Genomic DNA, 144,179 nt, shown 5'->3' on the forward strand with positions numbered 1-144,179 from the left:
CACCTTCAGGTGGAACTGCAAAGAAATTAAAAATATGATCGGCATCCTGACAGATTACACTTGATCTCAAGGGAGGCACGATGTGATAACCTTAAGGCCAGTTTCACACGTCAGTGGGTCCAGTACGTGAGGTGACAGTTTCCTCACGTACCGGAGCCACTGACACACGTAGACACATTCAAATCAATGCATCTGTGCAGATGTCATTGATTTTTTGCGGACCGTGTCTCTGTGTGCCAAACACGGAGACATGTCAGTGTTAGTGGGAGCGCACGGATTACACGGACCCATTAAAGTCAATGGGTCCGTGTAAAACACGTACCGCACACGGACGTTGTCTGTGTGCAGTCCGTGTGCCGTGCAGGAGACAGCGCTACAGTAAGCGCTGTCCCCCCCACTGGTGCTGAAGCCGCGATTCATATCTTCCCTGCAGCAGCGTTTTAATATTCCTTTTTTTTTTTAGTTTCTCGTGTTTAAAATAAAGCTCCATGTCCCCACCCCCTGTGCGCCCCCCCGCTGTTCTTAAAATACTCACCGGGCTCGCTCCCTCGCTGGCTGGCGCTGCTTCCTGTCCTGGCCGCACGTTCTACTGTATGAGCAGTCACGTGGGGCCACCGATTACAGTCATGAATATGCGGCTCCGCCTCCCATAGGGGTGGAGCCGCATATTCATTACTGTAAATGAGCTGCCCCACGTGACCGCTCATACAGTAGAAGGTGCGGCCAGGACAGGAAGCAGCGCCAGCCAGCGAGGGATCGAGCCCGGTGAGTATTTTAAGAACAGCGGGGGAGGTGGGGGAGCACAGGGGGTGGGGACATGGAGCTTTATTTTAAACACGAGAAACTAAAAAAAAAAGGAATATTCATATCTTCTCTACAGCAAACGCTGCTGCAGGGAAGATATGAATCGCGGCTTCAGCACCAGATGCTGGTGCGTGTGGTACCCAGCACGGTGCGTGTGGTACCCAGTGGGCACATGGGCGGCACACATGTGCCACACTGATGTGCCACAGAAACACACGGGCACACGGACACGGATAATTCCAGTACCGATTTTTCCGGTACCGGAATTATCTGAACGTGTGAGGCTGCCCTAAGAAGAAGAAATTGTCCAAAGTTGAGAACCCCTTTAAGTAATGGAATCTGTAAAAGGTAATTAAAGGGTTTGTCAGGTTACAACAAGTTATCAGATACCCAAAATCTGTAGACTCAGGGAGCTTTGATCCCTGGTATAAGATGGCGCGACAGGTCGGACGCCCACCCGCCGCTCCATTCGTTCCTTATGGGGTTGCTGGAAAAAGCAGCGGGAGCCCGATGGAGAATGAATAGTGGTCAGGTTGTGAATGTGCCCTGCCGCTTCAATCCAACAGGGCTAATAGTTCCCTATTCTGCCAATCAAGGTGGGTCCCAATAATCGGACCCTACCAATAAACAGATGATTACCTGTCCTATGGTAATAGCCTGTTTTAACAGTACAACCTCTTTATTGTATCTTAGGGTATTATGGAGAATTATAATCTCTGATTTTCTGAAATCTTCTAGTTTTTTTAATCTAAATTACATTTCGAAGGTATGAGCGTTTTTTCAGCTTGGTCTTGAAGTATGTAAACCTTTTATAAGTCATTATATGGGTGGATGTAATGGATAAATAGATATAATTGATGGATTCACATGGATCCACATAGAGGACCAATATAGGAGTCATTTGTAGATATCAGGAACCTCAGAAAGAGTCCATCCACTTTGTTAACAATCTTCATAGTTGGACTTCCATTATCTGTTGGGTCGAGGGAATTTTAAATGAGACTTTAGGGCAAGGATCTTATCAACAATTTCTGCTGGCTGCAGATTGTGCCACTGGGCGACTGGTCTTCGTGGGTGTGCCAGCATGTCTGACCAGTGTCTTAAAGCATTTCCTGAAGCTCGACAGCCAAGAAACAGTTTCCCGATCTGTTCATTCTTATTCACTTTATCGTGGTCCCACACCGAGATGATGAGGTCCACATTCTGAAAGACAGAAAGAAGAGAGAAAAAGAGTTATATGTGTGGTCTAGTAATTGTCCCTGATTGGAGTTAGTTTCTAAGTCCCCTGTTTTCATTTATGATCCATTTTGATTGCAGACAACTATAATTTTGGTCCAAGTGCGATCTGACAAAACAGAATGGAGAAGATGGAGACTTTTTTTTCCATTATTTCCTCATCTGAGAACATCGATTCACCCTGTGATCAAATTCTGATCAGAGTGTGATTAGCATAATCAGACCGATTCTCTCTGATGACAGAAAATACGGTTGTGTGACCTAAGTGTTGTGCAAATAAATCAAAGAATAGTCAAGAACTAAATGTTAGTTAGAAATCTGACCTGGATTTGCTCCAGAGTAACATCAAAGGTAAATTCCTCATTAAAGTATGGGTTCAGAGTGTTCTTCTTCACTCCCGTCTTCTTACGCTTCCACTTCTTCATATTCAGAGCAAGTTGCACCTTCACATATGGGTCTAAACGGATGAAGAGATATTAATTTGATTGTAGTATTACATAAAAAAAATCATTTTTAGAATTTTATATATTTTTATTAAGTAGAGATGAACATAAAGCTTCACAGGACCCTGGTCTGGTGTGCATGATTGTACTCCATGGCCGCCAGCCAAGGTTCTGTACAATTCTTCGGACAGAACTCAAATGATGACATCCTAGATGCCTTTGGCGTTTTCAAGACCTCACGCAACATCATGAGATCATGAGGGTCTTGTAAGTGCAAGAAATGCCATTAATGTTGACTGCCTGAGTGTCAGGCAAGGAAGTTTGTAGGACCCTTGTCTGACTGCCACGGTGTACCCACATGTACATTTTACCAGTGACCTGTTAATTTGCCAGACTCTAATATTTGGTTAATTTCTTATTAAAACACACAAAAAAATAAGAATATGTTAATGGACCTGCAGTGCCCCAGAGTCCTGGTCGTTGCAGTATTGTCGCTCTGCCACTAAGGGGAGTGATCTTATGTCTGATTGCACTAAAGGAGTTAACCTGACCAGGTATCACAGTCACACATTACACTTCACACTCCGGCCACCAGGGGGAGCAAAAGGCTCTATGTATTAGGCCACTCCGCACACTCTGGTAAAACTGGGGGTTGGACAGGAAGTTAGGGAGAACGCAGCCTGGGAGAGCTCCAGGGAGGACCTGTCAGAAGTGGGAACCTGGCAGGTACCTAGCAGAAAGGACAGATTGTGACGGAGCCGCGCCTGCACTACCTAGCGGCGGCATCTCAAGGAAGGACACAAAGCGAACTATATTGTGGAGAAGTGAGAAGCGGGATCATAGTACGAAGGAGATAGAACCAGAAAGAGTCGTGTCCCTAAGGCTACTTTCACACTAGCGTTTTTTTAAATCCGTCACAATGCGTCGTTTTGCAGAAAAAACGCATCCTGCAAAAGTGCTTGCAGGATGCGTTTTTCCCCATAGACTTCTATTGACGACGCATTTGCGACGGATTGGCACACTTCGCATCCGTCTTGCAACGAATGCGTCGTGCTTTGGCGGACCATCGGGAGAAAAAAACCCTACATGTAACGTTTTTTTCTCCCGACGGACCGCTTTTTCCGACCGCACATGCGCGGCCGGAACTCCGCCCCCACCTCCCAGCACCTTACAATGGGGCAGCGGATGTGCCGGAAAAATGCATCCGCTGCCTCCATTGTGCAATGCAGCAAACGCTAGCGTCGGAATATCTCCCCGATGCATTGCGACGGGGAGATTCCGACGCTAGTGTGAAAGGAGCCTAAGACTGTGGCAATAGCTCAGAAATATACCACACTCACAAGTGTAATATCGTGCCAAATATGAACAATTTATTGTGTATACAAATAACGTGTCATCACTGTACAAACGCAAATTATAGAGTGATGTGAACAAATCAAATGACGTTTCGGACCCTCCGAGTCCTTAATCATATATCGCTGTGGAAAAAGAAAGAAAAACATACCATCTATATACAAATATGCAGTTTACAAAAAAATAACAACATATTAATGATAACAGGTACACAACAAATAAAAAAAACAAATAATAATAGCCCCGAAGTCCAAATTCAAAAGATAGGGAAATAACACCGTTCCAAGACGTGTCCGTATAAATCACCAAAAATCACACATGAGTGAGGAGAGAGCAATACGAGGTTACCTTCTATAAAGTGATGAGTAAGCACAGTCAAGAGGAAGGAATAAACGTATTCAGTTCGTTTGCTGTGGGGAACAGTGTGGCAATTAGAAAGAGCTATTTGTAATGGTCAGGAGGGAAAGGGAAAAAAATATATAATCCATTACCTAGAAACGTGGTACACTGTATATGTATGGGGAATATGTCCCATTGGTTGAACCTGTAAATTTATGAGAAAGCGGTATGTAGTGTGTCCAAAACCGGTAATAGTCCCCGAGTTATAGGCCCATATAGGTGCATGGCACCGGTATTACCTTTAATGTCCGTCAGGGAAAGCTGCGCTCCCGCGCCCTGCTTATGCTGTGTGTGCCTATGTCCGTAATGGTGGCGTTTATATCTCCATGTGGATACTCAGGGCCGAAAGGTTCCTCCCACCAGAAGTGACATGTAATGTACTGGTGCCCTGGTTGCTAGGGACGCCAGTATTCTGTACCGCTGATAGGGGGAGGCAGCGCCTGCGTGAAGAGCGCTGGCTGCTTATGCCTAGGTAGTAAGGAACGCTAGAGAATGCCTAAGACTGTGGCAACATCCTTCTGAGGCGCGTAGCCGGTAGCCGGAGCACCAAGGAAGTAACAGACTCCACGCATTACTTCAAACAGCGGCAGGACAGTTAATTACAGGTTGGCTGTCTGACTTAAACCACCTAAACGGACATAGGAGGCAATCGTGGGAGAGGGGCGTCTCTAGGGTCCCAGAATAACTCCAGGCCTACCTGTCATACGGGTGCGTCCTAGCCATATAATCTGGGGGACGGAGAGGGAAAGAGCAGGTACAACAGTTGTGAGGACTATCCCATGGTGCTCAGCAGGGAAGGACTACAACACACAGGAGCTAGAAGGTAGACACTGATTCCCACCTGCAAAGGGAACTCTGGATGTGCCTTCGGACCGGCCGGTCTCAGCCAGCCCTGTTAGCAGTGCTCTGGATTGCGGACCCCGAAGCCTTCAGTAAAAAGTTAGAGACTGCAACCCTACGTCCTCGTTATTCCTCGCACCTTGCACCACCACCTTTCATTGGACGCCCCTTAGTAGGGTCACGGACCGGGTCTAGCCACGTGACAACCCCAGACCGAGTACCCCGCGGCCCTGCGTTTGGGGGTGCTCCAGACCCCCATAACGGTACCCATCAGTTCAAAAGAGGGACACATGCAGGCCACTTTGTTTGGAGTAGTGGTTTTCACATGTAGCCACTATACAAGGATCTGGACTGTGCTCCAGGGATTCCAATTTATATCTGCAGAATAGCCACTGAATAGTGGATCGAGCCCAAAGGAGTTGGAAGTCATGAGCCAAAACCAGAAAATGATTAGTTAAAGGGTTGTCCGGCCTTAGGTTACACGTCTGCAGTCACTCTATGTACACTATACGCTATGAGTATTCTCCAGTGTCAGCAGCGACCCACACATGACCACAAGTAAGTGATTTGCATATATGCAGTCAGGTGCCGACTAGACGTGTGTGGCCTCGCTCAGTACAATTCAATTGAGCGAGGCTGGACAAGTCTAATCGAAATTTGGTCAGAAGTATGCAAATCGGTCACATGATTGCCCTTTCCCTACGCCAGTACCCAAGAATCCTGTGATTATTCACAAGTCTGCAGTCACAGATATTGGTAAAATCAGAGTCCAAACATAAAGTCCTGGTAAGGCTGGGCTAGAACCCCATTAAGACGAACAGAACAACAAAGCAAGTGACGGTCAACCCATCCAAGGTCAAAGCCAATAGAGTAGTCTGACGACAGCCAGGTCAGAGTACAGATAATTTAAGTTAATAAAGTGCACCCGAAGTATCCAAGAGTCCAAGACACAATAATGGGCACAAGAAATTCATTTAAAAAAAATGAAAAGGGACACAAGGCTCACTGATTGGTCCGAAGACCAAGCCTGGGCGCTCTGCACATGAACCACCCAGCATCTATGCCAGCACCACTGAGACGGCAGCCACGGCATGCAGTGCGGGCAGGAGCCTGGTGATGTAAGTGTGGTACAACTCCACCATGTCAATGGAATATTTCAGGATGTTTCATGATTCAGCTATAAAAGTAGTGTGAATACAGCCCTCTCCTCTTATTTTCACGTTACCTGAAAATCCATCATTGTCCATCTTCTTCAGCTTCTTTGCCTCCAGGATGACAACAACTAGTTTTGATGTCACAGGGATGTATTTTAGCGAGAAGCAGATTTCTCCAAGCCGTTCTTGCTGTGAAAAAATGTAAGTAATAAATTTTAAAAAGTTTTTATTGTAACTAATCTTAAAGGGATCTGGCTCCAGATTTCACACCACAAATTGGTTAACGTATTAAAAAGATCTCTTAGAGCAGAGGAGACTGGTATAAATACTTTGCAAATGGCTGTATAATCCTGATACTAAAATGAGCACGAGCGAGCTAAAGACTGTGAGCACTCATGAGTCTAAGTGTAGTAAATCTTCGCCCATCCAGTCTGACGGTCAGCTGCAGCTTGTACTGAGCAGTGTGAGATTTCAGTAGCACCAGAGAGGTGGTACAGTCATTTTGACATTGGTTTTCATAGTAAGTATACCAATGTCATCAGGTCTAATACAGGTCCTTCTCAAAAAATTAGCATATAGTGTTAAATTTCATTATTTACCATAATGTAATGATTACAATTAAACTTTCATATATTATAGATTCATTATTCACCAACTGAAATTTGTCAGGTCTTTTATTGTTTTAATACTGATGATTTTGGCATACAACTCCTGATAACCCAAAAAACCTGTCTCAATAAATTAGCATATTTCACCCATCCAATCAAATAAAAGTGTTTTTTAATAACAAACAAAAAACCAACAAATAATAATGTTCAGTTATGCACTCAATACTTGGTCGGGAATCCTTTGGCAGAAATGACTGCTTCAATGCGGCGTGGCATGGAGGCAATCAGCCTGTGACACTGCTGAGATGTTATGGAGGCCCAGGATGCTTCAATAGCGGCCTTAAGCTCATCCAGAGTGTTGGGTCTTGCGTCTCTCAACTTTCTCTTCACAATATCCCACAGATTCTCTATGGGGTTCAGGTCAGGAGAGTTGGCAGGCCAATTGAGCACAGTAATACCATGGTCAGTAAACCATTTACCAGTGGTTTTGGCACTGTGAGCAGGTGCCAGGTCAGCATGAAGTGCTCCAAAATCTCCTGATAGCTAGCTGCATTGACCCTGCCCTTGATGAAACACAGTGGACCAACACCAGCAGCTGACATGGCACCCCACACCATCACTGACTGTGGGTACTTGACACTGGACTTCAGGCATTTTGGCATTTCCTTCTCCCCAGTCTTCCTCCAGACTCTGGCACCTTGATTTCCGAATGACATGCAAAATTTGCTTTCATCAGAAAAAAGTACTTGGGACCACTTAGCAACAGTCCAGTGCTGCTTCTCTGTAGCCCAGGTCAGGCGCCTCTGCCGCTGTTTATGGTTCAAAAGTGGCTTTACCTGGGGAATGCGGCACCTGTAGCCCATTTCCTGCACACGCCTGTGCACGGTGGCTCTGGATGTTTCCACACCAGACTCAGTCCACTGCTTCCTCAGGTTCCCCAAGGTCTGGAATCGGTCCTTCTCCACAATCTTCCTCAGGGTCCAGTCTCCTCTTCTCGTTGTACAGCGTTTTCTGCCACATTGTTTCCTTCCAACAGACTTACCATTGAGGTGCCTTGATACAGCACTCTGGGAACAGCCTATTTGTTGAGAAATTTCTTTCTGGGTCTTACCCTCTTGCTTGAGGGTGTCAATGATGGCCTTCTTGACATCTGTCAGGTCGCTAGTCTTACCCATGATGGGGGTTTTGAGTAATGAACCAGGCAGGGAGTTTATAAAAGCCTCAGGTATCTTTTGCATGTGTTTAGAGTTAAGTAGTTGATTCAGAAGATTAGGGTAATAGGTCATTTAGAGAACCTTTTCTTGATATGCTAATTTATTGAGACAGGTTTTTTGGGTTATCAGGAGTTGTATGCCAAAATCATCAGTATTAAAACAATAAAAGACCTGACAAATTTCAGTTGGTGGATAATGAATCTATAATATATGAAAGTTTAATTGTAATCATTACATTATGGTAAATAATGAAATTTAACACTATATGCTAATTTTTTGAGAAGGACCTGTATATCATTCAGAGGAAACATTTTTTGCGAAGCTGGCCAGAGACTATAGGAAGAGATGAGACTAGTCTAGTGCTTTTCCCGGCCGGCTTCTCATCCCACTGCTCTAGTTGATTGACAGGTCTCCACTGCGACTCGATTGCAGGGAGCTACTGGGTTCTTATGAGAGCTAGGACTGGTTGTACACCCCCGTGCCTCTCAAGTAATCCATTTTATGACATCCAGCTTATGGTTGGGCACCACAGGAGACCATCATTTTTATTATATACGGTAATATTGCGTGATTGTTGTATATAATAAAATCAGTCAGGTGACAGCAGGTTCAAGTCCCCTAAGGGGACTAAATAATGAGGTAAAAAAATGGAATCACCCTCCTTTTCTCCAGTTAAGAATAAGAAAATGTAAAACAACAAAGAAAGTATACATATTTGATATCATTGGGTCCAGAAAAATCCGATCTATCACAATATGAAATTAATTGATTCGATAGGTAAATGAAATCAAAACACCACAATTGAAGTTTTTCGGTCACCTCACTAATAATAATACATGCAATAAAAAGCGATTAAAGCATCATATGTACTCCAAAATTGTATGAACAAAAACACTGACTCTGCACAGAAAGAAACAATCCAAACACAGTTCTGTCAATATCAAAAAGGTACGGGGTTTGGAAAATGGCAACACTATTTTTTTTTATTTTACAAAATTCTGATTTTTTTGTTTTTACAGCCAATAAAATAGTAGAGAAACTATATATGTTTGGTATCTCCATAGTTGTACTGACCTTGAGAATCCTGTTTCCGGGTCATTTTTACTATACCACGAATATGGTAAAAATAAAACCAAACAACAATGGTATAATTGCATTTTTTCACCATTTCACAGCATTTGGAATTTTTTGGGGCCATTTTCCCTTCATTTATATGGTAATATAAATGTTGTCGTTGAAAACTACATCTTGTCGAGCAAAAACACAAGCCCTCATATGTCTATGTAAGTAACAAAATAAAATAAAAAATGTAAAAAAAAAAGTTCTGGTTATTTAAAAAGGGAAAGGAAAAAAATGAAAATTGACAGAGTAGGGAAAGGGTTAATATATGCAGCTTATATTGTGATAGATGGTGTCGGATAGGTTTTAGAAGCCTTAGATCTGGTTGTATTCTCTTTATTATCAGCTGACCAAAGATGTCCTACTGCAGAAGAGCCATATGGACTCTAAAGAGGACATGCTACCTTTCCACGATTTGGGGTAGCTACTATGCACCTGGACCTCTAGGTTATTGCGCCCCTCTCCGCTTATGTAGCAGGAAAGCCTTTTGCTCCAGGCACAGTGCCCTTGGTGCACTTATTGTAGTGCCAGCATTGACATAATTGCCTCTCACCTCCATACTTGATGGATCATTCAGCTCCTTCCACTCCTCGATGACGTGCTGTAGGTCCATGTCCCGCAGCAGGATCCTCACCTCACCGATGACATCGTGCTTGGAGAAACGATTAAAGTCATAGATCTGCATCACAGCCTCCGTGTCCTGTACTTCTGTCTGTGGAAGCTGCAGTATAGAACATAATAACACTCTCAGTGTGATCTACAGAATGCATAGAGTGCAGAAAAAGAAAATGAGGATTTATCTTACCGAAACAAAAACATGGAGAAAGCCGACACCATTCAACCTGTGTGTGTGAACTTGTCCTTAAACCAAACTTTGGACTGAGCAATCAAGCCTGCATGTATCGGGTGCTCACAAAATGAGATGCAAACATGTATATAGGAAGAAAAAGTAGTGGCACTCACAGGTCCTTTAAAATCCAATGTCTTTTAAAGGACCGGTGAGTGCCACTGCTTTTTCTTCCACTATACAGGACTTATCTTACCGCTTTTTGCCAAAAACAGTTATGCAAATAAGTAGGAAATTATGCTGCACACCACATATGCCCGATTTTTTTTGCAACTTTTTGTGCACTTCCCAACACTTTTTAACAGTGGCAAGAAAAGTGGGCAGGATGTAGACTTAAATTCATGCCAGAAATTGCCCAAAATTATAACGCAAACCTATGCCGTCTTATAGCCAGCAGAAATGTGTATAAGGCCTTCTTCACACATCGTTGTTTAACCATGTACCAAAAAAACAGTGCCGGTGTCATCAGTGTTTTGGATCAGTGTGCCATCCGTGTGTCTGTTTTTACCATCAGTGTTTTTGTGGTATGGGTAAAGAAATAAATAAATTACAAAGCTTCTCCTATACATTGCAATATTAAACATTGATGCACATGGAAAAAAACTGACATGTCTCCGAGTGTTTTGAAAGGTCACACGGACCAAAGGTTATGATGAGTACGTGATGTATCCATGAAAAAAATCGGATGTCACAAGTACTGGACGCATGGATGTGTGAAGGAGGCCTAAAATGTTCTCGATTACAACCCAAGCTCTAACCCAGGATTAATGCCGAATAAGAATGTATCTACAAAACTACTAAACTCTGTGTTCAAGGTACAATAGGGACAATAAGTGTTTCATACACTGACGATTTTGCAAGTTTTCCCACCTACAAAAAATGGAGAGGTCTGTAATTTTTATCATAGGTACACTTCAACTGTGAGAGAATCTAAAAATAAAAACTAGAAAATGACATTGTATGATTTTTACATAATTAAATTGCATTTTATTACATAAAATAAGTATTTGATCACCTACCAACCAGTAATAATTCTGGCTCCCACAGACCTGGTTTTTTTTTAGGAAGCCCTCCTACTCTGCACTCATTACCTGTATTAATTGCCCCTGTTTGAACTTGTTACCTTTATAAAAGACATCTGTCCACACATTCAATCACACTCGAACCTCGCCACCAAGGCCAAGACTAAGAGCTCTCTAAGGACACCAGGGGCAAAATTATAGACCTGCACAAGGTTGGGTTGGGCTACAGGACAATAGGCAAGCAGCTTGGTGAGAAGGCAACAACTGTTGGTACAATTATTAGAAAATGGAAGAAACCCAAGATGACTGTCAGCCTTTCTCCATTCAAGATCCCGCCTCATGGGGTAAGGATGAGTCTGAGAAAGGTCAGGAATCAGCTCAGAACTACACAGGAGGACCTGGTCAATGACTTGAAGAGTGTTGGGACCACGGTCTCATACATTACCATTAGTAACACACTAATCCTGCAGGGTACACAAGGTCCCCGTGCTCATGCAAGCACATGTCCAGACCCGTTTGAAGTTCGTGAATTACCATCTCAATAATCATTGGAAGCATGCGAAAGGATGCGTGGAAAAAGGCCATGGGGTCAGATGAGACTAAAATAAAACTTTTTGGTATCAACTCTACTCGTTGTGTTTGGTGGAAGACGAAGGATGAGTTCAACCCCAAGAACACAGTCCCAACCGTGAAGCATCATACTTTGGGGGTAATTTTCTGCAAAGGGGACAGGACGACTGCACCATATCGAAGGGAGGTTGGGTGGTATCATCTTTAGTGAGAATTTGGCCAACAAGCTCTTTCCCTAAGTAAGAGGATTGAAGATGGGTCTTGGCTGGGTCTTCCAGCATAAGAATGATATGAAACACACAGCCAGGGATACTAAGGAGTGGCTCCGTAAGAAGCATTTCAAGGTCCTGGAGTGGCCTAGCCAGTTTTCAGACCTGAACCCAATTGAAAATTTTTGGAGGGAGCTGAAACTTAATGTTGCCCAGATACAACCCAGAAACCGAAATGACCCGGAGAAGATCTGTATAAAGGAGTGGCCCAAAATCCCTGCTGCAGTGTGTGCAAACTTGGTCAAGAACTACAGGAAACATCTGACCTCAGTAATTGGAAACAAAGGTTTCTGTACCAAATATTAAGTTTTGATTTCCTATTGTATCAAATACTTATTTCATGCAATAAAATGCAAATTATGTAAAAATCATACAATGTGATTTTCTGGATTTTTTTTTTAAGATTCTGTCTCTCACAGTGAAGTGTACCTACGATAAAAATTACCAACCTCTCCATTCTTTGTAAGTTGAAAAACTTGCAAAATCAGCAGTGTATCAAACACTTCTTTTCCCCACTGTATACCATTGTTCTCTTTTAAATGTATATATTTGATATCAGAATGTGCCTTCTGACATCATTATACTTTTTATGTATCCATTATATAAGAAAATGAATAAAATGTTATATCTTTCCAGGTTTTTAAATTGTTGGCTACCTTGGTAACTAGACTGCCTCTTCACGGAGGTGTAACTTAGTTATTATTATTATTATTTATTATTATAGCGCCATTTATTCCATGGCGCTTTACATGTGAGGAGGGATATACATAATATAAACAAGTACAATAATCTTAAACAATACAAGTCATAACTGGTACAGGAGGAGAGCGGACCCTGCCCGCGAGGGCTCACAATCTACAAGGGATGGGTTATTAGTTATTTTTTAATGTTGTTTAGTGATTTTACAGAATAACTGAATTGTTACATTTTGTAGAAAAAATATGGCATTGTCCTATGTTTTAAGTTAGCATACCTTGAATGTGAAGGATTCGTTAAAAACTGGGCTTAGCGTCTTGCGATGCACCTTGGTCTCATGTTTCTTGCGGGTATCATTGGTGAGGTAGACTATGACATATGGATCTGATGTTCCTCCGCTGTCCATGGCCTTCAAACTAGCAGCTTGTTTCACCGCCACAGTTATCTGAAATGGAAAGCACCATGTAAAGACACCTGCCCATTACTCCTGGAAATGCTCATTTTGGGATGTCCATTCAGATCCAATCTGATGAGCACTACCCGTCTCCAGATCCAAATCAGCGTGTCATAGAAATCAGCACTATCTGCTTACGATACTTGCGTGTCTGGATCACTGTAAACAGTGAGAACGTCTGATAAGAAGTGATGAGCCAGCAAGAGAGTGCACTGTCAGTGCACATTGTAAGGAGAGAACCCAGCAAGCAGGAAAAGCAGAGACCAGCCCTGCCCCCCATAGTGACATCACTTGCAGGAGCAAGGCTTGTCTCTGCTCACCGGGTTTTCTCCTTACAATGCACACTGAGAGTGCACTTTCTTGCTGGCTTGGCACTTTTCATCAGAGCCGGTGAAGGAGCGCACTGTCACTGTACAGTAACCGGAATATTGCACAGCAATAAGATCCTATTGAGCATACACCAGAAATGAAAACTGACGCATGCTCAGTAGAGCAGTCTCTGAAACGGATGTCACTGATGACACTTCATTTCAGGGTAGGGTCAGAGGCTGCAGGAGTGACCACAGCCTCTTAATAACTCCACTTTTCAGTATCCCAGGATGCATTGGGGGTTCTCAAACGAAGCGTCATCAATCAGGAAGTATGTAAAAAAGTAAAAATAAAGCAGCCAGAGGGAACAGTAGATACTTTGTTAATTAACTTACATTAGAAAAGAGATTAGATTATTAAATTAAATACATAGAGATTTAGGGTTAAAATAAATGTGAGTTTCAGACCACCACTTTAAGCTTGGAGAAAAAACCTGCAGAAGTTTGAGTTCTTTTAGATTTTGACAATAGCAACAGAGACCACCACGTAAATTCCAATATTAAAAAAAATCCCTATTAATATGGCAATAAAGATACTTTTTGATACCACAGATCCCTTTAAATGAAATGATATGAAATTCAAATTGGAATCGACACAATCAACAGCCCCTGAAAATGCACATGCTGGCTACCCGATCCTCACTGATCCCTTCTTGTTAGTCTGCAGGAGAGAGATGGATTGTTTTTTTGCGAGAATGCGTACTGCAAATCCTATCCCCATTTTACCTAATTTGATGCATTTGTATTAAATATCAAATTCAATACCTCCTCACTCTGAAAGTTATACTCCACCGAATATTGCAGTCGCCCACGGTAGGCATTTTCCTGTGATTTGTGCAGTCCTTCTATATCTGGCTGTACCTAGAAGATGACAATATAATATATGATAATATGTAACCTTCTTTTTTTTTATCAAAATGCATTTTATAACTTTATGTGGTAAAATGACATTAGATTAATATAAACTAATAATAATATTTATATTGATATAGCGTCAACATATTCCACAGCCCTTTCCCCCAAAAAATGTACTGATGTTATGAAAAGGATATCAGTCTATTCTAAAAAATTTAGAAAATTCCAGTCTAGCAAATTAAAATTGCAATATTATTTGGTGGCGAAAAAAATCATGAAAGCAACTAAGAAAAGTAAGTAGTTCTGGAGGCTCATTGGTTCAGGTTGCTGAGACCTCTTACCCTGCAATTTTACCTTCTCAGATCAGCAAAAGTGTGTCACGACAACTCTATCAAAGAATACCCAGGAAATCTATGCAAGATCCGATGGAAAGGACTATAAAAAGATTATTAATAACTATTCAAATGTCAAAAGGGCAAAAATTAAAACAAGCACACTAGGCCTATGCGTTTCGAGTCTTAAGGTTTGTAAATAATTATGATTAATTATGATCAATTAATGATTAAGAGCCCTAGTGCTCAAAACACTTAAGCCTAGTGTGCTTGTTTTATTTTTTTTACCTTTTGATATTTGAATAGTTACTAATAAATAATGTTTTTAGATTTTCCATTACAGTTGCCAGATGTCTACCTTCCGACAAAATTGCAGATGTGGTGAAACGCGCGTCAAGGTGCGAGTCAGCAGTACACATACCCCTTGCATCATGGCCACAGGTATTGGATCAGATATTTTGACCGATGCATGATTGTATGTGCCTCTATTGTTCATTCCTATTATTGTGCCACTCTTATTATGAGTCAATTTCATCCTCTATATTTGCTGGACCCGCCATTAACCTGTGCTGTACACCATGTTCCAAATAATTATGCAAATTGGATTTACGTGTCATAAAGATTTAACTGTTTTGTTTTTCAAATAAACTCATGGATGGTATTGTGTCTCAGGGCTCAATGGATCACTGAAATCAATCTTAAACCCATGTGATAATTAGTTTTCCAGGTGATTCTAATTAAAGGAAAACTACTTAAAAATGATGATCCACATTATTAAGCAGGCCACACATTTCAAGCAATATGGGAAATAAAAAGGATCTCTCTGCTGCTGAAAAGCGTTAAATAGTGCAATGCCTTGGTCAAGGGATGAAAACATTAGATATTTCATGAAAACTTAAGAATGATCATCATACTGTGAAGAGATTTGTGACTGAAACAGAGCACAGACAGAGTTCATGCAGATAAAGGCATAATGAGGAAGGTTTCTGCCAGACAAATTCATTGGATTAAGAGAGCAGCTGCCAAAATACCATTACAAAGCAGCAAACAGTTAATTGAAGCTGCTGGTGCCTCTGGAGTCCCTCGAACTTCAAGGTGTAGGATCCTTTAAAGGCTTGCTGTGGTGCATAAACCTGATATTCAGCCACCTCTAAACAGTGTTCACAAGCAGAAACAGTTGTAGTGGGCCCAGACATACATGACGACTAATTTCCAAACAGTCTTGTTTACTGATGAGTGTCGAGCAACCCTGGATGGTCCAGATGGAGTAGTGATGTTGGTGGATGGCCACCATGTCCCAACAAGGCCGTGATGTCAGCAAGGAGGTGGAGGAGTCATGTTTTGGGCCGGAATCATGGGGAAACAGTTGGTAGGGCCCTTTAACCCCTTCATGACCGTGGGATTTTTCGTTTTTCCGTGTTCGTTTTTCACTCCCCTCCTTCCCAGAGCCATAACTTTTTTATTTTTCCGTCAATTTGGCCATGTGAGGGCTTATTTTTTGCGGGACGAGTTGTACTTTTGAACAACATCATTCATTGGTTTTACCATGTCGTGTACTAGAAAACGGGAAAAAAATTCCAAGTGCGGTGAAATTGCAAAAAAAGTGCAGTCCCACACTTGTTATTTGTTTGGCTTTTTTGCTAGGTTCACTAAATGCTAAAACTGACCTGACATTATGATTCTCCAGGTCAGTACGAGTTCATAGACACCTAACATGACTAGGTTTTTTTTTACCTAAGTGGTGAAAAAAAATTCCAAACTTTGCTAAAAAAAAAAAAAAAATTTGCGTCATTTTCCGATACCCGTAGCGTCTCCATTTTTCATGATCTGGGGTCGGTTGAGGGCTTATTTTTTGCGTGCCGAGATGACGTTTTTAATGATAGCATTTCGGTGCAGATACGTTCTTTTGATCGCCCGTTATTGCATTTAAATGCAATGTCACGGCGACCAAAAAAACGTAATTCTGGCGTTTCGAATTTTTTTCCCGCTATGTTATTTAGCGATCAGGTTAATGCTTTTTTTTAGTTGATAGATCGGGCGATTCTGAGCGCGGCGATACCAAATATGCGTAGATTTTATATTTTTTTTATTGATTTATTTTGATTGGGGCGTAAGGGGGGTGATTTAAACTTTTATATTTTTTTTATTTTTTTAACATTTTTTTAAACTTTTTTTTTTTTTACTTGTGCCATGCTTCAATAGCCTCCATGGGAGGCTAGAAGCAGGCACAACTCGATCGCCTCTGCTACATAGCAGCGATCTGCTGATCGCTGCTATGTAGCAGAAATGGAGGTGTGCTGTGAGCGCCGACCACAGGGGGGCGCTCACAGCCACCGGCGATCAGTAACCATAGAGGTCTCAAGGACTTCTATGGTTACAATGGAGATGCATCGCCGACCCCCGATCATGTGACGGGGGTCGGCGATGACGTCATTTCCGGCCACCCGGCCGGAAGCAGTAGTTAAATGCCGCTGTCTGCGTTTGACAGCGGCATTTAACTAGTTAATAGGTGCGGGCAGATTGCGATTCTGCCCGCGCCTATTATGGGCACACGTCAGCTGTTCAAAACAGCTGACATGTCCCGGCTTTGGTGCGGGCTCACCGCGGAGCCCTGCATCAAAGCAGGGGAGCCGACATCGGACGGTATAGTACGTCCGATGTCGGTAAGGGGTTAAGGTTCCTGAATGCGAGAAAATGACCTCTGCAAAGTATATAGAGTTTCTGACAACTTTTTTCCATGGTATAAAAAGCAGAAACGTGCCTTCAGGAGCAAAATCATCTTCATGCTGACAATGCCCCATCTCATGCTGCAAAGTATACCTCTGAGTCATTGGCTGCTATGGGCATAAAAGGAGATAAACTCATGGTGTGGCCACCATCTTCACCTGACCTCAACCCTATAGAGAACCTTTGGAGTATCATCAAGCAAAAGATCTATGAGGGTGGGAGGCAGTTCACATCAAAACAGCAGCTCTGGGAGGGAAGAAATACAAGCAGTAACTCTCCAAAAACTCACAAGTTCAATGGATGCAAGAATTGTGAAGGTGATATCAAAGAAGGGTTCCTATGTTAAAGGGAACCTGTCACCCCGTTTTTTGAGATTGAGCTATAAATACTGTTAAATAGGGCCTGCGCTGTGTGTTCCTATAGTGTATGTAGTGTACCCCGATTCCAAACCTATGCTGAGAAATAACTTACCAAAGTCGCCGTTTTCGCCTGTCAATCAGGCTGGTCAGGTCGGGAGGGCGTGGTGACATCGCTGGTTCTTCCTCAGCTTTACGTTGGTGGCGTAGTGGCGTAGTGGTGAACAAGCAGCGCGCGATCTGCGCTGTAATCCCTTGCATCGGTGGGGGCGGCCATCTTCCTGGGGCCGCGCGTGCGCAGATCGAGTGCTCTGCTGCACGGGGCTTCAGGAAAATGGCCGCACGATGCCGCGCGTGCGCATTAGAGATCGCGGTGGCCATTTTCCCAAACTCGAGATGCAAACTCGGCTTTGGGAAAATGGCCGCCGCGATCTCTAATGCGCACGCGCGGCATCCCGCGGCCATTTTCCTGAAGCCCCGTGCAGCAGAGCACTCGATCCTCGCACGCGCGGCCCCAGGAAGATGGCCGCCCCCACCGATGCAAGGGATTACAGCGCAGATCGCGCGCTGCTTGTTCACCACTACGCCACCAACGTAAAGCTGAGGAAGAACCAGCGATGTCACCACGCCCTCCCGACCTGACCAGCCTGATTGACAGGCGAAAACGGCGACTTTGGTAAGTTATTTCTCAGCATAGGTGGGGAATCGGGGTACACTACATACACTATAGTAACACACAGCGCAGGCCCTATTTAACAGTATTAATAGCTCAATCTCAAAAAACGGGGGTGACAGGTTCCCTTTAACATGTAACTTGGCCTGTTAGGAGGTTTTGGAGTTAAATAGCTGTTTTGTTCAGTGAATGTGACCTCCTAATGCTACAAATTCCACAAATGAGCATTTTCAGTTCCTTAACCCCTTTACCCCCAAGGGTGGTTTGCACGTTAATGACCGGGCCAATTTTTACAATTCTGACCACTGTCCCTTTGTGAGGTTATAACTCTGGAACGCTTCAACGGATCCCGGTGATTCTGACATTGTTTTCTCGTGACATATTGTACTTCATGACAATGGTAAAAATTCTTTGATAGTACCTGCGTTTATTTGTGAAAAAAACGGAAATTTGGTGAAAATTTCGCAATTTTCCAACTTTGAATTTTTATGCAATTAAATCACAGAGATATGTCACACAAAATACTTAATAAGTAACATTTCCCACATATCTACTTTACATCAGCACAATTTTGGAACCAAAATTTTTTTTTGTTAGGGAGTTATAAGGGTTAAAAGTTGACCAGCAATTTCTCATTTCTACAACACCATTTTTTTTAGGGACCACATCTCATTTGAAGTCATTTTGAGGGGTCTATATGATAGAAAATACCCAAGTGTGACACCATTCTAAAAACTACACCCCTCAAGGTGCTCAAAACCATATTCAAGAAGTTTATTAACCCTTCTGGTGCTTCACAGGAACTTTTTGAATGTTTAAATAAAAATGAACATTTAACTTTTTTTCACAAAAAATTTAATTCAGCTCCAATTTGTTTTATTTTACCAAGGGTAACAGGAGAAAATGGACCCCAAACATTGTTGTACAATTTGTCCTGAGTACGCCAATACCCCACATGTGGGGGTAAACCACTGTTTGGGCGCATGGCAGAGCTCGGAAGCGAAGGAGCGCCATTTGACTTTTCAATGCAAAATTGACTGGAATTGAGATGGGACGCCATGTTTCGTTTGGAGAGCCCCTGATGTGCCTAAACATTGAAACCCCCCACAAATAACACCATTTTGGAAAGTAGACCCCCTAAGGAACTTATCTAGAGGTGTGGTGAGCACTTTGACCCACCAAGTGCTTCACAGAAGTTTATCATGTAGAACCAGAAAAATAAAAAATCATATTTTTTCACAAAACTTAACTTTCCGCCCCCAATTTTTTATTTTCCCAAGGGTAAGAGAAGAAATTGGACCCCAAAAGTTGTTGTACAATTTGTCCTGAGTACGCTGATACCCCATATGTGGGGGTAAGCCACTGTTTGGGCGGATGGGAGAGCTCGGAAGGGAAGGAGCGCCATTTGACTTTTCAATGCAAAATTGACAGGAATTGAGATGGGACGCCATGTTGCGTTTGGAGAGCCCCTGATGTGCCTAAACATTGAAACCCCCACAAGTGACACCATTTTGGAAAGTAGACCCCCTAAGGAACTTATCTAGAGGTGTGGTGAGCACTTTGACCCACCAAGTGCTTCACAGAAGTTTATAATGTAGAACCGAAAAAATAAAAAATCATATTTTTTCACAAAAATTATCTTTTTGCCCCCAATTTTTATTTTCCCGAGGGTAAGAGAAAAAATTGGACCCCAAAAGTTGTTGTACAATTTGTCCTGAGTACGCTGATACACCATATGTGTGGGTAAACCACTGTTTGGGCGGATGGGAGAGCTCGGAAGGAAAGGAGCGCCGTTTGACTTTTCAATGCAAAATTGACAGGAATTGAGATGGGACGCCATGTTGCGTTTGGAGAGCCACTGATGTGCCTAAACATTGAAACCCCCCACAAGTGACACCATTTTGGAAAGTAGACCCCCTAAGGAACTTATCTAGAGGTGTGGTGAGCACTTTGACCCACCAAGTGCTTCACAGAAGTTTATAATGCAGAGCCGTAAAAATAAAACAAAAAATTTTTCCCACAAAAATTATTTTTTTAGCCCCCAGTTTTGTATTTTCCCGAAGGTAACAGGAGAAAGTGGACCCCAAAATTTGTTGCCCAATTTGTCCTGAGTGCGATGATACACCATATGTGGGGGGAACCACTGTTTGGGCGCATGGGAGGGTTCGGAAGGGAAGGAGTGCCATTTGAATGCAGACTTAGATGGAATGGTCTGCAGGTGTCACATTGCGTTTGCAGAGCCCCTAATGTACCTAAACATTAGAAATCCCCCACAAGTGAAACCATTTTGGAAAGTAGACCCCCTAAGGAACTTATCTACATGTGTCGTGAGCGCTTTGACTCACCAAGGGCTTCACAGAAGTTTATAATGGAGAGCCGTAAAAATAAAACAAAAATTTTTTCCCACAAAAATTATTTTTTAGCCCCCAGTTTTGTTTTTTCCCGAGGGTAACAGGAGAAATTGGACCCCAAAATTTGTTGACCAATTTGTCCTGAGTGCGCTGATACCCCATATGTGGGGGGGAACCACTGTTTGGGCGCATGGGAGGGCTCGGAAGGGAAGGAGCTCCATTTGGAATGCAGACTTAGATGGAATGGTCTGCAGGTGTCACATTGCATTTGCAGAGCCCCTAATGTACCGAAACAGTAGAAACCCCCCACAAGTGACACCATTTTGGAAACTAGACCCCCTAAGGAACTCATCTAGATGTGTTGTGAGAGCTTTGAACCCCCAAGTGTTTCACTACAGTTTGTAACGCAGAGCCGTGAAAATTAAAAAAAAAATCTTTCCCCCAAAAATTATTTTTTAGCCCCCAGTTTTGTATTTTCCCGAGGGTAAGAGGAGAAATTTGACCCCAAAAGTTGTTGTCCAATTTGTCCTGAGTACGCTGATACCCCATATGTTGGGGGGAACCACCGTTTGGGCGCATGGGAGGGCTCGGAAGGGAAGGAGTGCCATTTGGAATGCAGACTTAGATGGAATGGTCTGCAGGCGTCACATTGCGTTTGCAGAACCCCTAATGTACCTAAACAGTAGAAATCCCCCACAAGTGACCCCATATTGGAAACTAGACCCCCCATGGAACTTATCTAGATGTGTTGTGAGAACTTTGAACCCCCAAGTGTTTCACTACAGTTTATAACGCAGAGCCGTGAAAATAAAAAATCTTTTTTTTTCCCACAAAAATTATTTTTTAGCCCCCAGTTTTGTATTTTCCCAAGGGTAACAGGAGAAATTGGACCCCAAAAGTTGTTGTCCTATTTGTCCTGAGTACACTGATACCCCATACGTTGGGGTAAACCCCTGTTTGGGCACACGGGAGAGCTCGGAAGGGAAGAAGCACTGTTTTACTTTTTCAATGCAGAATTGGCTGGAATTGAGATCGGACGCCATGTCGCGTTTGGAGAGCCCCTGATGTGCCTAAACAGTGGAAACCCCCCAATTATAACTGAAACCCTAATCCAAACACACCCCTAACCCTAATCCCAACAGTAACCCTAACCACACCTCTAACCATGACACACCCCTAACCCTAATCCCAACCCTATTCCCAACTGTAAATGTAATCTAAACCCTAACTGTAACTTTAGCCCCAACCCTAACCCTAACTTTAGCCCCAACCCAAAGCGTAGCCCTAACCCTAACCCTAGCCCTAACCCTAACCCTAGCCCTAACCCTAGCCCTAACCCTAGCCCTAACCCTAACCCTAACCCTAGCCCTAACCCTAACCCTAGCCCTAACCCTAACCCTAACCCTAGCCCTAACCCTAACCCTAGCCCTAACCCTAACCCTAACCCTAGCCCTAGCCCTAGCCCTAACCCTAGCCCTAGCCCTAGCCCTAACCCTAACCCTAGCCCTAACCCTAACCCTAACCCTAGCGCTAACCCTAGCCCTAACCCTAGCCCTAACCCTAGCCCTAGCCCTAACCCTAGCCCTAACCCTAGCCCTAATGGAAAAATGGAAATAAATACATTTTTTTTATTTTTCCCTAACTAAGGGGGTGATGAAGGGGGGTTTAATTTACTTTTATAGCGGGGGTTTTAGCGGATTTTTATGATTGGCAGCCGTCACACACTGAAAGACGCTTTTTATTGCAAAAAATATTTTTTGCGTTACCACATTTTGAGAGCTATAATTTTTCCATATTTTGGTTCACAGAGTCATGTGAGGTCTTGTTTTTTGCGGGACGAGTTGACGTTTTTATTGGTAACATTTTCGGGCATGTTACATTTTTTGATCGCTTTTTATTCTGATTTTTGTGAGGCAGAATGACCAAAAAACAGCTATTCATGAATTTCTTTTGGGGGAGGCGTTTATACCGTTCCGCGTTTGCTAAAATTGATAAATCAGTTTTATTCTTCGGGTCAGTACGATTACAGCGATACCTCATTTATATAATTTTTTTATGTTTTGGCGCTTTTATACGATAAAAACTATTTTATAGAAAAAATAATTATTTTTGCATCGCTTTATTCTCAGGACTATAACTTTTTTATTTTTTTGCTCATGATGCTGTATGGCGGCTCGTTTTTTGCGGGACAAGATGACGCTTTCAGCGGTACCATGGTTATTTATATCTGTCTTTTTGATCGTGTGTTATTCCACTTTTTGTTCGGCGGTATGATAATAGAGCGTTGTTTTTTGCCTCGTTTTTTTTTTTTTTTTCCTTACGGTGTTTACTGAAGGGGTTAACTAGTGGGCCAGTTTTATAGGTCGGGCCGTTACGGATGCGGTGATACTAAATATGTGTACTTTTATTGTTTTTTTTTATTTAGATAAAGAAATGTATTTATGGGAATAATATATATATATATTTTTTCATTATTTAGAAATATTTTTTTTTATTTTTTTTTACACATTTTGAAATTTTTTTTTTTACTTTTTTACATTGTCCCAGGGGGGGACATCACAGATCGGTGATCTGACAGTTTGCACAGCATTCTGTCAGATCACCGATCTGAGAGCAGTGCAGGCTGCTTCACAGTGCCTGCTCTGAGCAGGCTCTGTGAAGCCACCTCCCTTTCTGCAGGACCCGGATCCGCGGCCATCTTGGATCCGGGTCTGGAGCAGGCAGGGAGGGAGGTAAGACCCTCGCAGCAACGCGATCACATCGCGTTGCTGCGGGGGGCTCAGGGAAGCACGCAGGGAGCCCCCTCCCTGCGCGATGCTTCCCTGCACTGCCGGCACATCGCGATCATGTTTGATCGCGGTGTGCTGGGGGTTAATGTGCCGGGAGCGGTCCGTGACCGCTCCTGGCACATAGTGCCGGATGTCAGCTGCGATAGACAGCTGACACCCGGCCGCGATCCCCCGTGAGCGCCGCCGATCGCGCTGGACGTACTATCCCATCCGTGGTCATAGGGGCCCACCCCACCTCGACGGGATAGTACGTCCGATGTCAGAAAGGGGTTAAAACATATCAAATGTTTAGAAATTCTACTGTGCCTAATAATTTGGAACAGTGCATTTTGAGTTTTTATTCACTTTGGAGATTATACTGTTATCATTGGGAGGTTTCTTCAATAAAATTCGATGTATACTCTAACGGGTGATGACGTTTATTCGACTGACTGTCATTTGCACCGACCATTTAGAAAAATCTGAGAAAAATATAATTTGCATAATGATTTGGAACATGATGTATTATAATTATATGGTTATATAGCTATTTATTTTACAGTACTGATCTAGAAATATTTTGAACAATTAATCCAATAGACACTGACTGTAATATTTCTATATTATTGAAGACATGCCAGGTTAGGGGTGTCCCATTGTGACTATAAGTTTTAAACTTTTGTGCTATTAAATATAGTATATATCATTTATGTTTTAAAATATTTAAATAAAATTTAATACATTTTATCATTCTTGATCATTTGCTTCGTCACAATTGCTATAGGTTCTTGTCTTCCTGTCTTCTACCTGTCCATGAACTGCAGCCTTATTAGATTGAACAATACCTGGACTCCTGGACAGGAAGAGCTGATGTGATATATTTTTTCTAAACATTTGCTCCTGTTTCTATGTAGCAACTATTCAAAAGCAGCAGCTGCTTGGAAAACATTATACTGAACAGTGTAGCTGTGAATACAGCTCTATGCTAAGATAAAGCAGTTACTAGAAAGTGGCAACACTGTTTCTCTCTTTCATTCCTTCCTCATCCTCTCTTTTCTCTGTCCAATGACTTCAAAAGCAAGCTGTAATCTGATTGGTGCTTAAGGAGTACAAGGGGAGAAGTGACTCATAAGTGGAATAAATAGCATATTTCTCTAAAAAAAAGATATATTACTAGCAACCTTATATTTTCTTGTATTATTGATTTATGCAAGGTTTGTAGAAATGGCAGCGACCATTAATGTGAGACATAGATATAAGCAATCTACCTGTGTATCAGTCTATCTATCTCTCTATCTCTCATATCTATCTATTATCTATTTATCTATCTATTGAAAAAAAAGAAAGCACAGCAGCACTATGTATAAGTTTAGGCCATGTGAAAACACAGAAAAACATTAAAAACATATAATCTAGATTATATGTTTCATCTATCATCTATCTATTTTTCAAATCTATCTATTATCTATCTCTCAAATTTATCTATCTATCATCTATTCTATCTCCTATGTATCTATCTATCTATCTATCTATCTATCTATCTATCTATCTATCTATCTATCTATCTATCTATTATCTATATATCCCATATCTATCTTTCTATTATCTATCTATCTATCTATCTATCTATCTATCTATCTATCTATCTATCTATTATCTTTCTATTCTATCTATCTATCATCTATTATCTATCTATCATCTATTATCTATCTATCTATCATCTATCTATCTATCTATCTATCTATCTATCATCTATTATCCATCTATCTATCTATCTATCTATCTATCTATCTATCTATCTATCTATCATCTATCTATCATCTATTATCTATCTATCTATCTATCTATCTATCTATCTATCTATCTATCATCTATTATCTATCTATCATCTATTATCTATCTATCTATCATCTATCTATCTATCTATCTATCTATCTATCATCTATTATCTATCTATCATCTATTATCTATCTATCTATCATCTATCTATTATCCATCTATCTATTATCTATCTATCTATCTATCTATCTATCTATCTATCTATCATCTGTCATCTATCTATCTATCTATCTATCTATCTATTATCCATCTATCTATTATCTATCTATCTATCTATCTATCATCTATTATCTATCTATCATCTATTATCTATCTATCTATCATCTATCTATCTATCATCTATCTATTATCCATCTATCTATTATCTATCTATCTATCTATCTATCTATCTATCATCTATTATCTATCTATCTATCTATCTATCTATCTATCTATCATCTATCTATCATCTATTATCTATCTATCTATCTATCTATCATCTATTATCTATCTATCATCTATTATCTATCTATCTATCATCTATCTATCTATCATCTATTATCTATCTATCATCTATTATCTATCTATCTATCATCTATCTATTATCCATCTATCTATTATCTATCTATCTATCTATCATCTGTCATCTATCTATCTATCATCTATCTATCTATCTATCTATTATCCATCTATCTATTATCTATCTATCTATCTATCATCTATTATCTATCTATCATCTATTATCTATCTATCTATCATCTATCTATCTATCTATCATCTATCTATTATCCATCTATCTATTATCTATCTATCTATCTATCTATCTATCTATCTATCTATCTATCTATCTATCTATCTATCTATCATCTGTCATCTATCTATCTATCATCTATCTATCTATTATCCATCTATCTATTATCTATCTATCTATCTATCTATCTATCTATCATCTATTATCTATCTATCATCTATTATCTATCTATCTATCTATCTATCTATTATCCATCTATCTATCATCTATCTATCTATCTATCTATTATTCTATCTATCTACTATCTATTACCTATTTATCTATCTATCTATCCATCTATTATCTATCTATTTTTCTATCTATCTATCTATCTATCTATCTATCTATCTATCTATCTATCTATCTATCTATCTCCCATCTATCTATCTATCATAATTTTAACTTACCAAGCTTGTAGTTACACTGTTCTTCACATTCCCAAGTTTGATTTTCTCTTTTTCTTTGTTCTTATTTTTCTTCCGTTTACAGCAGCAGCAGCAACAGCAGATTATCAGCAGAAGAATTAAAAAAAGTCCCACAGCAAACAATGTGTAGATGGCCCATCGTGGTACTGGAAAGAATGTGTTAGAATGGATAGATTAGAGTAGAATAATAGCAACCATTCAAAACAGAAAGAAAAACCAACAGGTAAACGTAAAAGGACATTTATTAAACAAAGGTGAAAATAAATTTTTTCCAATAACTCTAAAAGGCATCTTTTCAGTCGCTTTCTTAAATGAAGTGTACAGTTTTTGTTAGAAATATATATTTAAAATAAGCTTATCTTAAGGTGTCCTATGGGTGGAATTCCAATCTATTAGATGAAATGTTTGGGGAAACCCGGCAGTAAGGGTTCAACTTCCTGCCGAGACACCACCTGGGAAATGAAGCATTGCACAATTCCCATTGAAAACAAGGTGGTTGACTATGAAATGAACAATGTTGTTTCTACAAATTGAGCGATGTTCTCCTCTGACTAATAAATGATGTCCGGAATGGAGAATCTACTCTCTAATAACCCAGAGTTCCCAAATCAAGTAGCAGAAAATGTGTTTCCCCAGCCACACCATGTTATGATTGTCGGAATGCTGAGTATTATCATTTTCAGAGTGATGAAATTGATTCAAAACAAACCTCAGAAACAGAAATTGTTGCTCCAATTGATGTATCAAGGTCAGAATATCAGAAATATCTTCATTTCCATGTTAGTGAAATGCACGGAACTCCCTCTGAACTGTAATACTCACATGGAATGCGGTTCAGAATGCCATCGATCCAGGCGATTATCACCGATCCGGTGGAGCTGTGGGTGGTGGAGGCCGACGTAGGGTGCGTTGTATTTGTGCTATTAGTCATTTTTGTGATTGGATAGAGGAACGGTTCCCCCTCCAATGTGCCGAACCTGGAATTAAATTTTACATTGTTACTATATGGAAAGATAGAAAAAAATGAATATATTTATAAGCAGCCCATATGTAATAGCCCAGGAGCTGCAGAAATCTTACAAGACGTCTTCTCCAAAGTTGTAGCTGTAATCAGTGTGGATGTGTTGGAAGTTAAAGGAAGGAAATCACTTCCTGACTAAAAGAAAGGCAGGAACCATGGATGACTCTAAACCTCCTCCTTTGTCCCATAATGTTACCCATTTTCTTCAGTAATGGCTTTTTAGTTCACACGCACTAAGGTTTGTCTGTGATCACTGCCTGCAGCTTGTTTGCATTGCCGAATGGAGGTGGTTGTTCAATGTCTGTATACATGTATACTAAAACATAAAAGCAAAAACAAAGGCAACGGCTCATCTGTCGCAGATTCTGTTGGGTTTAGGAGAAAGATAGCGCTACTTGCAGATCCAGCCAAAACGATGGACACTGTTGCGAAACCCAACAGACGCTATTATAAGACCATGGGATAGGAATGTTGGTGCCACTGTCCATTTTGTGATGGATTCAGTACTTGTTTCACTGCTTCCTCTTATAATGGAGGTATTTTGGATCACAGTGTATGACCCCCAGCAGGGCAGGTCTGTGTGGGACAGAATTCTGAATCTTTTGTCCAGATAGAAATCAATTCAAACATGATCTACAATATTTCTGTTACACGTGTCCCAGGTCCTGGCTCTCCTCCCTTCATGTTGATCCGCCGCTCTCTGTTGTGCTCCACATTGGGCTTTGCAGGTTGACTGGAGTGTAACATTATCTCCCCAGGAGTTTTAAGGCCCATTACGACAGACACCCGTGTCTCCGGATTGTTATTAAAGACTTTATTGAGTTAGTTTCCTCCACCAGTGCATACCGTGTTACTCATCTCTAAGAAGTAAAATGAACATAAACCCTGTGGTCACTAAATAAATGAATAGCAAACATGATTTTAAATAACATAGGGTTCTTAGTAACACTGTTTTTGATAAAAAATAGCATTAAAGTCATCCCACCACGGCAAGGTGACCTTGTTCGGGATGGTCCTACACTATCTAATATTATAAACCTTACCATGTGTCAGATTTGACCTCTGTGTGTGCATTTTGCTTCTTGTAGGTTTTGTATCATTTGTGCAAGCGATGGTGTGGAAATTACATTTAAATAGCATCCCAAGGCCGGTGCCCACAGTTTGGGGCCCAGTCCTTTGTCTGCCCTTAGTCACACACTGAGGTCAACTCTGATACATGGTAAGGTTTTTAATATTAGACAGTGTAGGACCATCCCAATCAGGGTCACCTTGCCATCGTGGGAAGGCTTTCATACTATTTTTGATCAAAAACAGTATTACTAAGAACCCTGTGTTATTTAAATGCACTTTTGTTTTTTATTTATTTAGTTACAGCAGGGTTTATGTTCATTTTGCTTCTTGTAGGTTTTGCATGCTTTATGGCTAATGTGAACATGCGATTTTGTCCTGCATGTATACCAACGTAAACCAAGCTCAATTTTTGTGTTTTTACCTCTATCTCTGCTGCCCTTCTGACTTCCCCACATACATCCTGCTGCTCCCAAGATTCCTGAGAGTGTTGTGTCCTTGTTCTCCACGTGTCATTCTGCCATCTGCAACAATGCTCGGGGCCTATCTACCCACCCGGACCTAGGGCCTGGTGAGTCCACTTTATGAGGTAAGCCATAATAATTTCCATTGACATTTGCAAAATCCGAGTTTTCCAAGACTGTTGTGCAATTATTTTGTTATGGTTTGCCCAGGAGTTCTTTGGCAGTACTTCTAGGGTTAATACTATGTGGCCTCTCCTTGGTTGGAGGAGGGCTATATCTACCCACCTCTGTGCTGTATTGGTTGTCAGTTATACCTCCGTTTTTGGCTGGGCAGCTGACCCCTGTATTTCTGTGCACATTTGCCTGTTTTGTATGTTTGCCTGTGAATGACCTGATCTGTTCCTCGTTTGCTATCTGCCTGTTCACTTTGTACTGTCTACTACACTCTTGGTTTTGACCTCAGCTACGTCCCCTGACTTCCCTCTTACTTGTCCGTCTGGTACTGCTCCGTCTTCTGAATTCCGACCCCGGCTTGTCTCTGACCACTCTACTCGTCCGCCCCTTTTGGCTACCGCGCTGTTCTCTGGCTTCTGACTTCAACTAGTTTTGACACTCCTACAGGCTTGCCTGTCCCGCTATCGTCCCCGGGAGACTGGGACCTTGCTCCGCCTCCAGCCACTCCCCCGGCAGTCACGTGCTGCAGGTCCTGTTCACCTGCAGCACATTCCCAACTGCGCTCACACGTCTCTGTAGGACTTCTCCCCAGGGTTCCCCAGCACATGCCTGGACACATGCAGTCTCTGGTAGTGAGTCAGGTACGGTGTTCATCACATATTTAATGTTTTCAAATGTTGCAATAATTATCAGCTTTCCGTTACTGTTGTGTCACTGTGAAACTTGTATTTATTGGGCACTTCAATATAGTCCTTTGGACACTATACTGGTACATAGTAGGACTGGCCCACCAGAGAACCAGAAGGTCTTCCAGTGGATCCTGCTCGGAAATAAAAATAATAATTGATCCGATACTCCAAGATATCAATTCCTTATAGGTTGAGATCTTTTTGATGATATATGTGCTGTGTGTTCCCTGATAATACCAAAATGCACGTTCTGTGAGGCCAATTTCCTCTGGAGGCCCCAAGTCTGACAGTGATGTAGGTTATACAAAGGTTTACTCTACGGAATAGTCTGGTTGTGTTTTTGCCCTGCAGGACATGAAACATTTCCCTGCATTTCAGGGTTATGCATAAGTGTCAGTTCACTCTACTCATAACATCTGTCCTGTCATATTCACACTACCTGTCACCTACATACAGTAAAGTTGGAACTGTAATAATCTTAAAGGACCAGCCTTTTATGGGCCTTCAGAACAATTTTTCTTTCCATTCTTCATTATTGTATTCCAAAAGCCAGAACCATTTTATTTTTTCTTGTCGACATAAGGAGGCTTATTTTTTATTGCACGAATTGCAGAAATACACCATTTTGGGATGCTTGTAATTTATTAACTTGCAATAACTTTTTATAGAGGGATTAAAAAAGAGCAATTTTGCCATTGTTTATGTATTACATTTTATGACAGTCACCCTGCGAAACATAACTGTACCTACAGCGTAAAGTGTAAGTCCATATATATTTGGACAGAGACAACATTTTTCTAATTTTGGTTATAGACATTACCACAATGAATTATAAACAAAACAATTCAGATGCAGTTGAAGGTCAGTCTTTCAGCTTTCATTTGAGGGTATATACATTAAAATTGGATGAAGGGTTTAGGAGTTTCAGCTCCTTAACATGTGCCACACTGTTTTTAAAGGGACCAAAAGTAATTGAACAATTGACTCCAAGGCTATTTCACGGACAGGTATGTGCAATCCCTTCGTTATGTAATTCTAAATTAAGCAGATAAAAGGCCTGGAGTTGATTTGAGGTGTGATGCTTGCATTTGGAAGGTTTTGCTGTGAAGTAAACATGTGGTCAAAGGAGCTCTCCATGCAGGTGAAACAAGCCATTCTTAAGCTGCAGAAACAGAAAAAAAAATACATCTGAAAAATTGCTACAATATTAGGAGAGGCAAAATCTACAGTTTGGTACATCCTGAGAAAGAAAGAAAGCACTGGTGAACTCCTCAATGCAAAAAGACCTGGGCGCCCACGGAAGACAACAGTGGTGGATGATCGCAGAATAATCTCCATGGTGAAGAGAAACCCCTTCACAACAGCCAACCAAGTGAACAACACTCTCCAGGAGGTCGGCGTATCAATATCCAAATCTACCATAAAGACAAGACTGCATGAAAGTAAATACAGAGGGTTCACTGCACGGTGCAAGCCACTCATAAGCATCAAGAATAAAAAGGCTAAAAAACATCTAAAAAAGCCAGCACAGTTCTGGAAGAACATTCTTTGGACAGATGAAACCAAGATCAACCTCTACTAGAATGATGGAAAGAGAAAAGTATGGCGAAGGCGAGGTACAGCTCATGATCCAAAGCATACCACATCATCTGTAAAACACGGCGGAGGCAGTGTGATGGCTTGGGCATGTATGGCTGCCAGTGGCACTGGGTCACTAGTGTTTATTGATGATGTGACACAGGACAGAAGCAGCCGAATGAATTCTGAGGTATTCAGAGCCGCCATACTGTGTGCTCAGATCCAGCCAAATGCAGCCAAACTGATCGGTCGTCGTTTCATACTACAGATGGACAATGACCCAAAACATGAAGCTAAAGCAACCCAGGAGTTTATTAAAGCAAAGAAGTGGAGTATTCTTGAATGGCCATGTCAGTCACCTGATCTCAACCCAACTGAGCAGCATTTCACTTGTTAAAGACTAAACTTCAGACAGAAAGGCCCACAAACAAACAGCAACTGAAAACCACCGCAGTGAAGGCCTGGCAGAGCACCAAAAAGGAGGAAACACAGCGTCTGGTGATGTCCATGAGTTCAAGACTTCAGGCAGTCATTGCCAACAAAGGGTTTTCAACCAAGTACTAGAAAGAAACATTTTTTTTTATTATTTACCATAATCAGTCCAATTACTTTTGGTCCCTTTAAAAACAGGGTGGCACATGTTAAGGAGCTGAAACTCCTAAACCCTTCATCCAATTTTAATGTGGATACCCTCAAATGAAAGCTGAAAGTCTGAACTTCAGCTGCATCTGAATTGTTTTGTTTAAAATTCATTGTGGTAATGTCTATAACCAAAATTAGAAAAATGTTGTGCAAGATACAAACATTATTAACAGCTGAGGAGTGGAGTACCTTTAAAGAAAAGGTGGACAAAGAAAGTGTGAAATTACGCAATGACCTAGAAGAGATCAAAAGGAGGAAGTGGAATAGAGATCTAGAGGACTACGAAATAGGGCATATATATACTTGGCAAAAGGAGAGCAGTAAACCCGTCTGGAAAAAGAAAGGTGGCTGTAATGATAACCACATGAGCAATGTTAATGAGAAATTGACTAATAATGACATTATTTCCCATAGACCAGGACAATGGTATGGAAGGACAATCAAGCGCAAGAGGAGAGGAGGCAAATGTCATCATCGGTACCAAAAGAAAACCAGAAAGGAACAGATCACAGCCACAAAGACAAGCAACCTCCAAGAAAAAGGATCAGAACTTGTAATTAATATCTCCAACAAGGTATTAACCCCTACACAAATTTCAATCTTGAGTAGAGGACTGTCATTTGCCCCATGTACACACACAGAGTGGTTTGACCTACAAGTAGACATGGAGAGGTTCTTCAGATCGATAAAACTTAAAGAATGGTTCCATGATAAGAACATAGTGAACAAAACAGGGGGTAGTGAATTTGACTCAAAAAATTTGGGGTTGAGACAAAGTAGTGACTTTGTACCGCCTACAAATTCAGCCATCATTTGTTAGGGTTGGCGGAACGCACCAAATATATTGTTTATTAAACGGAATTGGTGCATTCGCAACCCGGGATCCACCGTGCAGGAAAGTACCTGCTGCTAAATAATGGCGGCTCTATATGGCGGTATATACCAACTCTGTTAGCTTCACAGAGTAACCGCGAGAGGTGAGCTCTGTGCCCTGTTAGACTTTCACAGAGGCACAGGCCAACTACCCAGATGTGAGCAGTGAGTGGTCATGCATGCATACTCAATCTCCTCGCCAGAGGAGCCAGCATTCTAGGGGCTTATTTCAGCCGGGTCCCTGAACACATTTATACACAATCTCCTCGCCGGAGGTGCCAGCATTCTAGGGGCTTATTTCAGCCGGGTCCCTGAACACATACAAACACATGACCATATTGGCGCAAAGCATATAGCAAAAGACGATACTAGCGCATGGCCGTGCGGTCATGCGCAGTTTATATAGTTGCAGCACAGGAAGCTGCTACTGAAGTTTTTGCCCTTTCAGGACCTTCCAGAAGGACCAATGGAAAGTGCTGCAGTACCTGAGCATGTTTTGCCCTTTCAGGACCTTCCAGAAGGACCAATGGAATGTACTGCAGCACCTGAGCATGTGACTGAACATGTGGCCCTCGACCTCCAATGGGAGACCCTGCCCTGGGCATGCTCAGTGTGAGTAAACAAGGACTTAGTCCCAGAGAGGTTCGCTCGCCGCAGATCAGTGCAGGGTACCATAGGAAAGCCAGAAAAGGCAGTAGTGACCCTATGCACCGAATCAGCCCCAGCGAGACGCTGGGAGCGACGTCTCCGCTGAGCAGAGCCCACTGCGGCCGACACCGAATGGGAGACCGCAGCAGACACGGATTGAGATTCCCCCTGTGCAGCAGAGGAAACTCGACTCCTAACATTACCCCCCCTCCTAGGGCCCCCCCCCCCTCCTTGAGCCTCACTACGCTCAAAAGCTGCGATAAGCAGCGGAGCCCGAATGTGCTCCACAGGCTCCCAGGTTCTATCCTCTGGGCCGTGACCCTTCCAGTCCACCAGATAAAATTTCTTGCCACGTACCACCTTGCACCCCACAATAGCATTCACCTCAAACTCATCCGTGGATGAACCCGATGTCCCAGCAGATGACTCGGAAAACCGGGACAAATGAACGGGCTTTAAGAGGGAAACGTGGAAAGTATGGGCGATACCAAGGCGTGGAGGAATAGCCAAACGGTAGACCACAGGGTTGACCTGTTCCAGAACCTTAAACGGGCCAATGTAGCGAGGCGCAAACTTAGTGGACTCAACTCGCAGCCTGATGTTACGGGCGGAGAGCCACACTAAGTCGCCAGGAGCAAAGACCGGAGCGGGGCGCCGGTGTGTATCAGCCGAAACCCTCATTCTCTCCTTGGAGGCCCAGATGGCATCCTGTGTGCGGTCCCAGATGTCACGTGCCTCCACCGCCCAGTCTGCCACCCTAGAATCGGTGGATGACACGGGCATGGGCACAGGGACACGCGGATGCTGGCCGTAATTAAGGAGAAAAGGAGTTTGACCAGTGGAATCGGCTATGGCATTGTTCAGGGCAAATTCCGCCCAAGGTAGCAAAGATGCCCAGTCATCCTGCCTAGCAGAGACGAAATGTCGCAAATATGTCACCAGAGTCTGGTTGGTTCTCTCCACCAACCCATTCGTCTCGGGATGGTATGCAGAGGAGAGGTTTAACTCTATGCTGAGTAAACGGCAGAGCTCTCTCCAAAACCGAGATGCGAACTGGGGACCCCGATCGCTGACAATCTTATCAGGCATACCATGCAAACGGAAAACGTGTTTAATGAACAACACCGCCAAGGGCCCGTGCTGAGGGTAACCGAGGAAGCGGCACCAAATGCACCATCTTGGAGAAGTGGTCGGTGACAACCCAAATAATGGAGCAGCCACGCGACTTGGGTAGACCCACCACAAAGTCCATCCCGACCATCTCCCAGGGCCTGTCTGCCTCCGGTAGAGGGTAAAGCAACCCAGCAGGCCGTTGCCGAGGAGACCGATTCTGGGCGCAAGAAACGCACGCCTGAATATAGTCCTTGACATCTCGGGCCATATGCGGCCACCAGTATGTTCTCGCCAGAAGCTCAGATGTCCTCTTGGTCCCAAAATGCCCACCCACTCTGGAGGAGTGAGCCCAAGAGAGAACCTCCGGTCGCAAGTTAGCTGGTACGAAAGTCTTGCCCGGGGGCACAGACTCTAGCGAAACCGGAGCTACAGTTCTCAGGCTCTCAGAAGGGACAATAAGCCGAGGCTCCTCCTCCTCCTCCTCCAATGACACCACGGAGCGGGAGAGCGTCAGCACGAACGTTCTTCTCCCCGGAGAGGAAATGGAGAGTAAAATGGAACCGGGAGAAGAACAGGGACCATCTAGCCTGGCGAGAATTCAGCCGCTGGGCCGTTTGCAGATACACCAAGTTCTTGTGGTCAGTGAAGACTTGGAAGGGAAAGCGAGCTCCCTCCAAGAGATGTCTCCACTCTGAAAAAGCCAACTTCATGGCCAGCAACTCCCTGTCCCCGATGGAATAATTCCTCTCCGCTGGTGTGAAGGTCTTGGAGAAGAAGAAGCAAGGATGCTTCCGACCTTGAGCATCCTTTTGGAAAAGGACTGCTCCAGCACCAACGGATGAGGCATCCACCTCCAAGATAAATGGCTTATCAACATCGGGGCGATGTAGGATGGGAGCGCTAGCGAAGTGTGACTTGATCGAGAGAAAGGCTTTTGAGACCTCCTCTGACCACAACTTGGGATTTGCTCCCTTCTTGGTGAGGGCAACCAAGGGAGCTACCAAAGTTGAGAAGTGTGGAATGAACTGGCGATAGTAATTAATGAACCCCATAAAGCGCTGCACCGCTTTAAGAGAATGGGGTTCTTGCCAGTACATTACAGCCTGTAGCTTGGCAGGATCCATAGCCAAACCCTGGGCAGAGATGATATAACCAAGGAAAGGCAAGGACTCCTGCTCAAACACACACTTCTCCAACTTGGCGTAGAGGGAGTTTGCCCGTAAGAGGTCGAAGACTTTGCGAACATCTCTCCGATGGGAGTCAATATCTGGAGAGAAGATGAGAATATCATCCAGATAGACTACGACCGAGGTGGTGAGCATATCCCGGAAGATGTCGTTCACAAAGTCTTGGAAAACGGCTGGGGCATTACAGAGCCCGAAGGGCATCACCAGATATTCATAGTGCCCATCCCTGGTGTTAAAAGCCGTCTTCCATTCATCCCCCTCACGGATGCGAATCAGGTTGTAAGCACCCCGCAGATCTAACTTTGTAAATACCCTCGCTCCCCGTAGCCTATCAAACAGCTCAGATATCAGGGGTAGTGGGTACTTGTTCTTAACGGTGATGGCGTTAAGACCCCTGTAGTCTATGCATGGACGTAAGTCTCCAGTCTTCTTCTGTACGAAGAAGAACCCTGCCCCTGCCGGTGACACTGACTTCCTAATGAATCCTCTTGCCAGATTCTCCTGGATGTACTGGGACATTGCCTCCGTCTCCGGGAGAGATAACGGATAGACTCGACCCCGGGGAGGCTCAGCACCAGGCAAGAGGTCAATAGGACAGTCATAGGGGCAGTGAGGCGGAAGGGTCTCCGCAGCTCTTTTGGAGAACACGTCTGCATAGGGCCAATAGTGCTTGGGGAGAGAGGAAAGATCTGCGGGTACCTGTGTAGTAGCAACCTGAACGCACTCCCTCAGACATCTACCCTCGCAAGATTTACTCCAACCCAAAATTCTCCCAGAGGACCACTCAATATGAGGAGAATGGTAGCGAAGCCATGGTATCCCCAACAGGACCTCATCAATTCCCTCAGGAATGACTAATAGGGAGATTATCTCCTGATGTGATGGAGACACAGATAGCGTGAAAGGAATGGTTTGGTGGGTAATCTGTGAAGGTAGTGTTGACCCATTTACCACTCGTTACCGGCTTGGCGAGCATCACCAAGGGTATTGCGTGACGCTGGGCAAAAGCGGAAGACATAAAGTTACCCTCTGCCCCAGAATCCACGCATAGCTCGACCATAAGAGTGGATGGGCCTATGGTAATTGTCCCCTTGAAGGACAACTTTGAGGCAAACGTCGCCGTGTCTAGTGTACCTCCTCCAACTGCCACTAGACGCTGACGTTTCCCCGACCGCTGAGGACCCTTGGAGGCAAGGTGTCCTGACTGCTGGCAAACATGACGGACCTTATGTGCACGGGCAGACTGAGACTTGGATCCCGCTCGTGTCACCTCTAAGGCCTCATGTGACTCGGATGCCTGGACTGGAGATTCCAAAGGTTTGGCGAAGGTGGGAGCCAGCCGAAACCTCTGCCTACACTGGGCTTGCTCCAACCTCCGCTCGTTAAAACGGAGGTCAATAAGAGTAGATACGGCTATGAGCTCCTCCAGTGTGGCGGGAATCTCCCTAGTGGCCAAAGCGTCCTTCACATGGTCAGCCAGCCCCCTCCAAAATACGGGAATGAGGGTTTTATCTGGCCATTCCAACTCAGACGCTAATGTCCGGAAGTGAACAGCAAAATGGCTGACCATGGTTGAACCCTGAGTCAAAGCCAGCAGTTGGAGCGCTGTATCATGGGTGACTTGAGGTCCTAAAAAGACCTGTTTCAGAGTGTCCAGAAACCTAGGAACACTCCGCACCACATGATCGTTGCGCTCCCACAGCGGCGTAGCCCACTCCAACGCTCTGTCCGACAGGAGAGAGATTATGAATCCCACCTTTGCCCGCTCAGTAGGGAAACGTGCAGCCAGAAGCTCGAGGTGTATACCACATTGGCTCACGAAACCCCTACAGGACTTACTGTCCCCAGAGTATCTCTCAGGCAAAGGAAGGTGAGATAGGGTCGGAACAGAGGTGGCAGTGGGTAAAGCTGCTGCAGCCACGCTAGCAGCCTGAACAGCTATTGCGGTAACATCCACCGCCGAGGTTGCACGCTCAAGAGACGCCAACCGGCCCTCCAGCAGCTGGATGTACCCCTGCAATCGCTGTTCATCCGCCATTACTTAGCCAGATCCTGGCGCTAGTATACTGTTAGGGTTGGCGGAACGCACCAAATATATTGTTTATTAAAAGGAATTGGTGCGTTCGCAACCCGGGATCCACCGTGCAGGAAAGTACCTGCTGCTAAATAATGGCGGCTCTATATGGCGGTATATACTAACTCTGTTAGCTTCACAGAGTAACCGCGAGAGGTGAGCTCTGTGCCCTGTTAGACTTTCACAGAGGCACAGGCCAACTACCCAGATGTGAGCAGTGAGTGGTCATGCATGCATACTCAATCTCCTCGCCAGAGGAGCCAGCATTCTAGGGGCTTATTTCAGCCGGGTCCCTGAACACATTTATACACAATCTCCTCGCCGGAGGTGCCAGCATTCTAGGGGCTTATTTAAGCCGGGTCCCTGAACACATACAAACACATGACCATATTGGCGCAAAGCATATAGCAAAAGACGATACTAGCGCATGGCCGTGCGGTCATGCGCAGTTTATATAGTTGCAGCACAGGAAGCTGCTACTGAAGTCTTTGCCCTTTCAGGACCTTCCAGAAGGACCAATGGAAAGTGCTGCAGTACCTGAGCATGTTTTGCCCTTTCAGGACCTTCCAGAAGGACCAATGGAATGTACTGCAGCACCTGAGCATGTGACTGAACATGTGGCCCTCGACCTCCAATGGGAGACCCTGCCCTGGGCATGCTCAGTGTGAGTAAACAAGGACTTAGTCCCAGAGAGGCTCGCTCGCCGCAGATCAGTGCAGGGTACCATAGGAAAGCCAGAAAAGGCAGTAGTGACCCTATGCACCGAATCAGCCCCAGCGAGACGCTGGGAGCGACGTCTCCGCTGAGCAGAGCCCACTGCGGCCGACACCGAATGGGAGACCGCAGCAGACACGGATTGAGATTCCCCCTGTGCAGCAGAGGAAACTCGACTCCTAACATCATTAATGCATTTGAGACAGCAGTGAAGAGAGATATAGAAGAAATTAGAGATGGGGCTTCTGAGAAATTTAAACACCCTAATATCTCAGGGGAGGAATATAGGGCATTACAAGAACTTGTCCATGATGACGACATCATAATAAAGCCCGCGGATAAGGGTGGTGCTGTCGTTATCATGGACAAGGGAAAATATATTGCAGAAATTAACCGACAACTAAGAGATGAGATGGTATATCAGAGATTAGACGGTGACCCTAAATTTGGTATAATGTGGGAAATTAATGACTGTCTAAAAGAAGCACTAGAAAATCAAATCATCGATCAAGAACTAAAAAATTTTTTGACTATAGAATTCCCTAGAACTCCGGTACTGTACATAACCCCGAAGATCCATAAATCACTAGTCGACCCTCCTGGGCGACCAATAGTGTCGGGGGTGGACTCTGTGTTTAGCAGGATAGGTACTTTTTTGGACAAAATCCTTAACCCCATAGCAAAGAAGTCAAAATCGTATATCCAAGATACCACTGATTTCCTGAATAAATTGGAGGCTATTAAATTAGAGAGTGAGGTGATCTTGGTATCATTTGATGTCATCTCACTCTATACATCAATTGAGCACAACTCAGGAATTAAGGCAATTGAAAAGAAATTAAATTTACTCGGGATATCAGTGATAGGAAAGACATTTCTGATAAGGCTGTTAGAGATAATTTTAAGGCGGAGCTACTTCCTGTTTGGTGACACATTTTACTCACAAAAACGCGGTACAGCGATGGGGGCTAATATGGCCCCCGCATACGCAAATCTGGTCATGAGTGTCCTGGAGGAGGACCTCGTCTATGTGTCCCACCACTTCCGGCATGTGCTGGTGTGGTGGAGATACATAGACGATGTCTTCCTCCTATGGAAGGGCACGGAAAAAGAATTGGAAGATTTCCATCAATATCTGAATGGAATAGATGAGACCATTAAGTTCACAGTAATCTCTTCCAGAACAAATATACAGTTTCTGGATGTGTCGGTCAAATTGAACAATGGAGAACTGACAACTACTTTATTCGTGAAAGAAACTGATAGAAATAATCTCCTTATCTATGATAGTCAACACCCCCGTAACATGGTGAGGTCAATCCCTCTTAGCCAACTTCTAAGGGTACGTAGAATTGTGAAAGAGGAAGGGGAAATAGATGGTGTTATGGATACTTTAGCAAAAAATTCTTGAAGAGGGGGTATCCACAAGGAGTGATCAATATTGCTAAAGAAGCTGCCTCAAACAAAGATCGGAAAGAGCTGTTGGAAAAAGACAGACAATATAGAAAGAGACCACTGACTAGAATACCATGTGTAATGACATATACGGAGGAAAGTGGAAACATAGCGGGGATAATCAAAAAACACTGGGGTATGTTAACAAGCTGTTTACCAGAAATAAAAGAATTTAAAGAGCCCCCATTGTTCTCGTACAGTAGGAGTAAGAACATTAAGGACTATGTGGTAAAATCGGATATTGGGCCCCTAAAAACCAAAAGCCAGACCACTCTAACTGGGGGGAGTCAAAAGGGCTGCTTTCCGTGTTTATCGTGTGTCAATTGTAAATACATGCTAAAGGGATCTACATTCAAACACCCAGGTACAAACAAAGAATACACTATCAAACAATTCCTAACATGTAACTCAGATTATGGGATTTATCTGTTGGAGTGTCCATGTAAACTATGGTACATAGGGGAAACGACTTGTGAATTGAAGGTACGCATTAATAACCATAGACACTCAATTAGGAAAAAACGAGTAGACCTCCCAGTCTCAAAACACTTCACAGAGTTGGGACATACCGAGAAAGATCTCAAATTTAGGATTATAGACAGGGTCCCCATACAAAGGAGAGGGGGAGATAGAGTGAGCCTTTTAAAAAAAACAAGAATTAAAATGGATATATATGCTTAACACCCTGAAGCCAAAGGGGCTGAATGTAGAATTTAAAATCCACCCTAATATGTACTAGCCCTATAAGTATACCCCTAAGAATCGGATATATGGGGATCCCTAGTGTTGGAGTATTGTATACAGATGAATTATATGAATTTGATATGGAGCTCCAATTTTAACACTATTTTATTTTATATTATCTTAGTGATATCTTCACGCCCAGCAACTTGCAAGTAGTCCTTGGCCTGCCAACAGGTGGAACACAACCACATGGAGGATGAAAGAATAATAAACAAAAATATAATATCCTTATTTCTTATCTTCATTGATTAGTTGTAACAATTTTTTTGTCTCATCTCTGTTCATAATTAGTCATGGTTGTCGGCCGATCACATTGTCTCAGTAGTATAAATAAAGCATGCGTAATATAAAACTGTGGTACATGGAAGTTTATTTTGGGAATAGGATGGTTGGCAACAATAAATCACTTATGTGGACCCCCCTAGGACGACAATATGGCCACCAAGGGCTGTGTGTCAAATAGGAGGGACATGGACAAGCGGAGGGGCCTGAAGAAGGTGTCATTCGTTGTGTCAGAGTGAAAAGGAATGCCGTATAACCAGTACTTACCATTAAAAAATAAAATATAGTTTATAAATGAATCACTTATATGGACCCCCATAGGGTGACAATATGGCCTTGAAGGGCTGTGTGTCAAATGGGAGGGACATTGACAAATGGATGTAGCCTGAATAGGGTGTCATCCATTATGTCAGAGTGCAAAACCACATTGTAACAATTAGAGACTATCTATCAATAGAATATATAGTTGGAGATACATCTCACAACTGAAATAGATGTACCGCAGCATAGGGATTAAAAAACTGATAGTGGCTGGGCGCCTGGCGTTGAGAGACGCATCTTGCCACATTCAAGATGGCGTCCCGGCGCTGACAAGCGGCGAGTGCGCATGCGCTAAGAGAAACTGACTAGGGAAGGACTGGGATTGGCCGGCAGCGTATGACAGAGAAATGACGCAGTGACATGCGCAGTAGAGGAGAGAGGACGCCGAGAATGGTAGATGTAGCGTCCTCCATGTGGTTTTGACCGATGTATGGTGGGGTAAGGAATTTTTACGTTATATATATATATATATATATATATATTAGTTATGGATTTCACCATTCACATGACATCATTTTTCTGCAGGTAGACACCAAATGTATAAGATACTTAAAATACAGATTCTGGGGTATAGATGTCTGCTTGATCATTTTGTCTTTTCATTTTTGTTAAGCAGGATGAGCAAACACCAATTTTGACTGTCTTTTGATCTTTTTTATTGACATTGATCACCATAAAGGATAAATAATAGGTGTAGAGAGCGATACCAAATATGTACGGTTCTTTGTTTACATAATAATGGGGAACCCCTTTAACGCTTAACTATTCGAGGACCTATTGGCAGAGAGCTATGGTTGGTTCCTATGTAAACAACAAAGTTTACCATTACCTTCACAACATTTTTTTTATGTGTTTGCCCTTTCATTTATTACATATGCAGCCTGTCCTACCCCTCTCACACCCTGCCTTGTACCAGTTTTACAGGAATTCTGCACATTCCTCTTGCTTTTTGTCATTCTGTCTATAAAGCCTTTTGTTTACTTTTCCATAGCGGATCCTCCTTCTGATAACTACTGGCTTCTAATCACGGAAAGTAGAGAAACAACGAGTGCAAATAGCAATCATATATTAGATCAGGCACTGGCACCTATGAAGACACTGGCATACCAGCAAAATCAAAATTGCTACCCGTCCTACCTCGGAGTCGCCTTCTTTTCCCAGTGGCGTAACTATAAAGCGATGGGCCCTGGTGCAAAATTTGGACCTGCCTCCCCATCTGCATTTTGGTCAGATGTATGATCCTTTGTAGGGTTCTAAATCCTATAAGTACATACAAGTTCCTCCTCCCCCTCCTCCATTATGCAGTAATGTCCCCCATCCTGGGCTCCTTCCTAGTATATATGTCGCCCATCCCAGTATACTGTATATGTTATGACCTCCATCCTGGTATTTATGTTCCTCATCCTCGGCCCATTCTGGTATATATGCTCCCTGTCCTGGAATATATGTTCCTAATCCTGGGCCCCATCCTGGTATATATTTTCCCCATCCTGATGTACATGATCCCCATCTTGGTATACTGTATATGTTTCCCATCCTGGTGTAAATGATCCCAATCCTGGCATATATGTTCCCCCTCCTGGGCCCATCTTGATACAGTATATATGTTCCCCATCCTGGTGTATATATTCTCCGTCCTGGTATATATGTTCCCCATCCTGGTGTATATATTCTCCCTCCTGGTATATATGTTCCCTATCCTGGTTTATATATGTTCCCCATCCTTGCATATATGTTCCAAATCTTGGTATATACTGTATGTTGCCCATTCTGGTATATATACCCCATCCTGGTATACATTTCCCTTTGCTGAGCCCCAACCTGGTATATACTGTATGTCCTCCATCCTGATATGTATGTTCATTATCCTGGGCCCCATCCTGTTATATATGTCCCTTATCCTTGGAACCATCCTGGTTTATGTATTCTCCATCCTAGGCTCTTCCTGTTATTTGTCCCCTATTCTGGCGCTCTTCTTTAATGCCGAAAAAAAAAAGACACAATTACACTCACCTTCCCTCCGCTGCATGGCGCAACTTCATCTGAAGCCAGCAGCTGACTTCAGCGTGTAAACGACAGGAGCAAATGACGTCACTGCCATGAGTCCCCAGTCACATGCATGCTGATGTCAGCCGCAGGCTTCTGATTGGCCAGCAGCGTGTATTGCAGTGCACAGACCCAGCACATCTCTGCACCAAAATACACTTCAGCTGAATTTGCATCCGAGGACACACATCCAGTTGAAGTTTGCGCTGAGCATTGGCGAACCTTTCACCCTCATGGGCCCGGTCACGTCTTCTGCAACCACTATCATTACGCCCCTATCCATTCCATTCATGCCCATAGGTGCAGTTGATGGAAGCTATATATACACCAAGATTGAACATAACTCTTTATAAGACTAGGGACCAGCGATCATTTCACTACTTCGCAGCAGCCGGACTCAGAGTACAGGGAACTTCCTGCTACCTGTTGGCATCCTTGATGCCTCTCTGATTAGTCGGCCCTTGTAACATGATGTTACCTAGGATTCCAACAAGTATTAGGAAGTTGGCTATAATTTCAATTTAGCATATAATTTAATTGTAGTGAGAAGAGCAGTGGTATTTCCAATGGTCAAACAACTTTCTATATGACAGCAACCCTGTGCAGATTGGCCAGTAAAGAATAATAATGTCTCCCTAATCCTGCTGCTCAGTTTCAATGCTGTAAATTATCAGATTGGGATAGATGCACAAAAGGATCATTTAAGCATCACGGCCTGTAACACGTACGTCTATTTCAGTAACCGCACAAATTCCTTTTTGCTTAGTACATTGTGTCTCAATTTACTTTATTCTCTTTGTTGTGTTATTTCCTCAAATTCATGGAAATATTCTCTTTAGAGAAGAAGAGGACCCTAGCGCCACCTATTGAATGTAGCAATCCTAAAAGTCAGTATCAACCCTTTAGCAGCCTGGCCACATGACATAGGATAGCCAGTTAGACAACCCAATTGGCAGGTACGTGTTTTGGGTTGTTTGCCCCTCATCAGTGCGAAGCAGGAAGTCTGATTTGGCTGGGTGAGAGTCCTCTGGCAGAGAGATCACAGGGTAACGCTTTTCCTTGTAAAGAATGCCATGTCGGCATAAGGAGACTTATAGGCCATGCAATGCTCCCCTGGGAATTTATATATTCAGATAGCCTCTTCAGAGAGGAAGAGGACTAGAACTCTAACACAACCTATTGCCACATGATTTAGGATGATAAGCCAAACCAGTTTGCAGACACGTGTTTTGTGGTCCTTGCCTCTCATCAGTGCAAAGCAAGAAATCTGCCTTGGCTGGGTGAGAGGCCTCTGACAGGGGATCTAAAGGGTAATGTTTCTCCTTGGATAACATTGCATGGCTTATAGTTCTCATTATGCCGACATGTCACTCTTCACAAGGAGAAATGTTACCCCTTAGATTGCTTGTATTCATACCACTGCATAGCCAACAACACCGACTGCTGCTGGCCAAAGTAATCAGAATACCAAAAAAGTGTCAATATTAATAATATCTACGCACGGCTTATGCCAGGCTTCTTATCACTGTCCTGGCGTACATTTATTACTAGTTAACCTTCATAAAGCGTAGTTCAGCATAATAGCTTGCACAGTTGTAGTCAACACAAACTATATACAGGGTAGGTCCTGAACATCAGGACTCGGCTTTTATTTTATCATCAGTTTAAGAAATGAATGAGGCCCTTCCTAACCTACTTCTTGCTCAGCAAATGGTACAGTTTTGGGATTTTGGCCAACATACCGAATTTAGTTCCAACAATGAATGATAGTGCAGATCTAAGTACACACAGGCTCACAGAAACAGAAAAAATAGACGATCACATATTCGGATACGCACCATTGATGCAGACTGAAGAAGAGGATTGTGAGAAGCCAGAGGTAATTGATGCACAACTTATCAGCGAAACAACATGTTGATGACTAGTGAAAACACATCACCTGAAGCCATAGCTGAAATTCATCCAAATAAATACTTGTTCCATGGAAATAATAAGTTTCTATTATGCAAACAGCCTCAATATATGGCAGCATTTTGGGCTATGGGAGCCAAAGCACTTTATCACGCTGAAGTGGTACAATGGTCGTCCTCTCGGCGTTTGTCATTGTCGGTGTGTAAACGGTTAAGGAGGTAGATAAATAGAAGCTTGTGGCATATTTCTACTGTCTACTGGATATGATTGTAGATGTCCATTTGGCGAAATCAGGAATAACATTTCTACTTTTTTGATACCAAAGATAAAATACTAAATTTTTATTAATATAAATCCTAAAACCATGAGACAGCCACAGACAATTATTCACAAAAAAAATCACACAACCGTGTGTACAGCTGGTGGCCCATATGAGACACTTTAATTAGGGCTCATTGCAGGAGATATAGGGCCAGCCGACGGTGAGTGGGGGCGCCAATCTCGTATCATTGTTTAGGGTGCCAACCTCCGCTGACAGGTAGAATTTGATATAGGAATAACAGTTGCAGGGAATATCTAGAGTGCACGGTTGTGTGATTTTTTTGTGAATAATTGTCTGCGGCTGTCTCATGGTTTTAGGATTTATATTAACAAAAATTTTGTATTTTATCTTTGGTATCAAAAAAGTAGAAAGGTTATTCCTGATTTCGTTATATTGATATTTTCTGACCTTCAGGCTGTATAGAAGTCTATGTGTGGTATAGTAGATGTCCATTTGGACTTCCAGCAACTTCTATAATGGCTAAGTTCATAATGCTTCTATTATTAATTATCTAATCATAAGGATCAGGGTATTTCAATAAGGAAGAAACGGAGCTCACCACACTTACTGGTGAAACGGAGCTCCCTGCTCTTACTGGTGAAACGGAGCTCACCACACTTACTGGTGAAATGGAGCTTACCATGCTTACTGGTGAAATGGAGCTCCCTGCGATTACTGGTGAAACGGAGCTCACCACGCTTACTGGTGAAACAGAGAAGCATCAGAAGACCACAAGAAGTCTATACTTCCACAGGGTGAGCCCTCTCCTGGTCCCTCATTCACTGGTGTCCTGTGGGCAACTCTGCCTTTGTGTCCTTTTCTTCTCCACACTTCTCATTCTCTATCGGTGGTGGTCTACTCTGTGCAGCCAGTGTTTCATTTCCTGGACAACCGCAGAGACAACCACCCCTTCACTGACCTGGCTGAGTCAGCACACCAAATTTTTGCATCTATCTATCCCTCAGATACATATTACATGCTGTTGCAAAATGCGTAGCTTCCACCTGTATCTAAGTCTTTCAAGACTGATCCTGGGTGACGGAAACAGAGTGCTGTAGACCAGGGGCGGACATATCATTGATGCAACCTGTGCAACCACGCAGGGGCACAAGAATTAAAGCGGCTCATTACCACCTCCAGAGAAAGTGGAATTGTGCATTGTGAGGAGCTATTGGACTACAAAAGGGCTGTATAGTGTTCTTGCACAGGGGCCCTCATCTGTCTGTGTCCGCTCTTGCTGTAGACGTTCCATCTCTCTGGGAATGGTTTCATGCTTCACTTCCTGTCCAAATCATATGCCTTTCAATACACTTAACTCTTTTTCATGCTAATCAGGCACATAAACGCAAGAACACAAAAATAATCTAATTTGTGCCTTCAGCTGTCTCAGGGCTGCATACACAGTCACCCAGGATTATTGCTCGGAGCCAAAATCCTGCATCCATGCACATCAGACACTCACCATTTACTGTTCGTTTGCCAAAATCACATACAGATTGCAATAAACTTGTACAAAACTTTTTTTTAGTGCAATCCCGGGCAATGCGCCCAAAAAAACTTTTGCCAACACTTAAACATCATTATGATAATAATAATTGGAGAAGAGAATGTCACTTGTATGAGGCTGCAGGAACGACTTTTCTGACTCCCCTACGGGCAGCCTTGTCAGTCACCATCTTGTTGGAGGGAATAATTCAAAGCTGTGACTCGTGTGGTCAGAAATTTCCGATCACCAGTGGCAACAACGTTTAAAGGAAATCCACCGTTAGGTATTATGTCTTTAAGGCTACGTTCCCAAGATGAGTATATGTTGAGTTTTTGATGTTGCAGATTTTCTGCAGCATTTCTGCACCTATTATGTAAATTAGGTTTCTTGTGTTTTTTTTTTTATTACATTTTTCATACGTTCATTTTTATTGCGGTTTTGATGCTGCGATTTTTGTCTTTTTGGTTCATCATGTTTTAAAAACTGCTTTGCTTTTGATACTTCATTGTATTTGGCTTTGGTAAACCTTTATTGATCCAGTCATGTACAGATTACATGAATTTTTAGTGGGTTTCCACCGCAAAAGGGATCTAAGGAGTAACGACAAGCCAGGCATGTCACAGTGAGGAGACTTATACCCCGTGCAATGCTCCTCTTGAAAAATAAATATGCAAATTGTCTCTTCAGAGAAGAAGAGCACTTGAACTCTAGTGCCACCTGTTGGAAGTAGCGATCCTAACAGTCAATATTGATCCTTTAACAAGCGTGTGCCATATGACTTGGCATATTTAATTTCCCAGAGGAGCATGCATGGCGTATAAGTCTCCTCACTGTGACATAACAGGCTTGTCGTTACTCCTTAGATCGTAACTCTCCACAAGGAGAAACATTACCCCTTAGCCTCTCACCTAGCGAAATCAGATCTCATACTTTGCACTGACGAGAGGCAACACCCCGAAACACTGTGCCTGTAAATTGAGATTTTGTCTTGCCTTTTATCCTAAGTCATATGGCAAGGCTCATTAAAGGGTCAATATTGACTTTTAGGGTCGTTGCTTCCAATAGGTGGCACTTGGGTTCAAGTGCTCTTCCTTTCTGAAAAGTCAATGTGCATATTCCGCAGCAAAAGAAACGCATATGTGATTTTCCATATTTAATTCAATTCTATGGGTAAAATCGACACATAAAACTTAGCGTATTCATAAGAGAAATTGCCATGTTGCAGATCTCAAACACGCACTACAGGCCAGTTTATGAAGCGCAAAAAAAAAAGAACAGTGAGAATGAGATTTCTATAAATCCCATCCATTTTGTTGGCACTGTAAGATGCTGCGTTTTTTGAGCAGCGAAAATATGCAGCATCATGGGAGCTTAACCTAAGGTGCCACCAATGTCTTATATACTAGTTGCTTAGCTTTCTAACCATCTTCTGCACAAACACCATTGTCTTCAGTTCCTGGGCAGACTCATTTCAAATTCCTCTTCAGGCAGACTGGTGGCTTCCATTGTTCACACCATTGCAATCAATACAAGTTCTCCCAACTTCATGGGGCATGTCCGAGAGCAAAAAGCCAACAGAGGACGCACAGGACTCAGAACAGGCTAATCATGATGCGTGATGTAGTCCAGCCTCGGGAACACTAAGGCCAAAATGGGTATGATTCTTCAGGTGGGCAAAACATTGTTAGAAAGTGGTGGTGCTTTAAAGTGGCAAAAGCGACTTTTATGATTTTTAAAACAATGTTGGGCATGTTTCCCATAATTTTTGCGGCAGCTCCACAACTAGCGTTTTTTGTTGGCTTTTTTACTTAAATTTAAGCAGTGATCTTAGAAACCCCTCAAGGAATGAGCATGCTACTTCTTTAAACTGATTCCCGACTTTCAAATGTGGTTAAAAGAAGTAACAAAAGACAACCCGTACACTACAAGCTTTTGTAGATTGCTGTTCATTGTGATCATTCTTTGAAGCATTTTTAGCACTTTTTCAGGTGGTTTCCAGGCACCTGAAAAAGTCTGTTGTGTACATGACTTTAAAGATATGGTGTTTTAGTTCTGTATTAGTATAAAGCACGACTTACAAAAAAACTAATACCATAAAACTGTATAAGTTTTTATTCCAATAAATTTAAAAACCAAACTAGAATTTAAAAAACGTAATACAACACCAGGTCACTAGATTTGACCCCAATACTAGACCACATCAAGGATAGGTTAGGGTGTAGGTATACCTGTTTCACCCTCTCCACCTGACTGAACTCTACCTATCTGCGGAGGATGGCACCCTCTTGAATGCAATGTGGCGCCCCCGATCCTCGGCGGCTTGCTCTCCTATCCCTAAAAATCCCTAGTTATTACACCAAGTAGGGGATTTCCAAATATACCCCTACAAGACAGACACCATACACAATATTAACTAGTGTCTAAACAATATACAACTAACCAAGAGATTCTAGAATGTTTTCAGAGTGGCATGCGGAGGGCACATTGTCAGATCATCCTGTATGGAATGGGTATTACTAAAGGGTGTTCTGCAATCTCTTGTGCTCATAAAAAAAGCATGCTGAGGAGTTACTGAAAAAATCATTTTGTATTGAACAGATTCCTTGATAAGGTTGTGAATACATAAACTTTTTGACTGACGTACTTTGTCTATAATCTCTTGGTTAGTTGTATATTGTTTAGACACTAGTTAATATTGTGTATGGTGTCTGTCTTGTAGGGGTATATTTGGAAACCCCCTTCTTGGTGTAATAACTAGGGATTTTTAGGGATAGGAGGGCAAGCCGCTGAGGAGCGGGGGCGCCACATTGCGTTTAAGAGGGTGCCAACCTCTGCAGATAGCTACGGTCCTGTCAGAGGTGGAGAGGGCGAAACAGGTATACCTACATCCTAACCTATCCTTGATGTGGTCTAGTATTGGGGGTCAAATCTAGTTATTATTTATTGGAATAAAAATTTATACAGTTTTATGGTATTAGTTTTTTTGTAAGTCATGATCCTGACTTTACCTCTTGACCATAATATCAGTGGAGAGAAGGATTAAGAGGAGTGACGTAGCTAGGGTTTTGGTTCGGGAAGGCGAAGCCCGTAACCAGGTAACCTTGATTACAACTGGATGACGCACCTTAATAGTGGAGGAGAACCTCAACAGATGATTGCGATGTTGCTGAAAATAATCTCTATACAAAGAGCAACATTGATATTACCAGTCCTACAGAACATATAACAGATGAAAGTACAGTTACAGATGGTGACGTTCTTTCTAATGGAATCGTTCATTTTTCCCGTCTTTTCCATCTGGCCTAGACCGACACAACTTCTTCCACCCAAGACTCGTCTGCAGAGAAAACAACAAAGACACATTTCACTTCTCATATTCCAGCCCCATCACCATCTATTCCCAACCTGCACAACTTCCTCATCCTACTAGTACCCCAATGCTGCTGCCGTATGTGTCCCTATTACTGCACCTGCTGTGTTGTTCTCTGTGCCTTCTAAATTCTAAAGCAACTCTCTAGAATATAGTAATATAGTAATGCCGGGTGCAATTGCCCTAGAAAACAGTGCCCACATTTTGCTCCATAGAAAGTAATATTGCCCTGTGTGCCCCTTTCATAGTCACAGTAACCTGAGTTCCCCTATATCAATAAGTGCCCACTTTACATTGAATAATGTCCCGAGTCACCCCCTGTAGCGCTCCCCTATCCCTATACAAAGCATGATGCTTTCTTATACATAACATGATGCCTCCTCACTGTAATGTACCCCCACACAGTATACTGACCCCTTAGTAGCCCACAAACTGCTTGATGGCCCCAACACTGTGATGCCCCCTTCACTGTAATCCCCACACTGTATGATTGCCCCCTAGATAGCCTCCATATAGTATAATGTGTCAGATAGTCCTCAGTATAGTATAATACATTCCCCATGGGCCTGTATAGTATAATGCACTCCCCATGAGCCTGTATAGTATAATGCACTCCCCATAGGCCTGTATAGTATAATGCATTCCACATAAGCCTGTATAGTACAATGCACCCCCACAGGCCTGTATAGTAAAATGCACCCCCCACAGGCCTGTATAGTATAATGCATTCCCCATAGGCCTGTATAGTATAATGCACCCCCCATAGGCCTGTATAGTATAATGCATTCCCCATAGGCCTGTATAGTACAATGCACCCCCACAGGCCTGTATAGTAAAATGCACTCCCCATAGGCCTGTATAGTATAATGCACCCCCCATAGGCCTGTATGGTATAGTGCATTCCCCATAGGCCTGTATGGTATAATGCACTCCCCATAGGCCTGTATAGTATAATGCATTCCCCATAGGCCTGTATAGTATAATGCACTCCCCATAGTCCTGTATAGTATAATGCACTCCCCATAGGCCTGTATCGTATAATGCACTCCCTATAGGCCTGTATAGTATAATGCACCCCCATAGGCAGTCTGTATAGTATAATGCACTCCCATTAGACAGTCTGTATAGTATAATGCACACCCACTAGGCAGCCAGTACAATATAACGCACCCCTATTAGGCAGCCTGTATAGTATAATGCACTCCCATTAGGCAGTCTGTCCAGTATAATGCACCCCCTTTATGCAGCCTGTATAGTATAATGCACCCCCATTAGGCAGTCTGTAGAGCATAATACATCCTCTTTAGTCAGCCTCTATAATTTAATGCACCCCCATTAGGCAGCTTGTATAGTATAATCCACCCCCATTAGGCAGCCAGTACAGTATAATGCACTTGATAAAAAAAATCCAATACTCACCTTTCTACCTCCTGGTTCCTCTGCTGCTCTGAGCGCCCGCTCATCTCCAGACAGCAGGCGCCGAATACAGACTTCATTGCGACCCCCTGTCAATGTCGGCGTTGCGACATCAGACGCTGACAGGGGGATGATGGGATAAGGAGTGTAAGTCTCCTTCTCTCATCAATGCGGTCAGCTGTATCGGCATCCAGCCGATACAGCTGACCCTGCGATGACGGGCAGGGGGCCCACTCCTGACACAGGGCCCCCCATCGCCTCCTCAGGGGCCCCATAGCGGCCGGGCGGCAGAGCAGGGAGATCGTGTCTTTTTGCTCTGCCACAGAATGTAACTGTATCAGCGTGCTGTACACGCCAATACAATTACATAGCGTAGCTCCGGGTGGGCCCCTCAGAGCGTGAGGCCTTGGGCCACCGCCCCCTCTGCCTCCCCCAGATAGCTACGCTACTGATTCAGAGTGTTGAATTTCAGCAGCTGATCCTTTTGTTCTTCGAGCGATAAGTTGCCAGAATAGTCAGGCAGTGACTCTTTCATAGACTGCACAGGTGTGCCCAGCCGACAGCTGACGGCTATGAGAAGTAAAGATTTCCCCTGACCCACTTCTATTTAACACAGGGTGCTGAATCTGCACATGTGTAATGATATAACTCTCTATAGGTTATGTGCCAATTTGCAACTCAGAAATGGTAACGGTCTTGATTTTATAGATACTGAAGTGGTGTGAGGTTTGATAATGGACCCAGTGGAATACAGAGCAGACATCAAGGTCCGTTACTTGAAAGGCTCCACACCAATGGAGACGTTTGATGGGATGAAAGAGGTTTATGATGATGATTCTGCATCATATGATGTAGTCAAGAACCGGCATCGTCAATTCAAATGTGGTTGGACTTTGGTGCAAACAGCTCCAATTCCAGGGTGACCCAACTCTGCTATTAATGAACACACCATCCTGCAAATGAAAGTCGCCTTTTTGGAAAATGGCCGCGTAACCATTCGCCACCTAGCCCAAAATGTCAAAAGATTAGTGTGGGGTCCGTGGAAAAAATCATCAAAGACCATCTTCACATGCATAAGGAATGGGGTCCCCAGCTGCTCACACCTTTCCAGAAGCAGGAACGAATCTAATGCTCTCAAGTTCTATTCACGACATGCCATGGAAACCAGGACCCATCTAGCGACAGCAGATTACTGTCATGGCCGATGGACCGGCCCCAGTGAATCGATTACCACCAACTCTACACAGTAATAATAATAAATCTGTTCCACTGTGTACAGGACCCTAAGACTAAAATCATGAACCATAGGATAAGGATTTTTTGTTAGATTTTTAATCTGATCTCCCTTTGTTCTGATCAGTGGATGAATGCCATGGTCTATTTATTTAGTGGCCAGAAATTATATTATCCCAGGTATACATATGTCACGGATGACTGACCCATGAAATTACATTTCCTCTTTGTGTGAAGTGTGGGAGAAGATGTGGTTGATGTGACTAATCCAGAACTTGCTAGTTCACTTGTAAAATTTCCCCTTTAAGGAAGGAACTTTTTCAAAAATCTTTTGATATGACCTGGGCTAGATGGAAACAAAAAGTGCCACATGGGAATTGTGAGAACATCTATTAATTATTATTATTATTATTATTATTATTATTATCAGAAGACAGCTAGCAAAATTTGTATTAACAGTGCGACTGCAATTTTCATGTGATACCCCATTTTTAGTCCTCGATGTTTAGTAGCTCTAAGCTCTATCCTAAAGTGTTGGGCAGAGCATAAGTTATAACTTAATGATTGATGGGGTGTAATGATTGGTGGGGTGTAATGATTGGTGGGGTGTAATGATTGGTGGGGTGTAATGATTGGTGAGGTGTAATGATTTGTAATGATTGATGGGGTGTAATGATTGGTGGGGTGTAATGATTGATGGGGTGTAATGATTGGTGAGGTGTAATGATTTGTAATGATTGATGGGGTGTAATGATTGGTGGGGTGTAATGATTGATGGGGTGTAATGATTGGTGGGGTGTAATGATTGATGGGGTGTAATGATTGGTGGGGTTTAATGATTGGTGGGGTTTAATGATTGATGGGGTGTAATGATTGGTGGGGTTTAATGATTGGTGGGGAGTAATGATTGATGGGGTGTAATGATTGGTGGGGAGTAATGATTGGTGGAGTGTAATGATTGATGGGGTGTAATGATTGGTGTGGTTTAATGATTGATGGGGTGTAATGATTGGTGAGGTGCAATAATTCATGAGGTGTAAAGATTAGTGGGGTGTAATGATTGATGGGGTGTGACTGCTGGGAACTGCAACACCCAACAAACCAGGGTACTTCTGTCCATTTTAGAATGGAGCAGCAGTACATATGCTTCACCTGTGCTCCTGTCGAATGCTGCACTTTGCTTTTACCAGGAGCACCATGGAAAATGAATGGAGAAGTAGGCAGGCATCCAACCTGTCGCTCCATTCTAACAGTGCCGATTCTGCCGATTCCAGAGCTTCAATCCTCACTGGTCAATAACTTTTTACCTATCTGTGGATAGGTTGATGACTTGTTTTCGCCGTACAATTTCTTTAACCCCTTAACGTCCAATGACGGACCTGTTTAGTGCGGGTTCTGGCGATGAATCCGCACCTTTTCTGGCACATGACAGCTGATCTGATCAGCTGACGTGCCCGAAACAGCTGCGTGTGGAATGGCGATTCACCCAGTGCTGTTAACATGTTAAATGCCAATGTCAAACGCTGACAGTGGCATTTAACATGCACACACACAGAAAGCCCCTCATTGTCTCTCCCCACATGACCGCGGGTCGCTGATGGGTTGGCATGACAACCTGGATCAGCAGGAGACCCTTGTGGTTGTCATTGCTGGATCACTATGAGTGCCTACGTACAGCAAGCCGTGGAGGGGGGTGGAAACAGACAATAAGCCCCGCCCAGAACGAGGATATTTACATACACTGCGGGAGGAATAAAAACAGTATTTATGGATCATAGGTGGGGAGTGAAGGGGTATCAAATGTACTTGTATAATGCATAGGTGACACTGAATTGAATGATATTTTTACATGATATCCCAAAAAAGTGGTGACAGATTGCCTTTAATGGGTTAAATAGGATCCTCATTATCAGCCTACCTTGCTGATCAGATTCTTCTATGAACAATTGATCGGTGACCCCTTTTAGTTAAGCATTTTCTTTGGCAGACACCTAAATAAACATAGAATTGGCCAGTGTTTTTCCTCAGCTTTAGGGCTCGTGCACATGAGTGTATTTTTGGTCAGAGTGTGATCCAACAAAACATCGGATTGTACTCGGACCAGTGTTATTTTATGGGGCCGTGTGATATGTGGCGCCCCAGGGTCCTGGTCATCACAGTAGCATTGCTTTCCTCACGGGGAGAGTGATGTTACGTTTGGAGGCAAGAAGGGATAACTGTAACCAGGTAAGCACAAACATGCAACACATTCACACCCCAGGCCACCAGGGGGAGCTTTTGATCCTATTTACTAGGTGACTCCCCATATATATATATATGGTAGTTTTGGAGGGAAAGTTAGTGAGTTCCTGTCAGAGAGACAGAGGGGAAGGAAGCAGAAAGATGTGCTAGAGAGGGACATTGCCAGAAGGGAACTTGTCGTGGAACATCAGCTGAGGCGGAGCTGGTACGATAGAAGAATAGCTGAGCAGACGTGGGGGTCTGCAGCTCCTGGCAGAAAGAGGAAACTGAGAAGGAAAGAACATTGTTCAGAACAGTTCTTGCCAGGAAACAGACTGGATCAGTCTGAGGCAGAAGAGGGTTTATGGAGCTGTGTAGCCGCAGTGCAGCAGTTCCTGGAAAGAGATATAAAGAAAGTCGAATTGATTGTAGAGAGCGTGCAGGAGAGCAAAGCACAGGAGAGGATACCAGCGGGAGACCAGCCACGAGCAGGCAGCCTTCTTCTGAGGCGCAGAGACCGGTAGCCAGAACACCGAGGTTGTAATGCCCTCCACAACTTACATCAGAGACTGGGAGGACAGCTGAACTTCACGTTACCTGTCCGTCTTAATACCCAGGAGACAGGGTGACACCTTTAGAGCCCGGGTCGTGCTGGAGTCCCTATAAACAGACTCAAGTCACCAGTCATACGGGTTATGTCCTATCCTATACAGGGGACTACAGTAAGGCAGTAAGGGACTACAACACCACAGCGCTAGAGGAAGGCTTTGATTTCCATCTGGATAAGGGAACTCCTAATTTGCCTCCAAGCCGGCTGGACCTTGCCTGCCCTGTGATCTGGTGCTCTGGACTGTGGCTGCCTAAAGTCATCAGTAAACAAGGTAAAGAGACTGCAAACCCGTGTCCTTGTTCTTTACTGCACCTTCCACCATCTTCCATCTACACACCGGGAGCCCTGGGGTATACTTGACCTGTGGGAAGGTATACCATCTAGCTGCCATAACATCACCCCAGAGGACCCCTTTAAGCAGAGTCGGTCCCCACTGACCGACAGTGAGAATCTGGAATTGCTTGCCTGAGGAGGTGGTGATGGCGAACTCAGTCGAGGGGTTCAAGAGAGGCCTGGATGTCTTCCTGGAGCAGAACAATATTGTATCATACAATTATTAGGTTCTGTAGAAGGACGTAGATCTGGGTATTTATTATGATGGAATATAGGCTGAACTGGATGGACAAATGTCTTTTTTCGGCCTTACTAACTATGTTACTATGTTACTATGTATGACCGAATACCACAGCTGGCATCACGAGCATAAACTTTATTCCCTTTAAATGCCTTTCCCTTTTACATGGGCGCCCAGGGCCACGGACCGGGTCGCCACCGTGACTTCCCCCAGTGAACACAGGACCCGCTACCGAGTATCCCACGGCAGGGCGACTCATTTATGTCAGATTTTTTTTCCTGGGACAGAGCCGGAAAAAAAAAATCGCAGCATGCCTGAGTTTGATACGATATTTGGATCAAGCTCAACCATACAAGTCAATGAGTCCGTAGAAATCATTGGACTGCACTTAGATGACAGAATGGAGACGATGGAGAATTTTTTTTCTCCATCTTCTCCGCATTCAAAAGAATCGGATCACAGAGTGTGATTTTTATAATCATCTCGAATCTCTCGGATGAGATAAAAAACAGCGGTGGGACCCTAGCTTTATCATAACTATGTGTTATATATCTTATACATTATACACATATGATTTATTTACCAGTGTCATAATACCATTGTCTAAGGCAGAGGTGCGGTGATGAGGAACTCAACAGTATAACAGAAGTGTGGATTTCTTTCTACAGCAGCTATGGCCATGTTCACACGTTCAGTTTTTTTACCTCAATATTTCTCAGCCAAAACCAGGAGTGGGTGATAAATCCAGAAGTGGTGCATATGTTTCTATTATACTTTTCCTCAGATTGTCCCACTCCTGATTTTAGCTTACAAATACTGATGTAAAATACTGACCGAATACTGAAAATGAGAACGCGGCCTTACTGTGACTCCAGTTAGTGATGCGTTGATACCATAATCCTTTTCTTATTTCTACAGTCCCTGTAAAGCAGGCTGTGCTCACACTAATTTTTGTATATGGTTTTTAAAGGATTCACTGTTTTTAGGTAAAGAAATTGATGCCAGTGAGAGAAGGTGAAAATATCTTTCCTTCCATTCTGGGATTTATTAGTTTAGTGGAGTAACTATAGCGGTAGTAGTTAGGCCACGTTCATACTTCAGTATTTGGTGAGATTTTTACCTCAGTATTTGCAAGCCAAAACAGGAGTGGGTGATAAATACAGAAGTGGTGACGTGTTTCTATTATTCTTTTGTATCTGATTGTTCCTCTCCTGATTTTGGCTTGCAAATACTGAGGTAAAAAACTGACCAAATATTGAGCAAATACTCATCCTGTGAACGTAGCCTTACTCCTGGGCCCAAACAATACAACCCCATTTTTTAATGAAGGAGTGGGACCCTGCATTTGGACCCTCATAGTTACATATCTAAAGGGAACCAGTCATCTGATTCATGCTCCCTAAAACGCAGACCATAGGAACCAGGTCTGACTGGACAATTGCAGCCAGGTCTATTTTTTTGCTCTGAAATGTTCCTGCATACCCACAAATGTGGTGGTGTTGAAGGGATGATCTTATTGATAGATTCACTTTAAAAAAAATACAGAAATTAAAATGTTCTGTTTGGAAATCCATTCACTGTAAGAAATATTCAGTAAAAGGGATGTCTCAAGAGGCATAGAAATACTGTCAAAAAAACCAAACCAAAAAATAGATCGGAGCATGTAACTAGTAACAACCAAGAAAGACCAAAAAAAATGCCCCTAAAATATAACTTTTATTAATTAGTGGTAAAAATGACCAACTAGAGTCAGGAGACAGTATTACTTAACCGTATAACTTAATACTAAAAAGGATAGAGGTATCTGGGTGAGGGGGTGCTCTCTCTCCCTAATCTCACCCTACCTTACCGCGGAGGTTGGCACCCTAAAGTCGACATGGCGCCCCCACTCAACGACGGCTCTCCCTAAAAGACCCTAAAGGGGACTACTTAAAGAAGACACCACCACCAACACCTAAAAATATAATAATAAATAAAGTGCAAATGTGCTGTAGTGCTTGGATAACACCTGCAGGGTATGTTCAAATGTTTGTCCTATACCCATTAATTATTCAGGATTCTCTACGTGTGAATCCTAACATCTAATAACTGGGGTGCGAACTGTGAGCAGAGGTACCGATATGTTTACTCTGTGTCAGACATATTTATGTATATCAGGACTAATATGTCATAAACACTATACAGGATGCTTAGTATTGTTGCCTGATGTATGGCATATGATATTCACGTATACATTGATAAATGCCAATATATCACACCAAAAGATAAGGGAACTGTCCCGTTCAGAAGATCAATTAATAAGATATATTCAAAAACTCCCCAACTTATTGGCAACAGTAATCACAGTAATGAAAAAGCTGCTCACAGCTGTTCAAATGAAAAACATAGTGATAGGAGTCCAGTTACATAGCACATTGCAGAATTTGAATAATTCATGGTTACAGCATGGTCAGAGGAAAAATAATGATAGTACAAGTGGTACTCATCGTTTTGCTGCCCGTCCCAACGCGTTTCCCCCCGGATAGTGGACCGGGGTTCATCAGGGGACCAAAGAAGTAAGGGGCTTGTTCCCCAGGCAGGTGACCGCTACAGTGAGCTGCACCTCGTGCTGACCGCTATCATTTGATAGTTATATGGTTAAGTAATACTGTCTCCTGACTCTAGTTGGTCATTTTTACCACTAATTAATAAAAGTTATATTTTAGGGGCATTTTTTTGGTCTTTCTTGGTTGTTAATAGAAATACTGTCACAAAAAATATAAAGCTAATAAATACATATATACATGTATATATATATATATATATATATATACCGTATATATATATACCTTACAATGTTTTAGCATCAAGAACTAGAAGTTTTATGTCAGATACAAAAAGGTGGCATATGAGTAAAAATAACATTACGGGGTTAGTGTCAGGCTGTGTAACTCAGTATTGCTGCTACAACAATAACTTTTGGTCGCTGCCAACTAAAGTATGTAACAGGGCGCCATTATTATTGTAAATAACTGTTTCAGCATTGCCAAGTCAGGAAGGCGACTCTGTGCCAGCAAGACATGAAAATGAATCCTGTATCACGCACTGCCTTCGGATGGCATCCTGAATAGATGGATTACATACATCAGGTGCAGAGCAGACCCATAGGTCACACACAGGTGTATTCAATGGTCAACAACCGCCAACCTATCCCTGCATTACAGAAGTAGTGTGTACTCATATTTACACCTACAAATGCTTGACTGTGCTGTCTGCGCTTTAAAATGTGGATGTTACACACACACAATGTATGTTACACACACTCTATGTTACACAGACACACTCTGTATATTACATATACACATTCCATGCTACCCACAAACCCCATGTTACACATGCTCACTCCATACTACATGCACACACTCCATGATACACACACATACTGCACATTATAAACACACACACACTCTCACTCATTCCAGGACACACCAAGCTCTTCCTCATTTTGCCCATACTATCACATAATAACACCACAGGTCTTTCCACACTTCTAACTTCGGAATCTGCACTGATAATGCATAACTGATCTTATCAGTGAAGCTTCTGGCTTGTACAAGTTGGGGTCGCATTTGGGGTTGAGGCCCTAGGCAATTTTCCAGTTTCCACCAAACAAAAAAAACTTGCCTTGGGTGTCATATATATTTTACTCCACAGCTACCACTGATATAGTAAATAATTGCAAAAATCTAAAGCATATTGAAAAAATAAATTATAATGTGTTGTTTCTAATGCTCGCACAATGTACATATAAAAGATGTACATAGCTACATTTTTAACCATCACACATAAAAAGTGTAACACCTCAGTTAAACATTTTGTCTACTGGAGAACGGTGAGCTTTAACTTTTTCCTGTAAGACAATTCCTTAAGGTGTTTTGTGTCATTGACTACCGGTATCTCCTGCAGGGACAGAAGGATCAGGTATGTAGAATTCCATCATGCCTAATCCACATTTCCCTTAACCCCTGGGGACAGTTAGGTGCCTAATAGTCTGACTAGTCCTGAAATATCTGTTTTAGTAACTACTTGAATTCCCCATGTACTTACAATACTGGAGCATCTTTTGTTTCGTAACTGTTTTTCTGAATAAACTGACACCTGGGTGTTACCGATTCCTTTATTGAAAGGTTCTGATTAGACAATGTCAGCATTTAATGACACACCCCCGAGGAATAACAGAGGAGCACTACAATGTGAATTTCTAAGAAATCCTGCAGAATTATTATTTTATGATTAACATATACAGGTCCTTCTCAAAAAATTAGCATATAGTGTTAAATTTCATTATTTACCATAATGTAATGATTACAATTAAACTTTCATATATTATAGATTCATTATCCACCAACTGAAATTTGTCAGGTCTTTTATTGTTTTAATACTGATGATTTTGGCATACAACTCCTGATAACCCAAAAAACCTGTCTCAATAAATTAGCATATCAAGAAAAGGTTCTCTAAACGACCTATTACCCTAATCTTCTGAATCAACTAATTAACTCTAAACACATGCAAAAGATACCTGAGGCTTTTATAAACTCCCTGCCTGGTTCATTACTCAAAACCCCCATCATGGGTAAGACTAGCGACCTGACAGATGTCAAGAAGGCCATCATTGACACCCTCAAGCAAGAGGGTAAGACCCAGAAAGAAATTTCTCAACAAATAGGCTGTTCCCAGAGTGCTGTATCAAGGCACCTCAATGGTAAGTCTGTTGGAAGGAAACAATGTGGCAGAAAACGCTGTACAACGAGAAGAGGAGACCGGACCCTGAGGAAGATTGTGGAGAAGGAGCGATTCCAGACCTTGGGGAACCTGAGGAAGCAGTGGACTGAGTCTGGTGTGGAAACATCCAGAGCCACCGTGCACAGGCGTGTGCAGGAAATGGGCTACAGGTGCCGCATTCCCCAGGTAAAGCCACTTTTGAACCATAAACAGCGGCAGAGGCGCCTGACCTGGGCTACAGAGAAGCAGCACTGGACTGTTGCTAAGTGGTCCCAAGTACTTTTTTCTGATGAAAGCAAATTTTGCATGTCATTCGGAAATCAAGGTGCCAGAGTCTGGAGGAAGACTGGGGAGAAGGAAATGCCAAAATGCCTGAAGTCCAGTGTCAAGTACCCACAGTCAGTGATGGTGTGGGGTGCCATGTCAGCTGCTGGTGTTGGTCCACTGTGTTTCATCAAGGGCAGGGTCAATGCAGCTAGCTATCAGGAGATTTTGGAGCACTTCATGCTTCCATCGGCTGAAATGCTTTATGGAGATGAAGATTTCATTTTTCAGCACGACCTGGCACCTGCTCACAGTGCCAAAACCACTGGTAAATGGTTTACTGACCATGGTATTACTGTGCTCAATTGGCCTGCCAACTCTCCTGACCTGAACCCCATAGAGAATCTGTGGGATATTGTGAAGAGAAAGTTGAGAGACGCAAGACCCAACACTCTGGATGAGCTTAAGGCCGCTATTGAAGCATCCTGGGCCTCCATAACATCTCAGCAGTGTCACAGGCTGATTGCCTCCATGCCACGCCGCATTGAAGCAGTCATTTCTGCCAAAGGATTCCCGACCAAGTATTGAGTGCATAACTGAACATTATTATTTGATGGTTTTTTTGTTTGTTATTAAAAAACACTTTTATTTGATTGGATGGGTGAAATATGCTAATTTATTGAGACAGGTTTTTTGGGTTATCAGGAGTTGTATGCCAAAATCATCAGTATTAAAACAATAAAAGACCTGACAAATTTCAGTTGGTGGATAATGAATCTATAATATATGAAAGTTTAATTGTAATCATTACATTATGGTAAATAATGAAATTTAACACTATATGCTAATTTTTTGAGAAGGACCTGTATGTTTACAAAAACAGGCATGTCAAGAGCGCCAACAGGTCCTGCTTAAGGTGACCCATGTGTGCAACCAGCTATAGGATAGTCATCCAGATGTTTGCACTCCACAATTTTAATGTAAGAGTGTTTCTGAATGTGACATCTTTGCTACGTTTTGTACAAAGGTAAACGACTGCTGCAGTCAGATGTTATATAGCTCTAACGAAGATTTTATTAAATCTCATTTGCACACTGAACAACGGAAGACAACCTTGTTTTGAGGGAAATCACAGTTTTATTTTATTTTTATACTGTGTGATTTGTCATGGTGTTCCCCACATAACATTAAAAAGTGCACATAATAGCTGTTAATGTAGTTCCTTACATGTAGTGTTGCATTTTTGTAGCCCATTAGTAGTCTGACTTTCCACCACACCACTATTTGTACAAGACATCGTAGCCTAAATTGGAATTATATGGAGGGGGAAATTGTTCTTGGGCTCTGCTAGCCCGGTACCAGCTTCTATAGAAGATGGGGGCCCAGCTACACATTCTCCATTGGGGTCAAGGGGATTTAAAGTTATGTCTCTCTCTGGTTATATTCCATAATAATGTACATTTACAGGCCATCAAAGGTCTGACGTAGTTAATGTGTCAACTTAAAAAATCCAGCATTTCAACAAAAAAAAAAAAAAAAAAGAAATCCATGGCTCCATGATGATAAATTACATACAATAACCACGTTCCATTTTTCACCATAGAATTCTATTAAAACAGTGTATGACGGCTTAATGAAGATTTTATGCAATTTTAAATCTTTTTTCTTTAAAAAAGAAGAAGGACTTTGTCTTAAATAGCAGAAAATTAAAATCAGATAACCCAGCCAAAGAAATGTAAAAATGAATATTTGTATGATTTTCCTGAAGTCAGTGTATACAATACTATTGTTTTCAGTGGATAACTTTGAAAATCCTCTCTCAAATACATTTTACCTTTACGTCTGTATAAACTGTATACTAAATATTTCTATAGCAGAAGCTCAGATGTGACTTCAGTTAATTAGTTAACCCAGTAATAAAGCTGCTAAAGTCGGGGAAACAAATCATTTACACCAATACCTGTTGTCTGGGAATCAGCCTCGCATATATTACCTTCATGGACCCTGTGACTATGATATGGAGTAATGCGCTATTGCGTTGACCTGCTGCTGTTAGCAGAAAAAAGTGGATTTTGAAAGTTTTCTAAAGTCATAGCTTTTCGAAGTCAATACTTATCAATTTTTATTTTTTATAAACTATATATTCAATAGAGATAAACCTCTCACAAGTGAAAACAAAAACATACAATGTTCGGGAAAACGAGGAACAATATGTCCGAACCCCACTAACAATACACAAATGTTACATGGTCAACAATGTCTTACCAGTACCATGCAGTATGTCCTCTCTGCCGGCAAAATCCTTGCCTTGTTGTTACTTCTGTCCCCGTATCCAACTCACACAGAACTGGAAATTCAACTATATTGCAAACTAGAATGACACCACACCCACGGTCACACACAGACCATTGCAGTGACGCACTGCGAAAACTGTCACAAATGAGAGGCTCCCTCAGAAAGTATGTAGCTGGAAGAGAATAAACAGAGGCCCATAAATAGGACAGCCCACTGATTTTAATATTTCAACATATGAGATAGATCACTTACAAAGAGCTTTCCTGGCCCTGGAGGACCCAGCATATCTATACATTTCAGCAGGAACTGTGTAATTCTTCATTTCCCCTATAGAGGCACCGCAGTGAAATTGAACACCCTAGCAAATTACATCCAACTGTTGAGTTCCAGATCCCTTCTATCAGAAATGGATTTTCTAAAGTGGTCCACTACCTAAAGTATATGTGTGAATATTCATGTTTTGACAGAAGTGGCCATAGTGCTTTGATTGCACGAAGATCTGCATTAAAGACTGACATTAAAATTCATTTTTTGCATTCTTTCCCCACAATGTACTAACACACACAAAGAGTGACTCACTTGTTCTAGTTGTTTTATAGGTAAGTCCTATCTATTGTCTTCTATGAAGGACACACAGCTAAAAATGTCCTACTGGCTGTCAGGTTATGTCCCTTCACAAATACGACTCTCCAGTAAAACCCTTTTGGCTATTTGGTTAATTTCAATGTAATAACTTTCATACAGTGCAAAGCGTAAATGCCAAACATATTGGGGTAAACTGGTGAAACCAACCTGATCGCAGTAATGTGGTTGACTAGAAAGACTACGGACAGACAGAGCAGAAACTCTAGTTGACCACTGAACAAATTATCGTTAGTATTCTCGAATATGGTTTTAGGAGAATCTTTCACCAAAAGAGCCCAATTCTGTTCTCATTATTAAGCAGCGTCTTGTCACCCGCAATCAGCCTGAAAAAAATCGCTGTAAAAGTGTCCCATAAAATGAATGTGGTGCACAGTAATGTCAAAGCAATAGTGCTGTGTACATGTTCTGTCTTAGATATACCGCATAGAACTGTAGAACAGGACGGCACTAGAGCGATACCGCTTTCAGAAGCCAGGACAAAAAATGTAGGATCCAGAGCGCTAGGCGTCACGCATGCTAGGGGGTATTGGTGCTCAGCATACTAAATGAAAACCAATAGTTCGTATATACACATAGGAAAGAAAATATGTGGCACTCACCCCAATTCAGCAGTGGAAAGCGTAGGTCCTGGACCCGTCGAAGCACCTGCTGTGCGAAACGGCCGTCGTCCAAGCTCCAACACCGCACCCTCCTGCTTACCTGATGTTGTAACGGATTTTTATCTGTTTATGTTTTCCATTAAAATTCACGCTTTCCACTGCTGAATTGGGGTGAGTGCCGCATATTTTCTTTCCTATGTGCATGTTCTGTCTTAGGCTACGTTCACATTTGCGCCGCTCCCGGCTGCGTCGGGCGCAGCCGCGGCGACGCATGCGCCATGCGCCCCTATATTTAACATGGGTGCGCATGGACATGCGTTGCATTTGCGTTTTGCGACGCATGCGTCGCTGCAGCGAATGCGTCAGGGCGCAGGGAACGCTGCATGATGCAGTTTTTCCTGCGCCCAAAACCATGCAAAAAGCGATGCATGGGTCGCAAAACGCAGCATTTGTGCATGCGTTCATATTTGCGTTGTGCGTTGCATCGCCGACGCAGCGCCGCACAACGCAAATGTGAACGTAGCCTTATGTCCCTTCTTCTAACCACTTCAAAGTTCGAAAGCCCTGAAGGGAATAAAATAAAGGACACGTTCATTCTTCTTCTTACCATTATAGAGTTGCCGAGCCACCACAAGAATAATGGCGAATCCACCCTCAGGAGAACCACTGACGGTGTTTTCCTAAAATGGCTTCGCCAGGATAAACTCGGCAGCTGTTTTGGCGTCTAGGCTGTCTTCACACATAGTTTTTTTCAGAACTTTTCTTTTAATGGATCCTCCTCAATAACCACATAATTATTCTTTTGAATGAGAAATCCACTTTGCTCTTCATATGAGAAGTTTTGAGCATTTTTTTTCCCCTGAAGATTTTTTGAAAAACTCCAAGTGGGAAAAAAAAAGTGCATGTCACATACAGTGGGGCAAAAAAGTATTTAGTCAGTCAGCAATAGTGCAAGTTCCACCACTTAAAAAGATGAGAGGCGTCTGTAATTTACATCATAGGTAGACCTCAACTATGGGAGACAAACTGAGAAAAAAAAATCCAGAAAATCACATTGTCTGTTTTTTTATAATTTTTTTTGCATTTTATGGTGGAAAATGAGTATTTGGTCAGAAACAAACAATCAAGATTTCTGGCTCTCACAGACCTGTAACTTATTCTTTAAGAGTCTCCTCTTTCCTCCACTCATTACCTGTAGTAATGGCACCTGTTTAAACTTGTTATCAGTATAAAAAGACACCTGTGCACACCCTCAAACAGTCTGACTCCAAACTCCACTATGGTGAAGACCAAAGAGCTGTCAAAGGACACCAGAAACAAAATTGTAGCCCTGCACCAGGCTGGGAAGACTGAATCTGCAATAGCCAACCAGCTTGGAGTGAAGAAATCAACAGTGGGAGCAATAATTAGAAAATGGAAGACATACAAGACCACTGATAATCTCCCTTGATCTGGGGCTCCACGCAAAATCCCACCCCGTGGGGTCAGAATGATCACAAGAACGGTGAGCAAAAATCCTAGAACCACGCGGGGGGACCTAGTGAATGAACTGCAGAGAGCTGGGACCAATGTAACAAGGCCTACCATAAGTAACACACTACGCCACCATGGACTCAGATCCTGCAGTGCCAGACGTGTCCCACTGCTTAAGCCAGTACATGTCCGGGCCCGTCTGAAGTTTGCTAGAGAGCATTTGGATGATCCAGAGGAGTTTTGGGAGAATGTCCTATGGTCTGATGAAACCAAACTGGAACTGTTTGGTAGAAACACAACTTGTCGTGTTTGGAGGAAAAAGAATACTGAGTTGCATCCATCAAACACCATACCTACTGTAAAGCATGGTGGTGGAAACATCATGCTTTGGGGCTGTTTCTCTGCAAAGGGGCCAGGACGACTGATCCGGGTACATGAAAGAATGAATGGGGCCATGTATTGTGAGATTTTGAGTGCAAACCTCCTTCCATCAGCAAGGGCATTGAAGATGAAACGTGGCTGGGTCTTTCAACATGACAATGATCCAAAGCACACCGCCAGGGCAACGAAGGAGTGGCTTCGTAAGAAGCATTTCAAGGTCCTGGAGTGGCCTAGCCAGTCTCCAGATCTCAACCCTATATAAAACCTTTGGAGGGAGTTGAAAGTCCGTGTTGCCAAGCGAAAAGCCAAAAATATCACTGCTCTAGAGGAGATCTGCATGGAGGAATGGGCCAACATACCAACAACAGTGTGTGGCAACCTTGTGAAGACTTACAGAAAATGTTTGACCTCTGTCATTGCCAACAAAGGATATATTACAAAGTATTGAGATGAAATTTTGTTTCTGACCAAATACTTATTTTCCACCATAATATGCAAATAAAATGTTAAAAAAACAGACAATGTGATTTTCTGGATTTTTTTTTCTCAGTTTGTCTCCCATAGTTGAGGTCTACCTATGATGTAAATTACAGACGCCTCTCATCTTTTTAAGTGGTGGAACTTGCACTATTGCTGACTGACTAAATACTTTTTTGCCCCACTGTATTTTAAGCAGATCCTGATGGAATCTGCTGCAAACTAAGCATTGTTTAATCACAAGGCTACAAAGAAAATGTTTTATGTAAAAACCCATGCAAAACATTTCAAAACCATGTAATAAAACAATTGAGGAAAGGAAAAACTCCAAACATTTCCCAAAAAAGTTGCCTTTCTCAAAACCATTTCATATTGAAAAACTCATTGTAAACATAGCCTTAGGGGTACAAGTATGTCATAGAGGGGGTCTTCTACTAATGATTTCTTTCTAATGGCGAGAGTGAAGCTCTGATGGAACTCTCTAATCCATGCTCTACACAAGTCATTATTATTATTATTTATTATTATTATAGCGCCATTTATTCCATGGCACTTTACATGTAAGGAGGGGTATACATAATAAAAACAAGTACAATAATCTTTAACAACACAAGTCACAACTGGTACAGGAGGAGAGAGGACCCTGCTCGTGAGGGCTCACAATCTACAAGGGATGGGTGAGGATGCAGTAGGTGAGGACAGAGCTGATCATGCAGCGGTTTGGTCGATCGGTGGTTACTGCAGGTTGTAGGCTTGTCGGAAGAGGTGCGTCTTCAGGTTCTTTTTGAAGGTTTCAATGGTAGGTGAGAGTCGGATATGTTGTGGTAGAGAGTCATCTAAGTCACTTGTCTTGGAAGCATGTAATGCCTTAAAATAAACATTGTACCCGTCATATATTACCTTTAGGGATACGTCTGGGAAAAAGTCTCTCACCTGCAAAACATAATATAGTCTCATATCAACTATTCCATGAACAAAAGGAGTTTTCTTCATTGTCACGTTTTATTCTTTGATGATCAGGATCACAACGTAAAGTGAATATTGCTGGTAAGGGCAGCATTTACCTTGTGGGACCAAACCCAAACTGTATATTTGAACAGCTCAGCTTAGCAATAAAAATAGTGAAGGAGCGTCAATTTGCTTTTTCTCACGAAGGGATTATTAATCTTCCCGTCAGCTCCTATAGACATGTACAACTATAACCTTGCTAACCACTTTTTTATCTAAGAGGCAGAGTTTGCATTTCATATTTTGTACAATATGTTTCCATGGAATTCTTTCATGTTAAAGGCCAGGCATGGTCTTAGGCAGGTGTGGTCTTGGTAAGGTATGGACTTGGGAAGGTGTAGTCTTAGGTAGGTATGGTCTGAGGCAGGTGCGGTCTGGAGCAGGTGTGGAATTGGCCTGATATGATCTTGGGCAGCTATGGACTTGGACATATGTGGTTTTGGGCAGGTGTGGTCTTGGTAAAGTATGGTCTTGAGCAGGTGTATTCTTGATAAGGTAAGGACTTGGCCAGGTGTGGTCTGGAGCAAGTGTGGACTTGGCCTGGTATAGTCTTGTGCAGGGCCGGACTAGCCATTGGGCAATTCTGGCAAATGCCAGAAGGGCCGGTCTGGTTGTGGGCTGCTTTGTCTGCTACATTGTTAACAGAATCGATGTTCTCAGGACACCCATACTGTTAACAGTTGTGAGGAAGCACAAGGTCACTGACTCCGTCACTTACCCAACATGCCATGGGTATCATTTGAAATATTGGTCATGTAATAAATCTTTCTTTCCTCCATCCAGGGTAATATTAGTAATATATCCCATCTGGTTCTTGGGGACGAGGACAACATGGGCCTGTGTGGTTTCAAATGCCAGGGCTGAATTTCTACATCAGGCGGTAGCGGCGGTACACATGATCCGGCGTTTATTTATTATTATTCAGATACACTGCGCAGTGATTATTATTAAAAATACCGAGCGACAATATGTTTAATTCTTTGTGCCATGTGCGCATGCGCCCGGATCTATTTCCGGTTTTACGGTTCCTATGGCCTATTGCAATATAAAAAGGGATCAAACCAGCGTCTATCCACCCCTGGACGAAGCATTTCAATGCGAAACGCGCGTCGGGTGTGGTGGACGCCTGGTTATCCTGCACCTGACCTGGTAAATATGTATACAATGTAACTTTGTTGTCACTTGTTATATGCTATCTTAACTACTCACAGGACCCCTGTCGGCCTTTACTGGTGTATGTTTTGGCTTAAATTTCCCATACGTATACGGGCCTATTAGACATAAGGTCTCTTTTACTTTGTTTCCAACTTGTTGTATCTTTGTATTTTTTGTATGACAGGTCAGCTGTGGTTTATACACAGACTCTTTCCAGGCGTTATCCACCTTTTCTTTTCCTGTTTATGTGACCCTCACCTGCAGTATACCTTTGTATTTTAATATATTTTTTCTGTATTATGTCCAATAAAGTTATATCTTTTTATGATATGGTTCTTTCTGGCGTTGCCATTATTTGTAGGTGTTTATGATTTAGTATTTTGGCCCTTAGTTAGGACATGTACATAGGTGTTTTGTTTTTGTTTTTTTCTAAAAAATCTTAATAAAATGCTATTCTAAAATGTTATATACCCCTAAATGGTCAGTAAAATCTTCTGCTCATCCCACAAAAAGCAAGCCCCCGGGCAGCTCTCTTGGTGGAAAAATAAAAAAAATTACAGCTCTGATAATATGATAACAAGAAATAGTTTTTAGTGTGTAAAAGTAGTAAAACATAATAAAAAAAAATATGAATCTGATCTCGCTGTAATTGTGCTGGACCCGAAGAATAAAACTGTCTATATAAAGTTTGGGTCACATTTATTCTTAGCTCTACACTAATCATTCACCTTGGGGTTTCCATGTTAATCAAAAATAGCAATTTTGATTCATAAAAAAAAACAAAAAAATATTTATATTATAGCCCACAAGGTATTAACAAGAATTTAGCAAAAAAGGGGGAATTAAAACATAACTTTTAATGAACCATTAAAAGGTACCAAGACACAATAAGCAATAAAAAAAAATCAGCGCCCTAAAAGAGCCCATAAGACAATTTTTTAGGCTGTGATAAATCAATCAATCAATCACAATTGACTGCCAATACCAGTACTACTGTCATATAGTGGAGGGATCTCCATAAATGCAATAGATTGAAACAATCTCACCTAGTTCCGGCCCACACTTAGGGGATCTGGCAGACGACTTCAGGCATTCATTTGGATTTGTTGGCATTCAGCCATCATGTAGACCTCCATCTCATGTGTCGAAGTTACAGGGTGCCAATAATAGGAGGATAACCATCTCCCAGTGCTGATATTTTAATCGCCTACTGACGCGTTTCATCCCATCCAGGGACTCATCAGGGGATAAGGCAGCTTATATGGAGGACACAGCCATGTTAGGCATTGGCCTCCCGCACAGGAGTACCTTAATATTTATGCATCATGACCCTGCATATTCGGCCGAATATTGTTTGGTCTGAGTGGGATTAGGGGGCCTGATTAGGACTTTTGCTATGAGGCCCAATAATTTCTATGTATGCCCCTGTACATTACATCTCATTCTGGATAAAATATTGACTCAGAACTTTATAAAAAGTACATTTCTTACATAACATTTCTTATCTAATTAGAGAAAAATGTTGTTCTGCTAAGCTCCTTAGCTGCCCTCGTGCTACGTCTGGCTGTCACTCATCCGCGGCAAGCTAAATCGTCTTTTCCCGATCAGCCTGAATAAGTGTCCTGTTGAAATCCAATCACACCTTCTGCTTACGTGGTTGTGGTTGTTCTAAGATTCCGAGACCAGACAACTATCTTTCAGTCAATTAGAATAGCAAAACACAAAACATTTCGAGGGACACTTTTTTCTGAGAGAAGCGGACTTAAAAATGAGGATTAATAAGGGGGGATGAGGCCATGGATAATGGGGAGGTGGATTATTTAAAGATAAGGAGTAGAGGTGAGCAGGGGTAGATTAAGGGTAGCCAGGGCCCCGGGCTGTTCAGACACTGTGGGCCCCCCGGTCATGTGACGGGGTCATGTGATGGGGTCATGCGACGGGGTCATGCGACATGGTCATCATATACCTGAACCAGATTATTCCAGAAAAATAGTTGCTGTGTGAAACTATAACCTGTCAAACATCCATTGATCTAGTCAATTTAGCCTTCAGTTAGGAAGAAAAAAAAGAAAACACAATACTATCACCATAAGTGCCAGTATTCACAGGAGATCTGTACTTAGTATGCAGTGTCTGTGTACAGGTAATACAGTGATCACCGGTGACATTATACACAGGACCTCTGTATATAGTATACAGTAGTTTACAGTGTATAGTGTCAGTGTATAGGTAACACACTGACTCACCAGTGATGTCTCTAGGTGAAGTCCTTCATCTTTTATCCAGCACAAACCGCCATCACTTCATCCAGCCAGGACTCGTCTCTGCAGGAAATAACACAGTTATCTTGAGCTCTGCTTGCAGAACACATTACTTAATTTTTCCCAACTTCTACATTACACCACATGAAGAAAAAGAGGCAACATAGTGTCACTCTAAACAGTCACTGGACCGCCCCCCCATTTAAAACAGTGTCCTCAAAAAATAAAATAAATACATCACTGTATAATAATATCCCTTAATTAGCCCCTATGGTAATAATAATATCCTCCATCCTGGCCCCGTGTATTTCATTCCTGGCTCCAGCCATATGTTCTCCCATCCTGCCCTCATGAGTATCTATTCTGCCCCATATGATCTCCCCATCCTGCCCCATATGATCTCCCCATCCTGCCCCATCAGTCTCCATCATATCCATCCTGCCCCATGATCCTGCATGATCTGTCTCCAATCCTGCCCCTGGTGTCTCCAATCCTGCCCTATGTCTTTCATTCTGCCCCGTGTCTCCAATCATGCCCCGTATCTACATTCTGCCCATGTCTCCAATCGTGCCCCATCTGTCTCCAGTCCTGCTTCCAGTGTGTCCAGCATCTCTGCACCCAGTGTCCAGCGTCTCTGCCCCCAGTGTGTCCGGCATATTGCCCCCAGTGTGTCCGACATATTGCCCCCAGTGTGTCCGGCATATTGCCCCCAGTGTGTCCGGCATATTGCCCCCAGTGTGTCCGGCATATTGCCTCCAGTGTGACTGGCATATTGCCCCCAGTGTGTCTGGCATATTGCCCCCAGTGTGACCGGCATATTGCCCCCAGTGTGTCCGGCATATTGCCTCCAGTGTGACCGGCATATTGCCCCCAGTGTGTCCGGCATATTGCCCCCAGTGTGACCGGCATATTGCCCCCAGTGTGTCCAGCATTCTGGCCCGGGCCCCCGGATTGCCATTCGCAATAAAAAAAAAACCTAGTTCTCCTCACCTGTCTGCGTTCCTTCGGCGATGTTCCCTCCAGAAGCGCGCACTCGCCAGCGACTGACAATGTCATCAGACGCCGGCGACGTGAACACTACGGCTGACTTCAGCTGCCAGCCTCCAATTGGCTGGCGTCTGTTAACTATTGACGTGCGGGCGCACGCTTGCACGTCAATAGCGTTAAACTGCCGCAGTGCCGGTAGGTGCCCGGTGAGCAGATGAGACGGGGCCTGATGCGGGCCTCCTCTGCCCACCGGGCCCATACACCAGTCAGGGCAGTAATGCCCTGATGGCGGCGGTCAATCTGAGCGGTTGCCCAGGGCCCCCCACACCACTGGGCCCTGGGCTACCGCCCAGATTGACCTCATTATAATCCGCCACTGGAGGTGAGAGAGTATAGGATTACCCTACCATGGGTTTATGAACAAGAATCAAACTAACAAAGATGGTGCTGGGGAAGTGAGTGAGGGGTAAGCATTAGCTAGCGGGCATTTTGTAGTCGACAAAAAACATGGGGTTTTCTGTCAGGAAAAGTTGGGGATTGAGTCAGAAAAACTGGGAAAAAGGGATAAAAAGGCAGTCAGGTAAGACAGAATCAGAATTACTTTTGTTCCTACCAAAAATAGCTCTTTTCATCAATAACATGTTCCCGGAAATCAAAGTTCCTGCCAGGATGCCTGAAGATGTTTGGGTGCTATTACAGTAAATGAAAAAGAAGAATCTGGGGTCCTGAGAAGATTCACAGAAGCTGCCAGGCCTAATGAGAAGCCTCTTGTCTTGTAGGACTGGTAGGTCAGAGTTAGGAGTGAGAGACCCAGCATTTTGGTGGGGTCATGTGCAGATTTGATAGGTGGTATAGAATGAGTTGCCGTCTTGTAAGGGGTTCAGGAGACATCGTAAGTTCCATGGCTGAACACATAATGAGCTCTATGGAGTCTGGAGGTGCAACGGATTTGTGCTCTCCTCCGTGACCAACATAGAGCAAGCTGAGCACACCAGGGAAGTTTAAAGCAGCGGGACTACATGGCTGCATCTTCGTACTGATCTTCCTATCAGTGGAGTTACGCTGCACTTCTGGCCCTTGTCAGAATTAGGGCTGCGATTGCACATGATGCCCTGCTTCTGGTGGGGTCAGAAATGGGTGATCCAGTGGGTCACGAGATGCCTTGCTTTGTTCATGTACCAAAGGTTGAGCATTGAGTACTTTACCTTTGGCAATGTAGTCAGTAATGCAGCTGATTGTGCAGGCCAGCCAGGGACTTACAGTCAGTAGTAAAGCTTATACCAGGGTACAGTTAAGCCCGGAATAATTGTGCTATTGTCACATATTCCCCTGAGGAAGCAAGTGATTACACACGCGAAACGCGCGTTGGGGCTCTCTTTAGGTCTTGGGGACCTCTTCTACTTATCAATATGGGTAAGAGTGCAATCCATTAATCTACCTCCATCACTTTTCACTAGTACTTTACTTCACACCGGCTGATTAACATGACGGACTTAAGGATATGCCAATTATATGGGCACGTTAGTTCAAATATCATTATATATATCTGATTGCCTAATACCCTTTTCTGTCTTTGGTATTTCAAAATAGTACCTCCATATTGATTATACCACTAGTGTGGTCCACCAGAATACCTATATTTTCTTTGTCATCTTTTGTTCATGTTTTTATCCATTCACATGTTGTTACACGTTGTTTTTTGCTAATTTTTTGCTAAAGTTTTTGTCATTAAACTCCTGTTTCCGCATTGCGTGATATATTTCTGGAGTGACAACCATCCACACAATTTATATGGAATATTCATTGTGTGTGGATTTTGCTTAACATGTGCCCAATGATTATATTGCTAATCGTAAAGTGACACGCAGTAGATTTAAAATCTGTACCGCAGGTCAATTTCTGCTACAGATTATTTCAACATCATGAGATAGTTCAAAATGCCATCCACGTTACTGGTGTTGTGTTCCATGGAGAAAAATCTGCAGCGTATTCTTAACATGGGAACATACTCATTATTATTATTCAGACAGCAGTGATTTTTAGACAAAAAATGGTCTGAGTGTCAGTGTATTGGATCCGATTTTCATCAGTATTAAATCAGATTTTACCATCAGTTTTTAGTCAGTGATTTTCACATATGAAATAATAAATTAGTTACAAAGCTTATCCTCCTTTAGGCTACAGTCACACAAGCGTAGAGTCTCTCCTCGGAGAGAATCGGATGGATTATGCTAATGACGCTCCGATCAGACTGTAATCTGAGTTTGCTCACTGTTAGCTTAGGCCATGTTCACACTAGCAGTATTTGGTCAGTATTTTACATCAGTATTTGTAAGCCCAAGTGGAACTATCGGTGGAAATGTATAATAGAAACATATGCACCACTTCTGTATTTATCACCCACTCCTGGTTTTGGCTTACAAATACTGAGGTAAAATACTGACCAAATACTGATAGTGTGAACGTGGCCTTAGTATGCGAGAATCACAAGAGAGAATTGTAGTACAGGTGAGGAGAAGATGGAGAAAAAGATTTCTCCATCTTCTCCATTCTGTTATTTTTTTATAGACAATGGAGCAGACTGATCTGATCTAATTGGGGCATAGAAATTTTAAAACATAACTTTCAATATTACTATTAAAATGACAGGCTAATGTGAAAAAAATATATGCAAAATTATACATAGAAACTCCCTAGGGCAAATAGAAGCAGTGTGTAGCAGCAGTGTCTCTGCCTGAAGTCCCTCGCCCTCTGCAGAGACGCCAGCGTACTCACCACTGTGACCCCCGTCCTGCTTCTTCTGGGTTTGCTGCTACCCGGGGTGCTTCCCCAGGCATTGTACTTAGGGCGCACGCGTGCACACTTCCTCTTTCTTAAAGGGGCCACGCATGTTCTTCTAAAGTTTCCCCAGCCAATAGTTGGAGGACACTTACTATTTGAAGCATCTCCTCCAAGATGGAGGTGCCTGTGCAATGTTGTGAGTTTCTATCTTAACACTCTTGTGCGATCTCAGGTCTCAGTGCTTGTATCTCCACGTCAGCTGGTCCCAGTGCACTAGCCATCTCATTTCGACGTCACCCAGTCCAGTTGCACCTGCCAGTTCTCATCTCAACGTCACCCAGTCCCGTTGCACCTGCCATTGCTCATCTCAACTTCTGCCGGTCCCGCTGCACCTCCCTTTTCTCTCCTCGGATCTCGGTGTTGACACAAGATCCTACAACTAGGTTCAAGAATGAATTATGAACCTTTTTGCGTAAAAATGTAGAGTTGTGTGTTTTGTCCAGACAAAAGGCTGAGAAGCTGCTGCCGGAGTTCCCACGCCGCCCTCACTGGTATTGTATTCCAAAAGTTCATAAGTCCCTCACTACCCCGCCAGGACGCCCCATTGTGTCAGGGATTGGATCTCTTATAGAGCCATTATCACAATACATGGATTGGCTGTTGCGCCCTTTACTGCATGACATTCCCTCCTATATTAAGGATACTAATGAGTTTTTACGGGTCCTTAGGGGTATTACTTGGCAGGCAGGCTTTTCTTTGCTCTCCACTGATGTGGAAAGCCTGTACACAAGGATCCCCCAGGATTTGGGTGTAGCAGCTTTGAGGAAAATTTGGGGGTCATTAAAAAGAAGTGATGGTTTTGTCAACTGTGAGGGCATGGATTTCATATTAAAACACAATGCGTTCAAATTTATGGATTCCTGGTTCTTGCAATGCCCTGGGACCGCGATGGGAACTCTGGTAGCGTGCACTTTTGCGAACCTTTTTCTGGCTTTGTTGGAGGAGGATTATGTGTACAATATTGGAAATAATTTTTTGACGCACATCAGACTTTATGTTCGCTATGTGGACGACATTTTCATGATATGGGACAGACCTCGTGAAACATTTGATGATTTTGAACAGTATCTCAATGAGTCTAATCAAATGAATATGTCGTTCACATCGAGATATGGAGGCCTTGATCTGGATTTTTTAGACGTACAAATTAATGTTGTGGATGGTGCGATCTGTACCAGAGTGTTTCGAAAACCGTCTGCTACGAACTCTGTCCTACATTTTGATAGTTTCCATCTGGCTCATGTAAAACGTTCCCTCCCTTATAGCCAATTATTTAGATTGAAGAGGGTTAATAATACTCAGGAGAGCTGCACTCAGCAGGCAGAAGAGTTGTGTGACAGGTTCCGCTGTAGAGGTTATCCCAATGAACTTTTGAATGAGGCTAACAATAGGGTTAATCAGGCAAGAGACAATAATTGTGGTTCTGCCCACAAATGCAATAAGAGATTTGTTTTTTGTTTTACATTCGGCCCTATGGACGGTATTATACGGTCTGCTATTCGCAGGAATTGGCACATTCTAGAACGTGATAAAGATATTGCGGAGGTGGCAGCAAGGGGTCCCATTATCTCTAATAGACGCAGTACCACTCTGGGTGACATAATAGTGAAAAAACGGATGGTGAACAACAAGGTAATTGGTTAAGTAAAAGTGTTCCTCATGGTAATTTTAGGTGTGGACATTGTCCTTTTTGTAATTACCATAATGTAAGTCAAACACTTTGCATTGGAGGTGTGTCTCATACTGTCAAAGATTTCATCACGTGCAAAACGACCCATGTGGTTAATGTGGTTTTATGTCGCTGTAAGTCCTTCTATATTGGCAAGACCATTCGCCCCCTCTATGTGATGTTCAGAGAGCATTACAACTCGATTGGTTCAGGCAAGGGAGTTCCGCGTTTGATCAAACATGTTAGGGAATTCCAGCGCCCCAGAGTCCTGGTCGTTGCAGTAATGTTGCTCTGCCACTAAGGGGAGTGATGTTATGTCTGATTGCACTATAGGAGTTCACCTGACCAGGTATCACAGTCACACATTACACTTCACACTCCGGCCACCAGGGGGAGCAAAAGGCACTATGTATTAGGCCACTCCTCACACTGGTAAAACTATGGGTCGGATAGGAAGTTAGTGAGAACGCAGCCTGGGAGAGCTCCAGGGAGGACCTGTCAGGGGTGGGTCCCAGGCAGGTACCTAGCACATAAACATGACGGAGCCGCGCCTGCACTACCTTGCAGTGGCATCCTAAGAAAGGACACGAAGCGAAGGATATTGTGGAGAAGTGAGAAACGAGATCACAGCACAAAGGAGAGCTAGTAGGAGTCGTGCCCCGAGAACGGCAACATCCTACTGAGGCGCGTAGCCGGTGACCGGAACACTGAGGGAGTAACTGACTTCAAGCATTACTTCAAATACCGCAGGACAGTTCATTATAGGTTGGCTGTCTACCATACATCACCTAAGAAGACATAGGGGGCAAGCGTGGAGAGGGGCGTCTCTAGGGTCCCAGAATAGCTCCAAGCCTTCCCGTCAAACGGGTGCGTCCTATCCAGATAAACTTGGGGGACGGAGAGAGAGAGAGAAAGAATGATTACGAAAGTTGTGAGGACTATCCCGAATGCTCAGCAGGGAAGAACTACAACACACAGGTGCTAGTGGTAGGCACTGATTTCCACCTGCAAAGGGAACTCTGGATGTGTCTTCGGACCGGCCGGTCTCAGCCAGCCCTGTTAGCAGTGCTCTGGATTGCGGATCCCGAAGTCTTCAGTAACAGGTAAAGAGACTGCAACCCTGTGTCCTCGTTATTAACGGCGCCTCACATCATCGCCACATACACTACTGGGAAGCCCTGGGGATATACTTCACCTGTGGGAAGGTAAACCATCTAGCTGCCATAACACCACCCCAGTGGGCCCCAAGCAGCGTCGGTCATCCTGACCGAATACCACAGGTGGCGTCACGAAACCTTGACCGACTTTCATCACCTTTTCATTGGACGCCCCTTAGCAGGGTCACGGACCGGGTCCAGCCACCGTGACAACCCTAGAACCGAGAAGAGAGGACCGGTACTGAGTAACCCGCGGCCCTGCGTCTGGGGGCGCTCTAGAACTCCATGGAGGAAACCCAGAGGTGCTTTCTTTTGCTGGCCTAGAAAGGGTGTCTCTTCCAGTGCAAGGAGGAGATCTGCACAAGCTTCTACTAAAAAGAGAGGCCATATGGACTATGCGCACTCGAGCGCAAGAATCCGCTGGTTTGAATGAAAGATTGGATATGTCCATTTTCCTGTAATAAGCCGGTTTTATTGCGTTTTTGTATTGTTTTCATTTGTTTTCCAAATGTTTTCCAGTAGAAGCGCCACTGCAGCGCGAAACGGCTGTCGTCCATTCCACTCCTGCTCCCATCGCTGATGTTTTAGTATTGGAATAAATACGTTTTTAACCGGTGAGTGCCATCCGTTCCTTTCAATTTTTGCATCCATTGTGGCTGTGGCTATTTTCTTTGGAGTGGCACCCCGGCTCATGGAGCACTTACTGTTGTACACATGCTTGCAGCATCAGTCCATGCAGTTACCTGTGCACCGAGTGGGCTTCCCCACTGTGCGGATTAACACTTTGTTGGATCAACTTATATTAATGCCTAAGGGGTAAAAGTAAAAAAAAAATTTTTTTTTGATGGTCGAAACACAACTCCATTGACTACTATTAAATGTTGCAAAACCAGTATTGTCATGTAGTTCTACCTTAAGGCTGCATTCACACTTGCGTATAATCGGTCCCATTCACATACAGGAGAGTGGGACGATATTTTCTCATTTTTTGTTTTTTTACTCAGCCGTTTTATAGGACCTTTTACAGATTCCTATGCTACAGAAGTGTAATGCATCCATAAAATCAGATGTTACTAATGATCCGTATGGCATGCAAATATATATATTTTTTTCCTCGTACTGTCCAATTCTGGAGTGTAATCGCAGCATGGCGAATAGATCGGAGAAAAAAACACAGATCTGCACTGCCTCGTCGAATAACATTGGTCCGAGTGCAATCTGTTTTTTTTAAATAAGATTGCCCCTGTCCGATTGATATGCTTGTGCGGATGACCCCTAACTCTTTCCAGCACACACATGCACATCTATATTATAGGCTTGTGAATCAACCAAAGTAAGGAATTGTTACAAATAATAATAATAAGAAAAGCAGTGCTTACCTTGTGTCTTGTTATGATACAGTCCTGGACAATATTGCTCAGTTCTTAGGCTACGTTCACATTTGCGTTGTTGGGCGCAGCGTCGTCGGCGCAACCAACAACGCATATACACAACGCTGCGTTTTTTGACGCACGCGTTGACATAAACTAGTAATGTTCATGAATTTTGGCGCAGGGAAAACGCTACAAGTAGCGTTGTCCGTGCCCTGTCTGGTGCATCAAATTGACGCATGCGTCGTAAAACAAAATAGAACGCATACCGGCGCATGTCCATACGCCCCCCATGTTAAAAATAGGGGCGCATGTCGGTATGCGTCGACGACGCTGCGCCCAACAACGCAAATGTGAACGTAGCCTAAAGGTACCGTCATATTCAGCGATGCTGTAGCGATATAGACAACGAGCCGATCGCTGGAGCGTCGCTGTTTAGGTCGCTAGGAGACGTCAAACACAGTAGCTCCAGAACGATGTAGGAGCGATCCAGTGACGTAACAGCAACTCACTTATCGTTCTCGCTGGTTGTTAGCTCCATGTAAAACATTGCTGGCGTCGTTGCTTTTGATGTCAAACACGACGATACACGCCGACCTGATGACCAAATAAAGTTCTGGCCTTCTAGCTCCGACCAGCGATGGCACAGCGGGATCCAGATCGCTGCTGCGTGTCAAACACAACGAGATCGCTATCCAGGACGCTGCAACGTCACGGATCGTTGTCGTTCTCGTTGTAAAGTTGCTGAGTGTGAAGGTACCTTTACTTGTGCAGAGCAAAAGATAATCCAGAGTGAAAAGTGCAGGCATACTATGTATTGTTTTGCTTAAGGAATTGTGACACCTAGTGTGCAAGCTCCGAAACACAGTATGATCATGTTACTTCAGGCTGTGCTATTATTAACCAGATTTTTATGAAAATACTTTTTATTAGAGCACCTTTGCCTTTTCTTCATTTTATTATCGGCTTCACATTTTCATTATGATGCTTTTTAACCATTCACAACGGGGCGATTTTCCGTTTTTTCTTCCCCTTTTCCCAAGAGCCTTAAGTTTTCTATTTTTCCATCAATATATAGTGGCTTGCAAAAGTATTCACCTCCCTTGACATTTTTCAGGTTTTGCTACCTGACAACCTGGAATTTCATTTTTTTTTTTTTTTTTTTGAGGGTTTGCCTCAGTTCATGTAAAGAACATGGCTACAACTGTGAAAATTTTTGTTTTTGTTTTAATTGTGAAGCAAACAACAAATAGGTCAAAATAACTGAAAATCAGTGTGCATAACTATTTGCCTCCTAAAGTTAGTATGTTGTAGAGCCTCCTTTGACGGTTATTACAGCTGCAAGACGCTTTAGATAAGTTTCTATGAGTTTTCCAAATCTTCCTACTGGGATTTTCGCCCATTCCTCAAGGCAAAACTGCTCCAGCTCCTTTAAGTTACATTGTTTCATCTGGTGAACAGCAATCTTCAAGTCAAACCATAGATTTCCAAATGGATTAAGGTCTGGGCATTGATCAGACCACTCCACCACATTTACAAGTTTCCCCTTAAACCACTCGAGTGTTGCTTTAGCAGTATGCTCTGGGTCATTGTCTTGTTGGAAGTTGAACCTACGTCCCTGTCTCAAATCACTGACAGACTGAAACAGGTTTTGGCAATAATATCCCTGTATTTTTCACCATCCATCTTCCCCTAGACTCTGACCATTTTTTCCTGTCCTTGCTGCCAAAAAACATCCCACAGCATAACACGGCCACCACCATGTTTCACTGTGGGGATAGTGTTCTTGGGGTAATGAGCTGTGATAGCTTAGCGCCAGACATAGCGTTTACCTTGGTGGACAAAAATTTTGGTCTCATCTGACCACAGCACCTTAAGCTATACATTTTGGGGAGTAATAGAATCATAGAATGTTAGAGTTGGAAGGGACCTCCAGGGCCATAATGTCTGATTGCCGGCTTAATGTCTGATTTAGGATTCACTAAACTATCTCAGACAGATATGTGCCTAGCTTCTGTATGAAGACTTCCATTGAAGGAGAACTCACCACCTCTCGTGGCAGCCTGTTCCACTCATTGATCACCTTCACTGTCAAGACATTTTCTAATATCTAATCTGTGTTTTCTCTCTTTCAGTTTCATTCCTTTGCTTCTCGTTTTTCCATGTGCAAATGAAAATAAGTATGATCCCTCTACACTGTGACAGCTATTTGTAGACAGCTATTAAGTCTCCACTTAGCCTTCTTTTTTGCAATCTAATCATTCCCAGATTTTTTAACCGTTCCTTGTAGGACATACTTTGCAGTCCGCTCACCATCCTGGTAGCTCTTCTCTGAACTTGCTCCAGTTTTTCAATGTCTTTTTTTTTTAATGTGGTGCCCAGAACTGGACACAATATTCCAGATGAGGCTTGAACAAAGAAGAGTAGAAGAGAATAGTCTTCCACATGTCTTCTGGCAAACTCAAACAAGTCTTACAATTTTTGTGTATAAGTAAAGGCTTTGTTCTGCCCTCTTCTCTTTAAGGCCACCTCTATGGATTGTACATCTTATTGTGGTCATATGGACAGATAATCTAGTCTCTGCTTGGGAACTCTGCAGCTCCTTTAGGGTTATAAGTTGCCCGCCAGGGCTGTGGGGTACCCGGTCCGGTGTCCACAGGGGAATGTCACAGTGGCGACCTGGTCCGTGGCCCTGGGCGCCCATGTAAAATCGGTAATTGAATAGAGTTTATGTTCGTGATACCACTTGTGGTATTCGGTCAGTGGGGGCCGACGCTGCTTTGAGGGGTCCTCTGGGGTGATGTTATGGCAGCTAGATGGTATACCTTCCCATGGGTGAAGTATATCCCCATGGAGGATGGTGAATGGTGCAGTAAAGAACGAGGACACAGGTTTGCAGTCTCTTTACCTGGTTTACTGAAGACTTCAGGTAGCCGCAGTCCAGGGTACCTGATCAAAGGGCAGGCAGGGTCCGGCCGGCTTGGAAGCGAATCCAGAGTCCCCTTTACCAGGTGGAGTTAAAAGCCTTCCTCTAGTGTGGTGTGTTATGATACGATGGTCTAGGAGCAACATGGAACGAGCTCTGAAGGAAGTGGTAACTGTACTGACCGCAGTCCCTAAGCTCAACACAACATTAGAAGTAGCCGTGGCTCTCCCTAGGCATCTCGTCACAGCCTAAGAGCTAACTACCCCTAAAGATAGAAGCAGGAAAGCTATCTTGCCTCAGAGAAAATCCCCAAAGGATAGATTAGCCCCCCACAAATAATGACTGTGAGTGGAGAGGGAAAAGACATACACATGATGAAACCAGGATGAGCACAGGAGGCCAGTCTAGCTAAATAGATAGGACAGGATGGAATACTGTGTGGTCAGTATAAAACACTACAAAAATCCACGCAGAGTTTACAAAAAATCTCTACACCTGACTAAAGGTGTGGAGGGCAAATCTGCCTCCCAGAGCTTCCAGCAAGACAGAATTAATTCACACTGATAAGCTGGACAAACATAGAAAGCACAGAATGGATAAGTCCACAATCTATGGACAGAAAAGGGCAAGCAAAAACTTAGCTTTGCTGAACTGGTCAGGATAACAGGGAACTCCAAAGAGATGTGAATCCAACCAGGAACCATTTACAAGTGGCACTGGCTGAAGATAGAGTGTTCTGATTAGGTAATTCAGAACCACAATGGACCTTGAAGTTCAGAGCACACAAAGTGACCTGACAATAACCAAAAGACATAGGACGAGCTCTGAGACGTGGGAACTCTGCTGACCGCAATCCCTAATCCTATCCAACCACACTAGAGGCAGCCGTGGATTGCGCCTAACGCTCCCTATGCAACTCGGCACAGCCTGAGAAACTAGCTAGGCCTAAGATAGAAAAATAAGCCTACCTTGCCTCAGAGAAATACCCCAAAGGAAAAGGCAGCCCCCCACATATAATGACTGTGAGTAGAGATGAAAATACAAACGCAGAGATGAAATAGATTTAGCAAAGTGAGGCCCAACTTACTGAACAGACCGAAGATAGGAAAAATAACTTTGCGGTCAACACAAAACCCTACAAACAACCACGCAGAGGGGGCAAAAAGACCCTCCGCACCGACTAACGGTACGGAGGTGCTCCCTCTGCGTCCCAGAGCTTCCAGCAAGCCAGAAAAACCAATAAGCAAGCTGGACAGAAAAAATAGCAAACAAAAATAACACAAGCAAAACTTAGCTTATGCAGAGCAGACAGGCCACAGGAACGATCCAGGAGGAAGCAAGACCAATACTAGAACATTGACTGGAGGCCAGGAGCAAAGCACAAGGTGGAGTTAAATAGAGCAGCACCTAACGACTTCACCATATCACCTGAGGAAGGAAACTCAGAAGCCGCAGTACCACTCACCTCCACCAACGGAAGCTCATAGACAGAATCAGCCGAAATACCACTTGTGACCACAGGAGGGAGCTCTGCCACAGAATTCACAACAGTACCCCCCCCTTGAGGAGGGGTCACCGAACCCTCACCAGAGCCCCCAGGCTGACCAGGATGAGCCATATGAAAGGCACAAACAAGATCGGCAGCATGGACATCAGAGGCAAAGACCCAGGAATTATCTTCCTGACCATAACCCTTCCACTTAACCAGATACTGGAGTTTCCGTCTCGAAACACGAGAATCCAAAATCTTCTCCACAATATACTCCAACTCCCCCTCCACCAAAACCGGGGCAGGAGGATCAACAGATGGAACCATAGGTGCCACGTATCTCCGCAACAATAACCTATGGAATAAGTTATGGATGGAAAAAGAATCTGGAAGGGTGAAACGAAAAGACACAGGATTAAGAACCTCAGAAATCCTATACGGACCAATGAAACGAGGCTTAAACTTAGGAGAGGAAACCTTCATAGGAATATGACGAGATGACAACCAAACCAAATCCCCAACACGAAGTCGGGGACCCACACAGCGTCTGCGATTAGCGAAACGTTGAGCCTTCTCCTGGGACAAGGTCAAATTGTCCACTACATGAGTCCAAATCTGCTGTAACCTGTCCACCACCGTATCCACACCAGGACAGTCCGAAGACTCAACCTGCCCTGAAGAGAAACGAGGATGGAACCCAGAGTTGCAGAAAAACGGCAAAACCAAGGTAGCCGAGCTGGCCAGATTATTAAGGGCGAACTCAGCCAAAGGCAAGAAGGACACCCAATCATCCTGATCAGCAGAAACAAAGCATCTCAGATATGTTTCCAAGGTCTGATTGGTTCGTTTGGTCTGGCCATTAGTCTGAGGATGGAAAGCCGAGGAAAAAGACAAATCAATGCCCATCCTAGCACAAAAAGCTCGCCAAAACCTCGAAACAAACTGGGAACCTCTGTCTGAAACGATGTTCTCTGGAATGCCATGTAAACGAACCACATGCTGGAAGAACAATGGCACCAAATCAGAGGAGGAAGGTAATTTAGACAAGGGTACCAAATGGATCATCTTAGAGAAGCGATCACAAACCACCCAAATGACCGACATTTTTTGAGAGACGGGGAGATCCGAAATAAAATCCATAGAGATATGTGTCCAAGGCCTCTTCGGGACAGGCAAGGGCAAAAGCAACCCACTGGCACGAGAACAGCAGGGCTTAGCCCGAGCACAAATCCCACAGGACTGCACAAAAGAACGCACATCCCGCGACAGAGACGTCCACCAAAAGGATCTAGCCACTAAATCTCTGGTGCCAAAGATTCCAGGATGACCAGCCAACACCGAACAATGAACCTCAGAGATAACTTTATTCGTCCACCTATCAGGGACAAACAGTTTCTCCGCCAGGCAACGATCAGGTTTATTAGCCTGAAATTTTTGCAGCACCCGCCGCAAATCAGGGGAGATGGCAGACAAAATTACTCCCTCTTTGAGAATACCCGCCGGCTCAGACAAACCCGGAGAGTCGGGCACAAAACTCCTAGACAGGGCATCCGCCTTCACATTTTTAGAGCCCGGAAGGTACGAAACCACAAAGTCAAAACGGGAGAAAAACAGCGACCAACGAGCCTGTCTAGGATTCAACCGTTTGGCAGACTCGAGATAAGTCAAGTTCTTGTGATCAGTCAAGACCACCACGCGATGCTTAGCTCCTTCAAGCCAATGACGCCACTCCTTGAATGCCCACTTCATGGCCAGCAACTCTCGATTGCCAACATCATAATTTCGCTCAGCAGGCGAAAATTTCCTGGAAAAGAAGGCGCATGGTTTCATCACCGAGCAATCAGAACTTCTCTGCGACAAAACAGCCCCCGCTCCAATTTCAGAAGCATCAACCTCGACCTGGAACGGAAGCGAAACATCTGGTTGACACAACACAGGGGCAGAAGAAAAACGACGCTTTAACTCTTGAAAAGCTTCCACAGCAGCAGAAGACCAATTGACCACATCAGCACCCTTCTTGGTCAAATCGGTCAATGGTTTAGCAATACTAGAAAAATTACAGATGAAGCGACGATAAAAATTAGCAAAGCCCAGGAACTTTTGCAGACTCTTCAGAGATGTTGGCTGAGTCCAATCATAGATGGCCTGGACCTTAACAGGGTCCATCTCGATAGTAGAAGGGGAAAAAATGAACCCCAAAAATGAAACCTTCTGAACACCAAAGAGACACTTTGATCCCTTCACAAACAAAGAATTAGCACGCAGGACCTGGAACACCATTCTGACCTGCTTCACATGAGACTCCCAATCATCCGAGAAGACCAAAATATCATCCAAGTATACAATCAGGAATTTATCCAGGTACTCTCGGAAGATGTCATGCATAAAGGACTGAAACACCGATGGAGCATTGGCAAGTCCGAAAGGCATAACTAGGTACTCAAAATGGCCCTCGGGCGTATTAAATGCAGTTTTCCATTCATCGCCCCGCTTAATACGCACAAGATTATACGCACCACGAAGATCTATCTTGGTGAACCAACTAGCCCCCTTGATCTGAGCAAACAAATCAGATAGCAGCGGCAAGGGGTACTGAAATTTGACCGTAATTTTATTTAGAAGGCGGTAATCTATACAAGGTCTCAGCGAACCATCCTTCTTGGCCACAAAAAAGAACCCCGCTCCCAATGGCGACGATGACGGGCGAATATGACCTTTCTCCAAGGACTCCTTCACGTAACTCCGCATAGCGGCGTGCTCAGGTACAGATAAATTAAACAGTCGACCTTTAGGAAACTTACTACCAGGAATCAAATCGATAGCACAATCACAATCCCTATGCGGAGGTAGGGCATTGGACTTGGGCTCATCAAATACATCCCGGTAATCAGACAAGAACTCTGGGACCTCAGAAGGGGTGGATGACGAAATAGACAGAAATGGAACATCACCATGTACCCCCTGACAACCCCAGCTGGACACAGACATTGATTTCCAATCTAATACTGGGTTACGGACTTGTAGCCATGGCAACCCCAACACGACCACATCATGCAGATTATGCAACACCAGAAAGCGAATATCCTCCTGATGTGCAGGAGCCATGCACATGGTCAGCTGGGTCCAGTACTGAGGCTTATTCTTGGCCAAAGGCGTAGCATCAATTCCTCTCAATGGAATAGGACACTGCAAGGGCTCCAAGAAAAACCCACAACGCCTAGCATACTCCAAGTCCATCAAATTCAGGGCAGCGCCTGAATCCACAAATGCCATGACAGAATAAGATGACAAAGAGCAGATCAAAGTAACGGACAAAAGAAATTTTGACTGTACCGTACCAATGGTGGCAGACCTAGCGAACCGCTTAGTGCGCTTAGGACAATCGGAGATAGCATGAGTGGAATCACCACAGTAGAAACACAGCCCATTCTGACGTCTGTGTTCTTGCCGTTCAACTCTGGTCAAAGTCCTATCGCACTGCATAGGCTCAGGTTTATGCTCGGATAATACCGTCAAATGGTGCACAGATTTACGCTCACGCAAGCGTCGACCGATCTGAATGGCCAAAGACATAGACTCATTCAGACCAGCAGGCATGGGAAATCCCACCATGACATCCTTAAGGGCTTCAGAGAGACCCTTTCTGAAAATAGCTGCCAGCGCACCTTCATTCCATTGAGTGAGCACGGACAACTTTCTAAACTTCTGACAATAAATCTCTATCTCATCCTGACCCTGACACAGAGCCAGCAAATTTTTCTTTGCCTGATCCACCGAATTAGGTTCATCGTACAGCAATCCGAGCGCCAGGAAAAACGCATCAATATTACATAATGCAGGATCTCCTGGCGCAAGGGAAAATGCCCAGTCTTGAGGGTCGCCACGTAATAAAGAAATAATGATCCTAACTTGTTGAACTGGGTCACCAGAGGAGCGAGGTTTCAAAGCCAGAAACAGTTTACAATTATTTTTGAAACTCAGAAATTTAGCTCTATCTCCAGAAAACAAATCAGGAATAGGAATTCTTGGCTCTAACATAGAATTCTGAACCACAAAGTCTTGAATATTTTGTACTCTTGCAGTGAGATGATCCACACATGAAGACAGACCTTTAATGTCCATCACTACACCTGTGTCCTGAACCACCCAAATGTCTAGGGGGAAAAAAAGGCAAAACACAGTGCAAAGAAAAAAAAATGGTCTCAGAACTTCTTTTTTCCCTCTATTGAGAAGCATTAGTACTCTTGGCCTCCAATACTGTTCTGATTAGGTAATTCAGAACCACAATGGACCTTGAAGTTCAGAGCACACAAAGTGACCTGACAATAATCAAAAGACATAGGACGAGCTCTGAGACGTGGGAACTCTGCTGACCGCAATCCCTAATCCTATCCAACCACACTAGAGGCAGCCGTGGATTGCGCCTAACGCTCCCTATGCAACTCGGCACAGCCTGAGAAACTAGGTAGGCCTAAGATAGAAAAATAAGCCTACCTTGCCTCAGAGAAATACCCCAAAGGAAAAGGCAGCCCCCCACATATAATGACTGTGAGTAGAGATGAAAATACAAACGCAGAGATGAAATAGATTTAGCAAAGTGAGGCCCAACTTACTGAACAGACCGAAGATAGGAAAAATAACTTTGCGGTCAACACAAAACCCTACAAACAACCACGCAGAGGGGGCAAAAAGACCCTCCGCACCGACTAACGGTACGGAGGTGCTCCCTCTGCGTCCCAGAGCTTCCAGCAAGCCAGAAAAACCAATAAGCAAGCTGGACAGAAAAAATAGCAAACAAAAATAACACAAGCAAAACTTAGCTTATGCAGAGCAGACAGGCCACAGGAACGATCCAGGAGGAAGCAAGACCAATACTAGAACATTGACTGGAGGCCAGGAGCAAAGCACTTGGTGGAGTTAAATAGAGCAGCACCTAACGACTTCACCACATCACCTGAGGAAGGAAACTCAGAAGCCGCAGTACCACTCACCTCCACCAACGGAAGCTCATAGACAGAATCAGCTGAAGTACCACTTGTGACCACAGGAGGGAGCTCTGCCACAGAATTCACAACAATAGAGCCAGACTTAAATAGCCGAGCAGAAGAGACGATAAGTGAAGGCAGCTGATGACAGCTAACTCCAAGGATCAGCCATTCCACTAGAAACCACAAGAGGGAGCCCAAGAGCAGAACTCACAAAAGTGCCACTTACAACCACCGGAGGGAGCCCAAGAGCGGAATTCACAACAGTGGTGGTGTTGTGGTCCCTTACTGCCTATTGCTTCAGATAAGGTCCTCACAGTTCTTCTCTCTCTGTCCCCCATATAGGATAGGACAATACCTGTATGACAGGTAACTCGAGCCTTTTTACAGGGACTCTAGCACGCCTCGGGCTCTATGTGTTACTGTGTCTTTAGGTGTGTGTGGCGAACAGGTAATTTGCAATTCAGCTGTCCTGCCGGTCTCTGATGTAAGTCTTAGAGTCCCTTACAACCTCGGTGGTTCGGCTACCGGTTATCTGCTCTTCAGAAGGAGGCAGCCTGCTCGTAGCTGGTCTCCCCTGATATCTCCTCTCCTGTGCTTCGCTCTCCTGCACGCTCACTGAAGGATATCCTTTCCTTCTGTATGTCCCTTTCTCCAGGGGCTGTAGTACTTCAGACTACATGGCCCCTTCAGACCTTCTGACACTCTGTCGGTCTGCTCTCTTCTGTCTCTCTGTCTCTCTGACAATCTAATCTCTCTTTCCCTTCAAACCACAAAAAAAAAAAAAATATATATATATATATATATATATATATCACCTAGGAATAGGATCAAAAGCTCCCCCTTGTGACCTGGAGTGTGAACACATTGTGTGCATTGTGATTACCTGGTGAGGGTTATCTTTCATCACTTCCAAACTTAACCTCACTCTCCCTGTGAGGAAAGCAATGCTACTGTGACAACCAGGACCCTGGGGCGCCACAGTTACATTTGGCCTCTGTGCTGCCTTTCTGATTAATGCCCTCCTTGCCCAGGGCTGAGAGTTTTGGTGGGTGTCCCTCTCCTGGCAGGTTTGTTGTGGTACCATTCTCTTTCCATTTGATGATAATGGATTTGGTGGTGCTCAGAAGATCATCAGAGATTGGGATATTTATGTAAAACCCAACCCTGGCTTGTTTGGAGATCTCCTTGGTCTTCATGGTGTTTGGTTAGTGGCGCCTCTTGTTAATGGTGTTGCAGCCTCTGTGGCCTTACAGAAAAGGTAAAGTGAATATACTGACAGACATGTGACACTTAGATTGCACACAGGTGGACGTCCTGTCACTAAGCATGAGACTTACGAAGGGACTTGCTTGCACCAGAAATTATTAGGGGCTTCATAGCAACAGGTGTGAATACATATGCACATGACAATTTTTAGTTCTTTGATCCTATACATTTAATTTAAGACTACGTTTTTTCACTTCATCAACTTAGACTATTTAGTGCTGATGCATCACACACAAATTGGATTACAAAAATATTTAAACACAGGTTGCCCAGGAGTGGTACCTGGCGGCCACCTTCCACACAAGCCTGACCTCACCACTAGAGGCTCCAGTGAACACCAAGGTAGCTACTTAGTTATGCCCCTTCCTGGCTAGGCCCCGTCCTGTGGTACAATGGGTCCACAAATCCACAAGCGCCACGGTTGAGCGTAATATGAAGTCACAGCTGCACAAGACGTGGTTGTTATCAGGATTTCTATGGGAGCTGATTTTTCTATTAGATACCCTAAATTAATTGAAACCTCTCAGTCGATTCATGTTGCCCATGCCACCGAGTACATGAGTCAGAGGCTGGCAGCACAACTGCAACAAGGTATATTGTTCTCAAAAATGTGTTTCAGAGAAAACACAGTTTGTAGGATCCCCAGCTGGTTTCTCCTGTACCTCTCTAGTTGATTCACAGGTCCCTAAAGTGCAGGGCAGCTCCAGGCTACTGTAAAAAAAATATATATTTTTTTTACCATTTAACCCCTTAGCGACCGCCGATACGTCTTTTAACGGCGGCCGCTAAGGGTACTTAAACCACAGCGCCGTTAATTAACGGCGCTGTGGAAAAAGTCCATAGCGCCCCCCAGAGGCCGATTTTCTCCGGGGTCTCGGCTGCCGAGGGTAGCCGAGACCCCAGAGAACATGATTCGGGGGGTTTTTAACCCACCCCGCATTTGCGATCGCCGGTAATTAACCGTTTACCGGCGATCGCAAAAAAAAAAAAAAAGCGATCTCTTTTTAATTTCTCTGTCCTCCGATGTGATCGCACATCGGAGGACAGAGAAAAGGGGTCCCAGGTGGCCCCCCAATACTCACCTAGCTCCCCCGATGCTCCTCGTGTCTCCCGGTGGGCGCCGCCATCTTCAAAATGGCGGGCGCATGCGCAGTGCGCCCACCGGCCGGCACCGGGAGAATCTTTGGGGTCTTGGCTGCCGGGGGTAGCCGAGACCCCAAAGAGCACGATCGGGGTCGGTATTACCGACCCCTGTTTTGCGATCGCCGGTAATTAACTGTTTACCGGCGACCGCAAAAAAAAAAAAAAAAAAAGTAAAGTGTAATTCTCTGTCCTCTGATGTGATCGCACATCAGAGGACAGAGAAATAGGGGGATTCGGGGACCCTACAATACTCACCTAGGTCCCTGGATCCTCTTGCTGCTCCTCCTGGCCGCCGGCAGCAGAACATGGCGGACGCATGCCCAGTGCGCCCGCCATCTGTCTCCATCTGCCGGCCGGCAGGAGAACAGCAGTTGGGGCTAAAATTAGGGGTAGGGTTAGGGGTAGGGTTAGGGGTAGGGTTAGGGTTAGGGGTAGGGTTAGGGGTAGGGTTAGGGGTAGGGTTAGGGGTAGGGTTAGGTTAGGGTTAGGGGTAGGGTTAGGGGTAGGGTTAGGGGTAGGGTTAGGTTAGGGGTAGGGTTAGGGGTAGGGTTAGGGGTAGGGTTAGGTTAGGGTTAGGGTTAGGGTTAGGGGTAGGGGTAGGGTTAGGTTAGGGTTAGGGGTAGGGTTAGGGGTAGGGTTAGGGGTAGGGTTAGGGTTAGGTTAGGGGTAGGGTTAGGTTAGGGGTAGGGTTAGGTTAGGGGTAGGGTTAGGGGTAGGGTTAGGTTAGGGGTAGGGTTAGGGGTAGGGTTAGGTTAGGGGTAGGGTTAGGTTAGGGGTAGGACTAGGGTTGGGGCTAAATTTAGGGTTAGGGTTGGGGCTAAATTTAGGGTTAGGGTTGGGGCTAAACTTAGGGTTAGGCTTCTTTCACACTTACGTCGGTACGGGGCCGTCGCAATGCGTCGGCCCGACATACCGACGCACGTTGTGAAAATTGTGCACAACGTGGGCAGCAGCTGTAGTTTTTCAACACATCCGCTGCCCAATCTATGTCCTGGGGAGGAGGGGGCGGAGTTACGGCCACGCATGCGCGGTCAGAAATGGCGGATGCGACGTACAAAAAAACGTTTCATTGAACGTTTTTTGTGCCGACGCTCCGCCAAAACACAACTGATCCAGTGCACGACGGACGCGACGTGTGGCCATCCGTCACGATCCGTCGGCAATACAAGTCTATGGGCAAAAAACGCATCCTGCGGGCACATTTGCAGGATCCGTTTCTTGTCCAAAACGACGGATTGCGACGGAATGCCAAACGACGCAAGTGTGAAAGTAGCCCTAGGGCTAGGGTTAGGGTTGGGGCTAAAGTTAGGGCTAGGGTTGGGGCTAAAGTTAGGGTTAGAGCTGGGATTAGGGTTAGGGTTTGGATTAGGGTTCGTATTAGGGTTAGGGTTGGCATTAGGGTTACGCTTGGGATTAGGGTTAGGTTTGGGATTAGGGTTAAGGTTAGGGTTGTGATTAGGGGTGTATTGGGATTAGGGTTAGGTTTGAGGTTAGGGTTGAGATTAGGATTAGGGGTGTGTTGGATTTAGGGTTTTGATTAGGGTTATGGTTAGGGTTGACTTGGGGTAAGGGTTGTGATTATGGTTAGGGTTAGTGATTAGGATTATGGATGAGGTTGGGATTAGGGTTAGGGGTGTGTTGGGGTTAGGGTTGGAGCTAGAATTGGGGGGTTTCCACTGTTTAGGTACATCAGGGGGTCTCCAAACACGACAGCCAATTTTGCGCTCAAAAAGTCAAATGGTGCTCCCTCCCTTCTGAGCTCTGCCGTGCGCCCAAACAGTGGGTTACCCCCACATATGGGGCATCAGCGTACTCGGGATAAATTGGACAACAACTTCTGGGGTCCAATTTCTCTTGTTACCCTTGTGAAAATAAAAACTTGGGGGCTACAAAATCTTTTTTGTGAAAAAAAAATATTTTTTATTTTCACGACTCTGCATTCTAAACTTCTGTGAAGCACTTGGGCATTCAAAGTTCTCACCACACATCTAGATAAGTTCCTTGGGGGGTCTAGTTTCCAAAATGGGGTCACTTGTGGGGGGTTACTACAGTTTAGGTACATCAGGGGCTCTGCAATCGCAACATAATGCCCACAGACCATTCTATCAAAGTCTGCATTCCAAAAAGGCGCTCCTTCCCTTCCGAGCTCTGCCGTGCGCCCAAACAGTGGTTTACCGCCACATATGGCGCATCAGCGTACTCGGGATAAATTGGACAACAACTATTGCAGTCCAATTTCTCCTGTTACCCTTGTGAAAATAAAAACTTGGGGGCTACAATATCTTTTTTGTGGAAAAAAATATATTTTTTATTTTCACGACTCTGCATTCTAAACTTCTGTGAAGCACTTGGGCATTCAAAGTTCTCACCACACATCTAGATAAGTTCCTTGGGGGGTCTAGTTTCCAAAATGGGGTCACTTGTGGAGGGTTTCTACTGGTTAGGTACATCAGGGGCTCTGCAAATGCAACATAATACCCGCAGACCATTCTATCAAAGTCTGCATTCCAAAACGGCGCTCCTTCCTTCCGAGCTCTGCCGTGCGCCCAAACAGTGGTTTACCCCCACATATGGGGTACCAGCATACTCAGGACAAATTGGACAACAACTTTTGGGGTCCAGTTTCTCTTGTTACCCTTGTGAAAATAAAAATTTGGTGGCTAAAAAATCTTTTTTGTGGAAAAAAAAAATATTTTTTATTTTCACGGCTCTGCATTATAAACTTCTGTGAAGCACTTGGGCATTCAAGGTTCTCACCACACATCTAGATAAGTTCCATGGGGGGTCTAGTTTCCAAAATGGGGTCATTTGTGGGGGATTTCTACTGTTTAGGCACATCAGGGGCTCTCCAAACGCGACATGGCGTCCGATCTCAATTCCAGCCAATTCTACATTGAAAAAGTAAAACGGCACTCTTTCTCTTCCAAGCTCTGCGGTGCGCCCAAACAGTGGTTTACCCCCACATATTGGGTATCGACGTACTCAGGAGAAATTGCACAACAACTTTTGTGGTCTAATTTCTCCTGTTACCCTTGTGAAAATAAAAATTTGTGGGCAAAAAGATCATTTTTGTAGAAAAAATGCAATTTTTTTTTTTCACGGCTCTACGTTATAAACTTCTGTGAAGCACATGGGGGTTCAAAGTGCTCGCCACACATCTAGATAAGTTCCTTAAGGGGTCTAGTTTCCAAAATGGTGTCACTTGTGGGGGGTTTCCACTGTTTAGGCACATCAGGGGCTCTCCAAACGCGACATGGCGTCCAATCTCAATTCCAGCCAATTCTACATTGAAAAAGTAAAACGGCACTCCTTCTCTTCCAAGCTCTGCGGTGCGCCCTAACAGTTGTTTACCCCCACATATTGGGAATCAGCGTACTCAGGAGAAATTGCACAACAACTTTTGTGGTCTAATTTCTCCTGTTACCCTTGTGAAAATAAGAATTTGTGGGCAAAAAGATCATTTTTGTGTAAACAAAAGCGATTTTTTATTTTCACGGCTCTACGTTATAAACTTCTGTGAAGCACTTGGGGGTTCAAAGTGCTCACCACACATCTAGATAAGTTCCTTAAGGGGTCTAGTTTCCAAAATGGTGTCACTTGTGGGGAGTTTCCACTGTTTAGGCACATCAGGGGCTCTCTAAACGTGACATGGCGTCCGATCTCAATTCCAGCCAATTCTGCATTGAAAAAGTCAAACGGCGCTCCTTCACTTCTAAGTTCTGCGGTGCGCCCTAACAGTGGTTTACCCCCACATATGGGGTATTGGCGTATTCAGGAGAAATTGCATAACAAAATTTATGGTTACATTTCTGTTTTTACACTTGTGAAAATAAAAAAAATGGTTCTGAATTAAGATGTTTGCAAAAAAAAGTTAAATGTTCATTTTTTCCTTCCACATTGTTTCAGTTCCTGTGAAGCACGTAAAGGGTTAATAAACTTCTTGAATGTGGTTTTGAGAACCTTGAGGGGTGCAGTTTTTAGAATGGTGTCACACTTCATTATTTTCTATCATATAGACCCCTCAAAATGACTTCAAATGTGATGTGGTCCCTAAAAAAAAATGGTGTTGTAAAAATGAGAAATTGCTGGTCAACTTTTAACCCTTATAACTCCCTAACAAAAAAAAATTTTGTTTCCAAAATTGTGCTGATGTAAAGTAGACATGTGGGAAATGTTATTTATTAACTATTTTTTATGACATATCTCTCTGATTTAAGGGCATAAAAATACAAAGTTTGAAAACTGCAAAATTTTAAAAATTTTCGCCATATTTCCGTTTTTTTCATAAATAATCGCAAGTAATATCGAAGAAATGTTACCACTAACATGAAGTACAATATGTCACGAAAAAACAATCTCAGAATCAGCAGGATCCGTTGAAGCGTTCCAGAGTTATAACCTCATAAAGTGACAGTGGTCAGAATTGCAAAAATTGGCCTGGTCATTAAGTACCAAATTGGCTCTGTCACTAAGGGGTTAAATGTACAATTTTGTTATTGCTGTAGTCGCGCTGACTTGGAGATTAATGTTGTCAGGTCAGTACAATTATGACTGCAGAATTGCAAGGTGGTTTTTTTTTTTTAACCAATTCACCGCACTTTTTCCCACCTTGCTGTACAATATGTAATACACTGAATGGTGTCAATCAAAACTACAACTTTGTCTCACAGCCTCATACGCCAATGTTGATAGGTCTTGGAAGAAGGGAAAGAGAAAAAGGAAAGGAAAAACCACCGTTCATGAAGGGGTTAATGTTTGATTGTTGGGACCACTGTCAGTAAGCACATTGAGGTTATCACAGCCCCTTACATGGGTACAGCACCTGGTGTCCCTTGATTGCGCTAATTTGTAGGGCGTCCCTGAAGCCGGACTCCTCAAATCTAACATGTCTACTATATTCATAGGTTAATTACAGACTATCAATGTTCCAATCTGGGGTCTACAAGCAGCTGTTTGTCTGATGACGTCTTATTTGTGTCTTTCTTTTAACCCCTTCATGACCCAGCCTATTTTGACCTTAAAGACCTTGCCGTTTTTTGCAATTCTGACCAGTGTCCCTTTATGAGGTAATAACTCAGGAACGCTTCAACGGATCCTAGCGGTTCTGAGATTGTTTTTTCGTGACATATTGGGCTTCATGTTAGTGGTAAATTTAGGTCTATAAATTCTGCGTTTATTTGTGATAAAAACGGAAATTTGGCGAAAATTTTGAAAATTTCGCAATTTTCACATTTTGAATTTTTATTCTGTTAAACCAGAGAGTTATGTGACACAAAATAGTTAATAAATAACATTTCCCACATGTTTACTTTACATCAGCACAATTTTGGAAACAAAATTTTTTTTTGTTAGGAAGTTATAAGGGTTAAAATTTGACCAGCGATTTGTCATTTTTACAACGAAATTTACAAAACCATTTTTTTTAGGGACCACCTCACATTTGAAGTCAGTTTGAGGGGTCTATATGGCTGAAAATACCCAAAAGTGACACCATTCTAAAAACTGCACCCCTCAAGGTACTCAAAACCACATTCAAGAAGTTTATTAACCCTTCAGGTGCTTCACAGCAGCAGAAGCAACATGGAAGGAAAAAATGAACATTTAACTTTTTAGTCACAAAAATTATCTTTTAGCAACAATTTTTTTATTTTCCCAATGGTAAAAGGAGAAACTGAACCACGAAAGTTGTTGTCCAATTTGTCCTGAGTACGCTGATACCTCATATGTGGGGGTAAACCACTGTTTGGGCGCACGGCAGGGCTTGGAAGGGAAGGAGCGCCATTTGACTTTTTGAATCAAAAATTGGCTCCACTCTTTAGCGGACACCATGTCACGTTTGGAGAGCCCCCGTGTGCCTAAAAATTGGAGCTCCCCCACAAGTGACCCCATTTTGGAAACTAGACGCCCCAAGGAACTTATCTAGATGCATAGTGAGCACTTTGAACCCCCAGGTGCTTCACAAATTAATCCGTAAAAATGAAAAAGTACTTTTTTTTCACAAAAAAATTCTTTTAGCCTCAATTTTTTCATTTTCACATGGGCAACAGGATAAAATGGATCCTAAAATGTGTTGGGCAATTTCTCCTGAGTACACCAATACCTCACATGTGGGGGTAAACCACTGTTTGGGCACATGGTAAGGCTCGGAAGGGAAGGAGCGCCATTTGACTTTTTGAATGAAAAATTATTTCCATCGTTAGCGGACACCATGTCGCGTTTGGAGAGCCCCTGTGTGCCTAAACATTGGAGCTCCCCCACAAGTGACCCCATTTTGGAAACTAGACCCCCCAAGGAACTTATCTAGATGCATATTGAGCACTTTAAACCCCCAGGTGCTTCACAGAAGTTTATAACGCAGAGCCATGAAAATAAAAAATAATTTTTCTTTCCTCAAAAATGATTTTTTAGCCTGGAATTTCCTATTTTGCCAAGGATAATAGGAGAAATTGGACCCCAAATATTGTTGTCCTGTTTGTCCTGAGTACGCAGATACCCAATATGTGGGGGTAAACCACTGTTTGGGCGCACGGCAGGGCTCGGAAGGGATGGCACGCCATTTGGCTTTTTAAATGGAAAATTAGCTCCAATCATTAGCGGACACCATGTCACGTTTGGAGAGCCCCTGTGTGCCTAAACATTGGAGATCCCCCAGAAATGACACCATTTTGGAAACTAGACCCCCAAAGGAACTAATCTAGATGTGTGGTGAGGACTTTGAACCCCCAAGTGCTTCACAGAAGTTTATAACGCAGAGCCATGAAAAAAAAAAAAAAAATTATTTTCTCAAAAATGATCTTTTAGCCTGCAATTTTTTATTTTCCCAAGGGTAACAGGAGAAATTTGACCCCAAAAGTTGTTGTCCAGTTTCTCCTGAGTACGATGATACCCCATATGTGGGGGTAAATCACTGTTTGGGCACATGCCGGGGCTCGGAAGTGAAGTAGTGACGTTTTGAAATGCAGACTTTGATGGAATGCTCTGTGGGCGTCACGTTGCGTTTGCAGAGCTCCTGATGTGGCTTAACAGTAGAAACCCCCCACAAGTGACCCCATTTTCAAAACTAGACCCCCAAAGGAACTTATCTAGATGTGTGGTGAGCACTTTGAACCCCCAAGCGCTTCATAGAAGTTTATTATGCAGAGCCGTGAAAATAATAAATACGTTTTCTTTCCTCAAAAATAATTATTTAGCCCAGAATTTTTTAATTTTCCCAAGGGTAACAGGAGAAATTTGACCCCAATATTTGTTGTCCAGTTTCTCCTGAGTACGGTGATACCCCATATGTGGGGGTAAACTACTGTTTGGGCACATGCCGGGGCTTGGAATTGAAGTAGTGACGTTTTGAAATGCAGACTTTGATGGAATGCTCTGCGGGCGTCACGTTGCGTTTGTAGAGCCCCTGATGTGCCTAAACAGTAGAAACCCCCCACAAGTGACCCCATTTTGGAAACTAGACCCCGAAAGGAACTTATCTAGATGTGTAGTGAGCACTTTGAACCCCCAAGTGCTTCATAGAAGTTTATAATGCAGAGCCGTGAAAATAATAAATACGTTTTCTTTCCGCAAAAATAATTATTTAGCCCAGAATTTTTTATTTTCCCAAGGGTTACAGGAGAAATTGGACCCCAAAAGTTGTTGTCCAGTTTCTCCTGAGTACACTGATACCCCATGAGTGGGGGTAAACCACTGTTTGGGCACACGTCGGGGCTCAGAAGGGAAGTAGTGACTTTTGAAATGCAGACTTTGATGGAATGGTCTGCGGGTGTCACGTTGCGTTTGCAGAGCCCCTGGTGTGCCTAAACAGTAGAAACCCCCACAAGTGACCCCATTTTAGAAATTAGACCCCCCAAGGAACTTATCTAGATATGTGGTGAGCACTTTGAACCCCCAAGTGCTTCACAGACGTTTACAACGCAGAGCCGTGAAAATAAAAAATCATTTTTCTTTCCTCAAAAATTATGTTTTAGCAAGCATTTTTTTTGATTCACAAGGGTAACAGGAGAAATTGGACCCCAGTAATTGTTGCGCAGTTTGTCCTGAGTATGCTGGTATCCCATATGTGGGGGTAAACCACTGTTTGGGCACACGTCAGGGCTCGGAAGTGAGGGAGCACCATTTGACTTTTTGAATACGAGATTGGCTGGAATCAATGGTGGCGCCATGTTGCGTTTGGAGACCCCTGATGTGCCTAAACAGTGGTAACCCCTCAATTCTACCTCCAACACTAACCCCAACACACCCCTAACTCTAATCCCAACTGTAGCCATAACCCTAAACACAACCCTAACCGCAACACACCCCTAACCACAACCCTAACCCCAACACACCCCTAACCATAACCACAACCCTAATTCCAACCCTAACCCTAAGGCTATGTGCCCACGTTGCGGATTCGTGTGAGATATTTTCGCACCATTTTTGAAAAATCCGCGGGTAAAAGGCACTGCGTTTTACCTGCGGATTTTCCGCGGATTTCCAGTGTTTTTTGTGCGGATTTCACCTGCGGATTCCTATTGAGGAACAGGTGTAAAACGCTGCGGAATCCGCACAAAGAATTGACATGCTGCGGAAAATACAACGCAGCGTTTCCGCGCGGTATTTTCCGCACCATGGGCACAGCGGATTTGGTTTTTCATATGTTTACATGGTACTGTAAACCTGATTGAACACTGCTGTGGATCCGCAGCCAAATCCGCACCGTGTGCACATAGCCTAATTCTAAAGGTATGTGCACACGCTGCGGAAAACGCTGCGGATCCGCAGCAGTTTCCCATGAGTGTACATTTCAATGTAAACCTATGGGAACCAAAAATCGCTGTGCACATGCTGCGGAAAAACTGCACGGAAACGCAGCGGTTTACATTCCGCAGCATGTCACTTCTTTGTGCGGATTCCGCAGCGGTTTTACAACTGCTCAAATAGAAAATCGCAGTTGTAAAACCGCAGTGAAATGCGCAGAAAAACCGCGGTAAATCCGCCATAAATCCGCAGCGGAAAAATCCGCAGAGGACCAGAATACGTGTGCACATACCGAAACTCTAACCCTAGCCCTACCCCTAACCCTAACCCTACCCCTACCCCTAACCCTACCCCTAACCCTAACCCTACCGCTAACCCTACCCCTAGCCCTAACCCTAACCCTAACCCTACCCCTAACCCTAACCCTAACCCTAACGATATTCTAACATTAGTGGAAAAAAAAAAATTTCTTTATTTTTTTATTGTCCCTACCTATGGGGGTGACAAAGGGGAGGGTCATTTATTATTTTTTTTATTTTGATCACTGAGATATAATCTATCTCAGTGATCAAAATGCACTTTGGAACGAATCTGCCGGCAGGCAGATTCGGCGGGCGCACTGCGCATGCGCCCGCCATTTTGGAAGATGGCGGCGCCCAGGGAGAAGACGGACGGGACCCCGGCTGGATCGGTAAGTATGATGGGGTGGGGGGGGACTACGGGGGGGGGATCGGAGCCAGGGGGGGGGAATCGGAGTGCGGGAGGGGTGGAACGGAGCACGGGGGGGCTGGAATGGAGCACGGGGGGGTGGAACGGAGCACCGGGGGGGGGTGGATCGGAGTGCAGGGGGGGTGATTGGAGCACGGGGGGGTGATTGGAGCACGGGGGGAGCGGACAAGAGCACGGGGGGGAGCGGAGCACTGGACGGAGGGGAGCCGGAGCAGTGTACCGGCCAGATCGCAGGGCTGGGGGGGCGATCGGTGGGGTGGGGTGGGGGCACACTAGTATTTCCAGCCATGGCCGATGATATTTCAGCATCGGCCATGGCTGGATTGTAATATTTCACCCGTTATAATAGGTGAAATATTACAAATCGCTCTGATTGGCAGTTTCACTTTCAACAGCCAATCAGAGCGATCGTAGCCACGAGGGGGTGAAGCCACCCCCCCTGGGCTAAACTACCACTCCCCCTGTCCCTGCAGATCGGGTGAAATGGGAGTTAACCCTTTCACCCGATCTGCAGGGACGCGATCTTTCCATGACGCCGCATAGGCGTCATGGGTCGGAATGGCACCGACTTTCATGACGCCTACGTGGCGTCATGGGTCGGGAAGGGGTTAAATACAGAATTACTAAAAAAAAAAAAATTGCCTTGTCATTGTATAGTGTTCATATGACTCAGCTAAAAGCACAATAAAAATGCAATTCTTTACATTTTTTCCCTTTATGCTGGCATTTTTAGATGTGGTTGCCAATTAGTTAACTGCCTCCCAAATAATTTACCAATCTCAATAATGCATATGAGTCACATGTATATGCATTTACTGGTAAATTGGTGCTGAAGAGGTATTTCTCTAAGATATGGGAAGGTGTATATAATCTGAACTATATTTTCAATGGAATCTGTCAGCAGGATTCTGACAGCAGCTCTATTCCCCACCCAGAGCCGCCTCCTCCTACTTGACTGAAAGTTCCTTTGCCTGAAGTCAAACAGCATAGAGGTTGTCAGTCAAACAGGAGGAGGCGGTGCTATGCAGGGAATAGAGCTGGAGTGACAGATGCTTCAGATCTACAAATAGCTCTTTGCGTATCAATTAAAATACAGATTTTTCAGTAACAGAGGAACGGACCGACCATGTAAAGGTATTGCTGGACTTGTCTTTGAAAGAGCTACATGTGCATGTAAATACTTTGCTGGGGGGGATTATAGTCAGTAATACCGACTCTGACTCCACTAAAATTGACAGACTCCACAACTGCGACTCCACAGCACTGCAAGCCAGACCTAAAAATATAAATCTCTTTGGGATGGGCCACACAAGTGTCTCCACACCTAAAGAGCTCTGTCTGTCTCCAAGAGAAAGTCGTGGGCTCCATCCTTTCTACCATACAAACCCATAAAAAGGTTCTCCGATTCTTCTTTCCTAGTTCACACATTTGTACTATGCTAAACAGTAAAGGAAGGAGGGTTTAAAGGGGTTATCCAATCCAAGAATAAAATCCAGCACTCACTTTATGTGAATGTAAACGGCCAAGAATGTGACATGCATACTGTCATGATTATCCTGTATTCCCTGTGGACAATCACGTAACCTTGTGTGTGCGATTTGTATTCTTGCAGTCATGCACCGACTAGACTTTCCTTTGCTAGATCATTGAGAAACAGAGAAAAGGCTAATCGGCACATGACTTCAAGTATACATGTGTAACTACCCACAATGTTTTACTATGTTATATTGGTAAAGCGTAACAAAGAATATCATGTTATGATGTGTTATGAACAGGTGATTCAGAACCACAATGGACCTTGAAGTTCAGAGCACACAAAGTGACCTGACAATTACCAAAAACATAGGACGAGCTCTGAGACGTGGGAACTCTGCTGACCGCAATCCCTAATCCTATCCAACCACACTAAAGGTAGCCGTGGAGCGCTCCTGACCAGTCCTATGCGCCTCGAGCACAGCCTGAGAAACTAGCTAGCCCTAAGAAAGAAAAATAAGCCTACCTTGCCTCAGAGAAATACCCCAAAGGAAAAGGCAGCCCCCCACATATAATGACTGTGAGTTGAGATGAAAATACAAACGCAGAGATGAAATAGATTTAGCAAAGTGAGGCCCAACTTACTGAACAGACCGAAGATAGGAAAGATTCCTTTGCGGTCAACACAAAACCCTACAAACAACCACGCAGAGGGGGCAAAAAGACCCTCCGCACCGACTAACGGTACGGAGGTGCTCCCTCTGCGTCCCAGAGCTTCCAGCAAGCAAGAAAAACCAATATAGCAAGCTGGACAGAAAAAATAGCAAACAAAAATAACACAAGCAAAACTTAGCTTATGCAGGATAGACAGGCCACAGGAACGATCCAGGAGAAAACAAGACCAAAACAAGAACATTGACTGGAGGCGAGGATCAAAGCACTAGGTGGAGTTAAATAGAGCAGCACCTAACGACTTAACCTCATCACCTGAGGAAGGAAACTCAGAAGCCGCAGTACCACTCTCATCCACCAAAGGAAGCTCATAGACAGAACCAGCCGAAGTACCACTCACGTCCACAGGAGGGAGCTTGGCCACAGAATTCACAACAGTACCCCCCCCTTGAGGAGGGGTCACCGAACCCTCACCAGAGCCCCCAGGCCGACCAGGATGAGCCACATGAAAGGCACGAACCAGATCGGCAGCATGGACATCAGAGGCAAAGACCCAGGAATTATCTTCCTGACCATAACCTTTCCACTTAACCAGATACTGGAGTTTCCATCTCGAAACACGAGAATCCAAAATCTTCTCCACTATATACTCCAACTCCCCTTCAACCAAAACCGGAGCAGGAGGATCAATAGATGGAACCACAGGTGCCACGTATCTCCGCAACAATGACCTATTGAATACGTTATGGATGGAAAAAGAAGCTGGAAGAGTCAAACGAAAAGACACAGGATTAAGAACCTCAGAAATCCTATATGGACCAATGAAACGAGGCTTAAACTTAGGAGAGGAAACCTTCATAGGAATATAACGAGATGACAACCAAACCAAATCCCCAACATGAAGTCGGGGACCCACACAGCGCCTGCGGTTAGCGAAACGTTGAGCCTTCTCCTGGGACAAAGTCAAATTGTCCACTACATGAGTCCAAATCTGCTGCAACCTATCCACCACAGTATCCACACCAGGACAGTCCAAAGACTCAACCTGCCCTGAAGAGAAACGAGGGTGGAACCCAGAATTGCAGAAAAACGGCGAAACCAAAGTAGCCGAGCTGGCCCGATAATTAAGGGCGAACTCAGCCAAAGGCAAAAAGGACACCCAATCATCCTGATCAGCAGAAACAAAACATCTCAGATATGTTTCCAAGGTCTGATTGGTTCGTTCAGTCTGGCCATTTGTCTGAGGATGGAAAGCCGAGGAAAAAGACAAATCAATGCCCATCCTAGCACAAAAGGCTCGCCAAAACCTCGAAACAAACTGGGAACCTCTGTCAGAAACGATGTTCTCTGGAATGCCATGTAAACGAACCACATGCTGGAAAAACAATGGCACCAAATCAGAGGAGGAAGGCAATTTAGACAAGGGCACCAAATGGACCATCTTAGAGAAGCGATCACAAACCACCCAAATGACCGACATTCTTTGAGAGACGGGGAGATCCGAAATAAAATTCATAGAGATATGCGTCCAAGGCCTCTTCGGGACCGGCAAGGGCAAAAGCAACCCACTGGCACGAGAACAGCAGGGCTTAGCCCGAGCACAAATCCCACACGACTGCACAAAAGAACGCATATCCCACGACAGAGACGGCCACCAAAAGGATCTAGCCACCAAATCTCTGGTACCAAAGATTCCAGGATGACCAGCCAACACCGAACAATGAACCTCAGAGATAACTTTATTCGTCCACCTATCAGGGACAAACAGTTTCTCCGCTGGGCAACGGTCAGGTCTATTAGCCTGAAATTTTTGCAGCACCCGCCGCAAATCAGGGGAGATGGCAGACAAAATTACCCCCTCTTTGAGAATACCCGCCGGCTCAGGCAAACCCGGAGAATCGGGCACAAAACTCCTAGACAGGGCATCCGCCTTCACATTTTTAGAGCCCGGAAGGTACGAAACCACAAAGTCAAAACGGGAGAAAAACAGCGACCAACGAGCCTGTCTAGGATTCAACCGTTTGGCAGACTCGAGATAAGTCAAGTTCTTGTGATCAGTCAAGACCACCACGCGATGCTTAGCTCCTTCAAGCCAATGACGCCACTCCTCGAATGCCCACTTCATGGTTAGCAACTCTCGATTGCCAACATCATAATTTCGCTCAGCAGGCGAAAATTTCCTGGAAAAGAAGGCGCATGGTTTCATCACCGAGCAATCAGAACCTCTCTGCGACAAAACAGCCCCTGCTCCAATTTCAGAAGCATCAACCTCGACCTGGAACGGAAGCGAAACATCTGGTTGGCACAACACAGGGGCAGAAGAAAAACGACGTTTCAACTCCTGAAAAGCTTCCACAGCAGCAGAAGACCAATTGACCACATCAGCACCCTTCTTGGTTAAATCAGTCAACGGTTTAGCAATACTAGAAAAATTATTGACGAAGCGACGATAAAAATTAGCAAAGCCCAGGAACTTCTGCAGACTCTTCAGAGATGTTGGCTGAGTCCAATCATAAATGGCCTGAACTTTAACAGGGTCCATCTCGATAGTAGAAGGAGAAAAAATGAACCCCAAAAATGAAACCTTCTGAACACCAAAGAGACACTTTGACCCCTTCACAAACAAAGAATTAGCACGCAGGACCTGGAACACCATTCTGACCTGCTTCACATGAGACTCCCAATCATCCGAGAAGACCAAAATATCATCCAAGTATACAATCAGGAATTTATCCAGGTACTCTCGGAAGATGTCATGCATAAAGGACTGAAACACTGATGGAGCATTAGAAAGCCCGAATGGCATAACCAGGTACTCAAAATGGCCTTCGGGCGTATTAAATGCTGTTTTCCATTCATCGCCCCGTTTAATACGCACAAGATTATATGCACCACGAAGATCTATCTTGGTGAACCAACTAGCCCCCTTAATCCGAGCAAGCAAATCAGACAGCAGCGGCAAGGGGTACTGAAATTTGACCGTAATTTTATTTAGAAGGCGGTAATCAATACAAGGTCTCAGCGAACTATCCTTCTTGGCCACAAAAAAGAACCCCGCTCCCAATGGCGACGATGACGGGCGAATATGACCCTTCTCCAAAGACTCCTTCACGTAACTCCGCATAGCGGCGTGCTCAGGTACAGATAAATTAAACAGTCGACCCTTAGGAAACTTACTACCAGGAATCAAATCGATAGCACAATCACAATCCCTATGCGGAGGTAGGGCATTGGACTTGGGCTCATCGAATACATCCCGGTAATCAGACAAGAACTCTGGGACCTCAGAAGGGGTAGATGATGAAATAGACAGAAATGGAACATCACCATGTACCCCCTGACAACCCCAGCTGGACACAGACATTGATTTCCAATCTAATACTGGGTTATGGACTTGTAGCCATGGCAACCCCAACACGACCACATCATGCAGATTATGCAACACCAGAAAGCGAATATCCTCCTGGTGCGCAGGAGCCATGCACATGGTCAGCTGGGTCCAATACTGAGGCTTATTCTTGGCCAAAGGCGTAGCATCAATTCCTCTCAATGGAATAGGACACTGCAAGGGCTCCAAGACAAACCCACAGCGCCTAGCAAACTCCAAGTCCATCAAATTCAGGGCAGCGCCTGAATCCACAAATGCCATGATAGAATAGGAAGACAAAGAGCAGATCAAAGTAACGGACAAAAGAAATTTCGACTGTACCGTACCAATGGTGGCAGACCTAGCGAACCGATTGGTGCGTTTAGGACAATCGGAGATAGCATGAGTGGAATCACCACAGTAGAAACACAGCCCATTCTGACGTCTGTGTTCTTGCCTTTCAGCTCTGGTCAAAGTCCTATCGCACTGCATAGGCTCAGGTTTATGCTCAGATAATACCGCCAAATGGTGCACAGATTTACGCTCACGCAAGCGTCGACCGATCTGAATGGCCAAAGACATAGACTCATTCAGACCAGCAGGCATAGGAAATTCCACCATGACATCCTTAAGGGCTTCAGAGAGACCCTTTCTGAAAATAGCTGCCAGCGCACATTCATTCCATTGAGTGAGCACGGACCACTTTCTAAACTTCTGACAATAAATCTCTATCTCATCCTGACCCTGACACAGAGCCAGCAAATTTTTCTCTGCCTGATCCACTGAATTAGGTTCATCGTACAGCAATCCGAGCGCCAGAAAAAACGCATCAATATTACATAATGCAGGATCTCCTGGCGCAAGGGAAAATGCCCAGTCTTGAGGGTCGCCACGTAATAAAGAAATAATGATCTTAACTTGTTGAACTGGGTCACCAGAGGAGCGGGGTTTCAAAGCCAGAAATAGTTTACAATTATTTTTAAAATTCAAAAACTTAGCTCTATCTCCAGAAAACAACTCAGGAATAGGAATTTTAGGTTCTAACATAGGATTCTGAACCACTAAATCTTGAATATTCTGTACATTTATAGCGAGATTATCCATCAAAGAGAACAGACCCTGAATGTCCATTGTTGTGAATTCTGTGGCTGAATTCACTCCTGTGGTCACAAGTGGTACTGCAGCTTCTGAGCTTCCTCCCTCAGGTGTTCTGGTGAGCTCGTTAACTGCTTCATTACTTAACTCCGCCTGATGCTGCTATCCTTGCTCCTTGTCAATGTTTCAGTGTTGGATCTGAGCTTCTCCTGATTGTTCCTGTGACCTGCTGCTCTGTATAGCTAAGTGCTTTTTGCTTTTTTGTTGCTTTTTTTCTGTCCAGCTTGTCTTTTGTTTTGCTGGAAGCTCTGAGACGCAAAGGGTGTACCGCCGTGCCGTTAGTTCGGCACGGTGGGGTTTTTTTTGCCCCCTTTGCGTGGTTTTGCTTTAGGGTTTTTTGTAGACTGCAAAGTTCGCTTTACTGTCCTCGCTCTGTCCTAGAATATCGGGCCCCACTTTGCTGAATCTATTTCATCCCTACGTTTTGTCTTTTCATCTTACTCACAGTCATTATATGTGGGGGGCTGCCTTTTCCTTTGGGGAATTTCTCTGGGGCAAGTCAGGCCTATTTTTCTATCTTCAGGCTAGCTAGTTTCTTAGGCTGTGCCGAGTTGCCTAGGTAGTTGTTAGGCGCAATCCACAGCCGCTTTTAGTTGTGTTTAGGATAGGATCAGGTGTGCAGTCTACAGAGTTTCCACGTCTCAGAGCTCGTTCTTGTATTTTTGGGTATTTGTCAGATCTCTGTGTGCGCTCTGATCGCTAAGCACACTGTGTTTCTGGATTGCCTTCATAACACCTGTCATTAGCAAACATAACAGTCCATGTCCACACCTGTGTTCTGAACCACCCTGATGTAAAGGGGAAAAGAAAGACAGAACACAGTGCAAAAAAAAAAAAATGGTCTCAGAACTTCTCTTTTCCCTCTATTGAGAAGCATTAGTACTTTGGGCCTCCAGTACTGTTACGAACAGGTGATTCAGAACCACAATGGACCTTGAAGTTCAGAGCACACAAAGTGACCTGACAATTACCAAAAACATAGGACGAGCTCTGAGACGTGGGAACTCTGCTGACCGCAATCTCTAATCCTATCCAACCACACTAAAGGTAGCCGTGGAGCGCTCCTGACCAGTCCTATGTGCCTCGAGCACAGCCTGAGAAACTAGCTAGCCCTAAGAAAGAAAAATAAGCCTACCTTGCCTCAGAGAAATACCCCAAAGGAATAGGCAGCCCCCCACATATAATGACTGTGAGTTGAGATGAAAATACAAACGCAGAGATGAAATAGATTTAGCAAAGTGAGGCCCAACTTACTGAACAGACCGAAGATAGGAAAGATTCCTTTGCGGTCAACACAAAACCCTACAAACAACCACACAGAGGGGGCAAAAAGACCCTCCGCACCGACTAACGGTACGGAGGTGCTCCCTCTGCGTCCCAGAGCTTCCAGCAAGCAAGAAAAACCAATATAGCAAGCTGGACAGAAAAAATAGCAAACAAAAATAACACAAGCAAAACTTAGCTCATGCAGGATAGACAGGCCACAGGAACGATCCAGGAGAAAGCAAGACCAAAACTAGAACATTGACTGGAGGCCAGGATCAAAGCACTAGGTGGAGTTAAATAGAGCAGCACCTAACGACTTAACCTCATCACCTGAGGAAGGAAACTCAGAAGCCGCAGTACCACTCATCCACCAAAGGAAGCTCATAGACAGAACCAGCCGAAGTACCACTCACGACCACAGGAGGGAGCTTGGCCACAGAATTCAGAACAATGATGTACGTTACTATTCTGTGATACAGAACATTATACATTAATAACATTGGTAGTTATCATTGAGAGGTACATCCACGTACTAATTTTAATCTTCTGTCCTCCATCAACAAATTGGAAGAAAATAAAAATCTCTTAAATCTTTTTGCCCACATTCCTCCACTTTTTCTAAATCCATCTATGGAGATGGGAGCAAAGAATATGGCTGTAGTGTGCAGTCAGTAATCTGCTGGTGTTAAACTTCTATGTTTCTGATGACACAACACAGCAACCTCGATGCACGTGAGCGCCGGACATCAAAATTACTCAACATATTTTCAAAATCAGGATCCTGAAACAAGAAGTATTTGGAATTAGGTAATCAATCGTAACTGACTCAACAGATTGGCCAACACCACGTCTCACCATTAACCCCTTCACCCCTGAGTCTGTTTCCTGACCAGGGCTTCAATGGATCCTGGTGATTCTGAGATTTGTTTTTCCGCAACTTCCGACTAGTGTCTCCTTGGTCTATATCGATGGGGCTGATCCTTGACTGTTGACCGGCATTTTCTGGTTCGGGACCTTGACCGGCATCATTCTGGTCTTCTGTACTTGACTGTCGACGGGTGAAGTCTGGACCTTGACTGGCATAGCCCTGGTCTTCGGTGCTTGACCATCATCGTCTGAGTCGGGGCTTTGCTGGTACCAGCAGCTGCGGCCTAGCATCTCGGCCACTGATGCTGCAGTTGGAGCACCTGCTACTTCCCTTGGTGCCAAATCTCCTCTCGTTTTGGTGTGCTGGCCCTTTATATTGAAGACTGATTTTGTCATCGTCCCTGACCCAGAGTACTGCCTAACTCTGTCCCTCCTGTAACTTTTCCCCTTCAGATCAGTGGTTTTATCTCCTGTCTGCTTTCATACACATACATGGGATCCAAGAAGTATCGTTTCTCCTTGCGGAGAGTGACATGATAAGCATGTTGAGGTGAGGAGACTTAAAGCCGCAATGCTCCTCTGGGAAATATGCAAATTGTCTCTTCAGAGAGGAAGAGGAATAGAACTCTAGTGCCACCTATTGGAAGTTGGAAGTAGCAATCCTAACAGTCAATGTCGACCCTTTAAGGAACCTTGTCACATGACTTAGGATAATAGCCAAACCAGAATCTCAATTTGCAGACACTGTGTTTCCGGGTACTGCCCCTCGTCAGTGCAAAGTGGAGATCTGGTTTGGCAATGATATATGCACATCAATGTTTAGGTTCGCATTATATCTTAGTAAAGTCATATAAATCATGATCAGATGTGATGATATTTCATACTATTTGTTTCCAGATCTGAAAATAAATGACTTTAGCACTTCATTATGGAAGACGAAAACATGACAATCTCTGGGGACACCAACACCACTGCTCGTACCCTGGGGAAGCACTCCATTTTATGTAATTGGAGCTGCAAAAAACTATGTGACATTGAAAGGCTCTGAATTTTGTATTAGTTAATGTATTTGCTACAATATGGTATCACTGAGTCATAGTCCATCCCAGCGCTAGATGTTCCCAAGTCTATGGCTGGCCCTGAGGGCACATGGTGGGATTTGAGCTTATTTAGTGACTGCCTGTCCTGCCATTTCCATTAAATACTTGTATATAGTACCTGTAATTTACATGGTTAAAATTTCAACAGTCTATTTCGTGCAGGGCTTGTATCTAATTTTATTTATTGGGATCTTGGGCTTGAGATGTAGAGCGAGTACTGGTTGACCACCAAGACATTGCACAAAAGCAGAAGACAACATCGTATTTCTGTGTGTAGATACAGCTTATTATGAAACATATTATTTAGTCTGTATATTTAGTGTCATATTTTTTATTTTTGGGAACAAAGTAAACTTTAGATCAAAACATAGATCAACTATTTGTAGCATATGGGGTCGTTAATATAGATCATACATCTTGTGGCCAGAAAAAAAATAGACAATCTATTATGTTTGTCCATATGACTTTATAGAAGACCAACCTCCAAAATGGTCACCATCAGTCACCGTTATTTTAAAGTCTGCACAAAATGAGGAATACCATCCAAGTACAGGCGCTCGGTGCACCCTTGCCGTGGCCAGACAGTTCAGTGCACCCTGCCATTTACAGCTGGCATCCCTTGTCCTCAGGTGTAAATGGCAACCCCAATAATGTTGTTGTGGGGAAATGTTATGCTGTCACTTATTCAGTCCCAGAATTCTCATCAGCTGGTACCTCTGCCCCTTTTCACAGCTACTGCACCTTATTGGTTTTTTTTCTGAGTGATAATGTGATTTTCTGTATAGGTTATTGCACATTTTATTGTGCGCATGTTAATATTGCTTTGATTGTGCTGTATACACGGGTCGGTGTGATCCCATGTTCTCATGTACACTGGCCAGCAATCAGCTATGAGCGTTCGTAATATTTCTAGTTTCCTTGTATTTTTGCTTTGTAAACAGGCAGCCAGTCACCCGATGAACGAAAAAAACACATTCGTGGGGTTAAATTATTTTCAAGCTTGCCTAGAAATTATCATTTTTGACAGCACATCATCCTCTGCAAATTGGGGGTGTGCTGCCGAGAACAATGATATTCTCTGTGCCATTTAATCATCTTAAAGATTGTTCTGTGTGCATAGAAGTTGCCGCAAGGAGGTTTTCTCAAACAGCTCTAGCTGTCATGGCGGCGTCAGGGTCTGTGGATTCCACAGGTTCAGACAATCCTCCTTGTGACTCCATAGATAGCTATGGTCAGCACAGAGTGACTCAGGCGTCAACTTCTAGAGGTGCAGATCCTAGGCAGGATAGAAGAAGTTATATTTTTGCTGGACATAGCTCGTAGATTTGCGGAGGTCACATGGTGCAGGAGAACCAGTCGTGTCTGCTCTTTCCCTATTTAAGCTGGCTCCACTGAGCAACGGAAACCAGCAATAGTTTCTCTATACTGGTCTAGGAGAGGTGGACATGTTCTGATATACTGGTTATTACCACAGTTGTTGCGCGCAGTGTTTGGTTAATCCTTTCCTTGTCCCATTGATATCTTTATATTACTTTGTTGCCTCTAGAGCTTTAAACTTAACGTACCTTTTGTGTAATTCCCAGAAAGTGTGTTGTGTGACTGCTTCAGGTCTGTCCTGTCTGTCTTGTTTTGTATTTTCCCCATACACATTTCAGACTAGTGCTGCTTAGGAGCATAGTAAGGAATGAGGCCCAGGCATCTCCACCTTCAGGAGTGATCCCGGGTACAGGGATAGCTAAGGACTCCTAGCCTTAGGGTCAGACTACGATCACACTTGCTATCCCACAGTCCCAAAAATTCAGTCTAACCAGGCTGCTAAACAATTGCTGTAGCCGATTGTAGGCCATTTAAACAGCCATGATGGGGCAGTGGAAATTATGTTCAAAATATAAAGAAGAAAGAGGTGGTGATGAAAGAATGGTAAGAACCATGTGTCAGCCACATGACATGGAGGCATGGATGAGAGGTCTTGTTCTCTATTGTGCAGTCTGGTGTAGTGTTGGGTGTGACCTGCTTAGGAGACTTATTAAAAGCTCATACCTATAGCTGAGTTTAGGGTCAGGGTCTGAGAGGGAAGCTACACGGGGTGTTTCCTGGGGGTGTACCTGTCTTTGCCCTGTACCGGGAGGACATGTGGTATAGCAACAGTGAAACCACCCCCGCCAAGATGCTGTCACCCATATCATAGGTGCAACCACACAGAGGTCCAGGAGGTCCACTGCTGCCTTGAAAGCAGAAGAAATCTGTCATTATTATAAGCTATAGGGCTGCAAAGGGCCCAGTTCTATTCTTGTTCACGGACCCTCTTCAGTCTGTGTCCGCCAGTGCTGCCACCTGTTACTGAACTGCCAAGAATCTGTGCTGGCGTGACCTGCTAGAAGATTACATCTCCTGGATGTGAAGTCGCCTGTTGCTTGCACAAGCCGGCGTCATGTACTTGTCCACAGCTTGGCCATGAGTTAACCCTTAATGTCCCATACACATCAGACTAATATCGATATTGATGGGTTCAGCAAACGGTTTAATGTGTATGGGGCCGCTGAACGACTGTTGATCGGGAGAGCGGATGATCACGCATGTCTGATTTCAGACTACTGATCAAATTCTTCTGCTGTCGATAAATCGCCAGCAGAGATGTCCGGAGGCTGGTTGCTCATAGAGAACACAGGAGTGTGCAGAGGAACAGGCTCTCCTGTGTATGGGTGAGTCGGCTAAGATCGGCCAATGCAACATTCGGCACGCCGACGTCTAAATTGTATAGCTGGATTTAGAGATCTGGGTAAATCTTACAACATCTGCTCCAGAATATCACAATGACACTCTTACAAACTTAAAATGTTGCACATGAATTGAATGAAAGGACAATACTAAACATATATAAATATCAATGAAGTCAGGTAGGAAGGCGTGACAGAACAGAGACCATACAGTTATCCTGCAGAGAATACCATTCCCAGCACACCAGTACGAGGAGGCTTAGCAAGCCTTGTGCCCCCCTCCTCCTCATCACGTGATGGCGGGATCAGCTGACACTTCTCATGAGATGCCTGAGACTGCTGGGTCATTGCTGACAACAGGAGAAACACAGCGGGCATAAGTATATATACAGAACAAAGGTGACAACACACCCTGTCACTATGGATGTGCCAGTAGTGTGGGCTCTGCTGCTGTGCGTCCTGCTCCACGATGGATCAGCGCTCATCAGGTGAGAGATACATGGAACATATGTTTCTGCATGGCACATTGTAACAATATTGGAACTTTGTTTTCTGTCCATTGTTTATCTAATATATCTCACATTTCATCCTATGTGATACTGTACAGTGGCATGTAAAAGTATGGACACCCCTGGTCAAAATTACTGTTATTGTGAACAAATAAGCAATGATGAAATTATGAGATGAAATGATCTCTAAAAGGCCTAAAGTTAAATATGACGAATTTCCTTTGTATTTTAGGCACAAAAAAACATACACATATTTTCATCTTTTCATAAACAAAAATGGGATGATGCAAAAGTATGGGCACCCTGTATGCATAGTGCCTAGTAGTACCGCCTTTTTCAAGTATCACAGTTTGTATTAGCTTTTTGTAGCCAGACAAGAGTCTTATAATTCTTGTTTGAGAGATTTTCATCCATTCTTCCCTGGACAATTCTTCCAGCTCTGTGAGATTCCTGGGTCGTCTTGCATCCTCTGCTATTTTGAGGTCTAGTCACAGATTTTCAATGATGTTCAGATCAGAGGACTGTGAGGGCCATTGTAAAACCTTCAGCTTGCACATTTTGAGGTCGTCTATTGTGGATTTTGATGTGTGTTTAGGACCATTACCCATTTGTAGAAGTCATCCTTATATCAACTTCAACTTCAGCTTTTTTACAGATGGTGTTATGTTTGCATCAAGAATTTGTAAAAATTTAATTGAATCCATTCTTCCCTCTACCCATGAAATGTTCCCAGTGCCATTCGCTGCAACACAACTCTAAAGCGTGATTGATCCACCCCCATGCTTAATAGTTGGCCAGATGTTATTTTGCTGACATTCTGTGCCCTTTTTTTCTCCACACATACCTTTTGATCATTATGTCCAAAGCGTTCTATTTTAACCTCATCGGTCCACAGGACTTGTTTCCAAAATGCATCAGGCTTGTTTAGATGTTCTTTTGAATACTGCTGATGATGGATTTTATGGTGAGGACACAGAAGATGTTTTCTTCTGATGACTCTTCCATGAAGGCCAGATTTGTGCAGATGTCCCTCAACAGTAGAATAATGTATCATAACTCCAGAGTCTGCTAAATCTTTCTGAAGGTCTTTTACAATCATGTGGGGTTCTGATTTGCCTCTCTATCAATCCTACAAGCAGCTCTCACTGAAATTTTGCTTGCTCTTCCAGATGTTATCTTAAACTCCACTGTTCCTGTTAACTTCAATTTCTTAATTACATTTCGACCTGAGGAAAGGGCAACTTGAAAACTCTTTGCTACCTTCTTATAGCCGTTTGCTTTGTGGGCCTCCGCCATTTTCAGGGTGTTATGTAGCTGATTAGAAGAACCCATGGCTGATTTTTTTGTCACAAAATTAGAGGAGGCTGGGTTTTTATAAATCTGGGAAATTTGCATCACCTGGCCTGTCCTAACGATGATAGTGAACAAGCCATAAGTCTAACAGGCTAATTGAGGTCTGAAACCTTGGTCAAAGTTCTCTGAGCACACAAATCTCCAAGGGTGCACACACTTTTGCATTAGCCCATTTTCCATTTTGTAATTTTTAAAATGTAAAAAATATTTTTTTTGCCTAAAATACAAGGAAATGTGTCATACTTAACTTTAGTCCTTTTAGAGATCATTTTATCTTCAACCTGCTTAACTGTTCACAATAACAGTAATTTTCACCAGGGGTGCCAAACTTTTACATGCCACTGTATATGTTCTGGTATGTGTGCAGAAAGCCACAGGAATTTCTGATTGTTTGGTCTTACTCCACTTTAAAAGGATCAAGTTTAAAGAGACTTTGCAAAGCTCAAATATCTGATCATGTCTAATGGACATAAATAATAGCCTTACCCACAGAAAGGATCTGAAGATCAATGCTTGGAGGCGTAATATTAATATATCTGGATGCATAGCTGTCAGAATAACTACTCTAGTTTTCTTTCTATTTTTGCACAAAATTCCCCACTAAAAAAAGTTGATCATCTCAAAAATATATCGACATTGCTATGTTAGGGTTAGGATTTACATGCTATTAGTGCTCAGGTATATGGACTATGTTGTAGAGAAAAAACAAATCAGTATCAAATACTGTATGTTACACATTGTTTTATAAATAATGTTACAAATATTTCACAAAAAAATACAAATGTGATTTTCAGCCAATACTCAGTGGGCAGAGCAGATTAGCAATTTTTTTTTAGGGAAAAAGGATTCAGCTAGTCAGTTTTTAATCACATGATGTCATAGACCTAATAGAAAAGAGAAGAATTAACTGGGTAGAAAGGCAAAATGAGCAATTGTAAGTACACAGTGTTATATAATATGGTGGTTGCAATATTGTATGGGTAATTGTGATCTGTGAAGCCAATAAAAAAAAATCAGACATATCTCGGCAATTATTTTGTGGACACGAAGGGCGCCAAAACATTTGCACATATGAGCAGCTCCATAGATCGTAATGAGTGTGTTCTATTCATAAAAACATGGTTAGAAGATATCCATGAAAAGCGGACGTCTGAATAAGCCCATAGGCTGGATTAACGCATCCGTGTGTCACAGTCATAGACCGGTCGTGGGTCTCCAGACCTGAACTGGGCAGCCTCATGGGCACAATCTGTGCATCGCAGTGTGTTCCGTGACACACGGAAGTGTGAATTTGGCCTAAAGGTACTGTCACACTAGACGATATCGCTAGCGATCCGTGACGTTGCAGCGTCCTCACTAGCGATATCGTCCAGTGTGACAGGCAGCAATGATCAGGCCCCTGCTGTGCTGTCGCTGGTCGGGGAAGAAAGTCCAGAACTTTATTTGGTTGCTGGACTCCCCGTAGACATCGCTGAATCGGCGTGTGTGACACCGATTCAGCGATGTCTTCGCTGGTAACCAGGGTAAACATCGGGTTACTAAGCGCAGGGCTGCGCTTAGTAACCCGATGTTTACCCTGGTTACCATCCTAAAAAGTAAAAAAAACAAACACTACATACTTACCTACAGCCGTCTGTCCTCCAGCGCTGTGCTCTGCTCTCCTCCTGCTCTGGCTGTGAGCGTTGGTCAGCCGGAAAGCAGAGCGGTGACGTCACCGCTCTGCTTTCCGGCTGCCCGGCGCTCACAGCCAGACCAGAGAAGCAGAGCACCGAGGACAGACAGCGCTAGGTAAGTATGTAGCGTTTGTTTTTTTTACTTTTTAGGATGGTAACCAGGGTAAACATCGGGTTACTAAGCGCGGCCCTGCGCTTAGTAACCCGATGTTTACCCTGGTTACCGGGGACCTCGGGATCGTTGGTCGCTGGAGAGCTGTCTGTGTGACAGCTCTCCAGCGACCAAACAGCGACGCTGCAGCGATCCGGATCGTTGTCGGTATCGCTGCAGCGTCGCTTAGTGTGACGGTACCTTAAGGGTATAAATGACAGCCAGACTCCTGTTGCTGAGCTTATTGTCAGGAAACAAAGAACTAATTCAGATCTAACAGACTCAGAACTGGTTTCTGCTATTGGCGACTATATGGCTGAACCAATAGAGATCAGACTGTTTATGGTTCCCAAATGAATTCCTTCTCTCATGTATGGAGCCAATCTTAATTAGCCATTCTGGGGGAAAAAGTATTACACCAATATGCAATCTGAGAGCTAAACAGATGCCAATATTAAAGGGAACCTGTCAGCAGGATTGTGCACAGTAAACTACAGACAGTGTCAGGTCGGTGCCGTTATACGGATTACAATGATACCTGGTGATGGAATCCGTCTTGTGGTTGTTGTTTAATCTTTATTTGCAGTTAATAGTTAATGAGAGTCTCATTCCTGCGGGGCGGCCTGTGGTGCTCTGATTATATATTCATATTGATGACTTCTGACGGGTCACTGCTCCCCCACTGACCTTCCCCTAATTTACATACTGAATATAATATGTTTTGAAAAAAAATAAATCTCACGTTCAGCAGGCAGGCCCCGATGCCTGCGCTGTAGCATGATCACATCTATAATGTCCATGTAATTATTTTATTTGGTGATATACATGTATTCGGGAAAAAAAAATCTCTCACAAAATGGCACAAGCGGTGCCTGCACATCCAATAGATGCTACTGTGCTGGCGCCATTTTGCTAAAGGAAAAAAAAATTGTTTCCACCAAGATGGCGTCGGCGGCGCCTGTGCAATAGCATGTACTGGATGTGCAGGCACTGTCGGCGCCATTTTGAGAGGGAATTTTTATTTATCTGAATACATGGTGAGATGACACAATTTCTATATAAAAGCAGCATTAACAACCTCAATACTTCATTGCCAGGAAATAGCCATAAAGAAATGATTTCTCAGCTGGCTCAATCATAGATATTACTGTATCACATCAGTTCACAAACACAAGGTTTTGTCCTCACATACATGAACCATACAGGACTTTAAAGGGGTGGTCCGAAATCCAAATTAATTTTCATCTTAAATCCCTATCTAATGCTATAGCCTAAACTATTTTCTAATATACTTGAATTAAAATCCCCCTATCCCTCCCTAACAACACTATCTGAATGCTGTTCTTTGATATTTTTTTCTACTTCCTGTTTGAGAATCCCAGTGCATGCTGGGATACTCAAATGAAGTGTCATCAGGGGGTAGAGGCTGCGGGCACACGCTGCCTCTGCCCCCTCCCTGATACAAACCATCATCAATGATGCTCATTTAAGAAGCTGGTCTAGTCCCTGCGCGATGTGCACAATGACAGTGCGCTCTCTAACCATCTCAAATCAGCAATAAAGAGCTAGAAACTGAGTGCACTATCAGTGCGTTGTCAGAATACCCGGCGTGCTGAGATCAGTGCCGCCCCTGCAAGTGACGTCTGACACATGCACTCTAATGCCAGACAACCCGTGCAAAAGGAATCTACCACCTTATCTGAGAACATCCTAATGTAGAGGCAGAGACCCTGATTCCAGCGATATTTCACTTACTGGACTGCTTCCTGTAGTTTTGATAAAATTGCCTATTTATCAGCAGGAGCTTATCACTAGAGGACTAGTAAACCTGCTGCCAGGTAGTCCTCCATATTCATGAGCTTTGTATAGCCCTGCCCCCACTGCTGATTGGCGGCTTTCTGCCTATACACAGTGTTATGACCTGGTGGTAAGGACAACAATGGACCTGATGGTTAAGAGCACCCGGAAAGACCTGATAGCCACAAAACACAGAACAAGCTCTGGGAAGTGGGAACTCTGCTGACCGCAATCCCTAAGCCTATCACACACACTAAAAATAGCCGTAGATTGCTCCTAACGCTCCCTATGCAACTCGACACAGCTTCAGAAACTAGCTAGCCCTTAAGAGGAAAAATAAGCCTACCTTGCCTCAGAGAAATTCCCCAATGGAAAAGGCAGCCCCCACATATATTGACTGTGAGCAAGATGAAATCACAAACACAGAGATGAAATAGATTCAGCAAAGAAAGGCCCGACTTACTGAACAGACAGAGGATAGGAAAGGTCACTTTGCGGTCAGCACAAAAACCTACAAAAGCCACGCAGAGAGTGCAGGGAAAAAAAACCCTTCCGCACCGACTCACGGTGCGGGGGGCGCCCCTCTGCGTCCCAGAGCTTCCAGCAAGCAAGGCAACATTTAACAATAGCAAGCTGGACAGAAAAAATAGCAAACAAGCAAAATAGCAAAGAGGAACTTAGCTTCTGCTGGAGTAACAGGTAACCAGTACGATCCAGGAGCAAACTAGAGCCATAGTACAACATTGACAGCTGGCATCTAGCAAAGATCCAAGAGGAGTTAAATAGAGTAGCCAGCTAACGAATTAAGCTCGTCACCTGTGGAAGGAAACTCAGAAACACCCACAGCCACCAGAGAAAGTCCATGGACAGAACCAGCCGAAGTACCATTCCTGACCACAGGAGGGAGCTCAACAACAGAATTCACAACAGTACCCCCCCCCTGAGGAGGGGTCACCGAACCCTCACCAGAGCCCCCAGGCCGACCAGGATGAGCCAAATGAAAGGCACGAACGAGATCGGCAGCATGAACATCAGAGGCAAAAACCCAGGAATTATCTTCCTGACCATAACCCTTCCACTTGACCAGGTACTGAAGTTTCCGTCTCGAAATACGAGAATCCAAAATCTTCTCCACCACATACTCCAACTCCCCCTCAACCAACACCGGGGCAGGAGGATCAACGGATGGAACCACAGGCGCCACGTATCTCCGCAACAACGACCTATGGAACACATTATGGATGGCAAAAGAAGCTGGAAGGGCCAAACGAAATGACACAGGATTGAGAACCTCAGAAATCTTATACGGACCAATGAAACGAGGCTTAAACTTAGGAGAGGAAACCTTCATAGGAACATAATGAGACGACAACCAAACCAAATCCCCAACACGAAGTCGGGGACCCACATAGCGCTGGCGGTTAGCAAAACGTTGAGCCTTCTCCTGGGACAATGTCAAATTGTCCACCACATGAGTCCAAATCTGCTACAACCTATCCACCACAGTATCTACACCAGGACAGTCCGAAGACTCAACCTGCCCTGAAGAGAAACGAGGGTGGAAACCAGAATTGCAGAAGAACGGCGAAACCAAAGTAGCCGAGCTGGCCCGATTATTAAGGGCGAACTCAGCCAAAGGCAAAAAGGACACCCAATCACCCTGATCAGCAGAAACAAAGCATCTCAGATATGTTTCCAAAGTCTGGTTAGTTCGTTCGGTTTGGCCATTTGTCTGAGGATGAAAAGCCGAGGAAAAAGACAAATCAATGCCCATCCTAGCACAAAAGGAACGCCAAAACCTCGAAACAAACTGGGAACCTCTGTCCGAAACGATGTTCTCCGGAATGCCATGTAAACGAACCACATGCTGGAAAAACAATGGCACCAAATCAGAGGAGGAAGGTAATTTAGACAAGGGTACCAAATGGACCATCTTAGAAAAGCGATCACAAACCACCCAAATGACCGACATCTTTTGAGAGACAGGGAGATCCAAAATAAAATCCATAGAAATATGCGTCCAGGGCCTCTTCGGGACCGGCAAGGGCAAAAGCAACCCACTGGCACGAGAACAGCAGGGCTTAGCCCGAGCACAAGTCCCACAGGACTGCACAAAAGAACGCACATCCCGTGACAAAGACGGCCACCAAAAGGATCTAGCCACCAAATCTCTGGTACCAAAGATCCCAGGATGACCAGCCAACACTGAACAATGAATCTCAGAGATAACTCTACTAGTCCATTTATCAGGGACAAACAGTTTCTCTGCTGGGCACCGGTCAGGTCTATCAGCCTGAAATTTTTGCAGCACCCGCCGCAAATCAGGGGAGATGGCAGACAAAATTACCCCCTCTTTGAGAATACCCGCCGGCTCAGGAACACCCGGAGAGTCAGGCACAAAACTCCTTGACAGGGCATCAGCCTTCACATTCTTAGAGCCTGGAAGGTACGAAACCACAAAATCAAAACGGGAGAAAAATAGCGACCAACGAGCCTGTCTCGGATTCAACCGCTTGGCAGACTCAAGATAAGTCAAATTCTTGTGATCAGTCAAGACCACCACGCGATGCTTGGCTCCTTCAAGCCAATGACGCCACTCCTCAAATGCCCACTTCATGGCCAACAACTCCCGATTGCCAACATCATAATTGCGCTCAACAGGCGAAAACTTTCTAGAAAAGAAAGCACATGGCTTCATCACCGAGCCATCAGAACTTCTTTGTAACAAAACAGCCCTGCTCCAATCTCAGAAGCATCCACCTCAACCTGAAACGGGAGCGAAACATCTGGCTGGCACAACACAGGGGCAGAAGAAAAACGACGCTTCAACTCCTGAAAAGCCTCTACAGCTGCAGAAGACCAATTGACCACATCAGCACCCTTCTTGGTCAAATCAGTCAACGGTTTAGCAACACTAGAAAAATTAGCGATGAAGCGACGATAAAAATTAGCAAAGCCCAGAAATTTCTGCAGGCTTTTCACAGATGTCGGCTGAGTCCAATCGTAAATGGCCTGGACTTTAACAGGGTCCATCTCGATAGTAGAAGGGGAAAAAATGAATCCCAAAAACGAAACCTTCTGAACTCCAAAGAGACACTTAGACCCCTTTACAAACAAGGAATTCGCACGAAGGACCTGGAACACCATTCTGACCTGTTTCACATGAGACTCCCAATCATCCGAAAAGACCAAAATATCATCCAAATACACAATCAGGAACTTATCCAGGTACTCTCGGAAGATGTCATGCATAAAGGACTGAAATACTGATGGAGCATTGGAAAGCCCGAATGGCATATCCAGGTACTCAAAATGGCCCTCGGGCGTATTAAATGCAGTTTTCCATTCATCGCCCTGTTTAATACGCACAAGATTATACGCCCCTCGAAGATCTATCTGGGTGAACCAACTAGCCCCTTTAATACGAGCAAACAAATCAGACAGCAGCGGCAAAGGATACTGAAATTTGACTGTAATTTTATTAAGAAGGCGGTAATCAATACAAGGTCTCAAAGAACCATCCTTCTTGGCCACAAAAAAGAAACCTGCTTCTAACGGTGATGACGACGGGCGAATATGGCCTTTCTCCAAGGATTCCTTTATATAACTCCGCATAGCGGCGTGTTCTGGCACAGATAAATTGAACAATCGACCCTTAGGAAACTTACTACCGGGAATCAAATTAATAGCACAATTGCAATCCCTATGAGGAGGTAGGGCACCGGATTTGGGCTCATCAAATACATCCTGATAATCCGACAAAAACTCCGGAACTTCAGCAGGAGTGGAAGACGAAATTGACAAAAATGGAACATCACCATGTACCCCCTGGCAACCCCAGCTGGACACAGACATAGATTTCCAGTCCAGTACTGGATTATGAACCTGTAGCCATGGTAACCCCAAAACGACCACATCATGCAGATTATGCAACACCAAAAAGCGGATATCCTCCTGATGTGCAGGAGCCATGCACATGGTCAATTGGGTCCAGTACTGAGGCTTATTCTTGGCCAAAGGCGTAGCATCAATTCCTCTCAATGGAATAGGATACTGCAAGGGCTCCAAGAAAAAACCACAGCGCCTAGCATACTCCAAGTCCATCAAATTCAGAGCAGCGCCTGAATCCACAAAAGCCATAACAGAATAGGATGACAAAGAGCAAATCAGAGTAACGGACAATAGAAATTTAGACTGTACCGTACCAATGGTGGCAGACCTAGCGAACCGCTTAGTGCGCTTAGGACAATCGGAGATAGCATGAGTGGAATCACCACAGTAAAAACACAGCCCATTCCGACGTCTGTGTTCTTGCCGTTCAGCTCTGGTCAAAGTCCTATCACATTGCATAGGCTCAGGCCTATGCTCAGATAATACCGCCAAATGGTGCACAGCTTTACGCTCACGCAAGCGTCGATCGATCTGAATGGCCAAAGACATAGACTCATTCAGACCAGCAGGCATGGGAAATCCCACCATGACATCCTTAAGGGCTTCAGAGAGACCCTTTCTGAAGATTGCTGCCAGGGCACATTCATTCCACTGAGTGAGCACAGACCACTTTCTAAACTTCTGACAATATGTCTCTGCCTCATCCTGACCCTGACACAGATCCAGCAAGACTTTCTCTGCCTGATCCACTGAATTTGGTTCGTCATAAAGCAATCCAAGCGCCAGGAAAAACGCATCAACATCACGAAATGCTGGATCTCCTGGCGCAAGGGAAAATGCCCAGTCTTGAGGGTCGCCACGTAATAAAGAAATAATGATCTTAACTTGTTGAACTGGGTCACCAGAGGAGTGAGGTTTCAGGGCAAGAAACAATTTACAATTATTTTTGAAATTCAAGTACTTAGATCTATCACCAAAAAACAAATCAGGAATTGGAATCCTAGGCTCTGACATCGGATTCTGAACCACAAAATCTTGAATGCTTTGTACCCTTGTAGTGAGATTATCCATCCAAGAGGACAGACCTTGAATGTCCATGTCTACACCTGTGTTCTGAACCACCCAGAGGTATAGGGGAAATGAGAGACAAAACACGCTGCAAAGAAAAAAAAAATGATCTCAGAACTTCTCTTATCCCTCTATTGAGATGCATTAATACTTCTGGCCAGCTGTACTGTTATGACCTGGTGGTAAGGACAACAATGGACCTGATGGTTAAGAGCACCCGGAAAGACCTGATAGCCACAAAACACAGAACAAGCTCTGGGAAGTGGGAACTCTGCTGACAGCAATCCCTAAGCCTATCACACACACTAAAAATAGCCGTGGATTGCTCCTAACGCTCCCTATGCAACTCGACACAACCTCAGAAACTAGCTAGCCCTTAAGAGGAAAAATAAGCCTATCTTGCCTCAGAGAAATTCCCCAAAGGAAAAGGCAGCCCCCACATATATTGACTGTGAGCAAGATGAAATCACAAACACAGAGATGAAATAGATTTAGCAAAGAGAGGCCCGACTTACTGAACAGACAGAGGATAGGAAAGGTCACTTTGCGGTCAGCACAAAAACCTACAAAAGCCACGCAGAGAGTGCAGGGAAAAAGCAGAGAGTGCAGGGAAAAAAAACCCCTTCCGCACCGACTCATGGTGCGGGGGGCGCCCCTCTGCGTCCCAGAGCTTCCAGCAAGCAAGGCGATATTTAACAATAGCAAGCTGGATAGAAAAAATAGCAAACAAGCAAAATAGCAAAGAGGAACTTAGCTTCTGCTGGAGTAACAGGTAACCAGTACGATCCAGGAGCAAACTAGAGCCATAGTACAACATTGACAGCTGGCATCTAGCAAAGATCCAAGAGGAGTTAAATAGAGTAGCCAGCTAACGAATTAAGCTCGTCACCTGTGGAAGGAAACTCAGAAACACCCACAGCCACCAGAGAAAGTCCATGGACAGAACCAGCCGAAGTACCATTCCTGACCACAGGAGGGAGCTCAACAACAGAATTCACAACAACACAGTGCACAAACAAAGCTGCCAATCAGTGGTGTGGGCGGGGTTATGCAGAGCTCAACATTTAGAGAACTGCTAGATCTGCATCACAGGAAACACTGGTTTTATCAAAAACCCAGTAAGTGACACACTGCTAGAATCAGGATCTCTGCCCTTACATCCCCTTTATTATACGGGTATTACACTTTTGTTTTCCTTTGATTATGGCTTTACACCTGTTTGCGCGACCAACACTAACAACTGGGGTCTTAGAGCGTAGATACCCTACAATGTGGGTACTATAAAGTCCTTGTAGAGAATTGGCTCAGTTCAAGTTGGTTCCAACCACTTCCACAAACATGTCCATGACTATGATCCACCTCCAGCATTGTAGGCAAACAGTGGAGGCGGGAAAATGGCAAAACTTAGTACCATAATAAGGTGATCACCAAGAAAAATGCCACAATTATCATCTATACACTGTTTCTAAACTTATGATCGTATCTATCTCCTCAACCCAGGATACCATTAACGAAGTTCACCTCCATCCGTCGGACGTTATCTGAAGCTTCTGGGGAAGTGGAAAAACTGATTGGAAGTGAAGGGTACAAAAAATATTACTCTGGATTTCCACCAAATGGAGGTCCTACACCAGAGACGCTGAAGAACTATTTGGATGTAAGTCATAATGAATATATAGAGTTGGTTATTATGTAAATCTTCCATTGTGTACAATGTACTAGATGCAGAAACATGTGAAATAAACACCTCTTTTACATGGTTTTGAAAACTAGAATTCCCACCGTTTTCTATCTCGACACTTCTTCTAGGCTCAGTATTATGGAGAAATTGGGATCGGGACCCCTCCACAGATATTCACTGTGGTATTTGACACAGGCTCCTCTAATCTCTGGGTACCATCCGTACACTGCTCCATTCTGGATATTGCTTGCTGTGAGTACTTTATGTCCTAAAATACTGCACCACATCAATATAATGAACTGGTAAGGGGTTATCCCCATCTTCATGCTGGTTTGTGCTTGTAAATCTTTTTTTTTTTAAATTAACACTATTTCTTTTTTTGTTTAGAGCTAGCTGCCTTGGAGACCCACCGCTGCTGCTAGACAGCAGAACGTGCACAGCACTTACAATCTCTTTTCTGTTGTCCTTGTAAGCACTCTTTTGAAGTTGGCCAGGATTGCTGGGGAGCACTACTGCCTCCTAATCTTGGCCAGCTGGAGAGCACTGGTACTTACTAATCTTTGCCAGCTGAAGAGCACTGGTACTTAATAATGTTGGTCAGTTGGATACTCTGCTACTTCCAAATCTTGGCCAGCTGGAGTGCATTGCTACTTCCTAATCTTGGCCAGCAGCAGTGCACTGTAACTTCCTAATCTCAGCTAGCTGGAGAGCACTGGTACTTCCTAATCTTGGCCAGCTGGATTGCACTGCTACTTCCTAATCTTGGCCAGCTGGAGAGCACTGCTACTTCCTAATCTTGGCCAGCTGGAGAGCACTGGTACTTCATAATCTTGGCCAGCTAAAGAGCACTGGTACTTTCTAATCTTGGCCAGCTGGAGTGCACTGCTACTTCCTAATCTTGGCCAGCTGGAGTGCACTGCTACTTCCTAATCTTGGCCAGCTAGAATTCACTGATACTTCCTAATCCTGGACAGGTGGAGTGCATTGCTACTTCCTAATCTTGGCCAGCTGTAGTGCACTCCTGCCTCCTAATCTTGGCCAGCTGGCATGCATTGCTTTCCTAATCTTGGTCAGCTGGAGTGCACTGCCACTTCCTAATCTTGGCCAACTGGCGTGCACTGCTACTTCATAATCTTGGCCAGCTGAAGCGCAGGGCTTTCATTTTAGACAGCAGCCGTGGTCGGTCTCTTAGGCATTATGCTGAAAAGAAAACTGTTAATGTCTTAACAGTTAGATAAGCCCCCGATGTATCCTGAAAGATGAGAAAGAGGTTAGATTATGCTTACCCAGGGGCAGTCCCGGTCCGGTTCTGGTCCGATGGGCGGTCAGAGAGGCCCAGCACCTGCCCGGCTAGATAAGGCCCGGCTAGATAAGCCCCTGATGCCGGTGGGCTTAGCTCACCTTCGATTTTGGATTTTGGGGGTGACAGGTTCCCTTTAAGAACGACTGAAAATTTTAATAATCAGTACATTGCAAAAATGCTTGTTTTTACAATCTCTATCCATCAATATTTATTTAAAGATGTGATTAACCCCTTAAATTGTGACATCACAAGTTAGGTTTTTATGTGACGGGTGACAAAATCATGCAAAATGCAAAAATGAGCAATTGTGCGAAACACTTACTGCAAATGTCACAGGCACTCGTGTTGAAAACAAGCGGTTATTGTATTTCGCCTCTTGAAGCTAGACACAAGCTTAATGGTCACACATTTCATGGGAAACGATCTCTTCAATAAAAGAACCATTAACTGAACGCGGCTTACTGGTGCCTTTGCTGCAAGAGACACACAGAAGGTTAATGGAGCGATACATAACTATACAGATTTTCTTTCCAGGAGTCTACGGTATTTGGGTAAATGTGAATCTCCGTATTACGGTTCCGTGCCAGATTATCAGATTTACTGGATTATCAGATTAAGGGAAATTCACTGGATATGTGGACAGTCTGTAACATAAAATAAAAGCTTGTTGTCTACAGTACATATATAACACAAAAACATGTTTTTAATGAGATCCCAATAAATAATTCTACGCTCTGGACAATAACTTGGCAATCTCTTTTTCAGTACTACACCACAAGTACGATTCGTCCAAATCTTCCAGCTATGTGAAGAATGGCACCGAGTTCTCTATCCAGTATGGCAGCGGCAGTCTGTCTGGGTACCTGAGTCAGGACGCTGTGACGGTACGTTTTTAGGCAGAATTACGCATGCTATGCGTAAGGCTACGTTCACACGCTGCATTTTTTGCAGCGTCTTTTTGGCAGTAAAGAAGCTGTTTACAAAAAGTGAGTTTTTCCAGCTGTTTTTTGTTGTTGTTGTTGTTGTTTGTTGTTGCATTTTAGCTTCTTGCATCATTTTTGCTGCGTTTTGTAGATGTGGTTTATATGTAATTTACCGTATCTTCAGTTTTAGTTTTATTCACCAAAAATGGAACAAAAAATGCAGCAACAATGCTTGGTTGATCTCATTGTTTTATATGGTTGAAAAAATGCTGCAAAAATGGTGAAAGAAATGACGTGCTACATACTTAAAATAACACCGCAGTTTTCCAATTCAGTCAGGGAAACAAAAAAACAATCGTGTGCATGAGATTCCTGAAATCTCATAGCTTATACTATTACTGCAAACAGCAGCTTTAAAAGAACTCAGAAAAAAAGCTGCAAAAACGCAATATGTGAACATTGCCTACGTGTGATTGTTCTCCCCACCTTTGAGCATAACAAACCACAAATGCTACTGACTTATAAGAAAAATGTTACAAAATAATAATTTTACAATGTATAGACATTGATAATGTTAAAAAGTCCCCACTTTTTAGATAGCCCTGATGTACTGACATGAAATCACTTTTAAAGGGAATCTGTCACCAGGTTTTTGCTACCTCATCTTAGAGCAGCACAAAGTAGGGGCAGATACCCTGATTCCAGCGATGCATCACTTATTGGGCTGCTTGCTGTCATTTTGATAAAATCCCTGTTTTCTCTGCTGCACATCTAGTAGTTCTCTGAATGCTGTGCCCTGTATAACCCCGCCCACATCACTGATTGGCAGCTTTCTGTGTGCACTTTGCATAGACAGGAAGTTGCCAATTAGTGGTGGGGGCGGGGTTGAACACAGCTTATGACTATGGAGGACTACATGGCAGCGGGTTTACTAGTCCTCTAGTGATAATCTCCTGCTGATAAAACACTAGAATAGCCTTTATAACAATAAAGTAACATATACATAATACTAATGTATACTTCATATAATATAGGAGCATTGGGTGCTGCTGCAGACTTAAGGAATCACTAAAATCTAACTATCTGGAGAAGTAGTGATACTATGATCTGTCTCATGCATCTTCTCCACCACAATCCAGATTGGTAACCTGGCAGTGAAAGGACAACTTTTTGGGGAAGCCATCAAACAGCCCGGAATAACCTTTATAGCAGCCAAGTTTGATGGTATTTTGGGAATGGCTTACCCACGAATCTCTGTGGATGGGGTCACTCCTGTTTTTGACAACATGATGCAGCAGAAGCTCGTGGAGCAGAATATTTTCTCCTTCTACCTGAACAGGTAAGAACAGTATCCTTACCAGAAAAAAGATATATTTACTTGCAGCTGGTGACAAGAAGTCCTGTGATTAGACTTTTTTGGCACAGCGATGGGGTCAACGTTCACCTTCTTTGGTTGGAACAATTACTTTAACTTTTGTAAATTGTCTCTTTTGTAATAGTCACTTCGTTAAATGTCACACTCTAGTTTCCCAACGAACAGAGATGAATTGGAGCTCACGAGGAAATGAAAAGTAACTGTGGAATACAACGTTCAGCATCCAACTTATGGGTAGAATTGGGAAAGTTCGGTTCAACCCAATTGCTCAGGAATAGGATTCGCAAACATTTCAGATGCAACGTCGACTTCATTCGATTCTTCCTAGCCACATTTCTGTAGCTTTAGATCTAATAAGGTTTATGTTAATCAGCCATGTTATATAAACCCCAGTAACTGGCTCAAAAACGTCAACGCCAAATAGGTTCATCTCTCGCTAGACCTTTTAAGACCCATTTTTGTGCCAGAGTTTGGACTGACTGGTTGATCCTCTGGCACTTCGGTGGACCAGTCAACGCAGCCCGTGTTCCCTTACCACCTAAAGGACGTTCTCATTGGCTTCAGATCATCTCCTTTTACAAAGTAGCTGAGGAAGAAGCTCTTGTTTCATGCCCTAATGTGGCTAGGAAGCAAGAAGAGGGACACCATCAGCTCATGGAGACAGTGGACTCCTGGCAAAACTAATGAGATTTGATCAAATGTTAATTTATTTTTTCTAGGAACCCAGAATCCCAACCTGGTGGTGAGCTCTTACTGGGTGGCACCGATCCTAAGTATTATACAGGGGACTTTAATTACGTGAATATCACCCGCAAGGCTTACTGGGAAATTCACATGGACCAGTAAGTAGTAGACAGAGTGTTATATGGCTATGTTTCTCAACTGAATATTGGCATTTTATGGAAGCATGCAAATTCTAAGGGCTCATTCAGAAATCAGTCTTTCTTCGAAGAGTGCTATCTATGTTTTTGATGGATATTACTTGCACCTATGATATTCCATGGTGCTGTCCTCATGTCCATTTTTTTTCCTCTGAAAACTGAGACCTGTTCGATTTTGATCTGAAGGTTGGACCAAAATTGGACCATTTTATTTAAAAAAAAAAAACATTTTACTACTCTTCCTCCCCAAAACTTGAGGTGTGTCTTATGGTCTGGTGCGTCTTATGGTCTGGTGCGTCTTATGGTCTGGTGCGTCTTATAGTCCGTCAAATACGGTATATAGTTATCTGTGCTATGTCTTCTGATCCCTATAGATTGAGTGTCGGGGATCAGCTCACACTTTGTAAAGGTGGCTGTGCAGCTATTGTAGACACAGGGACCTCACTGATCACCGGCCCAAAGGAAGAAGTGGTTGCCCTGCAGAAAGCTATTGGAGCCATCCCGTTAACTCAAGGAGAGGTGAGGGATTTTTTTATGAACCCATTACTCAGATATTACTGTATATTCAATGAAAATCAGTTACAAATATATGACGAATATAACGGTAAAAGCCTAGAAAATTCTTAGATCCATAAATATCACGATGCATATGACATTTTACAATTACCCAACTAATACAGACAGCTTCTCCTCTAACTTTGGACTTGAGATTGTACCTATTTTATAACAAATGTATCTTAGAAGAAGTGAAGAATAAAGGCAAATACCTATGTAAAAACTTGCAATTTAAAGCATACCTATAATTTCAGAAAAAGCTGTCTTCTGTGTGTGCACATGAGGAATAACGCTTTTTTTAAAATCCTGCTTTGTTACAAGTTTCCCCTATACAGGCTCTATCTCTCATTTTAAGTTCTCTCTGAGCTAGTGGGGGGGAGACTAGTTGCTATGATGTTTCCCACGCACTGCACACAGAGTGTTGGATTCTAGATCTTCTTTCTCTGTAGCACACAGACAGAAACAGCATGGAAGACATTATGCAAAAGTACTGAACTGTGTAGCTGTGAGTCCAGCACTGAAGTAAAATCTATTTGCTGAAGGCTACAGCTCAATCTGCTTGTGTCTTCCTGGTCTCTCACTGTGCTATGTGTTCTTCATTACTGCTCCCCTTTCCATAGACTTCAATAGGTCCTGTAACCTGACACTTCAGTGAGCAGTCAGTCCGTCTTCCTTTGCAAGGATGGATTTTAGCTGTACACATGTAGAATTTCTTAAAGTCACACAATAAAGATATCACTAAGCAAAAAGTTGACGTTTAACACAATAAAAGCCATTGAACTTGTATAGTTAGGGGTAGGTTTACACTTTTCTGCATCGGCATATTTTATTACAACGTGCTATGTTTGTCATTGTAATGAATTATACATTTATTATACATCTATATTTCAGAATGGATGACGAGTTCAGGAAGCATAGGGGAGGGGAAGAAGTGGCTCATAAGTGGAGATAAGACATATTGCAAAGTTTCTTGCATGCGTTTATTCTATTGATTTACACCAATTTTGTTGAACCACAAGTGACTATTCAAGAATGTATTGCAAGATCATGAAAAAAACCTTTATTTTACAGTACATGGTGCAGTGTGAAAAGGTCTCCTCATTACCTGTCATCTCTCTGAGGCTTGGAGGGCAAGAGTACACCCTGACAGGAGAACAGTACACACTGAAGGTAAGTGACTGCAGCTGCTGGAAACTACTGGAAGAAAAGCTCCTATATAGGGGGAAGAGGTCACAATTGCACTTGGGTCCTGGTACCTCAACAGACTCCTGTGCTCCATAAGAGATATTAGTGTGGGGGCCATGTCACAGATTTTGCATTGCAGCTCAGACTCGTCAAGTGACCCATTAAAGGAGTATTCTCAAGGTGCCTCTTGAGCAGCTAAGACCAGTGCAGTTTGCTTGCTTCCTAGTATCTAGGAGGGTTCGCTTTCCTTCTTGAGTAACAGATATGGTGAAGTGTAAAACTATAGTATTTGTAGAACTATAAAGCTCAGCAGAACTTCTGCTGTAGGTGGTTTCACATTTGCGTTTTTTGTGTGTTTTTGCAGTAAAAAAACGCAAACAAAAGCATGCGTTTTTTGCCCCTATATTTAACATTAAAAACCCATGCGTTTTTTTGTATGCGTTTTGACGCGTTTTTGCAACGCATGCGTTTTTTCCTGCATGCGTTGTGATGCAGCAATGCAACATGTAGTATTGTTAGCGGCTTTTTTTTTGCCGCAAAAAAACGCATGCGTTTTTTGCAGCAAAAAAATGCATTGCTGTCTATGTAAACGCATGCGTTTTTAACCACATGCGTTTGCATGCGTTAAAAACGCATGCGTTTTTAAAAAAAAAAACACTGATAAACCACCCCACACCATAAAATTGATAAAGGGATCCTACCCCTACCCTAGCCCTACCCCTAATCCCTTTAAGGGTAGGGTTAGGGGTAGGGTTAGGATCCCTACCCCTAACCCTACCCTTAACCCTTGCTCTTTCTGTTTATAGTGGGTTTTTTACTTTATTTTGATGATTGGCAGCTGTCACACATTTATCTGCATGCGTTTAAAAAAACGCATGAAAAAACGCATGTAAACGCGTCAAAACGCCACGTTTTTTCACCACATGCAAAAACGCATGTGTCAAAAAAACGCAGCGTTTGCAGGCGTTTACATGCGTTTTTTCACCATGCGTTTTTTCACCATGCGTTTTTTTTTTTAAACGCATGCGTTTTGAAACGCAAGTGTGAAACCAGCCTTACACATTCAGTTATTAGTGGTTTGTTCTAAGTCTACACGGTTATCACCATGCTTATACATAGGGCATTTGAACCAGCTCCCTGCTCCAAAAAGCGAGAGCAGAGAGCCGAGATTAGACCTGCTCTGAAAGCTGCCGGGGTGGTGATGTTACAAAAGAGGGAGACATACAGGGAGGTAGTGAGGTGAGCAGAAACTGATGTATAGAAATCAATGGGCTGAAAAAAGCTGGTTGGCATGTTAAGAGTTGACCTCACTCCTGGAATGTAGCTACCGTGCACTCTCGGCCAGGGTCTAGAGGTCAAGCTCTATGGAAACCAGTTGTTCGCTATAAAAGACAAAAGCTTTAATTGCAGGAAAATGACAACCGATAGAAAAAGAAAGTCAATTGAAAACTTATTGTCATGTTGTTTAATTAGTGAAAGTCATTTAAGAACTTGAGAAAACCGCTTTAAGCAAGATGCTATGTGTTCTGCAAAAAAATAAGGACTAATGACTAGCCAGAATCTTACTATAATACGTACTATTTCTTAGTCATTGTTCCCAGAGAGTTGTATGTGCGTTGATCGTTATCTTCTATCTGTTGGAGTCCTGGATATAGCTAGCCTGACACTTGTTATATTCCAACAGGTGACTCAAGGAAGCCATAAAATCTGCCTGAGTGGCTTCATGGGTCTTGATATCCCTCCTCCAGCCGGACCCCTCTGGATACTTGGAGACGTCTTCATTGGCCAATATTATACTGTATTTGATCGTGCTAATGACCGGGTTGGATTTGCTAAGGCTAAATGATGGACATACCCTACAGAGTCCCAGGAATTTCAGATCTTCCCATGAACTCAATGCCACGACTACCAACTATCTGCCTAATAATAATGCACTTTGGGAATGTTTTAGCGGGTTCAATTGACTTGTTTTAGTTGCACCAAATTAGTCTTTACCATTCATCCTCGACAACGAAGTTGCCTGTATCCTAGTGATTAGGTGAAGACCTTCTAGTCACTCAATGCCTTTAGACTGCATATAGAAATGGTACAAGTAGCGCCTATCAATAACTGATAAACTCCAATCTGGGGTACCACATAGTGATGTTGTACTTGTTTTGTGATTGTAACTTGTACCAACACTGCCAGTTGTGTACAAAGTAGCAAGGTTTCATACATTTCCCATTATATTTTTGCGTTCTTCATGCACAAGAGGTCCATAAAAAACAAATCATATAAATTTGCTTTGCTGTATGGGACAATGTATAGCTAGAAAGTGTTTTGTACGCCGAACCCAAAATGTATCAGCCAGATGTCTAATATGGCTCCACTAGAATGTAACTGAGCTGAATTGCATCAACTATGTGTCTTCTGCCATTTTGACCCATGACAATCACCACTGGTCAAAAACACTTCCAGCCCTTAATGCCATGGAAAAAAAATAATTAATATTAGGCAGGTTGCTATTCACAAAAGCAATAGCAATAGGTCTACGTATAGGTGGCCAGTCTCCAAGAAAAGACTTCTTCTAGAACAGATCAATCAGAATTCTAATGTAAGTCAAAGAAATAGGTGGCGTGGCACCGAGATCTCCTCCAAATTCTGGAATGAGGGGCGATCTTGTTCCCCATTCTCAGTGTGATCATTCTTGGAGGTTTGCATAACTCTTATCCATATCAATGGAGAGTAAGGAACCCATATCATCTGACTTATGATATGACAAAAAAAAAGCAAAATAAATATAATCTGATACATCCTGAAATTGGGAATGAGGCACATCCACTAGACAAAGAGGGTATTGTTCCATGTTCTGTGAGACACAATACCCCCCAGTTTTCTCACTTGTATGTTGCGTGTTCGCTTTCAGTCGTGATGTCCAAGTCTAATATTAATCTTCATTACACTGGTTCTATCAAGGGTCACGTTTTCTGACAAAACTGGTTGGATTGTAGGTGATTCATATATGGTGAAGTGGGGACGCGGAAAATTTGACCTAGGACTCTTACAGACGTCTGTAGATCTTGGTCCCATTACTGAGCGCAATGCACGGACTGGCCAACCCAAGCATGACAGCCTCATCGAAATGTCATGCTCCTGTTAGGAGACCTGCGGCCAGTCCGTGCATTGCGGTCCGATCTTGGTCCCTTGTGTACAGCCTTATGCGCCCTAAGTGTAGAATAGGTGACTTGCCATCTTTGTTGTTGGTAAATGTTTGTAAAAATGCAACAAACTGGTTTGCCAGACAATGGCTTAATGTGTTTAAAGCCATACTTATAGGAGCTTGTAATATATCTTAGGTGCTGATAATGATATTATTGAGGTATAGGCGATACCAAAACTTTCATCATCTTAATGACTACTAGGAAATGACAAAAATTTGTAAAAACAAAGGTTCGGTGTACCTGATTACTGTGTTAGAGGTGCCTTGGACTTTTGATGGGGGCTGATGGTATAAGACCACCTATATGAAGGTTCTAGCCTGATATATGGAAAGTAATGCCGCAATAATAAAGAACAAATCTTCCCATTGTCTCAGTTGTCCGTACTTTTTTTTACTGGTGTCAAGGGCACAACTGAAGAAGTAACTCTGAGGCTACTACTAATGGGTGCTGTAAAGGTAGACCCCAAAGTGTAACGTGTCTAACAGATGCACCAAACTTATCAATGTGGTTAGTTTGGGAAATCCGCAGACTGCCTGATCTGTTTACACTGCCTCAATATTAGACAGGATTATAGATGAGAGGATCAATTCACGGGAATCCGGTCCAGCAACTAGGTCAATGGTATATGGAGGCTAGACGGGGGGGACCGCAGCTTTTAATTAGCCAGGACTTGCGCAGTCAATTGTGTGGAACATTGAACAGGATATTTAGTCAACAGAACTTCTTTAAAGTGGTTGTCTCATCAGATATCCCCTCTACTGTGATCATTGTAAGTCCAGGTGCCAAGATTTTGCCAGGAGAAGTTGCGATCAGTAGCCACTGCAGGTGATGACTAAATAAATAATCTCAATAATCTTCAATTTTTAATTAAAAAATTGTAGAATATTTTCAAAGTGTAGTGATTATCCCAAAATGTATTAATATTGTCACGCTGGTGGACCGTGGACCCACTGTGCCATGGGCTGTGCTACCCTGGCGTGGCTACATGGTGTTCACTAGAGCCCCGATGGTGGAGTTAGTGTTGAGCTGCAGGTAGCCGCCAGGTGCTACTCTAGGGAGTCCCCGATATTGCAGCCGTTGACCCCAAGGGTCAGGATCGCAGACACTAACTTGGAGTCCTAGACATGAAGGACACTGGTGCTAGTTCAGACAGTGTGGATTCTGGATTACCAGACAGGAAAGACACTGGTGCTGGTTCAGACAAGGCAGGTTCAGGGAGGCAGAACTGGTTCAGGTTCGGGGTAACATGACAGATACAAGGAACTGATAATGGACTAGCTAAACACTAATGCTGCGCAGGCATCGCCCTGCAGGGGAGGGTGCCTTAAATACTTAAATCCTCCCAGCTATTAGTTGGGGGCATTTCCAGGAGTGCGCACACTACCCATTTAAGAAGTGGGAGCACGCATGTGCCCTAAGCTCACTGCCAAGAGACCTGCGCAACGTGCCCAAGCCCTGGGAACAGGAAGCCGCAAGAGGAGACACCGATCAGTGGCGGTATGTTGCTATCTCTGTTGGGAAAAGGGAGAGGAACCATGTTGGCGTTACATAAAGTTTGGAGAGAACTAAATATAGATATATATTATGCACACAAGCAGCCAAAACCACAGGCTGCACAAACGCAGTCAGGTAAATGATCTGGTGTTTCAGATAAAATATACTTTGAGGATCCTATTGCTGCTAGAGGTGATTGACAGGTCTCTCCCTATGTACACGCGGGACAGAGACATGTCACCTGCACAGGCACTGGGAAGAGGTGACCAGGGATGGAGCTGGACTAGTCTCATTTCTGGCTATGGTTCTCAGCCTTTTCGTTTCAGAGAATAATATATCTGAGCTCTGACTTATTCTTCTAGCGACTTGGGAAGAATGGATTATCTGACAGGTTCCCTTTAGAAAAAAGAGACAGTAGCATTACAAAAAGCCTTTGTAGTTTCAATCTAAGATTTCTGTGTTTAAAATAAAGTTCTTTTCTTCTGCAGTTTGATATATGTAAGCCCAGAGAAGCATTACTTCCCTGCTTTGGACCCTTTAATAACGCCCCTCTGGCTACGACTGACATGCTTTACACCAGGGGTCCCCAACTCCAGTCCTCAAGGCCCACCAACATGTCATGTTTTCAGGATTTCCTTAGTCTTGCCCAGGTAACAATTGCATCACCTGTGCAATGTAAAGGAAATCCTGAAAACATGACCTGTTGGTGGGCCTTGAGGACTTGAGTTGGGGACCTCTGCTTTACACAATCCACTTAGGACCTCTGGTATGTGCAGAAAAATCCCCACCTATTACAAATAAACCTTTATTAATAACAATTAAAAAGGAACACAGCGGGGTAGAGGCAGATCACGATCCTATAGAAATAGATTGCAGGGACAAAATAGATGGTCCCCAAGTCCACCTCATTTATCCCTTATTGAACTGCCTCATCGGCCTCATGACCGTTATCTTCCTTGGCATCGTCTCCTTTTCTAGAACAGAGGGCACCGCTTCCCTGGGTAGGGAAAGGGTACAGACTGAGGGAGGAGACTAAAGCTAAGGCAAGGTACGTGGCCCCGGCTTCTTCACTATCAGAAGTAATCCAGGGAGTAGGGGAATAGGGCAAAGTAGGGTGCCCCTAGCATTAGGGACAAGGAAGGAGCCCCTAGTTGTGACACATATCATAAAAACGCTTCTTCATCCATTATCTTTCAGCGTAAACGCAGCTTGATTGGAGTAATACTTTTGTTTGCCAAAGAAACTCCCCTATTATCTAAAGTACCATCTTAGTGTATAGGGTCTTCCCTTGTTATGTTCAGTGCTGTACGTAAGGGAAAAAAAATTGTTCCTTCCATAGCATCCCCTCTTGTTATGTGTAGCCCCACACCTTATTAGACTGCATCCCCTCTTGTTATGTATAGCCCCATCCCATATTACATAGCATCCCCTCTTGTTATGTATAGTCCTATCCCTTATTATATAGCATCCCCTCTTATGTATAGCCACGTCCTTTATTGCATATCATCTCCTCCTGCCTCTTGCTATGTATAGCTCCATCTCATATTACATAAAATCCCCTCTTGTTATGTATAGTTCCATCCCTTATTGCATAGCATCCACTCTTATGTATAGCCCCATCCCATATTACATAACATCCCCTCATTATGTATAGCTCCATCCCATATTACATAGCATCCCCTCTTGTTATGCATAGTTCCACCCCTTATTACATAGCATCCACTTTTATGTATAGCCCCATCTCTTATTACATAGCATCCCCTCTTATTATGTATAGCCCCGTTTGTTATTACATCGCATTCCCTCTTGTTATGTATATCCCCATCCCTTAACACATAGCATCCCGTTGTTATGTATTGCCCCATCTGTTATTACATAGCATCCACTCTTGTAATGTACAGCTCCATCCGTTATTACATAGCATCTACTCTTGTTATGTAGTGTCCCATCCCTTATTATATAGCATCCCCTTTTGTTATAGTCCCATCCCCATTACACAGAATCCCGTTGCTATGTATAGTCTCATTGCTTATTACATAGCATCCTCCCTTGTTATTTATAGTCCAATCCCATATTACATAGCATCCCCTCTTGTTATGTACAGTATAGCCCCATCCCTTATTACATGGTATCCTTTCTTTTTATAAATAGCCTTGTTCTTTATTACATAGCATCCCCTCTTTTATATAGCCCCATCTCTTATTGCATAGCATCCCCTCTGTTATGTATAGTTCCATCCCTTATTACATAGCATCCCCTGTTGTTATGTATAGCCCCATGTTATTACATAGCATCCCCTCTTGTTATGTATAGCCCCATCCATTATTATATAGCATCTCCTCTTGTTATGTATAGCCCATCCGTTATTACATGGTATCCTCTATTGTTAGGTAGAGCCCCATCCATTATTACATAGCATCTCCTCTTGTAATGTAAAGCTCCATCCGTTATTACATAGGATCCCCTTTTGTTATGTATAGCCCCATCCCTTATTACATAGCATCCCCTCTTGTAATGTATATCCCTATCCCTTATTACATAGCATTCCCTCTTATTTTATATATATATACTCATCTCTTATTACATAGCATCCTCATTTCTTACGTATAGCCCAGTCCTTTATTACATAGCATCCCCTCTTGTTACGTATAGCCCCGTCCTTTATTACATGATAGGTCAGATTCTGGAGATATTTTTAAAATACAGGTGACATGCGTGAGTGATCGGATATAGGGAATGAAGGAAAGTTCTGTGTCAAATATGAGAAGACGAGCGAGCTACTTGGGAGTTATGGTTGAACTCTCCAAGGTAATTTCACTATCAGGTAGAGTTAAGGTACCGTCACACATAACGATATCGTTGCTTTTTGTGACGTAGCAACGATATCGTTAACGAAATCGTTATGTGTGACAGCGAGAAACGATCAGGCCCCTGCTGGGAGATCATTGGTCGCTGGGGAAAGTCCAGCACTTTATTTTGTCGCTGGATCTCTGTTATGAAAGGCAATTCAGTACCACAATGGACATAGCGGTCAGAGCACATACAGTGATCTGACAATAACCCAAAATCATAGAACGAGCTCTGAGACGTTGGAACTCTGCAGACCGCAATACCTAATCCTCTCCAAACAACACTAGAGGCAGCCGTGGATTGCGCCTAACTCTGCCTATGCAACTCGGCACAGCCTGAGAAACTAACTAGCCTGAAGATAGAAAATAAGCCTACCTTGCCTCAGAGAAATACCCCAAAGGAAAAGGCAGCCCCCCACATATAATGACTGAGTTAAGATGAAAAGACAAACGTAGAGATGAAATAGATTCAGCAAAGTGAGGCCCGACTTTCTTAACAGAGCGAGGATAGAAAAGGCAACTTTGCGGTCTACACAAAACCCTAAAGAAAACCACGCAAAGGGGGCAAAAAGACCCTCCGTACCGAACTAACGGCACGGAGGTACACCCCTTGCGTCCCAGAGCTTCCAGCAACAAATTAGACAAGCTGGACAGAAAAAATAGCAAACAAATAGCAAAGAAGAACTTAGCTATGCAGAGCAGCAGGCCACAGGAATGATCCAGGGAAAAGCAAGTCCAACACTGGAACATTGACAGGAAGCCAGGATCAAAGCATTAGGTGGAGTTAAGTAGAGAAGCACCTAACGACCTCACCAGATCACCTGAGGGAGGAAACTCAGAAGCCGCAGTACCACTTCCCTCCACCAACAGAAGCTCACAGAGAGAATCAGCCGAAGTACCACTTGTGACCACAGGAGGGAGCTCTGCCACAGAATTCACAACAGTACCCCCCCTTGAGGAGGGGTCACCGAACCCTCACCAGAGCCCCCAGGCCGACCAGGATGAGCCACATGAAAGGCACGAACAAGATCGGGAGCATAGACATCAGAGGCAAAAACCCAGGAATTATCTTCCTGAGCATAACCCTTCCATTTAACCAGATACTGGAGTTTCCGTCTAGAAACACAAGAATCCAAAATCTTCTCCACAATATACTCCAATTCCCCCTCCGCCAAAACCGGGGCAGGAGGATCAACAGATGGAACCATAGGTGCCACGTATCTCCGCAACAATGACCTATGGAATACGTTATGTATGGAAAAAGAATCTGGAAGGGTCAGACGAAAAGACACAGGATTAAGAACCTCAGAAATCCTATACGGACCAATGAAACGAGGTTTAAACTTAGGAGAGGAAACCTTCATAGGAATATGACGAGAAGATAACCAAACCAGATCCCCAACACGAAGTCGGGGACCCACACGGCGTCTGCGATTAGCGAAACGTTGAGCCTTCTCCTGGGACAAGGTCAAATTGTCCACTACATGAGTCCAAATCTGCTGCAACCTGTCCACCACAGTATCCACACCAGGACAGTCCGAAGACTCAACCTGTCCTGAAGAGAAACGAGGATGGAACCCAGAATTGCAGAAAAATGGCGAAACCAAGGTAGCCGAGCTGGCCCGATTATTAAGGGCGAACTCAGCCAAAGGCAAAAAGGACACCCAGTCATCCTGATCGGCAGAAACAAAGCATCTCAGATATGTTTCCAAGGTCTGATTGGTTCGTTCGGTCTGGCCATTAGTCTGAGGATGGAAAGCCGAGGAAAAAGACAAGTCAATGCCCATCCTACCACAAAAGGCTCGCCAAAACCTTGAAACAAACTGGGAACCTCTGTCAGAAACGATATTCTCTGGAATGCCATGTAAACGAACCACATGCTGGAAGAACAATGGCACCAAATCAGAGGAGGAAGGCAATTTAGACAAGGGTACCAGATGGACCATCTTAGAAAAGCGATCACAGACCACCCAAATGACTGACATCTTTTGAGAAACGGGAAGATCAGAAATAAAATCCATAGAGATATGTGTCCAAGGCCTCTTCGGGACCGGCAAGGGCAAAAGCAACCCACTGGCACGAGAACAGCAGGGCTTAGCCCGAGCACAAATCCCACAGGACTGCACAAAAGCACGCACATCCCGCGACAGAGACGGCCACCAAAAGGATCTAGCCACTAACTCTCTGGTACCAAAGATTCCAGGATGACCAGCCAACACCGAACAATGAACCTCAGAGATAACTTTATTGGTCCACCTATCAGGGACAAACAGTCTCTCCGCTGGACAACGATCAGGTTTATTAGCCTGAAATTTTTGCAGCACCCGCCGCAAATCAGGGGAGATGGCAGACACAATTACTCCTTCCTTGAGGATACCCGCCGGCTCAGACAAACCCGGAGAGTCGGGCACAAAACTCCTAGACAGAGCATCCGCCTTCACATTTTTAGAGCCCGGAAGGTACGAAATCACAAAGTCAAAACGGGCAAAAAACAGCGACCAACGAGCCTGTCTAGAATTCAACCGCTTAGCAGACTCAAGATAAGTCAAGTTCTTATGATCAGTCAATACCACCACGCGATGCTTAGCTCCTTCAAGCCAATGACGCCACTCCTCGAATACCCACTTCATGGCCAGCAACTCTCGGTTGCCCACATCATAATTTCGCTCAGCAGGCGAAAACTTCCTGGAAAAAAAAGCGCATGGTTTCATCACTGATCAATCAGAACCTCTCTGCGACAAAACAGCCCCTGCTCCAATCTCAGAAGCATCAACCTCGACCTGGAACGGAAGAGAAACATCTGGTTGACACAACACAGGGGCAGAAGAAAAACGACGCTTCAACTCTTGAAAAGCTTCCACAGCAGCAGAAGACCAATTGACCAAATCAGCACCCTTCTTGGTCAAATCGGTCAATGGTTTGGCAATACTAGAAAAATTGCAGATGAAGCGACGATAAAAATTAGCAAAGCCCAGGAACTTTTGCAGACTTTTCAGAGATGTCGGCTGAGTCCAATCATGGATGGCTTGGACCTTAACAGGATCCATCTCGATAGTAGAAGGGGAAAAGATGAACCCCAAAAATGAAACCTTCTGCACACCAAAGAGACACTTTGATCCCTTCACAAACAAAGAATTAGCACGCAGGACCTGAAAAACTGTTCTGACCTGCTTCACATGAGACTCCCAATCATCCGAGAAGACCAAAATGTCATCCAAGTACACAATCAGGAATTTATCCAGGTACTCTCGGAAGATGTCATGCATAAAGGACTGAAACACTGATGGAGCATTGGCAAGTCCGAATGGCATCACTAGATACTCAAAATGACCCTCGGGCGTATTAAATGCAGTTTTCCATTCATCTCCTCGCTTAATTCGCACCAGATTATACGCACCACGAAGATCTATCTTGGTGAACCAACTAGCCCCCTTAATCCGAGCAAACAAATCAGATAACAATGGCAAGGGGTACTGAAATTTAACCGTGATCTTATTTAGAAGGCGGTAATCTATACAAGGTCTCAGCGAACCATCCTTCTTGGCTACAAAAAAGAACCCTGCTCCTAATGGTGACAATGACGGGCGAATATGCCCCTTCTCCAGGGATTCCTTCACATAACTGCGCATAGCGGCGTGCTCAGGCACGGATAAATTAAACAGTCGACCTTTTGGGAATTTACTACCAGGAATCAAATTGATAGCACAATCACAATCCCTATGCGGAGGTAGGGCATCGGACTTGGGCTCATCAAATACATCCCGGTAATCAGACAAGAACTCTGGAACCTCAGAAGGGGTGGAAGATGAAATTGACAGAAATGGAACATCACCATGTACCCCCTGACAACCCCAGCTGGACACCGACATGGATTTCCAATCTAATACTGGATTGTGGGCTTGTAGCCATGGCAACCCCAACACGACCACATCATGCAGATTATGCAACACCAGAAAGCGAATAACCTCCTGATGTGCAGGAGCCATGCACATGGTCAGCTGGGTCCAGTATTGAGGCTTATTCTTGGCCAAAGGCGTGGCATCAATTCCTCTCAATGGAATAGGACACTGCAAGGGCTCTAAGAGAAACCCACAACGCTTAGCATACTCCAAGTCCATCAAATTCAGGGCAGCGCCTGAATCCACAAATGCCATGACAGAATACGATGACAAAGAACAGATCAAGGTAACGGACAGAAGAAATTTTGACTGTACCGTACCAATGGTGGCAGACCTAGCGAACCGCTTAGTGCGCTTAGGACAATCAGAGATAGCATGAGTGGAATCACCACAGTAGAAACACAGCCCATTCTGACGTCTGTG

At 43.7% G+C, this 144,179-nt stretch overlaps 2 protein-coding genes across 3 annotated transcripts; one reads left to right on the forward strand and one right to left on the reverse strand.

Annotated features, from left to right (window-relative positions):
• Positions 1 to 1,449: 1,449 nt before the first annotated feature.
• Positions 1,450 to 64,141, reverse strand: SYT8 (synaptotagmin 8). Of its 2 annotated transcripts, none has more exons than XM_069740527.1 (9): positions 64,020 to 64,141; positions 27,314 to 27,468; positions 26,474 to 26,637; positions 14,162 to 14,257; positions 12,852 to 13,019; positions 9,724 to 9,891; positions 6,301 to 6,418; positions 2,364 to 2,497; positions 1,450 to 2,007 (listed from the first exon to the last, which is right to left on the reverse strand). In XM_069740527.1, exons 2-9 carry the CDS (start codon positions 27,420 to 27,422, stop codon positions 1,774 to 1,776), a joined length of 1,191 nt encoding a protein of 396 aa, XP_069596628.1. In that variant the 5' UTR covers positions 27,423 to 27,468; positions 64,020 to 64,141; the 3' UTR covers positions 1,450 to 1,773. The 2 variants fall into 2 exon arrangements, with proteins under 2 accessions (XP_069596628.1, XP_069596629.1); XM_069740528.1 differs by lacking the exon at positions 64,020 to 64,141 and adding an exon at positions 27,572 to 27,601 and having other exon boundaries at positions 1,525 to 2,007.
• Positions 64,142 to 114,288: 50,147 nt separating this feature from the next.
• LOC138649406 (cathepsin D-like) lies at positions 114,289 to 135,882 on the forward strand. The gene is made up of 9 exons (XM_069739773.1): positions 114,289 to 114,457; positions 125,912 to 126,068; positions 126,221 to 126,344; positions 128,161 to 128,279; positions 129,458 to 129,657; positions 130,413 to 130,535; positions 130,949 to 131,093; positions 132,201 to 132,299; positions 133,999 to 135,882. Exons 1-9 carry the CDS (start codon positions 114,390 to 114,392, stop codon positions 134,158 to 134,160), a joined length of 1,197 nt encoding a protein of 398 aa, XP_069595874.1. The 5' UTR covers positions 114,289 to 114,389; the 3' UTR covers positions 134,161 to 135,882.
• Positions 135,883 to 144,179: the final 8,297 nt, after the last annotated feature.

The sequence above is a fragment of the Ranitomeya imitator genome, chromosome 9, assembly GCF_032444005.1.
Source record: "Ranitomeya imitator isolate aRanImi1 chromosome 9, aRanImi1.pri, whole genome shotgun sequence".
NCBI lineage: Eukaryota > Metazoa > Chordata > Amphibia > Anura > Dendrobatidae > Ranitomeya > Ranitomeya imitator.

Excerpts from the sequence above, each read along its gene's own strand:
- SYT8 (XM_069740527.1), bottom strand. The coding sequence starts at position 27,422 with ATGACTAATAGCACAAATACAACGCACCCTACGTCGGCCTCCACCACC. Across the intron at positions 14,258-26,473 it reads ACAGTGTAACTACAAGCTTG|GTACAGCCAGATATAGAAGG; the intron begins GTAAGTTAAAAT and ends GTCATCTTCTAG. Across the intron at positions 13,020-14,161 it reads ATAACTTTCAGAGTGAGGAG|ATAACTGTGGCGGTGAAACA; the intron begins GTATTGAATTTG and ends TTTCCATTTCAG.
- LOC138649406 (XM_069739773.1), top strand. The coding sequence starts at position 114,390 with ATGGATGTGCCAGTAGTGTGGGCTCTGCTGCTGTGCGTCCTGCTCCAC. Across the intron at positions 126,069-126,220 it reads CGCTGAAGAACTATTTGGAT|GCTCAGTATTATGGAGAAAT; the intron begins GTAAGTCATAAT and ends CACTTCTTCTAG. Across the intron at positions 129,658-130,412 it reads TTCTCCTTCTACCTGAACAG|GAACCCAGAATCCCAACCTG; the intron begins GTAAGAACAGTA and ends TATTTTTTCTAG.